The sequence below is a fragment of the Atractosteus spatula genome, chromosome 2 (genome assembly GCF_055471065.1).
Source record: "Atractosteus spatula isolate fAtrSpa1 chromosome 2, fAtrSpa1.hap1, whole genome shotgun sequence".
Taxonomy (NCBI): domain Eukaryota; kingdom Metazoa; phylum Chordata; class Actinopteri; order Semionotiformes; family Lepisosteidae; genus Atractosteus; species Atractosteus spatula.
The window spans coordinates 30,942,664-31,086,842 of NC_142707.1; the positions used below are offsets into that span (position 1 = coordinate 30,942,664).

General features: G+C 36.7%; 2 protein-coding genes across 3 annotated transcripts; both read left to right on the forward strand.

Moving 5' to 3' along the window:
- The first annotated feature begins 21,445 nt into the window (after positions 1 to 21,445).
- On the forward strand, positions 21,446 to 66,623 carry hbs1l (HBS1-like translational GTPase). Of its 2 annotated transcripts, XM_088933121.1 has the most exons (18): positions 21,446 to 21,623; positions 22,149 to 22,214; positions 23,571 to 23,705; positions 23,837 to 24,031; positions 49,887 to 49,995; positions 54,114 to 54,367; positions 54,921 to 55,086; positions 55,461 to 55,578; positions 57,023 to 57,169; positions 57,307 to 57,381; positions 57,610 to 57,727; positions 58,032 to 58,100; positions 58,320 to 58,424; positions 60,370 to 60,460; positions 61,316 to 61,424; positions 61,618 to 61,718; positions 62,217 to 62,361; positions 65,288 to 66,623. In XM_088933121.1, the coding sequence occupies exons 1-18, from the start codon at positions 21,581 to 21,583 to the stop codon at positions 65,297 to 65,299; spliced, it is 2,058 nt and encodes a 685-aa protein (XP_088789247.1). In that variant the 5' UTR covers positions 21,446 to 21,580; the 3' UTR covers positions 65,300 to 66,623. The 2 variants fall into 2 exon arrangements, with proteins under 2 accessions (XP_088789247.1, XP_088789255.1); XM_088933129.1 differs by lacking the exons at positions 49,887 to 49,995; positions 54,114 to 54,367; positions 54,921 to 55,086; ... (9 more) ...; positions 62,217 to 62,361; positions 65,288 to 66,623 and adding an exon at positions 25,073 to 28,339.
- A 9,187-nt stretch (positions 66,624 to 75,810) lies between these two features.
- Positions 75,811 to 86,522, forward strand: aldh8a1 (aldehyde dehydrogenase 8 family, member A1). The gene is made up of 7 exons (XM_088909639.1): positions 75,811 to 76,116; positions 79,151 to 79,298; positions 80,216 to 80,371; positions 81,182 to 81,331; positions 82,005 to 82,261; positions 83,261 to 83,422; positions 85,079 to 86,522. The coding sequence occupies exons 1-7, from the start codon at positions 75,970 to 75,972 to the stop codon at positions 85,529 to 85,531; spliced, it is 1,473 nt and encodes a 490-aa protein (XP_088765765.1). The 5' UTR covers positions 75,811 to 75,969; the 3' UTR covers positions 85,532 to 86,522.
- The last annotated feature ends 57,657 nt before the right edge of the window (positions 86,523 to 144,179 follow it).

Below are 144,179 nucleotides of genomic sequence, written 5' to 3' on the forward strand. Positions count from 1 at the left end.
CTTATGTTTTAAAAAACATGTATGCGTTTTGTGTCCTCTGTGCTCATAATCAACAGTTTTGGTTTAATGTTTTTAAACAATAAACTTGCATTGACTGTGTAATGTAGGCTTGGCGTGGTGTGCATCTGGCAATCTAAAAGTAAGTTAGAGCTGATATTGCCATCCTGATGTGGTATAACTGCACACTAGACTAAGAACTACCAGCATGGTCCTGTTCATGTTCATAGTTGGCAAAAGTTGTGTCCCAGTGGACTATCTATAGTCTAGGTAAAAAGTAAAGCACAAGGGTTACAATAATTAATATACAGTAGAAGCTGATGTTTAAATCTAAGTGTGCAAATTCATAGTTAAGACTAACTCTGATTGTAGAATCTTGAGAATGTAAAAAATATACTGTATATGAACTATAAGTGTATGATTGGCTTGTACTTGCCCTGCGATGGACTGGCGCCCAGTCCAGGGTGTAACCAGGGTGTACCCTGCCTTGCGCTCGTTGCTTGCCGGGTAAGCTCCGGCTTCCCGCGACACCGTATGGCATAAAGCGGTTTGGTAAATGACATGACATGAAGTATGACTAACAGTATATAAAACATATACATCTGTCTTTTAAAAGCATTCAGACCCTTGCAAAATTTTCACATTTTGTGAATTAATATTTATGATACAGTATGCACAGCCTACTCCCCATATGCAAAACCAAGAAATGAAAGAAGAAAATTAATAATTAATATGAAAGAAAATTAAACAAAAATTACCTTAACGATCCACACAATTAGTTGAGTGGCCTCTGTCTGTGTGCGATAATAGTGGCTGGCATGATTTCAAAATAAATACACCTGTCTCTGTGAGGTCCCTCAGGCAGGTAGGGAATTTCAAGCAAAGATTCACCACGAAGACCAAGGAGCTTTTAAAACAATCCAGCAATAAAGGTTCATAAAGGAACAGATAAGGAGAAGGTAATAAAAACATTTAATAAGACCTTTAATATCTCTTTAAGCAGAGTGAAGTCCATCATTAAGAAGTGGAAGTCAGCCAGACACAGCCGAGATCAGGCTGTCCCTCCAAAGTGAGCAGCCAGGCAAGGTGGAAAATGGTTAAGCCATTTTTAAAGTGAGGCCAAGGATGAGTTTAAAAATGTGACAAAGTTCAGTGGCTGAAAATGAAAATTGTTCTGAATTGTTTTGGTCTAAATGCAAAGACATGTCGCTGATGCAAACCCAACACCGCTCATCTTTCAGTCATTCCTGGTATCAAGTATTTGAACATGGTGTTGGCAGCAAAAAGTTTCTGTACAATACAGTATATTTCTGTTTCTCATCAGCAGGGCCTGGAAAGTTTAAGACTGATAGCAAAGTACTGGCAATCTTAGAAGAAAATGTGCTTAAGATGTAAAGCTTGGACAAAAACTGACCTTTCAGCAGAAAATGACCCAAAGCTCAAACTCAAATGTACAGTACACAGTGAATGTCCTTGAGTGGCCCAGTCCTGACTTGAATACTATTGAGAAGTAGAAACACTTGAAAACTGCTGTCCATAAGTGATTCCCCAAGTACCTTTGGAAAACCTGAGCAAATTTGTCAAGAAGCATAGGCAACAATCACATCATGCAAACTTGATGGAAACTTACCTGAGAAGACTTGCAGCTGTAATTGCTACCTGAGGTGCTTCCACCAAATATTGTGTTCATGGGTCTAAATATTTTAAAAATCAACATATTTTAGTTTTTTATCTTTGTTGAGATTTACTGTAACTTATCTTACATTTAAAAGTTATCAGCTTGATCATTCTTTTGTTGGATAAAATATTCCTTAAAAATGTACTGTATATGCATAATTTTAGAATTCTACTTACAGAAGTGTTCTTGCAAAGGACAGTATGAAAACAAGTGGGGACATGATCATATGGTTAATTATGTCTATACTTATTAGCTTTTAATCGAATCATAAAGACGGAACAGACTTAAGACATCTCATTGCCTCTTATGAAAAGATAAAGTCAAAGTTAGCATGTGTGCATATATATTTATATATACATGTATTGTATACATCTTCACATATACAGTATGTATGAATAAGTATATTTAAATCCTAATAATAATTCTCAAACCTGAGAAAACGAAATATAAACATATAAAAATATTGCTACAGCCTGGAAAATCTCATAAATCCTTTACTTTAAAGATATTATTCAATCCCTCCTGCCAAGAGCTGGATTTATGAGATTCTATACCTACATAACATTAAGGAACAACTACATAAAATTATAGCATTAAAGGTTAATATATATTCAAAAAAATGTAAGTTATATTTAATTTATAAGATACAGTTCAAATCAAGTAGGTAGCTGTGTCAGCTTGCGTAGGCTGCAAAGGAACAAGTAAAGGTTTATTCCATGCTGAAAAGAGAAGAAAGGAAACACAACATTTCGGCTGTGGAGCCTTCTTGTGTTTCCTTTCTTCTCTTTTCAGCATGGAATAAAAGTTCAAATTATACATATGATTAATAACCTTGAGCTTTTAAACTTTGGAGATGCACGTCACAGACCATTATCATGCTTTACCTCAGAAGTTTATCGTCTTAGCATGAGATACAAGTGCAGTATTGACATACTGTAGAATCTGGAGGAGAATTACAGTAGGTGCATCCAATTGCAAATATATGATTTCTGTTTTATCGTATGAGCTTTGTAGGACAATGAGCTGTGTAAGATGCTGTGCTATAGTGATTGCAAATACGAGAGTTCTACAAATGTCTTTTGCACATTATTACAAAATGAATACTAAACTTGCAACAGAGTTGTAACAATAGTTGAGCATGTTGGGTTTTGCAAGTGGAGTTCACATTCATGCATATTTTTAAATTCAATTTTCATTTCCTTTTGAGAAATAAAATGACTTCTTCTATTCAAATGAGTAATGATCAGTGTATTTTTGTGCCAAAGCACTAATTATTTCTTGACAAATGATAAGAATGTGTCAACCAATAAGTTATGTTTTGTATCACTGCTCTAAAGGATGTTGTTGTGTGATTCAGTGTAATACGTAGCTTTCCAATAAATTAGAAAAAAAATCTATTTCAAATTACTATATTAGTGTGCAGTACTGTTGGTAAATGCTTTGCAATTATGTTCAGTCCCAATCAAACTTAGTTAATTACTGAAACAGATAAATTTAATCAGATAAGGAAATCCAGCATCCACAAAAACAAAAAATAAAACCAAACACCTTTTACCTCTATGGGATTACACTAGCTCAGGTTAGTGAGTATGAACTAACTCAAAAGAGTTGCTTCTTGCCAGTATGAGAATTCATGTTTGAAGGGGGAATGGAAATAAATAGCAATGCAGAGGACTGATTGTGCAATGGACCAAGCCAGTCATAAACAACTATCTTGGTAACAACTCAGCTGATACATTCTCATTTTTTGGTTTTGCATATGGGGAGTAGGCTGTGCATACTGTATTATGACCTGTACTTTATACTTTGTGACAAAGCACCATGAATGACAAAATAAAAAGTCCTTGTACTTACAGTACATACTGGTAGTACTTTTCATCCCAAAGGATCTCAGTGCACTTTATATATAGGAGGAGACCCACATTAGGAAGCACTGAGCACAGCACCTCAGGTGAAGAAGTGAGCAACTAGTTCACCAACTGAATTAAGGGGATCACTTTAGGAAGGCCAGATTATACAAGCCTGGAGGGAAATTTAGCTGGGACACTGAGGTTAATACTCTTACTTGTGACACGGTGAATCATGGCCTGAATTTTAAAGTTTAATTCGGAGGACGGCAGCTCCACACCCACAGGGGTCTCTGGCCATGGTACCAGGGCATTGGCCTGGAACGTCTGGTCCAGAGGAAACAGTACCACCTCCTGGTATTAAGGCCACCAAGGATGGAGTTGGAATAATTATCCAAGGGTGGTCAGACCCCAAAAGTCAGGATCGTGAAGGATTGCACAAGCACTCACAAGCAACCCTAATAAAAACATCAGATCCACGTTGTGTTCTGACTACACAGTGGTGCTTACTGTATGTGCTAAACTCCTGTACTTTGAGTGCATAAAATACAATGCTGCATAAACATTTCATCAATGTCCAAGGGGCATGTTCTCTTGGTGGAGAGCAGCAATGTCATGTACACAGTTTAGTTGTGTGTCTCATAATCTTAAATCTTCATAATCTGTTATTTAAAATGTTATTTTGCTAACACATGCTCAGAGGACTTGGCAACAGAAAGTTAACATTGAGATTCCACAGAATGTGGAATCATACACTATGCACACGACGTTGGTGATTCTAAGTTGCAGGAAGATACTGTACACAAGAACAGGATCTGTGTGTTTATGCAGATTGTTCCATGCCAATATGAACATGTGGGGAACCAATAAAAAGCAAACAGAATGCTTGGGTACATAGCACAACCTGTGGAATTTAAAGCAAGGGAAGGTATGATGAAGTTTTAAAACACAGTCATAAGACTTCATTTACAATTGTGTGTTCAGTTTTGGTCACCAAAGAACAAAACAGATATTAAAGCCTCAGAAAGGTTCCTGGGCTTGGAAGACTGGTATATACAGATTGAAGGAGCTAAAGTCTAATTCAAAGTATATACATATGGTGTATAAACAAGGTGGACCCTAGGGACTACTTCATTGGCATCAAAGAAAACAAGAGACAATTGGAAACATGTAGGAAATTCTTCAAAACAGAGAAACATGTTTTAAAGCAAAGAGTTGTATTGTAGGTATCTGGAACAGATTTCCCATTCAGGTGTTTGAGGGCTGTTTTAAGAAACAGATAATTGACATTTTCGGTTTGCTCAGCTACTAAACTACCACATGAGGTACCATATGACCATATGAGCAAAATGAGGTTTAGGCCGTGCTCTCATCTGTAACCATCTTATGTTCTTAAGTATTTATATGCATATGTCTTTATTCTTTTTTTTTCTTCCTTTCTTGAAATTAATACGTGCAGTCCTGCATTGAAAACACTGCATCCACGAAGTGTTGATTATGTTAGACAAAATGTTCCAGTAATGTTTTCACAAAGTTCCTGGAAGTAAGTTGTCTGGTTGTGTTGAATGTAAAATAAGAGCAATGTTAAAAGTGTGCCAGTCATTGTTTGTAATTCTCAGGAGGAAAAAAGATGATGAACAAAAAAATCAAATACAGGAATAATGGATACAAAAAATCTAATTAGCCAGTATTTGAAAAATGCAGTAAAATGAAGATGACCAGGGTTGTCAGAATAACAAAAATAAATAAATTAAATGTAAGGCATGTAGTACTCAGAATTTGGCATGCATCTTTAACTATTGGACATTGCAGCAACATTACGTTAAGATTATACTGTGGCTGTGACAATGTCATAAAAAACTTTGTGAAAATGCAAAATCTGAGGTTTACTTAATAGTTATGTTTAAACATTGTGGTGAAACACACCTTCAGCATTATACAACACTGTCAGAGTACTGTAAATTAAATAAATTGTTGTAAAAGGATATACTAATACAGAGACATTACTCATCAGTTCTGTACAAACATTGTAACAGCTTTGCACTTCAGTTCTCACAGCAGAAAGCTTAGGGGATAACTGAACAACTAGAATTACAGCCGCTGACATAGACCTAGCAGGAGAGTTACTCGTGAACCAGATGGATACAACAATACATTGTCTAAGACAGGCAGGACTTTAGAGTCCTCATTGCTCCTTTGTCTTATCTGATTTCTTTCCAACTGAGTACTTGGTTAATTAATTAATTGACGTGATTTTATGGTCAATTTAAAAGAGGTGCAGAAGACAGTGGAGTAATGAGACAGAGAGTTAGAAAGCCCTTATCTCAATAGTTTTTTTAAATCCCTGAAATCTGACATTTTAAAATTGTGCATATTCATAATCATATGGTTTTAGTTTTAAATTAAATCTTAACTGTACAAACTTTGATATTCCTTTTTTACATATACAATATTTAGGGTATTCAGTAGAGACATTATAGACTGACAAAGACTTTACACAAAACTGCTATGCTATTTCACAACCACTCACGTGCAAAATGTGAAACAGGGCTGATTAAGGAAAATATGGTGGTAAATATTTAAATTGTCATTATTTTGCATGTTTTGCCGATTTATAACTTATGTCACCCATAAAAGTGTCACCCATAAGTGGAAGCTTTCAAGTTTTGATTTAAAACATTAACTTTAAAAAACGTGTTTACATCTTTTTCAATTCAACAAAATGGAACCTCATAGGAAGCCACTGTTACAAGGCATGTACAACTTGAATTAATGTTAAGTGACTCTTCTGTTCCTGATAACCGTAACATAAGGAGAACACTGAAGAATTTGGTGAACTTGCTGTTTATATAATTAAGCCTCTTAGAAGAGATGCACAGCCTAGCTCACACCTTGACCAGCTCAAGTCAGTTTTGGGAATGGTAGAAGATAAGGGAGGGATTGTTTGTGAGATTTTAAAATGGAAATCAAAGTCTCGGGTGAAAAGCCATCTTGATCATTTGCAGAGGTTGCAGGTTTTTCTCACTAATAGTGTTGCAGGAGAGGGAATCCTCCTAGCATTCTAACAGCAGAGGCATCTGGAGCCATACAAAAGTACCTGCACTTCAGTTGAGCAGAGGAAAGGCAATCCACCCTTATTTTCTGAACTGATGAAATACTCAGAGCAAAGGAGGATAATGGTGTAGCTAAACAGGACAGAATTAAGAAGCTCCTGGGAAATTCTTAGAGTGTGTTATATGCTCACACTGTGTATGGCATTGCTTCACGGATTTGTCTTCCACAAACAATAACTTAAATGAAACTGAAAAGCTAGCCAAAGATGTAGCTCACTGACAGAAAACGGATTGCTTCCCTTTCAAAGAATGAAAAAAAGCCCGAATTGCAAGTTCCACAATCAGTCCACAGGGAGTGCTGAACAAGGACTTGTCAGTGGTCTGAGAGCTGTTGTAAATACTTTGTATGTGCCTAGGTCCAGGGTCTGCTTCAAGTGTGGCGAGTTCGGACACATTTCTCTTCAGTGAAATGATAACGCAAAACCTACAGCTGTCAGTCAGTAAAATCAGGATCTAAGGGAAAACATGATCTACCACAGATCGAAGATTTTAGCATGAAATCCCTTCAAACATGCCTTCGAACAGTATTTCTTTATCTGAGACACTTCACAAATGCACTTCAGTCTCTTCTGTAGCAGCTTCTGTTGCAGGACATGCAGCCTCTGGGGTAGTAGGTGTCTAACTGTCCCATGAATTCTGGAGACTTTCCAGGCTACATTTCTGAACATTGAAACCAAACCGATAAAAACAACATTGATGAATTACTACCTACTTTCATGGCCTCACTGCACTGCCTCAGTTTCTATTGAAGGAGTAGCATGTGCTTCCTTAATATACTGTATGGACCAAAGTAATAGCGGTGTCTGAGAATTTTTACCTGGATCATTTGATGTATGTTCCTGTTCAACTGATAAACGACCTGTTAGAAGATTAACATGATGCTCTTAGTCACCTGACCAGTGTCTGGAAGACACTGGGTAAGGGGATAGTTTAAAAAGCAGGGGCTTTATGGGTTGGTGTTTATCTGCTGTCTTGGGGAGAGAAGGTTAATTCTCTGCATTTGCCATTTTCCAGAGGGAGAAGGATTGACCAAGAGATTGTGGAACTTTGGACCATGTTTGAAATCTTGAAAATTTTCTTTTGAAAACTCTCAAGAAGAGACTGAAGCACATTTTTGAAGTGTCTCAGGGAAAGAAATACTGTTCGAAGGCTTTGAAGCCAGTGAGCAGCTGAGCTGCCCAGTGTGTTAGTTACAGTAGGAACTTGAAGAAGTCAGTCAGGACCTCAGACAGGAGCTAGGCTTTTGTTTTGATGTTTTGATGTATTTTTGGTTTCCCTTACTGTAAATAAAAATGTTGTTTGAACCTTACGGAGGGGTCTGTGTCCCTTTTGTCTTGGACCTACCTATTTTAAAAATCCTGTTACAAACTGCTTAATGGGCAGTCACAAACAGGCAAAAGCTGGGAGAGCTGCCTGATGGTAAAGTGATCAAATGCCCTAATGTCTTCAACCACAAAGGCTTGAGAAGAGAGCTACTGTATGTTTTTTTGATTGGAACAAAAAAAAGGTGAGAAGTAAATCTTATCACCTCTGTGGAAAACTTGAGAGATATTTTGAGGCTTAAAAATACAATATGATTTAATTAGCAATACATGATTTGTATTGTGTTAAAATATAAAAAGTTGGGTAGCTGATAAAATACATCTTAAATATGTCTTGCTGTTTACTTAAATTGTATCATAACTACTTTATTTGAACTATATAAGCTTAGTGAGGTGAACTGCCTAACAAGTCTTCTTCAGTTCTTAGCATTGTTTTTATTTTACTCCCTAAAGGTTAAGAAAAAAGTGAACAAAATATCTGAATGTGTCACAAAAAAGCATTTTTTATTATATTTTTAAAACAATAACCATAAGGCTGTGGTATATTCCTGTTTTGAATGAATTATGTTCAGTATGTATAAGAGCTCTGTGCACATTCCTAAGTATAATACGTTTACTGTTCATCTTTTAAATTTTTTAAATGAATGTATTTCATTTTAATTTTGTTACTCTGTCTCAGATGGTCTTTAAAGAGATCCTGCTCGTAAATTTAGGCATTAACCCTGGGTTCCCAAAGGATCCAAAAGTGCTTTATTACATACTGTATAGGAAGGGACCCAAATCATCCACCATTGTATTGCTGCACCCACCTGGTTTTTGCTCGGCAGCTGTTATCGCTAGCTTTCGGTTTACTTGCTTCTGCACTCAGTCCTAAGTTTCAGATAAATATCCTACTTTTAGAGTACTGTTTCCAGCAACTTCAACATACAGATTTTTATACAGCCTCTCCTCAACTGACTAAACTGTTCTTAATAGGTGATCAATATATGATGAACTGACACAGGTGCGAATGTATCTAATACTCCTACAATGAGTTCCGGTTAGTTAGATGTCAGACAACACACCTGAATTAGGGTGGTTCTGAAACTCAGAAATTGCTTTCAGATACCAATTGCAGATCCTGTTCAACCTCTGAAAGCAAATCTTTAAATGTGCTTCAAATAGAAAACTGAAATCAATTAGCCTGTGGTTAAGACCTCATCTGGAGCACAGACAGGAAGACACAGTGGTCCCCTAGGACCTACGTTGGCAGCCACTGACCTCTGCTATACCTCAAGCCGTGTGACACTGTAAATCATAAAACAAGTCTCTGTATTCTGACGTACTCTGAACAGAAACTAATCCTGAATGTGGTCTGTTCCCTGTTGTGTGTCTTACATATAGATTTATATGTTTGTCAAAAACAAAACTGGCTTCATATTTCAGAAAAGTACATGGCATTTTTCATAATCAATGTATAGATATATTTCAGATTGTTCTAAGTTTAGTATTGTTACTATTTTAATGCAGTTTATTTCCAGCTGTTTCCAAGTTTTGCTCAAACAGGTTGTATAAATTACTAAATGAGAAGAGTGCACTGTAACTTCTCTTCTAACTTGAATATGTAAGTTACATTGAAAGCATTGAATTTAAAGCAGCACAATAGCTACATAGCAAGAGACACCATACAACCTAAATTCTGCAACATCTACAGTATAACCACATTATATTTGGGAATTTCCTTTGGACATTTTTGTATTTGGTTGCATATAAATCATTGGTAAGAATAGAGAAAATATTTCCCGTAGAATATATCAGTTAGTTGTTGAATTAGTCATTTGGGAAAATATTAATACAGACTACGCAAAGGTAAGGAAGAAAAAGCAGTTCTGTATTTTTTTATTTCATTATAAAATGCAAGGTCAGAGATTTTTTTCTTAAAATCCTGAAACTGCATGACCCTGGTACAATGTGAGGTTATCTGCAGTTGGATAGAAGACAGATGGCCTTTATGTTGAAAAACAACATATGATGTTTTAAGGCTGCGGCCTCTGAATGCATGAACTTCTGATCTTCTGAACCGTACAGACTGTACAAAATCTTACATGTTTAATGTGTTTGACCTTGAGTGGTTAACACGTCTTATCATGGTACAAACCAATACAGGAAATTGAAAACACTGTGGGTGCACAGGGCTTAGTGGTCGAGGTCATGACACTTAACCTTTGTAACCTGTGGAGGTAAATCTTAGGGCACAATTATTTGTTTACCTTAATGATACAGTATGAACTTCTTCAGCTGTGTTCACTTCAACAGTAGGTACTGGGTGTACTGTATAGTTTACTTGTTTTTAATTCTGAAGTAGAAGACACCCATTCCACAATAAACCCGACTGAGTTAATTGTGGGATTGTCACATTATCATAGGGGTTATTCTTGTTTCTGAATTCAATTTGACATGCTTGCCAGTCATTTCTAAGACTCTAATTATCCTAGATTCCTATAAAATGACATATTTTTGAAAATACAAATGTAGAATCACTATGTTTTCTGATTTCTGTTATATCTGAAGAAAAGTATTAATATCTCTAGATGTGTAACTACATTTCTTTGCTACAACAGGTTTACTTTTAAGGTGCTATGTTTCCAATGCAATTATTAAGAATTAATACACATTATTCAATAACAGTACCTTGAAAGACTGAGATGGAACAATGGGTTATGGTATAAGAAAGACACTGTCTAATTTAGTATACTGCTGTAAACTAATAAAAAAAACAAGCTGTTTCAGGTTGTTTTAGATTTTTAGAGGGTTCAAAGATGTTTAGGCCCAAAGGTTAAGAGTAATCCCTTAGCATCTACCTTAGCACCAGTGTGAAATGAGAGAGAATATTAACTAATTTGTGTCACAGAGTACTTTGTCAAGACTCTTACAACCACTCATGCAGGGGCAGTCCCTTTTCATAGGCCTTGTTGGGGAGGTGCAAAAAGATGATGTGAGGAGCACTTTGTGCCTGGAGCAGGATCACAGTCATTGTGATTCTATAAAGATCATGAACGATACAACATCCTGAGTTCCAAAGTTTCATTGTCTCATTGGTCCTGACCAGCATGTGCAGTGATTACATTGCCCTTACCTAAGGCCTGGTCAACAACATTAGTCAATCCACTATAGTCACATGCAACCAGTGGCTGAACCCCAGAGCCACAGGCCAGCTGTTGGTTTCTCAGAAAACCCAGGACCCCAGAGGCCACATCCCCCATGCTCCTCAAGCCTAAGTCCCTCTGCAAATTGTAGAGCAACACATACTTTCAGGACAGAACTGTGCTTGGGTAAAGGTTGCAATTCCAGATCTGCTGGTTGGAGGTTCTTCCAAGTTAAGGGATAAACACTTTCCTGGTGGCATTGTAGATCTTGGGATCTGCTACCTGCAAATAATCTGAACAAGGTGGCCAACTGAATGCCAGGTTCACTTGTGCTTTTTTAGGGACACCAACTTGGGCAAACATACTGATTCACTTGGTTGTGAACCAGTTTCCAGTCTCAGTTTTGGGAAAATGGCCCAGTACATTAATCCCCACATACAGCATGTGAGGCCTGTGACTGGCAAATGGTCAGTAGTGGGTTGCTCAGTGCTCACAGGACCACCAGCTGCCAGAAGCTCTCCTATGTTCCTTGTGCCCCCCAGAGTTGATACAGCACCATGTCACTCAGCCACTGTGAATCTCAGTGTACAGCTGTGACCATCCTGACTGTTCTCCTTCTTCCAACACAGGGGCACTGGGCCCCAGAATTGGGCCTGCAATCAGAAAGCCCCAACCCAACACAGAACCCCATGCAACGGTGTCCACGTTCCTCATCTCATTGGGTGGAGCGGTGGCACTGTGGCTAAGGATCTGTACCTGTGGCCGGAAGGTTGTCGGTTCAAATCCCGCGGCTGGCAGAGGAATCCTATGCTGTTGGGCCCCTGAGCAAGGCCCTTAACCCCAACTGCTCCAGGGGTGCTGTGTAATGGTTGACCCTGTGCTCTCACCCCAAGCTTCTCTCCCTGTCTGTTTGTCTGTGTCTCATGGAGAGCAAGCTGGGGTATGCAAAAAGATGAATTCCTAATACGATAAATTGTATATGGCTAATAAAGTAATCTAATGTACATGGAACTAGCCACAAAGATAGCAGTCCACTTGATGTGTACCAGAGCCTTATAAAACCTAAGGAGTGGATATGAGTATTTCTACTATGCCTTGTTCAAATCCCTGTAATCCATGCAGAACCCAAATGTTTTGCCCTTCATCAATGGCTGTCAAAAGCTAGGTTGTCGATGCTAGTTGCTCTTACTTACTGTAGTTCTACCCCAGCATATTGCAGTTTTACTAATTGGGGTACAAATATGGGTTATGGAGCCCATATCTATGCAATTCACATTTTTACTGTAGGTGCAAACACAACCTAGAATTCTGGAAGTAACTCTTTCATAGTAATTGTTTGCAATTATGTTTCTTTCCAAAGGCCTTTACACAAATGAGAGGACCTGCATCACTCATGACAGAAATGCAGCGTCAATATGGGTGATGTGGCAGCCATTATAGCCAGCAGCCCAAAAACCGACAGATGCGGCCTGGAAGTGAGAAACTGCTTCACAAATTGAGTTCAGGGGGAAATTTACATAGGCCAGATTGTACAACCCAAGAGTGGAGTTTAGCCAGGACACCGGGTTTAACACCCCTACTCTATTGAAAAGTAGTATGGGCTCTTTTAAGACTGTACTTGAGTTTAATGTTAACCCAAAGATGACAACTCCTATAGCTCAAATTCCCTGGTCATCATACGGTGGCATTGATCTAAAAATGCTGGTGCAGAGAGAAGTCTTCTGGTGCCTACTTGCAGTTGCAGCTTTTATTTCCTTGGAGGCCTGCCATCCCAGTACTGAAAAGACCCAGCCTTGCTTAGCTTCTGACATCTGATGAGTTCAGACTACACGACTACAAGGTGGTAGCACTGCTACCACTAGGCAGCACCTATTCAGTCTTAGTCAACACTTTCTACTGCGCTGACGACCACAGCCCTCCCTGCACTGATATTTACAGTGAATTTCTGAATGCTGCTCACCACACGTCCAGCAGTTGTGGCCTGTCTGCTCATCTGTAAGTACTCAAATTATTCTCTGTTATTCCTGTAACAGTTGGTACTGCTGATGGTGGATCTGTAACTGCTGTGTGAAATCTGCCTGCTGGCATAGATGATGTCCTGTTTTTTCTCTACAGGAAACATGTGACCTGAAAATCACTCAGAAGATGGCTTGTGCACTGGCTGCAGCTTGTTGTCTCCTACCTCTTCTTTGCAGACTACATGCAGCATTAGGTGCAAGCTTGGCTAGGATTTGAATCCAGGGAATGTGACACCACTCTGCTATTTGGTCAATTGGGGGCTTATGTCCTTTGGCCTCTCTTCCAGTGGAAGCCTGGATGTGGCCATCTAGGGTGGTCAGTTGTATGTCCCTCACGATACATGGAATGAGCAAACCGACTAGAGCTGCTCTGTACTTGTCTCCAAAATGGGGGCAACTATAGATGTCAAGTGCCACATCATCCTGCTCCAGACATCAATGTGACAAAACAGTTTCCTACAAACCTTTCTCTAATTGTTGAAGCACAAAGGCTAACAGTGTATAGACTCATACACATGTACAGTATAGACTCATACTCTCCAAACCAGCCTGCAAGGGGTGCAAAACTATTTATAGACCTGCCTGGGGGTGGGGTAAAAGATGAGATGAAGAAAGCTCCAGAGCCAAAACATTGTGTCTCTTTTCTTTTCCTTTCAGCATGGAATGAAACTACCTGTTCCTTTGTAACCTACACATGCTGATGCAGCTACCTACTTGAACTTCTACTGCCACTAGACAAAGTTACTTCATTTTTTTCCAGAAGCACCCTTCATCTTGTACAGATCATGAACAGTTCCCCCAGACCCAAACTCTGCAGCCTACTTCTGCAAGCATTAGGGTTATTGAAATGTACATAGAATTTGTATAGATAACTTAAAAATAAAAACAAAGACTTATGTGGGAGATATCCATTAAAAAATGAAGAAATCCTTTAATGTGCTGGTCTAATTTCTGGAGATTACTTCTTACAAGAGCATTATATCCCTGTGTAAAATGTATTTCATGTTTGTTTTCTGTGTTAATATTTGGTGGAGCACAGACAACAAACCACGATATTTCAGTTCTAATTTTGGTCTCACTGATATGGTACTGAAGGCAAATTGAAAAGGGCTACATAGAGATCTACAGTAATACAATACAGTTTGGCATTTTATGCTCGTAAAAGGTTTGTTAATGAAAAATAATTTTTTCATATTGAATTGCTGATCTATTCATTTTGATTTTTGTAATTGCTGCTTTGAGGAGAATATGTACTGTTCTTTACTTGGCTCAATTCACCAGCTGTCTTTTCCTCAGCAAATCTAGGTGGATGACTGATTAAAGTGATAAAACAGAAGTGTATCTTTAAGAAAGGCTTTCTTGTGAAGCTTGTATTCAGAATTACTCAAGTAGTATTTCCTTCTGAAGTGCCTCTGAGATTATTTTATTTTCTTCAGGTACTGTATATCTGGCATGCATGCAAATCAAACTGACAAATGATTGCAAAGTGGAAAGATGGCTTGTATTTCTTTGACTCCCAGGTGTGTGCCTCACAGTGTTTTAAATAACCTTCACTCTTGTTGTGTAACTCGTTTATTTATTGTTTTTTTTTAAACTGTGCTTCTGTAACTAATGGCAACGGAAAAACTGATGTCACTCTATACTTAAGCCTTCATGTTTTAAATAAATGCGCCATGGCTTCTGACCTTTACTGCCAGGGGTTAAACTGTATGTAAGCAGCAAGTAAGGTTACTAAGACTTTGTCTGAGGTTTTTTTAATTTTATTTTTCAAAAGAGTTGTTTTAAACTCTAAAGATTTTCCATATACCATTGCCCTTTAACTAGGCTCAACAAGTGAGTTGTGTTGAGCACGTAGAGTATTCAGAAACACCAGGCTGAATAACACCCACCAGAAGGGTAGTAGGAAAACAGGTGATAAGCAAAACAGCTTTATAATAGAAGGATGCATTTGTTGATTTACCCAGGAAATGGGGTATGCAAAAATGATATACACAGTGTATATATAAAGATAAATGCACCAAAACAGGCAAACCTTTTTTAGAAAGTTTTTAAATACATGCACTAGTCCAGGAAGCACAGCACAATCAGGTACATCAAGGCAACCATCAAACTCAAAACGCTTGTTTTTTCTTATCTAAAGATTCACTTTAAATACAACGCAGACTCCATTTAAAATAAGATCTACTGTACTGTAGTTACCTGAACTCCCCGTCACTCAAGAGAAAATGTTTTAGAACCTTCCAATAGATTTAAACCAGTTCTTGCTGTACATGACTTTTTGTGGTTCCTAAGTTCAATGAAGTTTTGAAACAATTTTTGGTTTAAATAATTCGTCTTTTAATCTGAAAAATATTTTGCAACCAGTTGGGTTAAAGTCATTCATACGTGGTCTTTAGAAGGCACTGGCTTTAACAGGTGCATTCCATCCAAGCTTTCAGTTTAATTTACAGCTTATTTGTTTTCCTAAACTTAACAAATTAAGCAGTGTTCCCCCATGCTGAACAATTAGTTCTATGAAAATGGCCCATAGCCCATAGGACTGTACCCCCCCCCACACACACACATACACACTCCTGGTACTATCTCTGGGATAAATTGTACAAAGGATAAAATACATAAACAAGATTTTTGGCTTGATTTATTTTTTGTTCCAGTTGTTACTGTTAACATAGCCCTGTGATACAAATTTTTTAAAAGTAACATGGTCCCTAAATTAGGATACTCAAAGGGATGCATTTATTTTCAAAGCACAATGAGTGCTCCTATTCTGAAAACTTATTTTGAGGCAGATATTTAGAAATGATCTTTACATGATTCATATTTACTACTACCTATTTATTTGGCTGATGTTTTTATTGCAATGTTACTTACATACTTAAGGTACTTGTCTAACCTTGCTCAAGAGTACCACAGCAATTCACCACCTGCAATTTAAACCCACAACCTTACAGCTGCAAGTCCAGAGTCTTAACTGCTACTCAACACTGTTATCTTAATGCTGTTAATATAAAATATTTGTAATTTAATAGTTTATAATTTTCCACATTTTTTGAAAAGCTGATGTACTGTTGAGTCTATGTGCAGTATGCACAGGACTCGTTTGGACCTTGGGGGAAGTATTAAATGCATTCAGGTAATGAGGCAGTTACATCAACTACAGGAAGCTGACTATAGCTTGACTGGAAGGAAGACCAGGATAGATACTACACTACTCAAGGAACAGGGGTTCCACACCCTAATCTAAACAGACCTAGAAAGAGACAAAAGCCCTAGAGGGACATATCTTTTTTGTGTTTTCATGGCACATAAACTCTTAATTAAGCTATAAAGTGAAACTGAGATCGGAAGGCAGTGATCCTCACTCCTGGTCCCGAAGAGCCATAGACCTGCAGGAACCACAACTCAACAATGTTTAAAGACCTGAAAACAGTTATGATCAAGACCAATTATTCAGTCAATGATTCAATGATGTTTAAATTAAAGTAGAATGGAAACTAGAAATCCCCTTGTTTGTCTGAGACATAGGAGTGATGACAATTGTGTCAGGTATTGATTGCACTTCTTATGATCTGTAGCCAACAACCTATTAATATAGTTAGTGTACACCTAGCAGGCTCAAAAGGTCCCTTATACGCATGTTAGTGTAATGGAGTTCTTCTCAGCCTGTTGTAAAGACATAATCCCCCAGAAACATAGACAGTATAGAATTCTCCCTCAATTGAGGACAAGGCCTCTTAGTGTAGAAGAGTTTGTTGCCGTTTAGGGACTGGCACTATGTAGCCCTGAGCCTACAAGCAGCCATGATCAAATCCCTGAAGGGCCAGAGCCGAGATCACATCGGTGCCATGACTGCCTTTTTGTGGAAGGTTTTACTTCTAGCCTTTGAAGGTGTTGAGTGTAAATGAAATCATCAATTAGTCAAAAAACAAAATGTTGTATCAATCAGTGTTCTAAAGCAGGTGGTAATTATTTCCACAGCATAAAATGGAAACACCTTGCAGGGCAGTCAAAATGAGTTTTTATTTTTAATTCACCTGTAACTGGATATATTCAGTTATATTCAAAACACTAATGCATTCAAAATCTCTGTAGAGATTTGTAAGTACTGAAGGGGTTTGACTAGAAGAACCAGAATCCTGCAAACGCCTTTGAGAAGATCAACATTTTCTTTATTTTGCCTATTGAATATGGAGGTATTCTTGACTGTCCGTTAGACTGCACACATCTTTCTTACGCAACTGCATATTAAGTGCTGAGAAAGCGTGGGTGGCTGAAACCTCGCAGGGACCTGTGACATGGCTGACAAAATGTATAACATTTCCAGGAACCTTGCCTTTTGCATCAATCAAAACCACTGCTAACAACAGTGGAGATTAGCCATGGGATACTCATCCCACTTCCAAGTAGATGCTGGTGATTTTGTTTTGTTTTTATTGAGCCAACCGTTTGACCATAGTTAGTGACTCAGTCTTAAGTCTAAATGCCACTGGTATGGCATACTGTACCTTACACACCTTAAATATTGAGGACTTACATGAACATAGAACCCAGAAGAGACTCGATAAAAGTTGGCAAGATATTTTTTTCTGTAGCTAGTGCACCGACATTTTTTGAATAGACAAGATGTAGGTAAATTCATTAAACTAGTTCAGGTGGGCAGCTGCATCAGCATGCATAGTCTACAAAGGAACAAGTAATAAGTTTATTCCATGCTGAAAAGAGAAGAGAGAAAACACATGGTTTCAGCTGTGAAGCCATCGTCAGGTGCTCACACCTCTTCTCTTTTCAGCATGGAATAAACCTATTACTAATTCATTAAACTATTTAACATTTCTCATCAACGGGGTTGATTAACATGTGATCTACAGTGAACGTTACAGGTTTGTCGTGTGCGTCACCACTGTTGCAAGCAATAAAATAATCTGCGATGCCTGCTTTGCACCAGACTGCAGTTGCTATATTGTGAGATTCTGGCTCATTCCTCTTGCAGAACCTAGCAAGCATTTGCCTAATCACTAGTCTCTGGGCCCAAGATCCAGACCATCACATGAATATTTAGTGGAGGTCAAGTCTGGCAGGTAGGGCATCCATAAAATTACTGTCACATTTTTTCTTGTCTGAAAGCCATTGGTACACAAGAAGCATGAGGACATGTGTTGTTCTGCTGGAATGTTGTCATGTTACAATGTCACATGGAAGGCCAGCGAGACAGGGGTCTCAGGACTGGCTCAGTGTAGTGCCATGCACTCCGGTTGCCATCAGTCACTGCAGGTAGAATTCTTTAGGGATATTGTTTAGCTGTACCATCCTGCCAAGTTAAAAATTGGTGGCCCTGAATGCCCCAAAACCAATTTTAAAGCATTAACAAATTTGACGAAGCATAACACAGTCACTTTATCAAAAGTACACCAAAAACATTCAGTCATAATCCAAAATCTGCATACTTCAAATTTTTATACATAACTATCATACATAGAACTATCAATTTCATGTTTTCCCTTGCAACAAGAAGTAAAAGAAAAGGAAGAATAAGAATATAACAAAACTTTGTTTAGGTGGTGCCGAGATTCAACCTTCATAAGAAATGGAAGTAAATGCTCTGTCAACAGTTCACAAAGACTTAACAGTTATGAAGTCAATGACAGGCCTACATTATAGAAAAGCTTTATGATATGGAACTATTGTGATGTACTGTATATATTTGAGATACTCTTGTTTGAGGATTGTACTAATTAATTTTAGCACAGTGTGGGTATTTCAGATTTCTCATTTTTTCTGCAATTTGCAAAGTAAACTATTCACCTTTTCAAGAAAATGAGTGGAGTTAGGAAATACCACATACAACCTTCAAAGAATAAATGCTTTAAAATATTAGTATACCACATACTGCTGTATGGCTGCTGTACAGAAGTATAAGAAAATAGTATGTATATATATGTTATGAGCATCAACAATTTACTAAAAGCCTCCATTAGTGTGTTCTACTATTATAGTAGCTTTGTTAATAATACAGCTTAGTTTGAGAAGAAACTAGAGTTTCTCATTTTGAAATCTGAAATTCGTATTGATTAGAATCTTCAGAAATGTGCTTGCAGTCCATTTGAATTGTTGTAGTAGCACTTACCACTAATATTTCAAATATAAAAGTAATTGTCAAGTTTATCATATTGTGAAAGCCATTAAGTGCAGTGAAAGAACTGAAAATCTTTTATAACATCCTTAAGAAGAATCTTCCTATAATCTTCTTTTAGACAGAAAAATAAATACTTCTGAATATACATACAGTATGTGGGATTTTATTTGAAATGTATATTTTATGTGACAGAAATTCTAAAATTCTGGATTGAGATTAGGGTACAAACATTATGATTTCAAGCCTATTTCTACACAGATTTAATAAAAAATTTTTTTGCCAAGTTCAAATTTCCCTTCTAATTTCGATGAAAAAATAATAATGTTTTATCTGTTTAACAAGGCAACAAAGCAGAGCTTCAGAGGTTTCTGATTTTTTCTTTCAATGACATTGAACAAAGGAAGAAAGTGAAAAAGTTACATCTGTAAATTTGCTTGCAGCATTCAGCACACCTGTCCACAAAAAGGTGTCTCATCTGCTGTGGATGCTGCTTATAAAAATGTTTATTTGAAAACAGTCAGGTCATTGCTCCACTGACATCGACATGCCCAGCTGCTATGTGAATGGACACTTAGCCCTTGGCCTTTCTCAGTGCAAGTAAAAATAACTATTTTCTCAAAACAATGTCTATATAAGCTGTGTCACATACTGTAAATGTTGCTGGCTCTTCAGCTTCACCAGTTCAGAGAGGGACTGTTCAAAATGTTTAGAAGAAACTAAAGAAGTAAGCACAGGCAAACTATTTAACACCTTTAAGTAATACTAATTTTCTGCCTTACTGTATAGATTGAAACTGTAGGTTATTTTAGGAGGAAACGTAATTTTTCACTTATGACAATTTCTTTCCTCCTGCGACTTTTGTGTCTGTAAAACCTACTGTACTTTATGGTATATCAATCTAAGCTGACTGTCCAGCTGGTTTACTTACTGTAAGTAATTCAATTAAAACCAGAACATGAGAGAATAGGCTATCACAGAGAAAGAACTGCATTATCAAACTCCTTACAGGGTCTGTGACCCTGGTCCCTGATAGCCACAGTCTCTTCTGGTGTTCACTCACAGCAGAGTTCTTACTGACTTATTTGGACTGAACCTTCTCTTAACCACTAGAAGTTGTTATTGTTCCAGATCTCCCCTTGTCAGCTACTTCAATTCACTTCTAAAACTTTTGAGACTACGGATGACTAGGACCTGCATCCTGAATGGTTCTCACTTCCATGTTTCCCAAGTTATACTTGGCCTGTTAGTATGTAAAACAGCTTCGTCTCCGGTGTTTTGAAGTGCTTTTTAATATTTTTCATTACACCTTTGAAACAATCAATAAAAATTACAGTCTGACTTTCCAAAGATTGTAGAAGAGAACCAAACTGGATTTAGCTGTTTGAAAGAAATTTAGCTGTGCTGAATATAGTCACAAACTCTGGATTGTGAGTTTATGCTCCCTTTCAAACAAAGGGTTAAGAAGAGCTGAGTCAGACAATACAAAACACACTCAACCTGTGCCCGAGTAACCTACAGGAAACCCCAAATATGCGCCTCTTCTACATTTTCAAAAGGATGTTTTTCCCTACCACAAGTGATTGATCAGCTTGTGCAGCTTGCTGTTGTCATAACCTTGTAAAAATGTTAACAGCAGGTGAAACAGTTATTAACCTTCATGAACTGTTCAGGACATAACAACACGTTTAGCACATTTTAAAAGGGCAAATTGTACCTGCATATTTGTCCTCTTTTGTTATGACTTAAAAGTCTCAGCCACAGATTGTTTGGTTTCATAAATTACACAACATGACACCCCCTTGCCTCCTCCCCCACTAACATATGTCATGAGAAAGTAAAAGTAAGAACAAAATAGAAAGAGCCCTTTTGCATCTTAAGAAAATTAACAAGTTTCTCAAAATGCTAACATGCTTGTCTTTTCCAGTTTAAGTATTTTCTTTTTCTTTTTGGAGTACAGTGGATCAATAGTTTGGAATGTTTCAGTTTATGATCGCAGCAGTATTGAATTCAGAATTCCACTTTCATTGTGTTACAGACCCAAATATTTACTAAAGATGGACTGTAACATGTCAATTTAGGTGAGCAGGTGTAGGACTATTTCTTGAAATAACTAACTTAATTTCACTTCGGTGCGTCTCAATGGTTAACTCGGCACAGGCAGAAAAACGGAGCTGGAGCGGAGCGCTGCAGTGCGCTTGCTTGGAGAATGCGCAGTGAGACGTCGGTGGAGACAAACATGGCGGCTGGAAAATGAAACGAAGTAGCTACGGTTACATTGCTGATTTATCACCAACAGTGCGGTTTTATCCTTAACCACCTATAAAGAGGCGAAGGGAAAGAATCCAAAATGTCTCGACACAGAAATGTCCGAGGCTATAACTACGACGAAGGTAGACGCTCTTCCAGGTTGACTGTAAGATTGTGATATTCCCTTGTCAGGAAAATGGAAGTGCTGTCGTGTCCCTTCCACAGGCTGGGCACAGGCCAACGCTTTAGTCAGAAAGTTTTACAACATACGAGCTAGCGGATACATAAAAATAGCTGTAGTTATTCTATAAAAGCGCTTTTGTGTACGAATTTGCGAATGGAATGAAACTGAATCTTTCCTTCGAAAAGCAAAACAAGATGTACTTCATGTGGTTTTACATTTCCCCCATTCGTCCTGGCCTCCTCCTCGTTTCAAATTAACACTACTGATAGTTTAGGACACCCCTGTGCGTTAGTCATTATTGAACATTATAGAACCTCTGTAGCTTTATGTAAATTGTTTTGGTGTTGAGGTGCTTTTAGTAGTTAACACAATTTGTGTCATTAGACTTAACTGTTAATTCCAAATACCTACCTGTGTGCAACGACAGATAATACATAGTGTACCATGTTTAGATATTTTCACAGCTACAGGTTTGTATACACAGATTTTGAAGATGATGATCTATATGGGCAGTCCGTGGACGATGACTACTGCATTTCCCCTGCTACAGGTTTGTGGGATGCGTTTCTTATGTGCCTGAACCTGAATTCTAAAGTTTTCTGACTAAAGATTTTGCTGATTTAATTAGATGGTTTTCTAGTGGTCTAAGCACTGTATTTGTTGAACATGTACCTCATTGAAGATGTGGACGTTTCTGCAACTTCTGTTATTTTCAGTTTGAAAGCTAATCAAATGGTTAGATATAAAACTTAAATTAAGCGGATGAAAAATCTGCATATTTTGTTCTGTAATGTTTTGAACGTTGGCTTTTATCTTGTGTAGTATGAACTACACATGATGGATGCCCATGGATAACTGAAACTATTTCTTATTAGTTTAGCTTTAACATAATTGCATTGTTTGTGGTAAGACTTGGTGATGTTTCAGATGTTTAGGGTTTTTATTACTTTTCATTTTTAAATTATTTCTTGGCAGTAAATATGGATTGTTAAAAGCTGGATATTCTGCATTTTTATGATTCTACACATGATCTTGTAATAAAACATGCAAGTGTCTTCTTTGCATACTTATTGAACTTTAACAAGAAACTACAGTTTTGAATAAAGTCATATTTTGGTGTGGCAGGTTTATCAGTATTAAACTAAAGTCAAATGAACAGAAGCATTCTGGGATGATCTGAGCTAGTAGATGAGTGTGCAATGTCTATATATTTCATTGGTCAAAGCCATTTGTAATATCTTGCATCTCTCTAGTTACTTAGCCAATTTATTAAAATGTGTGTTTGCCTGGTAGGATTATCCATTCACAATGGAATAATGTGGCAGTGGGTTTGTAAGTGGTTTGGTATTTGACTCCTGTTGGCATCAGTTGTAGCTGAACACCATTAAAAAACACAGTTGACTCAAACGTGTGACGTCTGTGTTAAAGCTACCTGTCCACAGTAAGTTTTTACCTTCAGATGCTTAGTGTTATTTGTAAATAATCTTTTTGGCTCTTTCAGCCAGGTTTTAAATCATTTTTGGACAACTAGTGTGATTTGTCCAGAGTATCCTTGAGAGTAAATACATTCAACAAAGTAAATCAATTTAGTGCATTTTGGGAGAAATGAAGAGGCAATTTTTGGAAAAGGGACAGATGATTTGCATGTTTAAGGATGCTAAGTGACCTATTGAATTGTGGCGACTCATGTATGTTGATGTTTACTGTCTTAATGTTTTGAATTTTTTTGTTGCCAGTATAGTTACAAAACAATCCTCCACCATGGAATGAGGCAGCTTGACTTCTTGTGTTACAGTTTTCTGTAGATGAAATGATGGCGCATGCGTAAGGCGGCAAATTCTGGATGATATAATAGTGAGATTTTGTGCATCTCCCCCCTTAATATCCCAGTGTGCTTGTTTTGCAGCTGCCCAGTTCATCTACTCCCGACATGAGAAGCAGGCAGCCTATGCAGAGCCCCTGGAGGAGGAGTATGGGGCCGAAGAGGAAATGCCTGTCTCTCCCAGTCCGAACCATCACAAACTCGACACTCTTTCTCAAGGTACAACACAAATCTGATTTTAACAGATGTGACATTAATTTGATCACGCTATCAGTTTGCAAGTCATATAACATTTTCTTGATGTTGATGAAAGGCGATCAGCAGTTCCCTCAGACACTTCTTGTTTTCAGGGCAGCTGTACTCCTGCCTTGATCAGATGCGAACAGTGCTTGGCGATTCCATCCCTGATCCTGTGTTGGTAGAAGCTGCACTCAGCTGCCAGTTTGACCCACAGAAGGCTCTGGACTTAGTGCTTTCTGGGGAAAGCAAGAAGGCACCAGCAAGAAATCAGCAAGACAGTGTGTCTGCTGTGAAAACTGACAGAGGTATGTTTCTATTGTCTTAATTCGTTCTGTTGTTTATTCAGCAAGCAAAATACATTTCTTTGCGCGTGTGTCACACCTTAGATTTTCTCATGACTTCGAAACCCCCAGTCAATTGGTGTGTGCAATTCTGAATAAGCGGTCAGAGCAGCAAAAAGTTTTTTCTACTATCTGAGACTTTCATTAAATTGCATTTCAGAGCACTGTTGCTTCAGTGTTTCCAACAAAGTAAGGAATAACTAAATATTTACACAGGTATTGTAGTTAAAACCCTGTTTAAATATTGATAGTAATTAGGAACTGTTTATTCACTGAATAATATTCCCTCATTATTGAAGAACGCTTACCTGTAATGACTTGAGAATTAATTTGAGAACATGAGAAGTTCATTTTCTCAAATGGTTTAAAATAGATATGTTGTACACGTCAGTGGTAGTCAAAGACTATAGAAGAATTACTTGTTGCTTTTAGAGTTTTAATTTAACAGGACTTCCTAAATACAGTACCATCTTAGAAGAAGCATTTTAGTGTAGTAAATTGTATTTTAGTTGCACAAAAGTTAAATATTCAAAATACCACTCAGGCTAATTCATTTGTAATATACTTTTTCAAGAATAAACATAATGGACCTCCTCCCTCCATTTTACTATAATTTGATACTACACAACACAATAATATAATAAGACTGTTCCCTGCTTCTGCTGACAAACATACACTTACAACTTAACTTTTACTATATGATTAAATCCATTGTTATAGTTCTTATTTTATGCTGAATGTTTTTGTAGTCACCCTTCACAAACTAGATCATTTTGAATAGGTAAACATACTGTGCAGAATTACCATGCATCAGATCCGCACTTTTTATTTGAAAAATGATTTTTAAGTGTGAATCAGATGTTGTCAGACATGTTTTTAATAAAATGCCCTTTTTTGTTTTTTTCCTTCTTGCATGTTTTGCTCAATCCTAAACGTGTTGCCTCATTGTCATCTTTGTGGACACTTTGTGGACATTTTGGATGTTTTTGGCTATCGTAAGGTAAGGAGCCTTATTTTGTTCTTCAGATACTGGAATTTCTAAGAATAATAGACAGACAACAGCCAGTTTAAATCTAAGTAACCTATTAGTCCAGCCTCAGGTTGAGTCAAGCAACCTACTTTTTAAAAACCTTACGGTGGAGTCTGGCCATGACGAAGCTTTGAGTTCTTGCCAGGGTAATTTACTAAACCTGCCTTTGCAAAGGAAGAGTTCTTCCACAGTAGATAACTTAGAGAAAATCAGTCTGTCGCAACTAATTGCAGAACATGAGAAGAAAAGTCAAGGATGTTCAGGTTTAAGTAATCTGACCTTAACAAACACTAGTGCAGCACCTGAAAGAAGCGAGTCTGGCTTGTTCAAGCTGTCGTCCTTGCAGAACATCCCATGTGGTTTTTCAGTCTCTACTGTAACTGAAGGTTCCCAGAGTACTGCTTCTTTAAGTGGTGTAAGTAGTCTGGCTGATTTAAACCCTACACTTCCTAGGGAGTGTCCCCTCTCTACATCTTTGGGCAGTTTATCACTCTCGGCAATACAAGAGTCCAAGCCTGAGGCTTTCAGCAGTCTCCACTCTGTTCTGCAGAGCAGCCCTTTAGACATTTATAGTGGAAGTGGCAGCAGTACAGTGAAGCATGTGGGAAGCCCTTCCTTGGCAGACCTCATACAAGAGCATAAAAACAGCAGTCCGACTCTTTATAACTCCCTTCCTGATATCCAGAGCAAGCCAGAAGAAAGCAGTGTACCTTTGTCATTGGGAAATGTGTCACTGTCACATTTAGCTTCTGAACATGGTATCTCAATGGATTCTGCGTCAAAGGTGGCAACTTTGTCTTCACTTACGTCAGCTGAAATTACAAAATGCAAGGGAGAAAACGTCTCTCAACATAACTTGAGCCACAGCAGTGTTCTGAGTAAACAGAAATCGCCATTACCATGTAACAGATCAAAAGTGCTTATATTACAGCCTATTTCTGCACAAGACATGAATATAGATTTGAGTGTGCTCATCCAGCAACCACCTGAATCCAGCTTGGCAGCTATTTCATCAACAAAATTAAAAGATGGGAAGCTAACATGCTTTGAGGACAAATATTTGTCGATTTCTTACAAGACTCAGCTTTGGGGAGGCTCCAAGTCTACTGTGTTTGCCGAACCTTCAGTATTTGCTTTGACTTTGTCTGCTCAGTTCCCTTGTAAGAACTTAAGGAAAAAAACAGTCTGCACCCATAGAGCCTTCTTATACAGCAAACAGATGCAGTCAGTGAAAAGGAAAGTCCAGGGACCTTTGTTTGATATAATTCCTTTTGATTTTCAAACACCTTCTCCAGATGACATTGTAAAAGCTAATCAGAAGAAGGCTTTTATGCGAGATTAACTCAAATGTGGATACTTAGTTACATTTTGTATATGAAGTTAAGGGATTGCCCTTTTAGTTGAAACATTCCCTTTTAGGGAATGTTAATTTTTTTTTAAACGAATTATTGTTTTATTCCAATGATTTAGCAACATTCTTATGTTTTTAAATCTAAAAATTATACAATATTTTTGTAATACTTGAAGTAATTCAGCTATGTTTTATGAGTTTGTACTAGTTGCTTTCAGATTGTGCCTCAACGAACATTGAGAATTTAGACGAATCTCAGGACATTTCCTAGTTTCTTAAATTTGCATTTTTGATACTACAAATCAGTAAACATGAATTTGACAGGAGTGCAGTTTGACTCTTCTTAATTATAATTTGGAAGTGGCAGTCCCTTTCTTTTAATATGTAAAACCATGTATTTCGTTCTGTAAGTTTAGTCTTCAAAAACAATTTATCTGAACTTTTAACTAGACCAACAAGGTTTAAAGTAGGATGTTGTTGTTGCCTTTTTTGAAAGTTATGGTAAATTATAGCTGCAAATATATAGCTAAGATATTGAGAAGATACACTGTTTTTTTTGCACTCTTCAGTATTATGTTTCATCACTCTGAATGTGGGATACAAAGTAGTTTGATAATGTAATGTGACATATGATTCCCTTATAGTAGTAAACTAATTGGAGCAGAACCCTGCAAGCTTTCTGAGGTAAATTCATGTTCCATTACTATTGTGCCATAGCCACAAGGACATATTGGTTATCATTTCTAAGTTAATGAGTGGAGCCATATCTAGTAGCTGAGATTTTCCATTATATGTTTGGGATTGTATATCCATCAACACAACCCTTAATTGGATTCCAGAAACAAAAAAGTGTGTTAAATTGAAGGGATCTTAGGACAACATTAAGATCCCTTACTTTCCCAGCAGCTTCTAGTTTTAGTGGCATGATTTGGGGAAAGCAGAGGCTTTTGCATGAACACATATTCAACGTAAAATATTGCTCATTATAGTATTAAGATTTTTTTTAATGTTCATTCATTATCAATGTGAAAAATCATTTGGAAAAGAATGACACAAGTTAAACATCAGTCACTGTTGGTTCTAAAACTTCACCTGGTTCTAAAACTGAAATCTAGTTCTACTCTTTCAACTGCTTTCCTGGGAGGGTATAGCCTGCATTTGCCAGTCTTGGCTGTATGTGAACTGTCAAACTTACCTTGACCTGTTTAAGTTGAAGTGACAACAATCTTTTGGATGCATAGGATGGTAGAAATTGCTCCTGTAGGATGAGGAAAGTTTTAACTAATACATTTTTTAAATGATACATGGTTCATACATTACCAGAAGCATTAAAAATGACAATGTTCTAAAGAATTGTTGGCAAGTTAAAAAAATGCATACCACATTTCGCAGAGCTTAAAAGAAAGAGGACACACGAGACAGGTGCATATTGGAAATAATGAACAGTTGAGGCACAATTTTGGTTTACCACTATGAGCCGAGGCATTTAAGTTGTGAAGAGTTCAGGGACACCTGGAGTGTTTCCCATACATAAAAGCCCAAAGCAATGTATTACAGGATTCTAAATTTATTTTAATGAGGTTTGTAATGTAAATATTGTACCATTCTTTCATCACAACATAAAGAGGAAAAAAAGTATTTTTGTATATAGCTCTTTTACATGTGTTAAAGTTATGTTCTTTTAAGAAAAAATTCTGATTAAACTATTTAGTCTTTTTTTTCCATTAAAAGTGTCTTTTCAAACGTTTCTAGAAATGTACATACATTTTAAGCACATTTTTTTAAAGGAATGTAAAGGTTTTGAATTTTGGGGATTTTGAGGTGTGTGCTGTACATTTTTGTTTGATGTAACAAAGCCTGAGAGAAAACATTGAAATAAATTTTGGAGCCAGACTTGTTTACTTCCAATGTGTGAAGTTGTATTTTGCAGTTCTCATACCCATGTAATGGTGATAGAAATCTCACGTTGACCAATTTTTTTTTTATTCTTCACAGTTTGTGTTGTACCGTGCCATTATTTGACCTGTGTTATTTTACTGCAGGTTTCTAAATAGGCCACACTGATTTCAGGTTAAGTGAGGCAGTAATGAAGTGTGATTCAGAAGCAGGAGCTATATCTTTCTTTTGCAGAGAGGGTTTTGTTTTTATCATTGTCCAGACATGTTGCCAATTATCCAGTGATTTGTGTGCTTCTTTTTCTAATGCATACATTGAAGGGCACGATGTGTTATTATCTTGTGCTTCAGTTGTTTAGGATAATTGCTTAATTAATTCATTTTAAATCTGTAGTCCTTTCTGCTCTCCTAAGGTAGGCTGAACATGCACTTTGGACACATGAGTAATACTATAAATGCAAATAGGCTGTCCAGCATGCGATAAGGAGAACTTTGAAATAACTTTTTGAGAAAAATCTTAGAACAAAAAGGTCTGACTTTAAATACAGACATGGTTGTGGATCAAAAAGAAGTATCTGAATTTAACCCATTGTTACCTTACATTATGGTATTTACACTTTGTAGCTTATGTTTAATTCTGTACTTACCTGGACAATTTTTAAAGATGCAAAAACTAAATTAAATGCATCTGAAATATCAAGCTGTGCAATTTTCATCATCTTCATCTTTGACCACCGTTTGGGTGTGCTCCAAATTCCTAGGCCGTATTTTACAGTATGCATAAGGTCCAAAAGTCAACATAGCTAATTGAATCTCTGCATGATACCGAAATGTGTGGGCTTTTACAGGAAGTGGTGAAGTTCACAGAAAATATGTCAGCATTGCAGTGTTCTCTGCACCACCCGATTATTTTTTTAACACCACCTACATAGGAAAAAGTGAAGCACTCCAGGGTTTGATATGTTCAATGAGTAAATTAATTACGTTTTATCTTGCAGATGATTTTCAAGTGTGTTATCTTACATGGGCACACACTTTACATGTATTTATCATTTTTATCAGTTAATACATCATGATGTGCTGTAGTTCAGAATGGTTATACTACATGTACAAAGGACTACTATACTGTTGTTAAGCGTCACAGACAAATTAGTCTATTGTGGTATTTCAAGGCTTCAGTGTTTAAGTAAAGCAAATTTATTGCAGTTTTAGGAAAAAGAGTGGAAGGCATTTAATTGTGAGACCTTTGTTGGACACCACAACTGTTTTGGAAGTAATCAACTATATAGGATACCTATAGCTGCAGACATGGTCATTCAGTGGATGTAAAGGTTGTAAAGAATTTCTTATAGATTTAAATGACTGTTGATTGCTATTATTCCTGATGTCCTGCAACTTTGCTGAATGTGGGTTGTGTAGTTTTAGCTGTCATTGTCACATGATCCTACACAATCTTGTACTCCCACTGTTGTATTAGCCTTAAAAGTAATATAACACTGTAGGAACAGCAGTGTGCATTAACTGCCAGTTTCTCAGGAGCAGCTGAAGAATAATCCTAATTCATGGAGTTTGAGGCATTTCAGTTTTTTTAACACAATAAAGGTTTTCTCTTCTTCTCTATTGTAAGAGTATTAACATTCAATATGTTGAGCACTGTTATCTTAAGAGTTAGCCCTGGCTTTTATTTGGGAGCTCAGAAGTACTCCCGTTGAGTAACTTTGTTTTTAATGTCTAAAGGCAGAACAGTATATTTTTATACAGTTCTTTGCAAATGTATTCCATATAACTCTTGTGCAGTTTTCACATTTTGGTGTTTCAAAGCTTGCAGCCATGACACTTTTGAAGTAGCAATTAACATTTGTTATATACACAATCTACTCCACATATTTGAATCATAAAACAAAAATAAAGTCAATAATATGAAAGAAAAGGAATAATCATGATTGCATACATGTTCAAACACTTTGCTGTGGCAAATTGAAATTATTTTATGTGAAAAAAATAAAGTTAATGAGTCACACAGTTAGTTGAGTAGCCGTTGTGTGCAATAATAATAGTTCTTGAACACCTGTCTTTATGAAGTTTCTTTGTTAGGTAGTGAATTTCAAGCAAAAACTCCACCATGAAGACTAAGGAGATTTCAAAGCAAGTCAGGGTTAATGTCATTGAAAGGCACAGATCAGGAGAAGGGTAAAAAATACTCAAGTCTCTGAATATCCCTGTGGGCACAGTCTGCTCAATCATCAAGAAATGGAAGGTGCATCGTACCACCCAGTCACTGCCTAGATCAGGTTGTCCCTCCAAGCAGCCAGGCCAGGGGGAAATGGTGAGGAATTCCATTGTAAGTCAAATGAGAACTTTGATAAAGTTAAGAGTTCAGTGATTGAAAAGAGAAAATGCGCATGGGCCAATAATATCCAGGTCCCTCCACAAAGCTTTCCTGTATAGAGAGAGAAAAACCCATCTCGTATTCTGTGTCGAGTTTGCAACAAAGCACTTGATTGATCCTGCAAAAAATATAGCAAAAGTCATTGTGGTCAGGTGAGAGCAAACTGGAAAGTTTTGGTCAAAATGTCAAGTGTTAAGTTCTTTGCAGACCCAACAGCACATCTCTATAGTCCAGCGTGGAGATGGTAGCATCATGCTATGGGAATTCTGCTCCTCTGCAGGGACTGAATGCTTGTTAGTGCTAAAGGTAAAATGGGCAGAGCAGAGTATAGGCAAATAATAGAGGAAAACCTGTTTTGTCTGTAATTCCCTTGCAAGCGGGGAAAACTTGAGCGAATCTGTCAAAATTAAAGGACAGAAATTGCACCAAACTGTTATAAAAAGGTGATAAAGACCTATAAAGAATTGTAGCCTTAATTGCTAACGATGCTTTTACCAGATAGTGAGTTCAAGCGTCGGAATACTTATGCAATCAGCATTTATTTTTTCTCTTTAGTTTTTGCTGACATTTATTTGAACTTACAGTTAGTTTGAACAATCCCTGAATGTATGTTATATTAACTTTTACAAAATGTATGTGCACCATTTTGTAATTTTAGCAAATGGGATAGCACATGTGGGATCTGAACACTTTTGCAAGGCATTGTTTATACAGAGATTCCAAGCTACTGGTTCCTAATACAAAGAAGGGTTATTTCTTCTTTGCATTCCCTGTACAAGTGAGCAAGTGCCTGGGGGAAGACAGCAGTAGGATTTATTGCTCATTGATTTAATTTTTTTTAAAGAAAGTCAATTGAAGGCGAATTTCTGTTTTGTGAAAAGGTGTCAATATTTTTATGTCAATATATTTTTTGCATGTTCATGCAGTGTACATTTGTAGATTGCACACCTGTACAGTGGCATTATACTTCTTGTATTACTGAAGCACTAACCTACAAAAGTAATCTGTGATCAGTAAAATTCTGAAGAAGTTAAGTTACCTTGAATATAGTTAAACGAATTGTATGTTCTTAGTACATAAACGTTTCAGATATGGGCATTTTGTCTGTCCCATTCTCTGTCTAATTCTTAATAGTATTTCTGTAATAGTATAATTCTTAATAGAATTTCATCCACTGTATCTAATATATATTAATGTCTTTTTAAAACTAATTCTTTATCTTTTATTGCATGGCTGCCATATGTTCAAAAAATGTTTTAAATAGTGGAGAAGCTGAAAGAACTTTTCTCTTTTTATACACATAAGCTGAAGCTTTTTCTTGGTCTTCTGATACATGAGTGCTTCTTGAAACACGTTTGTGGCTCTGACACACCCTATTATCATTTGCACTATAGAAATTAGTAATGAAACCACCTGAGAGACTTTGTTTTTACTGGAGTGGTCTGCGTACAAGTGTTCTCTGATTGTGGTTACCTGAATTGCAAATAGCATGTGGAATAAAGAGTAGTTATGGTGAGCACTTAAATGGCACTGGACAAAATGAGGGATTATTATTGATAACTAAGAAAACAAATATTTTTGTTACTAAAACAAAATGTAGTTCTTTATGTCTTAAGAATGTTTACCTGTAGAAATCTTTAGTCCTGTCTTTCTCAGTTGATAGCTTATAGATCTGATGTTCTCATTCATGCATGTCTTGAAGTATCCTAGGAAATCAGCTTCACCTTTTATTTTTGGGTAGAAGCAGCTGTTGGCACATAGAATACAGATTTGAATGTTATACAGTAGTTGGGACTGTAAATTCAACATCAAAAGTCCTTATTGTCTCTAGTCCCTTGTGAATGCTTTAGCCGGGCTGCACCTTGGACAGTAGCTCCACATTCCCTCCCCTGGCATCTACTGTATGTCCTTTTGTGACATTATTTACATGGAGCTCTGCACTGCTTGGACCCATGGAGCTGGAGTCGGACTGAGGGGGATAGTGGAGGTATGGAGGGGTCCCACTGACATGGCCAAGTCCTCATGGCACGGTACTTCAATCGTAGTTGCCTCTGAGGAATTTCTGGAGTGCGTGGGCAAGTTTTGTTTTTTGAAAAAAAATTGATTATAACATCACTAGAAAGTTTGTTTCAGATGCCCTTTATTTGTAAAAGGAAGTGCCCATCTTCAGTCAGTTTCAGTTCATGTCCTCTGGACTGTTTCTGTGTTCGTCCTAAAGTGGTCTTCTTGGTTGAGTTTGTACATGTCAGCATTTTGTGTGTGCTTCAGTCAACTTGAGTTTCTCCTGTCGAAGGCTAAAGAGTTGAAGTGGCTTTAAATCGCATTTGTGACATTCTATTAAAGCCAGGAAATTAACCTGGTCACTGTTTTTTAAACCAAGGTACAAACATTCCTTCTGTAACATGGTGAAGTTGTATACAAAACTCCACATGAAGTCTTTCTATTCCATCATGTATTCTTAGCATAAATCCTCTTGTAGCCCATAGTGTAATAGAACAAGCTACAGGATGAATGACTGTTCTGCACAAAATATTGTATTTTTATTTAACTTTATTTAAGTCTCAAGATTGCCATTTTTAGAAAAGCTTGTTCGTTATGGATTTATGAAGTGTTATTTGCATCCCCTAAGTGTTGAGTTATGCACTTTTATTATTATTTTGTCTGATGCTTTTATTTTAAGGCAGTTTACATTTGTACCCATTTATACAGAGAAAAGCACGTTGTTCAAGGGTGCAGCAGCAGTACGTATCATGCTTATGGGATCTGAACCCACAACTCTCCAGTTATAGGTCCAGGGTTTAGGAAGTTCACATTTTTCAAAAAGGGCAAAATTATGTCTGAGGTCCTGTGCAGTTGAACAACAAAGTGACACACTTTGAGTCACTTTAGCTAAAGAACGTTAGGCACTGGGCAGTGTTCAAATGCACTGGATAGAAAAAAAGCATTACTCATTCCCATTATCTCACAAATGATAAGTACAGCTTACCACAATATAACACCAGACTGCTTTGTTTCCCACCGTTTGATGTAGTGACTGTGAGAAATACATTTATATAGAATGTATTTAATATATCCTATAATAAATAAAACTAAATTTAAGAAAACCTGAAGTCAATAAATATTCCCCAAGAAATCTATGAATATTTTAATATTCCATGCCTTTCAGGGGTTAAACACAAGATCTGAATTGATCACAGCTGAAATAATGCCAGCCAATTTAATAGCTATTAAACTGAGGTCATTCTCAAAACTGGTATGTGTTCTGATTTCCTTTTCCATGACCATTGCATTATGAACATGAAACATAAGCAAAGTAGTTTTTGTGCGGCTTCACTTTTTAATATAGTCTTAATCTTCTGCAATGGATCTCAATAAGAATCCAGTCTGATGAAAGCATGTTTGCCCACTGTTTTACACTGATTGATTCTGAGGCCCTTAAGGGATTTGCATTTCTTAGCTACTGTTCTCAAGTCTGCATCCATGTATGCTTTTCTCAGTATGTGCTAATCTTTAGCTCCAGCGCAGTTTTCCTAAGTGACTGTCTGTGAAAATTATGTTTTAAGTTATTTGGTGAGGGAAGATACAAATTTTACTGCTCTACTATTCTTCTGGTTTATAGTAAAAATAAGTGGAGAAACTGCTTATATGGTAAAACTAATGGAGTATTACCTTCAGTTATTTTCATTACATTGGTATGATCTGACTTTTGGTGACTCATAATAAAAAAGGAAATTTAATAAGCATTCAGAAGGTGAAAATTTTAAACATCCTAACCACGCAGAAGGCACTTTAAGAATAGGGCTTTCAGATTCTTAAATTACACTGTCAATTTAATGATGCATTAATTTAAAACAGAAAATAGTGGTCTAAGTACTTTAAATTTGTATTATAAAAAAGAATAGCAGGTAGAGAAGACAACAGTTTTTATTTTAATGGTAGCAATAATCAGTTAAAATGAAAGCCAATTAATTCCTAGGAATAGCAGGCCTTAGATATTTTTTTTTGCTGTTGCCACATTGTGGATTACTAGGGGAAGTCACAGACTTCACTGAAAAAATACTCAAAGTCACTTAAAAATTATCCGAACTTTCATTTGTGTAGGACTGAATTGTGAGGAGCTCTCTGAGTTTGTACAAACTGCTCTAACAGCAATAGCTGCTGAGAATTCGTAATCATTGCCCCATTACAGTGTGCCTAACCAAGTCCTGGAGAGAAGGCTTGTCTGCAGGTTCTCTTGTTGTCACCAATGACCAAATAGCTGGGATTGGCTTAACTGGAGCAATCTAGCAGCCTAAAATAAACTGATTTGTGTTGTAAAAGACCTGATTTAGAAAGAAAACCTGCCAGCTCACCTGCCTTCCAGGAGCACAAGTGGAACCAACGCATACAACTCAATCCTTTTAGAATAAAATTCTCACTCGCAAAAAGAAAAATACATGCAAGTAGGATTCATTTGTGTGAAGGTTTGCCTTGGTGGAAAAACAAACACTGAAACACTTTAGAAATTCCACATAAACGTTAGAATGACTAAACTTAGGTATACCCCTAAGTACCCCAGTATATGTTTTAGTTTTCATCCTTTGTGTATTTGACAAGAACTTTATTTGTGGTGTTGTTTCAGTAGCCTGACGTGTGTTATGATTGGTGGACACTTCACTTAACATAAAGGTACATTTTGGTACCCCTGCGTTAAGTGAAGTGTCTACCAGTCATTAGAACACAATGGAATGTGCAGAGGCACTACAGTTGACAACAAACTGACTCCTTAAGCTGACATTCTTTACCCCCACACCATTACACAACTGTGACACATTTTGGAAATGTCAGTGTACAGGATATTGTCATGCAAATCAATATCTTTAGTTGTGTGTTGCACGACCTAGTAAGGGTGAGTTATGAAGTTGCAGCTGTAGTGGCATCTGCTGCATAGTGACAGTATGACAATATTCTTTATGGGTCTTCCATGGTGCCCCATTGTGTTAGGTGGCGCTGTCATGAAGTAGTTCTCTTGGGTGATCATTTCCATGTCCTTAGGCATGGATGACAAGGCCACGGTTTATCTTCAGTTCTGCCTGTCAGTGGGCAGTAAATCTAGTGTCTGTGGATAAATTTTCACTTCAGATTGTGATGTTCCGGGCAGCAGTATCTTCAGTGCTTTTTTTCTCTCTCTTTCACTGAGCATTGGCAGGGAAATGTGATTAAAATGGCCAAACCCCTACCCCTTGCACTTGCAGGCTTGCAAACATGTTTCTTGGCACACATCTATGATTGTCACACGGATGGTATGGAGGAGTACTAAATGCGCCTCTAAGATTGCTTTCAGCAGGCATATTATAACTAATCATACTAAACTTGGTTAAAAGTAATACTGCAGATTTATTAATTGGGATTAAAAACATATTTTAGGGTTAGCTTGAAATAGCATAGAGCCAGGGAACCTCTTAAGAACCCTTTGCCCTAAGTGTGTCTCTCCTTTCATGGTGGTTACATAAAATGAACATGTTAACTGGGATTACAAATGCATCTCCTATGCTCAGCTTCTGAGGCACCCATGTAAGAAGTTAAGTTAATTTTTTTTCTTCCATTTTTCTCTAAAAATGTAACTTTTTGGGGTGAGAATGAATGTCTATGGCTGTCCTTTTCTTAACTGTGTTGATGCAATTTGGTTTTCAGATTTTATTTGTGAAGAAGCTTGCCTTAAAGGAATTACATGTAGTGCACACTACAAGTGTAGTATGATTGTTTTCTTATAGTAAATCATCATCCTGTAGAGAGCATTTATTCATATAAAGAATATTAATGAAGCTTTGGCACAACTGCTCTTATCACTTCAATCATATTGTTTTGAATTGTCTAGAGGTGAGCTGTACTTTGGTTAAGTTACCTCAGAGATTCTAAGGAAAGCCCCTTTTCTGCTGGGATGCCCTATACTCACAAATGTGTGCTGGGTAAACGTACTCATTTTGGCACATGAAGAAAATGTGCAATACCTTGGCTTCTAAGATGACTATTTTTGTGTTCTCACCAGCTGTGAAGCAGTAGCTTCAATGTCAAATTACTTGATTTACTTTCGTAGCACTGAAGACAGGTGTTCAAAGTAGCTATAGTCACAGTGTCCTAAGATTTATGTTTTAAATGTTTTTATGTTTTCTGCGAGTAATAAAATTTTTTTTGATTTTCATGATAAAAAAAGCTTGATTTGAATGTCTTATTTCCTCTCAACGTTTTTGACGTGAACAAGTCATTTCTGTAAAACCGTATTATAAAAAGTATCTCAGTGCTTTCCGATTCTTGTTTCAGAATACTCTGTAATGAGTTTCTGATTCCTTTTATAAGAACAAATTTTGAGTGCAGGCATTTGCAGTGCATTTTTCGTGTGATAAGCTCGTATCTTTTGCTGCATGCAATTTCTGCATGCAATTTCAGCCTTTGCACCTATAGATTGTTAAAATCTTGCAAAGTTCATTTAAAAAACATGCACAATTGTAGATTGTTCTTCATTGCCGCAGTGCATTTAGCTTCAATTTTCCTGAAGTAAACTCAGCTTGTACTTCTTAAACAGGGAGGACATCTAATGTGGCCTGTTATGTTTTTAAGAAAACCATGGAAGTTTGTCTAGGTTAAATGGCAGGTTAAACAGGCTGCTCTTTATTTGCGTTCCTGGATGTTTGTTACTGCTCTGCTTTTGCACAACAAGCATCTAATGTTGGGATGCCCCCAGCCAACATAATGAAAATGATTTCACTTACGGTGAGAACGGGATCATTACCCTTCTGTCTACTGCATTATATCCTATACAATGTACGCAGGTATTTCCCTTTGGCTTATACTAATGTTGACCCCTTCTAAAGTATTGTGGTTCTGCCAAATCTACTGTGTGTGCAGTGAGTATCTGAGCTCATCTAATCTGAATCCAATCTGTATTTACAGCTTACAGTGATGAGCACATGTTGTACTTGTCAGTGACTAGGGATGGAGTTGTATGACATATACTGTATTGATATAAAACATAAGACTGAAGTGTAACTTTTTTTGTGAATGCACAAAATCGTTGAGAAAAAATATACTTTGATTATCTAATATTGGATTATACCACAGTGCCTGGGTTTCTGTGACTCTTACTAAGAATAACCAGCATTCTGACAGTGGATGTCCAGTTAAACTGGACTGCATTTTAAATGAGCATAATGACCTATTCGGAATTAGACTCAACCATTTAGAGCACTATTGAGCGCAATGGTCCATTAACTATCTGTTCTATTTGCATACAGTATGTCCAGTACTTTGCTATTTTGAGTCCCTGAGTCAACTGTAGCACCAGTTCCCCAAGATGTGGTGCAAAACACGGTAAATATCTCAGTCTATCCTTGATTTGCCACAATAACAATGAACCCTGGGAGTTTCTGGAGGAAGGTAAGCATAGATCTTGCCTCTCCCTTTCCCCAAATTGGTACAGTGATCCTGGCATTGCACCAGTGTCATCAATTCTAAATGCGTTCGAGGTATAAAAAATATTTTTTGTACCTCTGGTCTCATTTTTTAGGTCTTTGCTTTCCTGTGTAGAATAAATATGCAGTGTGTTGGTTGTGCCACTTTTTCAAATTATATAGGTCAGTACTATTTGGCGTGACTACCAAAAGCTAACTTTGATTCCTTCTTACCTGTGTCTCTGGTGTTCATTGTTTTGCAGCACTGTTTCACCTGAATAGAGCAGGTGGTAGCAAGACAACTTTGTTTTCAGCCCTTTATAAGTATATAGTATATCTATATAAGTATATCTTTAAATTTAGAACGCTTACATTGAAGAAACAAAAAATAAATAGGAACAGAATTAATGGTTGAAAAATCCTCAGTGCTCCATCTTCAAGTCATTCAGGGACCTTAGCATAAACAGTTTTACCGTAAGTACAAAATATTTAAAAAGCACACAAATTGAAATCACTGTTTGCGAAGTTTTTTTTTAAAGCTAAGAGTATTTATGATATTACATTTCTTAGTTTTGGTCTGTTTTTAATCCCTTTATCCATAGTCTTAAACTTCACACATTGCCAGTTCTTCTTATTTAAATACAGTAACAAAACCATGATATGATTTTAGAAATATTCTTTTGCTTAACCAGTTTCTGGTAAGAAACCAAAAGATTGTTCAGTCATATTCACAGAACTGTAACGCTGCACAAATCATCTATCATACAAAGTATCAAACAGTCCTACTGCATTGGCGCTCTCTTCTGGCAAGGAAAGCACGTGAGAGAAACAGTACAGACAGAAATGTGAGCACCTAAGGATTTATCTTGATACAGAGCAGAAAGTGAAAACAGTTTTCTTACTATTAAGCACAAAGGGTCCACTCTTATATAACTCATTTATGTTCATTTTTTATATGGAAAAATATACCTCAAGAGAAAACATTACGCATATTTAATACATTTTTGTGTTGTAAAAACCTCTCCAAATCTCTCATTTGTTTTTCCTGTGTCCTCAAACATTTGAATTTAATTTGATCAAATGGAAGATATTATTTTCATGAAACCAAAGTACCCTCAAAAACATTCATACATCTCTTATTTCCAGTACCCCTTAACCTTTAAAGAGAACCGAGACGCTGTGTGTAGTAAATCAGTGCATCTATGTGCTCTTTCTTGACTTTGAAACCAGCAGAAAAAAAAAGTCTGCTGCAGATTAGTTTAGAAAGTTACTTAGTAATTTGATGAATGTTATTTTTATGAAAGAGTTTTGTTTGGTACATGTGAAAAGTGAAACTTAACTTCTCATTAAATTAAGAAAAATATGTTTACGTCGGAAATCCCCCCCACCATGTGGCTTTGTCGCTAGGAAATTACCTCTTTTCTTTCTGCACAAGATAGTATGCAAGGTAAGCAATTGAAATTTTATATCCGGCCTCTATTACATATTTCTTAAAATAGCTGTTTCTTTTTTTCTTAAGCTTTTGTTTATCTGAATGTATAGTGATGTTACCAGTTGAAGGTTTTATCCCCCTAAAAACATGCAGTAGTGCAGGAGTGAAGTATTTTTTTTAAACAAAGACAGGCTTTATAATATTTGTTTTAATGACTTTAATATTTATTTTAATATTCCTTCTGTTGACTGTGTCCGTAACATTGTTGAGGTGCTTGATCTATTAGAATTATATTTTTGACAACTGAGCTCTACAAAGCTGCATGAGTATGATATATTAAAAAGACCCCCAAAACATTTTTTAAGTTACCTTTAGAGTACATAAGTATCAGATTTAGGCTTGGTTGCAATGTTTGTTTTAAAGCTGACACAAGTTGTGTTGATAATTTGGTGCAGAAAGAGAATCCCTCCCTTCAGTGCAAGATGATGATAATATACTCTAATGTCTGTCTTCACAGATAGAAAGGTGCCATCTTACCATTAATGTAGGGCTGTTTGAGATAAAGCAACTGAATTTAGTATTTTTATACCAAAACAAAATTCAGTATCTCCGGTTTGTGAATTCAACATCATTGTCAGTGTAATGTCTAATATAATATAAACAAAATGTGGTAAGGTTAATATATTTACAGTATATGGGTGATATGTAACTTTTTTTGTTACTTTTAATAGAATATGAGCCAAAGCTGGTAATAAGAGAGAAAAAATGAAAACTTAATTGTGAACATTTCCAAATATTTGGGCACATTACCAGCCATATACAGATTCACTTTCACCTGTTATACTCTGTATAGTGTAAGTTTCCCTCCAGGCTTTCCTGTTGTTTGATTTGCATATCCTGTTGTGTGTTCCACTGGATTCTGTGGTCATTCCTGCTTAAATTATATTCCATGAATACTCACTATTCCAGAAATAAAATCCTCCTGGCAGCTTCACAGAGCGGACTTACAAAGAATTGCAGTACTTCACTGAAGCCATTTTGCAAAAATTGTTCCTCACCTAGAAATAATCTAGTAACATGTCTGTCTTCTTACAAAAGTAACTGAGCTGAAAAAATGGAATAAATAGTTAAAAGCATATCATGGTTTGCTTGTAATAATGTTAGATTAATAAAGCAGGTCTATCTTGAATAACACTAGCAATGCCAAACTACAAATTCCAGTTGAACACAATGTCTGGTGTTAGTAAGGGCTGAAATTCCTCATACACTGTTGATGTCTTATGTACAGTAGAAATACAGATAAGCAAAGGAAAATAATTTTATATAGGTCATAATGAGTCTCTCAAAAAATGTAGATTTCTCAATCAGGGAGAGATGCTGCAGATATTGATGTAAGTTTTGGATTACTGATCAATGATAAGATAAGAAAATGTAATGGAAAATTATGCAAAGAAAAGTGTATTGTTTTAAAGAGAACATTAGACAATACTGCAGATCTTTTTTTCTCTGCAGAGAGGTTTAGGTTTAATGTTTTCAAATATACAGTTCTATTAATAAATGTATTAGGTAAAGAGTAAAAGACTGTTTCTGTTTGTACAGTTCACTCTTTCCTTCTGTAAAATATCATGAAGTAGCTTAAAATGCAGATGGAAATATAAATATAAATATTATATGTAATAGAAGATTTTGTAGAGCATATTAAACAGATTACATTTTTGTGTTTTTAGCCTTGTATTTACCGTACCACTGTATAAATCTAAGTCTATCTGCTCTGACATGAGTTTTGACATTTCTTATATGTGAAAATTCATATAAGAAATTACATTAAATTACCACTTACTGTATATGTGTTAGGGCTGTTGACTTGATTTGCTGAACAAAGTTTTGCCTACCTCTTTTAGACTCCCTATGCATGTACCATAAAGTGAGCTCATGGCATGCTCAGGTATTCTGTTTGGTGCAGTGGTTTTCAAATCATGTTATTCCCTTTTTTTGTCTTACAAAAATATACATAAAATGCACAATGCAGAAGACAGTAGCTAAACCACTTATCTGAAACAAGTTTATCTAGTAATTATAAAAGATGCCAATCGATAACTACATTGTCAATGTTACAGAATGTCTTATTTTACTGAACACCTGTTCTTCCTAGCTAGTGGTTGTAGAAATTGTTCTAGTGAATTCATCTTCTAAAGATGCAAGGTGTCAATACCTACACCTGCCGCACATGGATGTCTCTTTGTACTGTAGATTAGCATGGTTTTCCAGTGCATGTATTTTTGAAACCTCTAAAACACTAATGCTCAAGGTACTATAGTTATTTATAGTACAGAGAAAAACGCCATCATCAAGCCATGCCATATTAACTGTTAGAGCTTCCTTATCAATACACCACACCTTTTGAAATGGCTTCACCTTTTCACCTAAACAGGATCTGAAAATTAAGATTTAAGAGGAAAGTGGTCTGAACCTCAAAGCCACCTGGGCTAGCGATTGCTTTCTATTTTGTCTTCATTGTGATAACCACAACTGCCATCAGACATGCTTTTGAAATGTGCACATCATAAACAGAGCTGACAGCTTTCAATCAGGAACTACTCTACCAAAGAGGATGTCTGTTCTTAAGATTTATCTCATCAATGCTGTAGTATTACTGTATCGGTAGGGAGCAGATCACTTAAAATAATGATTATAAGCTTTTAGGGAATGCAGTACAAAACCTGTATTTTCTGGTGAACAAGTGGGATAAAAAGCCAATATACTAAACTCATCTCGGGCTTGTAGGAGAAACCTAACATCGAGCTTTAATTGTGTTTCTCCATCACCTTGGCGCATCAGTCTGACGTGAGCACAGAGTGGGTATGCTGCACCCACATTGTGCACAAAGAATGTAGTTAGGGGACGAGATGATTATGGCAGTTGAGAGTGGTCTAAAAGGAAAATTTATTGCTTTCAAATAAAAACTTTGTATAAGCGTCTTTCAATAAAAACACAATACAGTGTAACCATGTGTGATCTTATCTGGCTGCAGTGCCTTTGGGTTAGTCCCTCAGTTTTGACAATCAGTCATTCCAGCAAATCCTGAGGTTCTTGACATTGTCTTGGTAGGAGCTTATTGATTTTATTTGGAGAATGCAATTTCTCTGCCCATTTTACCTGGTGATCAGAGGCAAAGTTTTGACCTCCTAGTAGAGGATTAGTTGAGTCTAGAAAGTTAGTTCAGAGCACATTGGTAGCAGTCAGATCTGGAAAAGAGTTTTGATGATATTTGAATGGGAGCTCAATGGAGATGTAAGAAAAGGGAACATTAAAGGTTAGAAAAATCACATATAGCAACTACTGTAGTAAATCCGAAATGATACGAGTCTTTCTAAATATTTTTGAGACACTTTTGAGTCATTTTAAAGTTGTTAGTAAATATTATTAGGAAAATGACAAAATAATTCTATCTAGCTAACACTGCATATGCTGTAGACTAGTGTTTGAAATTAATTTTAAAGTATGTATGCACGCACATCTGTGCAAAAGCCTGTAGACTTTTGCACAGATGCACAGACAGGATGGCTCTGTGAGAACTAGTATTTACTGTTCATGAATAAAAGCATAAAAAAGCCCCACTTGCTGAAAATTCACAAGACCTTTAAAATGTGAAGTGGAGGCTCATCTTCACTGTCTGTTGGCTGCCAGGTGTATTGCAGTGAGGTGGAACAACTTTCCTCATGGCAATTGTTTAAGTCCTTAACAAGTCCATATTCTTCCCCAGAGTCCAAATCCTCCACTTTTGCCTCCAAGAGCATCTTTAAAGGGTACAAAATTGTCAAAAATAGGATAGGGCACAATCTTGACTTAAAGTAGCCATTCACACTGCAGTCTGTTCAGAGAGAATAATTTCTTAAAGACAAATTCTCATCCAATTCATGGAACAGGGTGTCGTAGATCTCCAGTGCAACATGGCCTGACTTTAGAGAACCACCAAGCTCGCGATCAAGAATATCTAACAGATTTGATTTTTGAACAAAATGGCGTGGAGGACTTCCTTTCGATAGAATGTCACTTAAAAATGACATACTTTATTGTGAGAAATAGAAAGTGAGGAGCACAAATGTTTCCTCCATTTTCTTTTGCATCTTTGAAAAATACCACTTTGAATGCATTATGCGCACATTGGGCTTTGTAGCCTCTCTCTCCTGGTGAACATCCCCATGGAAACTCCCTAAAACAGACAGCACTTGCCGTTCCTTGGAAATTCCCTCAGGTTATTTAGATAGATGATGGGCATACAGCTATGGATTCAGCAGTTTTGTTTTCCACCTAGTACTCTTACAGCTGTTTTTCAGTAAAGCAGACATGAAATTGAAAAACAGAAATTTACAATGCAGAAACCCAATGTCTGTTTTAAGAGCCTTTTGAATCCAGTGTTTCATTTGCTTCATAAACAAGACGCATGCATGTAATGTTTTTTCTTAACCTGGTTTCCTTTAGGGAAATGAGTTAAAAAATAATGCAATAATTCTTATCTATTGTTTTAATTTGTAGGTAATATTTCCTATTGGTAAGAGGTGAAGAGGTGGTCTAGAAATTCATTTGCCACATTGCAGTCTTAAAAAAACCCTCACTGCTGCTACTTTGAGGGAATTCTAACTGAAAGATTGTAAGATAAGTCAGAAGAGTGTTAGTATGTCCGTTATTGTTCTTCAGTGTTTTTCTGTATGAAAACTCCTTTGTTTAGACTTATACTTTTAAATTGCACAAATTGTCTAGTCATACCTGGATGTCCTTGGGAGATTAGTGCTTTTTCTCTTTATATTCTCATTTGACGTAAAAGTCCATTTAAATCAGACAACTAGTAGCTGAACAAAAAAAAAAAACAACCAGTACAGTAGCAAAGTTTAAATTCCTATTCAATTGCTGGAATTTGTGTCAGAAATGCTTCGGATGGGTTTTGATCAGTGTTTGATTGTTGAAGCTGACTTTGCTAGTACACATTTTAGCTTTGTCTGGTGTTAATTTGAAATATTGACATTTATAGTGGTTTACAAATCTTAACAGTTTGCTGTAAAATGTGTATTCCTAATTACAATTTCCTAATGTCCTACAGTAACTAGTATTTTTTTTTTATTAACAGCCCACATGTCAACCCCTCTTTCTGAATAGCTGCTAACAAGCCACCTCTGTAATAGAGAATAGTGTACTGGAGTAGGTAAGTTTAGAGTAGTTTCTAGTGACCATGCTGGCCCAGGTGGTTATAGTTGGTTACTATGAAGTTACAGCTGTCTAGTGAGACAAGGTTCCTCCTGGCAACACAAAGCATTTGGGCCAGTTCAGGGTTGGAGACTCCCGGACTGTAGTCAGTGAGCATAACAAAGCTTATTTATGTGGTGAGCCTAACAGTCACCTTAAGTCATAAAGGGTTAAGATAAAGTGACAGCTAACAATTGACTAGGAACAAGTTCCAGCTGGTTGTAGAAGAAAACTCACCCAAAATGTTGTTTAATCACTGAGGCTGGTAAAGCTGTCCATTTATGTCTTGTAACTTAAACAAAGATAATTTATTATCTTGGCTTGTTTGAAACAAAGTTCATTTAACTTTAAAGAACAAGCTTTACTATTTATAATAGAAATAAAAACTGGACTAGTCAGGTTCTAAGTATTAATCAGCTCAGGCTGAATAGGCATTACCACATACAGTGCACCTTAGATTTATTCATGCTCCTGAAGAATTACGAACATAACATATCACTTCACAGAATGAGTTGCCGATTAAATTGAATAATTTCCTTACTTTAAAACAGTTCTATAAATGTTATACTTTAATGATAATCGCATTGCTCAGAGGAAAGTAAAATTTGTCATAATTTCATTAATGAAAATACCAGTGTTTCTTTCGGATACTTGGAAGTCCTCCAGAATTATCCAAAGGCCTCTGAGGTTTCCTGTTTCCCTGGGGTATAAAAGGAGGTAACACATGGAAAACGCTTACTGTAGCAGTAGCATCTATCATCTTGGTTTAAAACTGAAATCTCTCCGAAAACAAGTGCTCTGTAGGCAAAATGGCCATTGACCTCCACAAGCTAAAGGATGACTGTAAGAAAATCCACAAAATCTGCCACTTTAGTGTATAACTGCTGTCCATTATTAAGACAATTGAGACTACTGGTAAGCAGAAATTGGAAACAATTGTCGGCACAGGCTGTGACACAAGCAATTTGTGAGGCAACCGTAAATTCAAGGCAAGACTTGGAATCTTTTGACATTGCCTGCTTCAATGTGGTATTCATGACTGGGTACTAAGGATGAAGCTTCTTCTGAGCACCACAAAAAGAGGCGACTTGAATTTGCCACCTACATCTGAGGGACAGTTGGAACCATGTCCAGGTTCCCAATTCTGGTCCAGAAGGCCCACATACCAGCTCGCAGTTAAACAGTTGAACCCTTGATTGATTTAATAACAGGAATCGTTTGAAGTGTTTTCAGCTGTTAAACGTGTTGGATGTCACCTTTTAAATCTTGCATTTCATAAGTAACATAGAATTCCAAACCTTTGAGTGGGTAGAAAAAAACTTGCAAATGTTCCAATCAAGCAACTTGTTAGCTCAGTTAAGGCTTCAATTAAGTAATTAAGCTCAGCTGGAATGAAAGCCAGAAGGTTTGTGGGCCTCTGGGACCAGGATTGGAAACCCTTGTCTTATGAAACAGAAAGTTTCCAAAATCTTTTGGATGTGCTCATCAGTGTTATGTCTGGTGTAAAGAAGGCCAAGTTAGTGCTGAGAATCGCTTATACCCCGCTGTTAAATGTGGTATAGAGTCTATTATGTTTCTTGGTTGATTTGTGTCTACAAGTCCTGGAGCCCCAAGACGGGTGGAATCATGAATTCCAACATGTACCAGGAACTTTTGTCTAAACGCCTAGCTCTCTGTTCCAAGAAGCACAAACATGGCCAAAAATGGACATTTCAGCATGACGATGATCCAAAGAAAGCTTAGATCCAGATTCACAAGGAAATGGTTGACTGCATGCAAAATAATCGTTCCTGACTGGTCATTACCATTTCCAGATCTCAATCCAATCAAGCATTTGTGGGTCAAACTCGCAAAGGCTGGTCATAAACGACCATCAAAGAGTCCAAAAGAATAGTCAAAAATCTCCTTTATAAGTGCCAGAACCCTATAGCATGTCAAATGTTTTTGTTTAATGTTTATACACTAGGGGTATAATTAATTTTGGAGTGCATACATTGTTTTTCATATTTTGTAGGAGGTGAATGATGCCTGAGGATATAAGGTTTTCCTTTTTTGTAACACTTCTGTGTAATTCTTTACTGAGAGCCAAGGAAGCAACGACATTTTCTTTTTAATGCATCTCAGTATATGAATTAGGCATTAGAAATCAAATTAAGAAATTTTATACATGCAAAATATTTAAGGGCAGGCTTGCAGTGAGGAACCCAGTACACAGTGATTCATCAGAATGGGTTAACTGTTGTATTGTTGAATAATCTTTCACCAGGCTTCCCAGTGGTTCTGAGTCATTTCCTTTGCATGAATTAAACTCAAGTGAGTGTTAACTGCTGTGTTCAACAAAAGAAATTGCAGTCTTATTTACAGTTTGAATTAAGGTGTTTAACATTCAGGTACCTTAGTCATGTATTGCTGCATAAAGTCAAAACATAAGTATATTTCTTTCTAATTTCCTTTTTATTTGACTAAGCAGTTTCACTTGTACCTTTCCGACTGTTTTTATTTGAATTTTTTTGTATTAAGGCAGTTAGAATTAAGACAGCCCTACTTTTAATATCGGGTTGTTTTTCTCTCTTTTATAAATCCTTTCCCTTCAGCTATTAAAAAAAGAAAATCTAAATTAAGTTAATTGCTGGTTTAATAACATAAATTACATTTTTTCTATTGTTTAAAATGCTACATGTTAAAAATATACTGTACTTGTTGGTGTGTGCCTTTTCCCACAATGGTTAAGTATTTAACTGTAGTTTAAGTATGTCTAGAATTTTTTTTTATCACACAGCTACATTGCAGTCATTGATTTCTGTTGCATTAACCAAATATTGTTTCTTCTGTCGTAATGCCTCTGTGGAGAATGTGTAGAAATTCCCTGTGCTGTCTTATATGTACTGGCCACTAAATCCAAGTTTGCATCCACTCCAATTAAAAAAAATAACACTAAACTTAACTTAACCATTAATTCCAATCATTTCTGAGGATGAAGCTGCAGCTGCTCACCTTACAGTATGTATCATTATGACCTGAAAAACAGATTCACTTCACCTTGCAAGTTCTCCTGTTCCTTTTTATGCATTGTTTTTTGTCCAGAATTCCCTTCTGGAAGTCAGATTTACTCTGGTGAAAAGGTTTGTTTTGTCTTCAAAATTTAGGTTAAGCACTTAACGTGTGCTGTAGATGTGTTGCTAATGTGTAGCAATATTTCATTAGTATTTCATATTTCACAAACATCGTAATGTCAGGGACTTTGAGAACGCCTTGGGAAAATACAGTAAGTCTTTCACTGTGGGAAAAAGTGCATGAACATTAACAAGTTGTGTTAAACAACAGTACTGTGAAGTTTGGCTTTAATAACAGCACGTGCTTAATTTTCTCCCACAGAAATCAGTGTGTAAAGCAGTACTGTATGTGTCTTGGATAAGAGATAAGATCACTTTATTGGACATATACAATTTCTTGTATTAGGAATTTCTCTTTTCGCGTACCCCAACTTGTTCTCCATGAGACATACAGACAGGGAGAGAAGCTTGGGATTAGAGCGCAGGGTCAGCCATTTATATGGCACCCTTACAGCAGTTGGGGTTAAGGGCCTTGCTCAGGGGCCCAATGGAGTAGGATTCCTCTGCCAGCCGCGGCATACGAACCGGCAGCCTTCCAGCCACAGGCACAGATCCTTAGCCACAGAGCCAACGCACCGTGGATGAAGAAAAGGGCTGCTGTCTAACATTACCTGCTTAGATAAATGAACATCTTTCCACTGGGAAGCAGTACATCCCCCTCTCCTGCCTCCCTTCCATGGACTGACAGCCTGAGAGTATGTGGAGATGCAAACATCTCTTTCTGCTCTCTTTTAACACCAACGGGCATTAAATGATCCAATTTTTGCATGGAGGTTTTAACTTGTAAATAGTTAACCATGTGCTGTATATTTTGATTACATGTACAGTATGAGCACAAAACCATTGCTTTTAAAGAAGTGTTAGTCAAGTCATTTAGTTTAAGTTAAATTAAATTTAGTATGAGCCTAGAATGGTTATGTTTTTTTACCATTTCGCTTATGTCTTCTTGAAAATTATTTTTTTAATCTCATCATTTTTTAGATGTGAATGTAAGAAAAACATAATTTGAAACTCATTTTATGAACCGTGTTGTCACTGTTCTATTTTAAAATGTAAAGTAACTGTCAGTGATGGATAAGAAATTAACCCTTTCCTTACTAGACACCCTTTTTGGTCAAATAGCAACCAGAATGACACCTTGTAAAACACACTGATGAGTCAAAGTGTCATTATGACTTTAGCTGGGTCTGGAAAGGTGACCTCAGGAGCTTAGCTTTGTGCATCTGTGAAAAACATACTGTTAAGTGCAAGATGTTTTTCAGTTGAGGAAAACGTCATTTAAAAAAGCGGTAACATACTTGCTCATCTATAGGATAGCAAATAAGATAAAAATATTTTTAAATTACTGCTTGCAAAGCTTAATTTTATCTATGCATCTTTGAATTTGCTTTTATATGTTCACAATTATTCTGCTGTGAATGTATCAGTAAATTTATATTTTTGATGTAATAAACTTAAAAGCAGCTTTTATAATATTTTGGGGTTTTTCACGTGTCAGTGGTGAGGTTACTTTAAACATTTGAAAGGGTATTTTGACATTCATAATAAGGATCGTGTGTAACAAAACAAGCATTTAAACTTATGATAGCCTATCTTTAAATCCTAATTGATTCCTCTTAGCCTGTCCCTGCTGTTAGGTGGTATTTTTATCTTGGCACATTTAAATAAGATCAGGGTTATTAAAGGTAATTAGATTAGCATTTCTCACTTTATTTTCAATTTTTTTCTTCTCTAAATACACACTAGATATACATATTTCTATTAAATAGATTAGATCAGTAAAGTACCTCTTTTTTGCAACTGTTTTGCATCAGATTGCTCTCTGTTCCCACCAGATGCATTATACAGATATTTCTCTGAGATTGTTTGAAGAGAATACATCTAAATTGTTTCCGGTAGTACTGCTTTGAGAGTTTAGCAACAACTGTTTGTATTTTTTAGGAAGATCTACCGATCCACCTACAAATAAGCTTGATTCAGAAGTTCTTCCTAAAGTTGCCAGAATGACTGTTTCTGGAAAAAAACAGACAATGGGATTCGACGTTCCAAGGTAAATGCTGTTCATGTACTGTATTACAGAACATAATTTGACTTACTCTTTTTAAGAAGCATCATGTAGTGCATTACTTTAAAAGGTTTTAACCCTATATCCATCACTTTGCATTATACTATATCTTACTAATCTGAAAAAGTAGTTACAGCTGAAAAAAAGCATAATATTAAGCCCTAGTAGTATATGCCAGTGTCAAGTTATGCCCAGCTAATTGCTAGTGACTTCATTGTTTTTCTATTTGTTTTTTCATACATGCCTTGGGAGTTTTTCCCCATTATGTGACTTATAACCTTAATGATGGTCTGTAAAAATCCACTGCAAAGGAGTTTGTAGTCCTGACCAGGAGGAAATGCTTTGAGAGCATGTGTCTTTTAGCTAACCAGTCCAGTCCTTTAGTTAAATGACACACATTTTCCTGTTTGGTAGTCATAGCTAATCAAAAGATTTCTTTAAAATTATTTGGTTTACTAGTTTAGATATATGTCTGTTTCAAAAGCCTGAAGATTCATTAGTAATTCTGTTTTTTTACAAATACAGATTTAAAATGAAAAATCTGAAGTCAAAAGATTCAAGAGGTTTTGAGACTCACATGTTATAAAAGTGGTATAAGCCAGATTAAAATCAAGAATTATCTCACTAAAACCAAATTCCAAGCAATATAATTGACGACAATCTTTTCATTTTGTAGTTGTGAGAAGCCACTATTGAACATCAAACTGCTGTCGAGGGCTCGTTTATAATTTAAGAGTGATGACAGGCCAAAGTTATGATATAATCTTGCTTTATACTCTTATGATTTATGTTTGGGTTAGCCACTTTATAAAGTTACTGAAATTATAATGAATATTCTCAGCTATTTGCTTTTTAACTATGGTTTTTATTTTTAATTATGCTCGAAGGAACTGCCAGAATTGTTAGCACATTTTGTTCTTTTTTTTTTTAATTGTTTATGGGTATATGCATATGATTGTAAATTGAAATTTGTTAATATATAAAATTATATGTTGGAAAATTAATAGACAACCCTAAACCCTGCAACAAATATAGTTATCTTTGATGAATTTGATTAATATTATCTTGTCTTGTGCTCTCTCCAGAGTTTAAATTTGTATCATCGTATCGCGAGTCAGTGGAAGGAAAAGGAAGAAATTGTGGTTCAAGCTGTTTTCCATATACAGTACAGACGGGGTTTGCCCTCAATTAACCTTTTAATTGAATACGTGATATTTGCTTCTTGCACATTCTGTATTCTTGGCTGAAAGGGAGAAAGAATGATGGGTCATAATCGCAGACAGTAAAGTACAGTTTATATGCTGGGACCCTTCCTTTTAAGGCAGCGTAAACACCCTCGCCTGTAGCTTCCTCCCATTCAGTCTAGAGCCTGTCCTGGAAGGCTAGTTTTAACACTAGCACTGGACAATGTGAGACTTTAAAGTCTCTGAAACTGTGTGCCTCAGGTGTGCAACTAATGAAATCCTAGCATAACTTTACGCAATACAGGAATGCCCAATTGAAAGAAAACGTTCATATTTTATTATAAAGTTGCAGATTTTGTGTTAATAAGGACAAGCGTTTGTGTCCTACTTTTTTACTTATGTAAATTCTGTACATAAAGGACATAATTTTGTCCTTCACAATGTGAATGTCCATTTAAGTTTGGTCTGTGCAACTCATTGTTAACACTTTCTCCCTCTTGCGAGACACTTAAAATCTTTTTAGATGCCCCAGATTAATAATTTGCTGCAGAATGGCTTTAGATATTCAGTTTCACTTATTCCTGTACTCATTACTTTTATTTCTCAGTGGTGTGGGAAGTAAAGCAGAAGCAAGTGACCTTTTTTCTTAAACATTTTTGTTCTAAATTTAAATGTCAACTGTGAAGACTGTAAATGTGTAACTGTAACGTTTTAAATGCCATAATGACCAGTTATCAACTCCTTTTTTTGTGTTGGCCATTAGTGTTACAAGTATGATTGGCCATTACTCTGCAGAGTGTAAAAATGTCAGGTAATGTTAAAAATCACAAAGAGCTCTTTGAGCAGAAAATCGTAAATGGAACAAAATTCAGAAAAAAAATGAGAAGGAAGAGAGCGCTCTGCAATCTCCGTAAAAGGGGCTCAAAATTGAAAGATGCAAACAAAGTTGGAAAAATGTTTAAAAACTGTAAAAGAATGAGAAAATAGCTACAACACAAAAGGGAATTAGTGATAGAAGGCAAAAAAGGAAAGAGCCAATATGGAAAATTCATATTTACTGTGGGTTTTTGTAGTAGAAGATGTCAACAATAATAACATCCCTCAATCACTATTGGGTAATTTTAGCGTAACTGACTGTTCTGCTGATGCTAGTTCTGCTTAAGCCTAATACATGACTTGGCACTGATAGTAGTTTTCCAGTTGTACTTAAGAAAGTAAGGATTCTCACTTAGGATGGGGGCTGTACTTGCAGTTTGGAGATTTGAAAATTTAATATTAACTAAAAAAAGGAAAAACTGTTTCAGGAAGCTGCAAGACAGCTAAACTAGCAGAATACTTTCAGAGCAATGTCATTTTAAGAGAGAGCCAAAATGAACTTAAGATTAAATCTCATTAATTAGTACTTGTTGAATAAGAATCAGTGACAGTTGATATCTCTGTGTATATCTGGATTTCCTGAAAGATTTTTCATAAAATGCAAAATCATAAAATGTAAATTGTCAGATTAAAAGCATTGGGAATCCCATGTCTTGTTTGCACATAAATTAAACACAGGAAACCGCATCTTTTTTTAGGGACCAAAACCTCTAATTGGGCCAATGTAAGTAATATAAAAGGGGAAGTGACTAATGCAGAAGCAGCAGCAGCAAGGGAATTACAAAGTTATAGGTCGATCAGACAGTTGTCAGAACAGTTAATACTGAAAACTGCAAAGTGATCCACAGAGGAAGCAGAAACATGCTCTGCTCATATCACATAGGGGATCCTCAGCTGCAGGAAACTACACACAATAGAGATCCGGGTGTTTATGTAGACTCTTCTGCATCTGTGTCCTCACCAGCACAGTGTGGTGAAGCAAATGGAGGCAAACTGAATGCTTAATAGCAGAAGGTGTTGAATAAAAAACAAGGGAAAGTATGCTCAAGACTTATGCTATTAAGACCTCATTTAGAATATTGTTCTAACACCAACAGGAATGTAAAGACCTGACCACTGACCTTGTGGTCAGGGGATTGTCATACGGTAAATGGACAAGTAAAAGGTATTTGTGTCGAGAACAGAGGAGAAAGGGTGGAAATCTGATCCAAGTGTTTGCAATCCTAAGTGGTATAGACAGGTCAACCCAAGGTCCTATTTCTGGCTCAGCAGTGAAACAAGGACAAGGTCACAGTTGAGGTAAAAACAGAATATTTATATAGGAAGGAAAATGGGAAACGCTTCTTTACATAATGAGTTGTGGGTGTCTGGAAAATGCTTTCCACCCAGGTGTTTGGAGCACAAGTGCTGGGCTCTCTCAAGAAATGGCTGGCTGAAAATTGTTTCACTTTGCCAATGAAATGAACTAGATAGTCGTAATGGAGTCCTTTCTCATTTTGAAGGGTATTTAACATACTGTAATTCACAAGATGACTGGAATTCGGATGACTTTGGTTTCCACCATTTTTATGTCAATATACAGTACACAAAGGTGTACATATAGAGAAAAACAATTGCCCTTACTATGCAGCATTAAAGTGTGCAACATGAGGAGTACTAAGTGTAACATTCAGTCAACATTACTTAGTTAAAGGAAGTGTTTCAGTCTCACAGCAATAATCATTCATATCAACTATCTAGTATTTTCAATGCTAAAGGATCCAAAGTGTTTTTACAGATAGGAGGATCCTCACCTCACCTCACGTTATGCAAGTTGAGTTAAGGCAACAATATAGAGGCTTGAGTGATTAACTCATTAAGACAATAAAACTGGAAAGGAAAGTATCAGTTGGCCAGACTAGGAAAGTTTCAGTAGTGATTTTACCCAACTGAGGCTTTCCACAGCTTCAGAAATTATTCCTGAAAGAAAATAAAGCCATGCCCTTGATGCATTCTTTTGGCAAGAGCAAGTGTATTCTATCAGTGTTGTGGCTTGTCTTTCAGCACTGAAGACAGTGATGTTCCGGGATCTCTACCACAAAGGCCAGCAGCTTCTGAAGACTCCCATGCTGCAGTAGCTCCAAGCACACCCTCCAAAGCTGCCATTTCCGTCCCTTCTAGCCAAAGTGCTGCTGAGGAGGCCCCCGCCGTGCCGACACCCATCAAGACATCCAGCAAAGCCAAGCAGCAGATCGATGTCAAAGCTGAGCTGGAGAAGAGGCAGGGAGGGAAGCCTCTTCTGAACCTTGTCATAATTGGTATGTTTCCACCGCAGTGTGATTGTTCTGACACACATATACACACGCAGGTGTCATGGTTCCAAGCGGGATATATAGGCTTTTCACTTGTTTTGAATAAGGTGAATTTCCTGTTTTCCGTGTTCCTCTTTTAAAAATTCAGACATCACCTTAAGAAAAAGTTGTGGAATTTATAAGTGCTTGGATTACTTTGGAAGTGAAGGATGAAAGTGTCCTGGATTTATAAAAATACAGAGCTTCTGTTCAAATAATTCTTGTAGCTGGGGTGACCAATCCTAGCCTTTTGAGGACTTCAGAAATGAACTTATTTTCAGATCTTACAGATGAAATGTATTCAGGTAGATTGAAATGTATTGGATAAAATGAAAAACGGAATGCCATATTTATAGCTAGATTTATCTTATCCAAATGGAATCCCCCATATAGACTCCCTCTTTAGATTCAGAAATTAATGTATTTGTTGTAGATGAGATCAGCACCATTTAATAAATACAATGGGGTATACTGCAAGTTAAATTTTGGGACTGATTCAATTGTCATGTCTATCTCACAGGGCATGTGGATGCTGGTAAGAGCACATTAATGGGTCATCTTCTCTACCTGCTGGGCAATGTCAACAAAAGAACAATGCACAAGTATGAACAAGAGTCTAAAAAAGCTGGGAAGGCTTCCTTCGCATATGCTTGGGTACTGGACGAAACTGGAGAAGAGAGAGAGAGGTACATTTGCCTAAAATGACACAGCTGATTTCTTTGTTCCAAATACAAAGTGAGATCTTAGGAGAATCTTAGGGATATGGTGAAATGAAGGGGAAACCTGTGGCAGCCTCTTTAATGACTTAGAAGCAGTTAACGTTTAAATTAATATTTAATGTTGTTTAATGTAAAACATTGTTAAAGATCTGAATACCGAGTTGAGTATTAGGTTCTTTAACGGACTTAATTTTGTTTGGGCAGTTTCTGTATAAACAATCTCATAAGAGAAATACTTCTGCATGTTTAGTGCTTTTGGAACGCTGTCAGTAGATACGGATACTGTCATTTTCATTCTCAGTCTGCTTTGATTGACTTTCTGTCACCTGTGCTTTTTTCAGAGGCGTAACCATGGATGTGGGAATGACAAAGTTTGAGACCAAGACGAAGGTGATAACATTGATGGACGCACCAGGCCATAAAGACTTCATCCCCAATATGATCACAGGGGCTGCTCAGGTATTGCAAAAGAATTGAGACATTCAGAGCAAGAGGAGCCCATTTTGGCTGTTATGGCTGTTATGTTATCAATTTCAAAGAAAACGTAAAAAAATTGTCAAGATTTTGGCACTTAACATAATTGGTGTTTACTACAGTTTTTTTGCCACACCAAGTGCACAATATTGCTCTCTTTTTGTTTCATTTAGATATGTACTCAATGGGTATTAAATGTAAATATTAAATAACATTTTGGGTAGACAAAGGAATTAAAAGCCTTTAGGAACTGTTTGCAAATTAATTACTCAGCACACTTTCTAATATTGTTCTTTTAATGACTTTCAGCCTTAAAGATTAAAAATAAAAATAGGTATCTTCTTGAAAAGAGATTAAAAGAATGAAAAGACAAACATTTTAAGTGGGTAGTAAATTTTCAAATTTTTTAAAAGAAAAACGTGTTGCATTTGGTTAAAAGAAAATACAATAAATTTTTAAAGTGCAATTCGGTAAATACATGATATATTTGTTTTTCTTTGATTAAACGGACTGCATCCTCAGTGTTCATTTGGGAAAGTTTAGTGTACTCTGCCTTGTGTTTCTCCTAAATTTCCCTGGACTTGTCAGAGCAAGGTTTGGAATATTCTTGCACGTATCCACTACCCTCCAAGGAAAGAAACACCTCTTGTTCTTGGTCTCATGTGTTTCTTTCTTGGCATGTCCTCTGGCTCTGGGCTCCAGTCCCCCTGGTTCCTGGTCATTCCAGATTTATAATGCAGAAGAATTGTCCGGAAGTACATTTATCTGTACATTTTTATCTGTACTCCCTCTCTTTTGTAGTCGTGACCAAAATTGAACATAGGGTTCGAAAACGGGGTTTGCCCCCATAGTTTTATGAAATATTGAAACTGTTCATCTTAATCTTTGAATTCAGACATGTTTTTAATATGTAGATCAACAAGGTTTGCTTCAGTCTTGCATTTTCTTTCCCCTCGTAAGTATGTGGTGAAAGATGACAAAAGGGTTTTTTGGCAGAAAGTTTTCTAAGTCATTATGGTGAGCACCAGCCACTAAGAGATTGTCACGTGCTAGTTCTCACACTGTTTTTTCGATTATGTAACCATGTTTGCTAATTTAGATTCTCTTCTAAAGGTCTTTTTTTCTGTGCTGTATATATTTTCCTCATTAGTGTCTTTTGTAATTGATCCATATTCAATTCAGTACTTTTTGAAAGTTAAAAGGGTATGGAATGGGTGAAGACAACAGTGTGATGCACAGGGCCTTTCTCCCCAAAGTGTTATTAACAGTGTTTTGTTTCTCTTGATAATCTAACAAGACTATTAATAATCTTTCACTTGTTACAGGTGATCTCTGGCAGTGTGGGTAAGTTTAGTTGGCCACAGTTCTGCCGGGGTTGAGTGTGAGAGGGGCCTATGTGCTGATGCTGTTGTCTGGCTTTCTCCTGCAGGCGGACGTGGCAGTACTTGTGGTAGATGCCAGCCGGGGGGAGTTTGAGGCAGGCTTTGAAGCGGGCGGACAGACTCGGGAGCATGGGCTCCTGGTGCGCTCTCTCGGAGTCACCCAGCTGGCTGTCGCTGTCAACAAAATGGATCAGGTAAGGCTGATATCAATCTTCGCTGCTTATCACTGAGCTGCAGTGTGTGCCACAGTTTCCTGTGTTTGGTGAGAAAATTCTCACCATTGGCCCTGTCACATTTTTTTCCCAGTGATACTAACACATGTCTTTCACAGGTGAACTGGCAAAAAGACCGGTTCCAAGAAATTCATGCTAAACTCAGTCAGTTCTTGAAGCAAGCAGGCTTTAAGGTAAAAAGCATTTGGCTTTTTAAATCCAATCCTTTTTGTACTATTTAAGAACATTCCCATAGTAAAACAAGATAAATATTTGCTGCATAAGGAGTCCCTTAGTCCTTGGTAAATGGTTTGAACATAATAATTGCATGGCTATTAAGACTGATAATAAAGGTATTTTTGCATGTCCATAAAATGATTTAGAGCACGAAACTTATATGCATCTTACCTGATTTTTTGAAGGACTCTGATGTGTCTTTCATACCAACCAGTGGACTCTCTGGTGAAAATTTGACAACTAGGAGTAAAGTACCTGAGCTCACTGCTTGGTACAAAGGATCTTGCCTTCTTGAACAAATAGGTGGGTAGAAATCTATTCATTTTGATTTAGGAACTTGACAAGTCTAAATTTTATTTTTTAAAAGTAATTAACAACCTCTTGAAATATTAGAACTTTTTAAGTGTTTATTCATTCATGAAAACATTGGGTTTTGCTAAAGATTAGAATAATAGAAAACTAAAATTATTAGGACACCTTTTCAAATTGACATTTAGAGATTTCTGGAATCATGCGTTGCAATTGAGAAAATAAAACTTTTAAGATGTTCTTTAAGCATTAATTTCTGATTTTTGATTGCTGCGTTTTGTTTTTTCTTTCCCTTTAGATTCTTTCAGACCACCACAAAGAGCAGTGGATAAACCTTTCAGGCTCTGTGTATCTGACGTGTTCAAAGGTTTGCATTATAGGGAGACTTGGGTGGTTCCCGGCATAGTGGTTTCACACACCCTAATTAGCCCTAATTTTAGCCTAATGTTATTTCAGGTATACAAGCCAAGGAGTATAGCTGATTTTGGCGTGTGAAACCTTCCAATGATGCCTCTTAAAAATGCAGTTAACGATTACAAAATATGCATTTTGAAGCCTTTGTGACAAGATTTTCACTTCTTTACAGACCAAGGGTCGGGGTTTTGTGTTACTGGCAAAATCGAAGCAGGCTACATTCAGACTGGTGACAGGATCCTGGCTATGCCTCCAAATGAAACATGCACTGTGAAAGGTACTACTGTCAGTGTGAATACTGAGGGGTTGTTTATGTTGTACTAGGAAAAATCTGCATGAGTTGGATTTTCTCTGTTGACGTTATTATTTTCTGTGCATCTGAACCATTGGTTTAGATACACAGAAATCTCATATGTATTATTATTCCCTCCATCTTGATTTTCCCACCATTTATTTAATTGCATTTCTTCGTTATCTGTATAGAAAAGGTATTGAATAAACTTTGACGACTGAATGTTTCAAGTTAAAACTCGAACAGAAGTTAGCACTTTACCTAAACAATGTTTTGTTTTGGAAACTACAGCATGAGTTAAATTAGTTTGTCCAATCAAGATGTTAACATTGTAATATCTGTGTTCATATAAGGAGCAGTTGAAGTATTGAGTATAAAGATAGTATTGCAATGTAACAACAGCGACCTCTTTTGTCCAAGAAAGAAAAGTAAATGATCTTTATATAATAATCTATAAATACATCCATTATTAGGAAGCTACTTGTTCCTGGTAAAGGCTGTGGCAGGCCAATGTACTGTATATAATGGGAATGTACTTAATAGGGCTTAACAGGATGCCAGTCCATCACAGAGCCCACACACGCATAGACTCATACAGGGACAATTCAAAGACACTAGTTAACCTCGCCAGCATGTCTTTGGACTACACAGAATCCAAGGCAAAGAAGAGAAAGCTCTCATGGAAATGCAGAGAATTTCATTCTCAAAAAATGCAGAAAGAGAATCCCAAAACTCAAAAGCTGCTTATTCAAATAAACATGTACATCACATACAATGGAGAGTGCACAGGGATTCAGTAATTTGCTCAGGTTAGCATAAAGTTAGTCGGTATCATAAGGGTTTGAAGATTTGTTTCCTAATCACAAATTCAAAAGTGGCACTCAGCCTTCAAAGATTCTTCAGGTTCATCGCATGGAAATTTATGCAGCAATGGGACTTCCCTACCAAACAGTTTAACTTGATTGCCTTTTTTGATTAGGTGGAAAAATACAAAAAATTGTCAATTTGTACACCCCGTTGTCTCCTATTTATGGTTGTATTTACTTCGCTACAGAATTGTACTTTGCCACACAGAATTCACCTAATGTCAGTTATTATCAAGTCAGCAGAACTTAATAGTATGTTATTGATTTTAATTGAGAAATCAGGTTGTTTTTCAATACATAGTGTTGGCTGGATGAACACTTTGTTTTATTTATGCATGTTTTGTGTAAGGTATGGTGATTTCCAAACTAGAATTGGACTGTAAATAAGGCAAATGACTTAAGGAAGTTTAATTATTTCTTTGGAAAAAGGGTACAGAGCCATTGATCAATATTTCATTTTTGCCGGGACAGTTGTCGAGTCCTAGTTTATGGTGTTGTTACTTCATGCTAGCAGACATTATTTTGTGCACTAGAAGAAAGCGACCTGATGAGCTGTGCTTGTTAACCAGTTAGTTGCCCGGTCGTGATGTAAGATTCCCTGCCGCAGCTTGTTGCAGTCAGTTAAAAGAGATGGCATGGGAAGAAGTTGAGAAACAACCATCTGTACTCAAAAAACAGTTAAAGAAAGAAAAGGGGAAAAACTTTATGATGAAATTGTGATTGTTTTTTTTACCCGTCTTAGCTCACTTGCTGTTTGATAAGGGCCTTTACATTAAATTGAAAGAAATGTGATTCACAATGTACGAGTTCTATCATTACTTAGGAGTATTGCTTTGGTTTAGAGCTGCAGAAGGCTTTACACACGCTGAAGACCCTGTGTAAAGAATTATGGTGCTGCCTTTTGGACAGTGTTGCATAACAAGCATGTTTTTTTTTCTTCCTGTCAGTTCATAGTGAAATCTGATGAGTCAGAGCACACTGAGGCAGGTATGAAAGTTTTAACTATCTTTACCTTAAGACTGACTTCTACTGACCAAGCAGTTCTTGTTATTGCTCATTTCCAGGAATCTCACTGCACGATGAGCCAATCGACTGGGCAGCCGCTGGGGATCACGTTAGTCTCACTGTGACTGGCATGGATATCATCAAAATCAAGTTAGTGCACACTCATTTCATCACTTCCTGGCACTTTGTCCTGTGCCACCTCTCGGGGTACCGATGACAGTGCAGAAGTGTGCATCACTCCTCAAACTCTTCTTTGACGGCTGGCAGTCGCCGCTTATGTGTGTGTGTCTCCACCCAGGCCCCAGTGGACAGTTGAACACTTTGCTATATTTGGTATTATAGTTAAAAACGATGATTTCACTCTTAACAGTGTAACCACAGAGCAGTGAAGAAGCCTGAAGTATTCTGTAAGCCCTTGAATTTGTGGCTTATCACTCATTTCAACAATCTTTTTGACTTGTCTTTAAAAATAAGTTATATGTAAAATAGAATATTATATGCTGCAGGCACATTAGGATGTGAATTTGCGTGCAGTGTTTGTAACAGTATAGGAATGTATTTTAGTTGGAAAATGATTAAAGCAGTAGTGTACAGTATTTTAGATTAAATGGGTCTGACGTATAAAATGTCTGCTTAAGAACCACCTCCTTCTCTGCCTGCACTCCTTATTTGCTCTCAGAGGAGGTGTGTATGTTTTAAATAGAAACACTGTGCTATAAAACTACTGAATATATTTTTTTTGCATGCACTGGTTGTCAGATAACATTGTTTATTTAATAAGGAGGCAGAGGCAGCAGTGTGGAGTAGTTGTCCTGGGCACAGAATGTGAAATTCTGTGAGTTCAAATCCAAGATGGAGCACTGCTATTGTATCTTTGAGCAAAGTAGTTCATGCAGATTGCTCCAGTAAAATAATGCTTAGGATAAAAGCCTCAGCCAAATAAATAACTAATAATAAAGAGAACAGAAAGGGAAACAAATGTTAAAATTCAGTTTGTGATTTCAGGGTTGGCTGCGTGTTCTGTGATCCAAAGGAACCCATCAAAGCCTGCACTCGGTTCCGGGCCAGAATCCTGCTTTTCAACATCGATGTCCCAGTTACACAAGGATTTCCTGTAAGACCTGCTGTTTGGTGACAATGATATGTTTGTGAAGTAAAATATGAATACATGATGTACAAAGCTGTTAGATTTAGTTTTAAAAATATTATAATAAGATTAATAACCTGTACAGGTTGAAGGGATGAAGGGATTATTAAATCTGCGTTGTTTTGTAAGATCTATTTTGCATCTGGCATTTCTCCCTCAGGTGTTGCTGCACTATCAGACTGTAAGTGAGCCAGCCACTATAAGAAAGCTTGTGAGTGTCCTGCACAAAAGTACTGGCGAAGTACTAAAGAAAAAGCCAAAGTAAGGTTCCCAGATTTTCTATCTGGGGAAAACATTTTGCTGTCAGTTGTTTTGAATTAATTAAGCATTGTGTGGTTACAGTTCTATATTGAGTTTCCATGTAAGAAGTTTATTTTCTGTTTGTGACTGAGTTAAAGGGGAAATCTTTCCATGCAAAACTCATTCTGAAAGAAATATGTGCAACTTTTTAACATATGCTAATTTCTAGCTTTAATTGCTAGAAATATGCTTAAGAAAGTTTCATGGTATATTAAAAACTGAAAGTTTCTTGGAGCAATTTTTAAAATTCTAAAATGAATCATGGTATCATCGAAGATAACATTTCATAAACAAATTTGATTTTTTACTCATTTAGATACACCTCTTTACATGTATATGCCATTTCTTTCACTTTTGTCTAAAGTTTAAATTTAGGAATTTCCTTCAGCTGGTCTTTTTCTGTCGTAGTATTTTTTAAATCGTGCTTTTTGTGAACTAATGCTGGATTGTAACTTACAGATGCCTGACTAAAGGACAGAATGCACTAATAGAGCTGCAGACTCAGAGACCAGTGTCCCTTGAGCTTTACAAAGACTTCAAAGAATTGGGGCGCTTTATGCTGCGTTATGTTGGATGCACTATTGCCGCAGGTGTTGTCACAGAGGTATGTCATTGCCTTTTGCATCTTTTATTGTTTTAAATCATTGTTGTGTCAAGTAAAAACTTTACATAAAGAAAATGGAAATGAGCTAGAAAATTGCCTTTAAAAACTGTTGCAGGTTTCAGTAACAAAGTACTGCTCAGAGTGATGTGCATAATTATTCATGGCCTTTTAATGTTATTCTGTTATATGTACAGTGTATTGCAATAATATTTAATCCATTAAAATGATGTCATCTTTAATTGTATTTAAAATGAGATATATACAGTACATTTTTAAATGGAATATTTTTAAAATGTATTTATTCAGAATTTGAAATGCTCAAATTATACAATTTCTAGGGTAAAAGAAGTTAAATGTCAGAAAGAGCTGCAAAGACAATCTCATACTAAAATGTGTTGATTGCATTAGTAGTCACCCCCTTGAGTCAATTCTTGCTGGAAGCATCTTTGGCAGCAGTTACAGCTGCTAGTCTTTTTGGAGAGGTCTCCACTAGCTTTGACACACCAGGGAGTTGTAAATTTAACCCATTTTGCATTGCATTTCAAGCTCTGTTATGTTGGTTGGCAGCAATTTCAAAGTTCTGCGGCAGAGTTTCTATTTGATCTAAGTCAGGACTTTGACTGGATCACTCAGAATACATTCATTTAATTCCAGTGTAAAGTCAGCCCTGTGTTTTGTCCAGCTAAAGGTGAATTTTAATGTATTCTGAAATCACGTGAATCACTGTTACTGCACATAAAGGTCATTCAGGTAATTGGTGTGACTAGTCAAAGTACAGTAATTTTGTGCATCAAAACTATTGCGGTCGGTTGCAGAAAAGGGGATGAATACGCAATCAATGTATTTTAGTTTCTGTGTGCAGTTTTTGCTGACATATCCTGTTTATTCAATAAAACTGTTCAGTTTGAGTATTACATTTTTGATTGAAATATCCATTTGATAATAATTGTATATTGGAAAGGGGTGAATATTTTTGCAAGGCACTATACAATGAATTTCAGATAAAGCCATTAATAGGTAGTTAGCTGCTAAATACTTTTTTCATATACAGTAATTTTTGTTTTAAATAAAAAATTGCTTTTGCCTGAGTACAAAAAGCTCTGTTTTAGATTTCAAATGTTAAATTTAAAAGTAGTCATATATAAGGTAAGAGAATTCAAGTTTAGGTTTCTAGAAAGGCCTTCATTACTAGGGTTGACAAGAAATAGTCTTTCAAAAGTTTACCTCAACAGTTTTTTTTCCAAATGAGTCCAAAAGTTGGACTCATACACTGCTGTGGATTTGCATTGCTACTAAATCATTAAAGGGGAAATCCGGTGTAAAATAAAAATCAAATGTGAACTATATTAAGCTGAAGTTTTTACGATTGGGCAAAACATTTCTAAAAGACTGCTACGTCAATCTTAAAAATCCTTAGAGTCCTTTTAAACCCTTCCCCTAGCACAAGAGGCATAGGTACTTTTACTAACTCATTAGGCCATTGGCATTAATAATGGCATTAGGCCATTTGCTAAACCTGTGGACACACTGAAGCTTCGGTCTAGAGGCACCAGCTTTGGGCTTTGGGGAAAACTGTTGTCTCATAAGTCCATAGAAAATACTCCAAGTTCTTTCATTTAAATCTCAGGTCATCCATCCTTGAGTAATAAGATACAGTACCTTACAATGTTATTTAAATGTGCCAGATGAATAAATAACACCTTCAGTGGTTAATTTAGTGTTACATATACAGCGCAGTAAATGAAAGTGGACAGCCTATTCACTCTACTTAACATTTAAAAAAAAATGATTAATATGTATAAGTAAGAGTATTGACTCGTACATGTATGAGTACATGAAACTGTAATTATTTCCACACGCTGTCCATAATTGGTTAGCAGCTCCTTACAGGTAGAAAGGACTGGTGAAGTAATTTCTCATTCGTCCACTTAATCCATACCTGATGTACAGTGAGTATAGATTTTAAGATTTGAATTGACTGATTTCTGGCTTTTATATTGGTTGGCAATATTGCTCATTGACGAGATTTAATTATGTCGATGAGAACTGAGACTCAAATGCACAATAAATATTATATTGTTCATAGTGGTCGTCAGTGTAATAATACTCGTAAGTCGTGTATTTGGATATGGCTGTTCATCTCAAGGACGTCCATGGTGATGAAAGTGTAATGTGTGACAGTCTCCACCAGCATTTTGATGTGGAAAAATTAGTTGTCTAGATCAGTCACCACTATTTTATTTCTTCATTTATATTATTTAATTTTTTTAATTCACATTTACAATGTATGTTCACCTGCATCCCAGTCAAAGGTATACAGTATTTAACAAGGATGGAAGACCCAAGTTTAAATTCACGAATGAAAAATATTACCTTCCTTTGATTTATGAGACCACTTATACAGTGTAAGACACTTGCCCTTTTGCTCTTAGTCCCAAGTCTTCCAACTTGGGCGTGTTAGCGTATCCACTTGGACTGCAACAGGTGTGTTACAGTATGTCTGAATGCATCAGTACAGTACCTCTCCTTGGACAAATGGAAGGCATCGTTAATAGCACAAGAGGTCTGCCATTTGAGATTGTCCCTGTGCCATTATAGTGACATTGTGGAGAATACAATGGCATATACGGTATTACATTCTTAACTGCAGTTTGTTATGCAGTACTTTGCTGGAATTTTGTTTCCTACTGGTTTTTCTCTTTCAGCTACAGTACTATACAGATGACATCTGATGTAATAATTTTTCTCTCAATAAAAGGTCTTTCTTTGTACTCTGGTGAAATCTGCTTCCAGTTTTGTGTTTGCATTGCATTTAAATTGTATTGGAATCTATACTCTATATTGGGCTGTCATATAAATTTGTATTATGTGATATTGAAGTTACTAATAACCATATTATCCTATTCTTTTGTTCACATACCTGTAGATCAAAGAGTGATATGATACACACCTTCCCATCTCCATAGAGCCTTGAGGAGTCCCAGATGTCATAGGGAAAAGTGCAATTTCTTCTGGAATGGACTGCCAGCAAATTTTGTCCTGAATAATATTTATCATCTTAAGTCGATGGATTTTCCAATGACCATTGTAACCTCATCACAGACGTGTGTGAACACTACCTAATGAAACTTGAACTGTGTTGAAGTTGTGCTGAATTGCAACACAGTGGCTTAGCAAGGACATTGACAACATTTAAACCCAGCTGCTCTGAGAAGTCTAGCAAAAGCAACTGAGCTCCACAGTTTTCTTTTTCTTTTCAGCTGCACACACGATGCATTTTAATAAAACTGCCTGCTGCTTAGCCTTTTTGCGTGAATTAATTTCTGAATTGAAGAATGATTCTGAGAATTTTTTAGCGGAAAACAAAAATACATTTTGGCTGAACATTTTAAACTGGGATATCTCTCCCAGGTTTCAGTATGAAATGCCTTACCTGAATCCAGGTATATTTTTTGTTTTGAAGTGATAAATATGTATCATACCAACTATCATTTTATGTTTCCAGGCCTATGTATAAAATCTTTTGTTGAAGATAATGGTAACAATGCATGACATTTGAAGAAAAAACAACAAAGTTGTAGGGAAAAAAGAAAATGACAAAATATTAAAGACTAATAAAGTTTCATGATGTAAGCATAATTTAAGTGCCTTTTATTTTAATGTTTAATGTCTAAGGTAGGAGCAAAAGCTCAAAAATGGTATTTCCCTGTAAATATACAAACAGTACTATTGATTTTGTGGACATTTTCAAATAAGAAAATAGGATGAGCATTTGTATTATGAATTGTTCTGTGCTGTGTTCACGCTGACGGTGACCAACCTTGAGACTTGAACAGTGGCGTTTTATAAATATGGTTATTCATTAACAAAGGGGCAGCCTGCTTCTGATAATATATTATCAAATCAATATTCCATTATTTTACCATAATCCATGGGTAACACGTGCTTTTAGATGTGACAGCTGGATTTTGTTCTCCAAATGAAATTTTTTTTTGTCTTTAGTAGTAATAACGTATAGCATAACTTATAGAATTAAAGATTGTGGTGGTTTTGAAAATGTGATAGGATAGTAATGTCTTCTGCTTGAAATTGTTCCATATTTTAGCATAGTTTGAACAGAATTATAAAAAAATGCATGGTACAGTATTCACAGTATAAAAAACACAAAGCTGTACTTCAGACAGTCAAGAGAAAATGATCTCAGTACTGAAGTTTTCTGAGACTTTCACATTTATTGGATCAAATAAATTGGATTAAATGGTCCCATGGTCTTCAATGGCTACTTAAGAAGATAAAAGATAACAGAAGAGGAGGTAATTCATTAATCCTGGTTGGTTAACCTAATCGATTAAAAAATCAATTAACTCACCCAGTTATTTCCTGAAGGAGTTTAGGGTATTCTCTTCATCAACCTGGTTGGATAGCTTGTTCAGTCCGTCCTTAGTTTTTTTTGTGAAAAAACGTGCCAACTGTTCTCTTCCACATCTAAAACTTGGTCACAGTTCTTTGGGATCAATGATGAGTGGCAATATAGTTTCATAATTTGGTGACAATGAATGTATGCACTGTAATGAGGTCTTGCAAATATATTTGAACAAATCTAACATAAGAACTCTGTTTCTAATCTGTACTTTTCTACATTTTCCAAAATGTTCTCCTTTTTATTAGTTGAAGGCCTTTCTGTTTTCTACAGGAGTCAACATCAATATCTAATAAGTTTATTCCATGCTGAAAAGAAAAGAAAGAAAACACAACGTTTCAGCCGTGGAGCCTTCTTCAGGTGTCCAGCCTACGCATGCTGACTCAGCTACCCACCTGAATTACTACAACATAAATATCTGTCTTTTTCCTAGTTGGCCTAGATGAACTAAATCTTCCAGATGTTTCCTCATTCTTTCATTTTTTCTAACTCTTTATGAATTTAATTTTAATTGCACTAATCACACCAATTTAATCATATACCCTTTATCTGTACTATTTTTTCATTAATCTGTTTATTAATTTTCAGTCCAATCACATGCATTACCATGGCTGCTTTCTTCAGTTTTAATTTTCTTATGTTGAAATGCACCTAATTCATTTTAAAACAATCTAAAAATGCCATTGTATGCACTGTATGTATCCATTACTGGTTGTTCAAAGCACTCTTAAATGAGTTAAAACCTACCTTTTCTAAATCTGCATCATTTAGTGTAGAAAAAAATATATATTTTTCATTAACTTGGAAAACTATTTTTTATTTGATTCGGAGGAGCCACCTTTATATAAGCATCAAGATTATGGAAATCATTTGGTACTATGTGAAAGATATAGCTCAACACACCATTCCTAAAATAGTAGTTGGAACCCTCAAATAAAACAGAAATGTCCATAAATGAGTTTCAGTACTTCATGCAGTACTTTCTGCACCTGCAAAAATATTCTCAGGAAGCCATTTCAAGTATATTTTCTACAGTTGCTGTGTGAAGTTGTAAAACTGAAAATACACATTAAGAACTGGGTAAATTTCATGGCAACCATGGGTTTTGAATGTGACAAACACAGAAATATGTCATTGGAATTGAGCTACTACATATACCAGCCTCTTAACTAAGTTAAATACGTGTATAAGTTGACCAAGTTAAATTTAAGCAAAATGATTTCTTCATTACGGACTTGTGTAATGTGAATTATATCGTCAGACCATCTTGATTATACCCGAACAATTGGATGGTGGGTTTAATGTCTTGTACACAGTGAGTGCTCTGCTTTTTTCTTTATCTTTGTCTTTAAATTTTAGCCAGATCAGAGTGCAGAAGTCATGTGAAATATACTGTTTTGCAATGAAAAAGTTTTAACCTTAGACATGTAGAAACTAAGTTGTTTGCGGGGGGGGGGGGGTTGAATGCTTTAACACACTAATAGTGTGCTTCTCTTTGAATTCTTTTTTATTTTTTAACACTGGACTGTAAAGTCCAAACCTTATCCTTCTGAAAAAGAAGAAGCCATACCCTGTCATATCAGTAAGTCTTTTTCTGTGGCCTTACTTTTCCATGGACCGCAGCCTTGTTATGGATCAGATTTCCATTCATCATCTGAGTATTATTATGTATGACTAGTATTAACAATGTGGACGAGAAAGCTCCATTCAGACTTTTGTCAGAAAACAACGTTCGAGCGTTGGTTAAAGTGCACTACGAAAGATGGTAAGATATCCTTGGGAGCTGTATCTTTCTTTTTGCAAAGCAGTGAAAGTCTTGTGTGGGAAGCATTTGTAAAAGTGACATCTTCCAGAAATGACTTGTTTTAGGAGCAATTTGGTACAGACAGGCTTTTGCATAATGATATTAAGCTCTCAAGTCGCTGCCAACAGAACTGGTGTGCTGTACAACCAAATGAAGGAATAAATTGTTGTTTCAAATGTTTGGTCTTTGAACACAGTATGTGTCCATGCAGTAAGATATTGTGTTCCAAATCCACTTGTATTTGGAAAGGTATGGAAACATGGTTTTAAGTTTGGTTAAAGGGCTGCCTTTGTTTCACACATCCTTGTTTCCTCAATATGCACATGGCAGTTCGCAGAAGCATTTTTACTTGTATGCAGTCTTGAGGAATAGCTATGCATGCTGCCAGACCCTGCATACTGTACTTATGTACACTTTAATGTCTTACTCTGATTCCCCTTGCTTTTATATTTGTCACTCTACATTGGGAGGTAAAAGTAACTGTTCTCGTGGTAGTAGGGCAAGCATCTCTTATCCCTTTTTCAGTGGTATGGGGCCATATGTATAGCCATTCTGAGAGATGCAGACACAGCTTCTGGTTTCATGAGCACTTTCAAATGGGTCATGCAAAGCACTTGATTGCCTCAGATATGTGCTGACTCATTAGGTGTTTTTATCATAAGCTGTTCTTTTTTTTTCATTCTCAGTTTCAAATATTAGCTCTGTGGTCCATTCTATGCATATAGCAAAAAAATTTTTTGCTTTTACTTAATTTAATTGTTCATGAGAATGCAAGTTTATGCACAGGACTCATACTGGTTGTGTTGTCTGAAAATGTCCCAGCTCACATGGGAATTTCCCTGTCCCAGTCTAATGAATGGAATGTGATAGATAAGCAGAGGCCTTTATGTAGCCCAGAGGAGCAGAGTTAATGAAGAAACTGCAGTGTTGTGGTACTCCAGAACAGGAAACAGCCTTGCACTCTGAGTGTACCACTGAAACAGTGGCAGTGAACTTTTCCATCACACAGCAGATAGCTCATTCCTCAAGATAGCTGTGAATTTAGTTGTAAATAACATGGTGGAAACAAGTTCTAGAGGCCAAATGGAAACTGCAGCATTGCTTGAAATGGAATTTGATTTCTCTGTCACAGACACAAGTGCGGGTTTCCCCAGATCCTGACCTTGGTTGATTCAGAAAACTTCTGCATTTTAAATGCAAATGGAATAAAGATAAGGGGAAACAGTGCGATTGATTAGTACTGACACGTAATTGGCTGAATTGGGCTATCTATATGAATAACAGGGACATGCAACTGTTTCACATAAGGTTTCTCTGAGTAAATATTTTCTAAAACACGTCATGTTAAAGCATGCAATCTGGACCTGGATTCTAGGAAAGTGATTCACGGAGAAGCCATATTGAAACTCGGGAGATGTTCAAAACTGATTTTCAGAAGTAAGTTCAGTGCACAACATGTCCTCTCCCTTCTTAAGGGAAAATAATAATCATCGCTTCTACTTATATAGTACCTTTTCTGGACACTCCACTCAATGCTCTTTACATGGAATGAGGACTCCCCTCCACCACCACCAGTATACAGCACACATCCAGAATGATGAGACAGCAGCTATAGTGCACCAGTACGATCACCACACCAACTATTAGTGGGGCAGAGAACAGAGTAATGAAGCCAATTTGTAGATGGGGGGGATTATATGGAGGCCATGATTCCTAAAGGCCAGGGGGAACTCAGGCCAGAGCCCCCCACTAGACTTTTCAAGAAACACCCTGGGATTTTTAATGACCACAGAGAGTCAGGACCGTGGTTTTAAGTCTCAGCCAAAGGACGGTGCTTTTTTACAGTATAGTGTCCCCATCACTATACTGGGGCACTAGGACCCACATGGACCTCTGGGTGAGTGCCCCCTGCTGGCCCCAATAACACCTCTTCCAGCAGCAACCTTAGTTTTTCCCAGGAGGTCTCCCATCCAGGTACTGACCAGGCTCACACCTGCTGAGCTTCAGTGTGTTACCAGCTGTGAGTTGTAGGGGGATATACACTAGCTGCTGGTAGAAGTGCTGAGTTCACACCTGCCAAGTGCTCAACCTTGTTCTCATTGGTCATTGTCTGCTGTGCTTTTGGCATTATTTCTGTTCACAGACTGTACGTCTGCTACAAAATATTTACAGCAAAGTTCTGAACAGTTTGTGATGAATACTTCTAATCGAGATAGAGTACATAGGAATATGAGATGAATACAGAAGGGTTTAGAATAAATGCTTTTAAAAAATTGTTTAATTTTAGCAAAGATTTTAACAGATCTTTTTTGATGGCCTTAACACTAAAACCTTCAAAGCTAATAAACATCACTAAATGCAAGTTAATTCAGAAAATCACCCCCTTTTTTAGAAAGAGTCTGAAATCTTTAATGTTTTTCAAATCCTGAATGGGGATTTAAGAGTTAACTCTAATCAACACTTTCGATAGTACTAAATATGAAACCACAACAGAAGGACATCTAAGGAAAGTGGGTAATTTGTTTGTTTTTTGGTTTTGCTTTGTAAAGATTGTGATTGCCTCAGTAAAGGATTTGTTACCATTAATTTTTTAATTATTTCTAAAAAATCTTGACTGTCTCACCCAGGACACTCTATGAATGCAGATTACCACAGATTACCGCAGATACTACAAGAAAAATTTAAAATACTATCTTAGATTTATCTTAGATTATTTTAAATATACTGTATTGGAAAATTTGAAATGAACGTAAGCACCAAATTGTTTTCAGTAAATACTGTGTTTTAAAACATCAAAGGAATCATCCAACAACAGTAAACCAATGAGGCCTAAAGGGGAATAATTTTAAAACATAATATTTAAATGCATTCCTAACCCTATTAGCCTTGCAGGTAAAAACAAAACAAACTCTTGTTTTTGACAACAAACTGGAATTGTCTTAAGCAGCTGCAAGCACAACTCCCCCACCAAAACACGACATGAGCTTCTAACCATATCTGTCGAATCGCTATGAATCACACATTATATGTATTGCATCCTGACAGAATTTAAGGGGCACTCACTATACTGAAAGCAAGGGCTTTCTCACAGTGATTTGTGTGTTAATTAAACAAATAACATTGCTAATAATAACAGTATGCTAAGAGGCCTATTCAGTATTTTTATACTTGTCCGATTGCCTATAATTATGCTTAGCAAGGCAATAGGATGCACACTCCAGGATCATGATATCCCATGTTAATTCAAAGTCCAAGGCAAAACAATCAAGCACTGTTGGTCAGTTTACTGCAAACCTCTGGCTCACAAGCAACCAGTTTAATGAAAAATAATCTGCCAAGGCCTCCCCAGAGCAGGACACCACACTTGGGTTGCAGTGTACAAACCGCTCATCTCACCTGACCGTGTACGTTTGTGAGTCCAGTGGGGCACGGAGCATAGGCAATGGACTACTGAGCAGTGGAGAAAGGTGATCAGGACAGGGGAATCATCCTTCAGCATGTTCATGGCAGGATATGTGTGCAGCCAGCTTAAAGACCTCTACAGTCCTGAGTGCTTCATTCCATCGCTGAGGGGGTTCAAGCAGTTCTGTAATGGTGTGAGATGCTTTTTGGGTGCTCTCATTCCCTTAGAAGGCAGGGTCAATTGCTGCTTAATGGTATTGAGTGGTCATCGTCACCCCATGTCACTGCATTTCTCTCCTGCTGGGAGGGGTGTCTGACAGGATGACACTGCCCCCATCCAAAGAGCATACAGTATGTGGTCTCTCACTGGTTTGATGAGCTTGACACTGATTTTACTGTATCTATATATCATAGCATTTTCAACCAGCAGATTTAAACCCAGTTACACATTTAATGGATATTCTATAATAAAATATTTGTGTTTTTTTCACCTCTATCAGCCAGACATGAGATTTCTCCCAGAAGAATGGCGCTGCATTCCTCCTGCAGAACTACAGGTGCTGGTAGACTGTCCCACAGTGTATACAAGCTGCACTGGCCACTTGTAATGGCCCAGTAACCTAAGAAATGGCTTTACATTGTTGCTTCCATTTTTTGTCCCTGCCTGTACATGCAAGGTTAAATTAAATGTATTCACTGGAGCATGTGCAATGATTGGGCAGTAGATAAGAAATGTTTAGCAGCCATGAATTCATAACAGAAAATTCTCTGTTCCACAAACAGTGATGCCAGATATACTGAATGATTAGCAGAACCCAGCACTGGTATGACTCAAACAGGAATTACCCAACAGACTGTTGCCATCTGCATCAGATTTTACAGACACATCACTAGTGCACCTCTGAGACATAACCATAAAGTACAACACATGTTCATGTCCACCTGTTACAACGCCAGCACAAGACAGATGGATGAGGGCCGCGTACCAGATATCCACTTTCACCTGTGCATGGGGCTGCAGAACCCAGAAAATTGCCAAGCAGCCTAAGAATCAATAAGTTATATGAACAACATCCAGTAGTATTAATCCCTGTCAATAATCAAGATGTCCAGCCCTTCAGCATGATCGCTCTGAAGCATGCTTTCAGCAGTGTGGACAGAACAGACATCAAGTGCGTTAACATTAACTTCAAGAACAAATGCAGTCTCAACTTGCAGCATGGTGAAAAAAAAAATATGTTTCAAGTTGAAAACAATGACCAGGGTCCAAGTCCCTTTCATAAACCCCCATTTTGAATATGTGTGAAAAAACCATGCGACTAATTAGGCAGCTTATTTACATATGTTGCACACATTGCGAATATTAATAGAAAAGAGTTTTATATCAATCTGTACACATACATACAGTATAGTCACTGTATCTAATAATAATAATAATAATAATAATAATAATAATAATAATAATAATTATTGCTTACACTTATATAACACTTTTCTGGGTACTACTACCAAAAGCGCTTTACAGGTAATAGGGACTCCCCTTCACCACCATATGCAGCACCCAACTGGAGGATGTGATTGCAGCCGTAGTACACCAGAAAGCTCACCACCCATCAACTATCAGTGGGGAGGAGGAGAGTGAGGAAGTCAGTTCATAGATTTGGATTATTAGGAGGCCATAACTTGTGCTAATGGAAAATTCGGCCAGGTCGCCAATAAGCTCTAGACAGACAATTAGAGCTAAATTTTATAAAAGCTAGGCTAATTGCACAAGAACTTTAGTCCACCAAATTTTTGTCACACCAGTCTTCTGTAGTTCCTGTTTGTGAGCTGTTTACTGGAAAGTACATATTTATATTGCAATGCTACCATCTAGTGGTAATACTTAGATCTTTTTTGTACCTAAATTGCTTAGGTTAGGACACCCAAAAGCTAAAAACTAAATTCAAGTGCTTACTATTAAACACATTTGTACACGCTGTGATCTGCCAAACTCCTACTAGAGACTCACATTTCATCTTATGGTGACAAAGCACAAATTTGGTATATTTTAAATTGATCTCAGTTTCCTCTTGATAATGAATGCTGTAACCTATATTACAGGTTCACTTCTGCAATAGTACCACCCAGAAAATGAGTCCTACAAAAAATAAAAATTATATGCTAAAAATACAATTGATGAAAAATACCTTTTATTACTTTTGTATTAAATATAATACATATAACACAGCATATAGCTGTACAGCAAGAAATTATTACACAAAACGCCTTTCAGGGTTATGGTGTTTTTTTAACAGCAAACATTTCACTATCAGTTACAGTAATTTAATATTCCCATAGTCAAAAGAGACTTTTAATTATCAATAGATGCTGTAGATAAAGCAGAATTAAAAGGCTTTTTTAAATGACCATAGCTAAATTATATTCACCATAGTGTAACTAAGATTTAAATTCCTATTTATTAGAAGTGAGTGTATAAATCAGTTTGATTACATACAGTACTAATCTTTGCTTCTTATGTTCATTTTTTAAATGGTTTGTTATCCGGCTTTTGATCAGCTTAGAGGAGGGCTAGCATTGTTATCCAATAATAATTATTATTCACACAAATTGCTTGGTGAAACACTACAATAATTGAGCAGAAAGCTGTTTAGATCAATCAAACTAATTAGAAATCCTCTCTGTGGACCCAGGCCTTGTTGTGTTGGAGACACCTGAAGCTCTGGATGGACTCCATGGTTACATCACCTGAACATGAACGTCTCATGCTATTGGCAGGCTAGCCCACAGGGAACCAATTTTGAGGTACAGTATGTTTCCAGAGTAGGTGTGGAACAATTCTGCTCCGGTGCAGACTGTGTCTTAACGAACAAGTCAAGAGCATTCGTTTCGGCAGAACTGGGATTTGTAGAATGGCACCAAGGAAAGAGTAGGGAAATCAAGCTCCTAGTCCTTGAGCATTTGTGTGGAGCATGGACTAGTCTTCTTAAACACCATCTTTAGACGAGGATGTGGAAATAAAGGATGTGGCTTCTGTGGTCATCAAGAGATCCTGGGTTGAGCTCTAGTTCTCCATTTTATTTTTTTAATCTGTAATAATCTAAAACTGAAATTTTATAATGTGATTTAGCAACATTCTTGCAGAAAACTCGACTCTTTGTGTTAAAATGCGAAAGGATTAACCTAATGTTTTTTTTTCTCACAAGCTCCAGGAAAATTCTGGGGGCTTTTTTACTGTCTGTCCTCACGGCATTATAATATTGGTGTGTTAACATGAATTTCTAGGTCATTTAGCTGGATTCCTTGCTGTGGTACTCTCTATTTGATTTAGTGCTATCTGTCTTATTTGCAGGTAGGTGACTGCGAAGACTTTCCTTGATACAGTGCTACAGCCTAGTCACATAGTATAACTCAGACACTCACTAGGGACAACACTTTAATTTCTACTTGGGTCTATTTTATTGCTTAATAAAGTGTTTGAATTATAAGTACCGTGCAGCATAACAGTGTATGGAAAAATTCCACTACAGGCCCATGATCAGTCTCTACATCATGGAGACTGACAATGACATACATTAATATTAAAGATATATATATACACAAGTGACATCAATATATGCAAATATGTAAGGGATTAAATTCAAAAGAGTTTGGGTTGTTATTAAGTATACAGTGTATAATCTTTACCGAATAGTAGAAGGTCAAGAGGGATAGCTGTCAGCGGCAGGAGAATATCCCTCCCCCTTTCCGTCGCGATTGGTCTCTTGATTTTGACAGGTTTTCCTTTCGCGGAATGTGATTGGTTACCGGAATCGCTCTTCGCTCGAGTGAGAGGTGCGGATTACAGAACAGGGGCGGCATTAAAACCAGTTGAATAAATGATTGCTAGCAGACAGTGTGTGTGACAGTGAAGCCGTAGCCTGTACTGGACATTGCTGTGATTTTTAGGTGTAGTATAAACTAATAAAGACCAATAGCAATCATGCCTAAGATGGCAGATCAAAGGACACACTTAGTGCTGGAGAATTACATAGGAGGTAAATTCGTGCCGTGCTCCAGACATGTAGATTCCTATGATCCATCTACTGGAGAGGTGTACTGCAAAGTGCCCGACAGCGACAAGGAGGAGGTGAGATGTTTTATCCATGTAGAAATGTATTATATTTTGCTTAAACGCAGTTATCTTAAGGGGTTTGCGAAGGAATCTTTCTTCAACAACTGGGGTTATGTGGGTAGTAAATAAAATTATAGGGCCCTCTGCTACAGTAGCTCATTTTCTCTAACAAGAATAACACATGCACACTGCTGTAACTACATTCTTGTCGAGTGGCCCTGTGCCATCGCAGGGGTTTAATGAGTCATGTATATATATATTTAAAAAATAGAATATACACTCCAGTCCACACATTTTTACTATGTGTAAGGTAAAAATATGAATAGGGTTTATTAGTGTTTTTGAAATGAAAACATCTCATGGATTTAATTAAATGCTGTCGTAGTTGTTCACAAATGTATATTCAGGACTGTTTTAACTAATTTTAAACTGTTCCATTGTGTGCCATAAAGTCTCAGCCCTTACAAAGAAAAACTCAGATATGTCCCATTAACTAGCAGATTTTGAAGTAATTAAAAGTAAAAATAAAACACTTGTCTTTGCTGATGTGCAGTTGTAATATGATGCCCTAGAAAAACCCATATAAAAAGGGCTTTGGATCACACACACTTGGTGGCACACTTTTATTTTTATTTTATACTTTACTTAGGTTAATTTTAACTAAAGCTTTACAGTTTCTGTAGCCTTTACTATATATCATATAACACAAGCAAACCAGTATTTCTAATTGTCTTTCTGGAAAATGTGGATTATTGCTGAGTCAGAATGAACCTTTGCACTTCAAAGTCTATGTAAATGTCTACTTAACTGCTAATGATTAATTTATACCATATTTTAGGCTACTAGAGGGCTGTGTCTGATAGCGATTGCCAGGTTTAAGCTGCAGTTTTAGCTTTTACAATCTGTGTACTGTGTAAAAATGGGGTCAAAATGTATAATTTGGAAGTCTTTGTAATTTATTTACACAATAGCATTATGCCATGAGAAATAGCTGAAAATAAATTAATAGTTATACTGTGCAAAAAATAGGTGGTGAAATTATCAGAAATATGAACCCAACACTGGGCTCAAAACCTCTGTGACAGTGGTTTCATTAAAAAAAATGCTTGAAGTTGTATGACATATTCATTATCACTATTTTTCTGAAAATGATCATGAATATATGTACAGTATATAAATGTTTTTAGGTACACCAGGACATTTGCAGAATACTGCTGTTTTTGGACCAAATATCCTGCAGGTTTCTTACAGAAATTGTTCATCATTTTATGTGAAATAGGTCACACAGCATCATTCCAATGAGATTCCTGACAGAATCCTCCAGGACATTTGCAGAGATTTACAGAATCCCACAGGGTCATCAGCAAACATAAAACAGAAAAGACTTACATTTCTTTTCTCAGAAAGTTCTCAGTAATTGTTTTTTTAGAGTTTAATTAAGTAGTTTTTGTTTCCACATTTATATGGGGCCACTTCAACTAAATCTGTCACTGCCTGTGTGATGTGCAAGCTTTTTCTTCGTTCACCACATTGACAAAGTAATGTAGAATGTTTTGTACTTGACTAGGCAACTCAGGGTTTTTCAGATTCATAGTAAAATTTTGTCACTATTAGTCGCTCTTTTTCCTGGATGTATCGCAAAAATAAGCAATGCAAAAGTTATGGAAATGCCTCAAGTACACATGTAATAATGGAAAAAGCTTCCACACGCAGTTTTAGATTCATTGTGAGACCATTTTTAACAGTTTCAAACTGGGGCATATCTTGACGTATCACTGTAACATGCATTGTGTTGCTCAAGACAGCAGCAGAGCAGAGCAGCTTAGCCAGTAAATGAGATTCCTTAGAGAGCATGTTGAGCCCTGTGGTCCACCTGTAGCCTGCTCGAACCCGGGCCATGTCATTAGCAGCCTGCACCTGGGCCTCCCTGGGTGGTGAGTCACTTGGCTGACTGACTGCTGGCAGGTGGTCGTCATTCTCTTGACTTTCAATGCAGCGGCAGCCCCTGGCACCAGCTGGGCGCCTGCGAGCTTGCTGTGATGTGGTGGTCCTGCGGTTGGCCCTCACCCTCTTGCAGCCTGTCGGAGGAGGAGGAATGGCTCTGACAGGTGGGCGTGGCCGAGGAGCATGTTTGCACATCCTCATCCTCATCATGCAGAACAAGGGTTGATGCCATAAAGCTGAGTCTCAGGCCACACAGAGCCTTGATTCCACACAGGGTGGGTATCAGAAAATAATGTCAGCTCCAGTTCTTGAAATCACAGCGCTTTTCCTTTTGATAGTATACCTGTAAACAGGAAATAATTGGGCTTAGACAGTGACAGTTTTTAAATCATCAGCGCATCACAATCTTATAGTTAACTATGAATCAATGTATGATTCTATTTAAAATGAGAAAAAAAATACAGCTCTTAATCATATTATAACCAACTATGTGATACAATTATTTTTCTCACTATTATATATCAGCTTTTCTTGCCTCACTAGTGTATTGGTAGTGTATTGCTTGAAATTAAATATAATGATCATATTAAATAATATTCATAAACAAATCAGTTTGGTTTTGGATATTTGGTAATAATGAAGTTTGGTTCCTTGGTGAAAAAATTCCAAACATCCTGTGGCATGTTTTATTTTTAGGTTGCAGTTTGATTTGATGTTTTTGATCTTTGTGGCAGCTTCTGGTAGAAAAAGATCATGGTGATAAAACATACTTGTTCATAGTGCATGAGGGTGTGTCTTTTAACCTTGTAATATTTCAAGTACTGTCAAGCAGGTAAGCGTAGGTGGTTAAACATATTCCCAGAATCTCAGTTGCAATGGTTTTCATTCTCCATTCTTAAATAATTACTTAATGTTGCCCATCAATGGTTTAAAATGGATTGATTGATGGATTACTATATTGTCCCAGCTCTATGAAATGAGGTCTTCAACCAAGAACCGTCTTCCGACTGTTTAGGGTTGCAGAATTTCATGTAAATCATTGAGGTCTTCTGTTTCGTGTAGACGACTCTGAAAATGGGTCAGTTATTCTGGTTTTGTCCATCAGGTTGAGGAAGCAGTGAAAGCAGCCAAAGAAGCTTTTCCTGCATGGTCCTCAAAAAGCCCCTTGGAGAGGTCCCAGATACTGAACAAGCTGGCTGACCTCATTGATGCTCACCTGGAAGAGTTTGCACAGGCTGAGTCTAAAGACCAAGGTGAGAGAGACTCTGGGAGGAGCCAGTGTGACTTACTGTTTCTGTTGAGGTATTGTGTCTTATGGAGGTTGTCCTTTCATGAGTGCCTTGTCTCAATATGTTTCATGCTTCTCATCTTCTCCTTCCTTTTATTTTTACCAGGTGTGACCTCTCTGTCCACCTTTTCACAGTCAGCATCTCTTCTGTTTTCAGGAAAGAAACACCGTGTTTTGCACCTTAAATGTCATCTGGTCATTGAGGAAACTAACTTTGAATATTATACTGTAGCTCACACACTACCTTTTCCATTTGGCTCTGTTTTTTTACGGCAAGACAATGGTTAAAAGAAACAACAGAGGAAAAAGCTGTTGTTGTGTTGTAATGAAGAACATTTTTTATTCATAGTTTGACTCCACAACTGAAACAGAACAGTATGTTTTCTCTGTGTTCATGTAGGTTTCTGCCTACAGTCCAAAGACATACTGGTACATTAATTGGCTTCTAGAAGAAGTGGCCCTGGTGTGTGTGTTTGTGTCCATGTACCCTGTGATGTATGGGTGTCCTGTCCAGGGTGTATTCTGCCTTGCTCCTGTTGCTTGCCAGCATAGACTCTGGCTCCCCCGTGACCCCATATTGGATAAAGCAGTTAGAAAATGGATGGATAGAACAATAAATACAAAAACAATCTGTGAAGAACTCATCCAGCATGTTATGCACTAATTATGCAATAAAATGATTTTTGAAAAGTTGAACAAGTACACAAAAACTGGAGTATTAAATCACATCAATGATTCATCAATTCAGATCATTGAAGTTTATTGCATTTGATCATTGCAAGGGCATTCAGCCACCTTTGCTTGAAAATATCTGATTTCCTTTGTGAACACATTCATTTACCAAATGTTAGAAAGTGATGTATTCTTTTCTCTTAATTGCAGGGAAAACGATCACTTTTGCCCGAACTGTGGACATTCCCAGATCTGCTTACAACTTCCGTTTTTTTGCATCCTCCGTCCTCCACCACACTACAGAATGCAGTCAGATGGACCACATGGGCTGTATGCTGTATACTGTTCGCAGCCCAGTGGGAGTAGGTGAGACAGCACTGCAGTTCCTTTCCCAATTATTATTCTCTGTTCAACCTGCAGATGGTCTGCTAAATGCAGATATAACTTATGAAATTCATAAGGTTGTATGTGCTTGGCTTTTTATTTACATTTTAAAGCCTAATTATTATATACTGTAGTACAGTTAACATTGTAAGTTTTCTCTGAGTGGCAAATTATGATTTCTTGAGATTCTTGAGATAGGAGCTTTCATACCCTGGTCAAAAGAGAAAAACGCTGTTTGATAAGGAGAATGTGATCACAATAGCTTTTTGTATTTCACAAGTGATAATGTTAAACAAAATGTCAATATTGTAGACAGTTAAACACTGAATCTGGTGGACATATATCATATCCAGAAGACAATCTTCAATTCCTGTTATATAATGCCAGATATTTCTGTAGTGCTATCTTTAAATACATAAGTTGTAATGAAAGAATAATAAAGACCAGACAAAGATCTTGAATGCTGTTTTTTTTTAAAATAAACAATGATGAAGTAGAATTTTGTGCGTTGTCAGATGAGGTTAGTTTTATCTATTAGGACCAGGTGAGGACTAGGTAAATATATCTAAATATGTTCAACCATAAATTCTTAAGGGGCTGTACTTTTCACCACACTTTAAATCATCATGCTCTTGTTTTTTCACTACAGACTAATTTAATGCCAGCTGTACAGAGTTATTTTCTTTCCAGTGACCTTCAGCAGTGAACTACCTATGTGGTGAAAGATAAACAGATTTCTGCCATTGCGTAACTTAGCAATGTTAACCCTGCAGTGTTAACCCTTGTCTGCAGCTGGTCTGATCAGCCCGTGGAACTTGCCCCTGTATTTACTGACCTGGAAGATCGCTCCAGCTATTGCAATAGGGAACACTGTGGTGGCTAAGCCCAGTGAGATGACCTCTGTCACTGCCTGGATGATGTGCAAGCTTCTGGATGAAGCAGGTGACTTTTGCCTTCGTGCACTTCCTATTATTTTATTTATTTCTTTTATACAGCATGGTATTTCCAAGAGTAATTTGAGTATAGACAACAACAATTCCCCAGGGATTTGAACTTTAACCTGTTAGTAGTGAGTCCCAGGCAGTAACCACTGCTCTGCCTTCCTGTTTTCATTAGCACACAACAACACCCAGGCCTCCTCACACCAGTCGGCCCAATATTTTATACAGAACGACTGAAGATGGACACTGTTGTGGTCATTTTCTACATTCTGACCCAATGTTATTACTATCCACAGACCCATCGCTTATTTCTCAGTGCATTTTTCTAATGAATTCGCTGTCAACAAATGAATCATAACATGAATTTCATAGAAAACATCTCAAAGGGTACAAAAAATAAACAAACAACATTGTAGGGTCAATATAGTTACGCCAATTTTTAAATATTACTCTAGCCTCACCTCAAAAAAGGAATATGAATAACTAATATGCTAAGTATGGTATTTGTCTATAAGAGCATTTTGAAAAGGGAGGGTTTTATCTTTCATAATAACTGAAGAACTGTTGAATTGATCCATTTTGATATCATTCTGAATGGTGTTGTTTCGTAATTGGACTCAGAGGTGGCGGGTGGATTAATGACCGCTCTCGGGCCTGCCTGTTTCCCCCCCAAGGCGTGCCCCCCGGAGTGGTGAACATCGTGTTTGGGACGGGGCCGCGGGCGGGCGACGCTCTCGTGTCCCACCCCGAGGTGCCTCTCATCTCCTTCACCGGGAGCACCGCCACTGCCCAGCGCATCACCGAGCGCAGTGCCCCCCACTGCAAGAAGCTCTCCATGGAGCTGGGGGGAAAGAATCCCGCCATCGTCTTCCGGGACGCCGACCTGGACGAGTGCGTCCCCGCCACAGTGCGCTCCAGCTTCTGGAACCAGGTCAGCTGCTGCTGGGGCCGAGCTGTGGCCGACACCTTCCGGCGCTCCGCTCCAGAGACCCGAGTCGTCCAGTAACAGTGGCAGCAGCATTCAATTACTGTCTTGTCACTGCAAAGGCTCTCAAATTCCTGTAAGAAACCTACAGGAACAATATTGTAATAAAGTACAGATCCACTGTTCCCTTACAACCAAGGCTGTTCTACCACTGTTGCTACTCACATGTTATAAGTCAATTTAGAGAAAAGATCAGAGCCACACTTAAATCTGACACATCTTAGAAAACAAGCAGATGACAGACGAGAGCTTTATTAACTCGTGTACTAGTTTATTTTTTTCATGAGTCTGCTTAACTGTACTTTGCAGTTGCTTTTTTGGTTTTGGAGATTTTTTATTTCACTTTTTAAGCTTTAGGTACCAGCTAAATAAGTATCATTTAAAATCTTAAGTAAATGCAGTTGAATTTGACCTTGAAGGTAGTTAAAAATCCGCAGATTCTGAAATTCTGAAAAATACGTACAGTAGAATATCTGAGGAAAATGTATTAATCAAACTGCTAAACAATAAGGTTCATTTTATAACTTTTTGCAATAAATCTGAAGGCTGTAAAGATGTATATATTTATATAATCTAGGACAAATAAAAATAAGGGAACTGCATGTTTAAAGATAAATTAACAATACTAGCATTAATTTAAAAAGAAAATTCCTGACTTCATGTCTATACAACAGCACATACTGTAGAAGAAGCATAACCAATTTAAAACTCACTATTTGCTACAGTATCTTGTTTATAAAGAATCATTCAGACTTGTTCATTTGGTGAATAAGAACTGTTTCCTGTACTCTTTGGAAATTTGCTATTTATTCCGCCTGACGGAAGGGTTACGACAACAAATGCAAGATAGCTATAGACAGTGAAAACAATTATATTGCAGACAGTCCGTTTGGATGTTATCTACTATTGTAATTTAATTAAAAGACTGCCTTTTCATTTTTGTAGGGGGAGATCTGCTTGTGCACCAGCAGGATTTTTGTGGAAAGGAGTATCTATTCTGAGTTTTTACAGAGGTTTGTAGAAGCTGCCCAGAAGTACAAAACTGGAGTTCCCACAGATACTACTGTCCACAATGGAGCACTTATCAGCAAAGAGCATTTAGAAAAGGTAGTGTTTTATGAAGTTCTTTCATGATAACTGGAGACCTGTTGACTTAAGTTTACATGGAGCACAAACATTTTATGGTACATACATTTTATAGTAGTGTATGGAAATGTTTTTATAGAAATGATCGAATGAGGTGCACACCAAATATTTAATTACATACCTAATACATTTTTTGCTTCACCATTGTAGAAACCTGGCAGTCAGACTCCTGAACATGTATCTATAGTTTCTGATTATGTACTTATGGACATGTAGCTGTGGATTACATTTGCTATATAGGAAGTATACATATAAGTATATATATACTTTTTAGGAAATGTTCAGAATGTTTTTCGTATAGGGCTATTCTTTTCTTATAGGATTTTGGACATTATAAATTAAATATTTTCAATGTGTTTTTTTAAATACACAATACTTTAAGAATGTAATTAAAAGCTAATTTTAAGTGACAAACCTATGCCATAAATCTTCTACTGTAAATATAATCATTAACACAACAAGGCTCTTTGAAGTAACACAATCTGGTTGGGTAAAATTGTGCAACCTTAGAATTTTTTGTTTACTTCAACTTAACAAGTAATAATATATAATGAACAAATCTTTTAGATTTGTAACGATGAGACTCTTGAGTGACTTAACTGTTAAGAGCACTCACTCTGATTCCAGTCATTGCTGATTCAGAGATGACATTGCTCTATCATCAGCGCCTTCCTATTGGAGCTCCTCTTATAGGCACCATCAGGGTTGTATGGGCTTGTGTTGATCAGTTCACAAGCCTGGCACCTGATAGACACTTGGGAGCTTTCAGTGACATGTGTGAGAGAGATGCTGCCTCCAATCAGTGCTGACTCTCCTGTAAGGCACTATGGAGCTCAGAATGAGTCCAATAGCAAGTAGAATGACAGTGATTATGCTGGTGGACAATAGTCACAGCACGTGTTACCCCCACGTTGTTACAGGTTTTGCAGCACATACTGTAAACAATTTGGCCAGCAATTTCTGATCTGAAATTGAGAGTTTCTAAAAAGAAAAACAAAAGGTGAAATTTTAAAAGGAATTTGACAATAAAGTTAACATTAATCGTTCGCCAATTGTAATTGAATTGGGTTATTTTTATTCCAAATTTAGAAGAAAAGAACATTTTTGTTATACCTAACTGATTTGAAACAGATTTGAGCAGCTATGAACACAGCTATGCAGTCCGCAACCGCACACGGGGGAGAATGTGGAATCCTGGCGGAATCCTCTGACCTGCCCACAGTCGAGCCACTCGTCTTTTAATGCCTCACGGGCGACACAGCATCAGGCAGGAGGTGCAACGCCAATTGGATGAGAGGCTCATGCCTCACTGACATCACTGCATATCTGCAAGAGCCCTTGAGGCTACTGAGGTCACTGTCCTGGCCAACTAATCCCACCCTACCCTCTGTGGCTCTCAGCCAGTTGTGTGCCACTGCTTGGGGAAACCCAGTCATAGTTGGCTAGTAACATGACCTAGTTCAAGCCCATGAACATGGAGCTCGACCTGCACTCCAATGAGCAACTTTACCAGGCTGAGCCACTAAAGAGGTCTGTTCTTTAATTTTTAAGGGATGTTTGACTTATAAGCAGTACTATCACTTTCTTGTTAAACCACACCACTGTATGTGTTACCAGGTAAAGGGTTACGTGAAGCTGGCGCTGGCAGAGGGAGGCAAAGTGCTGTGTGGGGAAGGAATCAGCTCTCTGGACCTCCCTGAACGGAACAAGAGTGGATACTTCATGCTGCCTACCGTTATCACTGACATCTCAGATGAATCGCCCTGCATGCAGGAGGAGATCTTCGGTCCTGTAACGTGCATCGTGCCATTTGACAGTGAGGAAGAAGTCATCAGAAGGGCCAATAATGTGAAGTATGGTTTGTCCGCTGTTGTATGGTCTAGAGATGTGGGTCGAGTCCACCGCGTGGCCAAACAGCTGCAGGCTGGATTGGTGTGGACCAACTGCTGGCTCATCCGCGACCTCAACCTTCCCTTTGGTGGTATGAAGTACTCTGGGATTGGCCGGGAAGGAGCCAAAGATTCTTATGATTTCTTCACTGAGGTTAAAACCATTGCAGTTAAACACTGAGATACATGGAAGTGGCCTCTAAACTCTTCTCACAGATCACGGCCTTAAAATGTCTTCTGGTAGGCATCTCAATAACTGCTTTCACCACATGTTGCTACTGTAGGTTATGCCTAGAGGACCTCAAAGTACAAGTTAATAGAACATAAATAAACAAGCCTTTGGGTACGTGATAGTTGTTGTTCCCCTGTGGGTCAAGTGAATCGATATAGAAAAATTTGTAATGTGAAGGGCAGAATAAAATTATGTTATCCGTTTAATTGGTCTGCCCAAGAATAAATACTGACTCAGACAGATTTACATTGTCACAACAAACCACTGGCTGTGGGGTATTTTTATTGCTGTACTTCTGTTTCAACCCAGCACCAGACAGGGATGACCCTGGTGTTTAAATGTAATTGAATCAGTAAGAAATCAGAGGTAATAATAAGTGAGTGAGACCCAATTTATTTAATTGCTACATCTTAGAGAGAAAATAATGCTGTCCCAGAATGCTTTGGGTCTATATCGTCTTACTTATTCTGTAAACATTGCTTGGTAAAATGCTGGAATAATGAAAGTCTAACTTTTCAACAAAAAGAGATTTCTTTGAATATATTTTTGTTATTGTTTAGTTATAAGCTGTACCAATTAAAGAATGGAAGTGTGTGTTATGATCTATTCAGTAGTTTGGTCAAATTCTAATAATGATGAAACTAACCAACAGATATGAAGGGAAGGCATGCTCAATACTTGGGCACCTAGCCGAGGAAATGAGAGGGCTGGTTGGAAATCAGTGCTGTCACATCTCCCGTCACTTAGGAGGACTGAACCAGGGAGAAAATGCCACAACGTTGCAGCTGGAATGGAAGGAGAGGAGCTAGAAAAGATACAGCAGTGCTGTCTGTGGCCAGTGAGCGTTTACATGTATGTACAGCATAGGGGAGTGATGTCATGTGACAATACAATTTAACCTCGGCCTAAGCTTCTGTTAAATAAACATCATTTATGATCAGTTTTATGTCTTATTTAAGTACAATTTCAAACACCAAGCCTGCTCTAGCCTGGAGATGGATTTAAAATGGCACACAGATTTCTGACAGGCATACACTCTGTAGATCAATGCATAAAGCCAGTCACAGAATTTTGTTGTATAGGGCATAGAAACTAATGTAATTTTTTGAAACTATTGCTGTTTTTCTCAATAGCAAAACTGTCCAACGCCAGCAGCAGTACAAGCAGTGCTGTTCTGCTACCTTGTGAAGCCTTTAAATCACTTACACTTTAAATCACTGGACGTCTTTGTCCATGAAAAGTGAGGTCATACTGTATGTGTAGTACTGGCATCTTTGCTGAGTAAACAAGGAAGCGAACTGGAACAATGAGGATCTAAGATGCAAAATGTTTTCACAGGGAAGGAGAGGAATTTCAAGATTGCCAATACATCTTAAAGTCATTAAAACCTAAAGCAGAAAAGTCATGCTTAAAATAAAAGTGGAATCAGGATTATACTCTTGTTTGATATAAAACAGCATTTTCTCTCTAAGCCTAGAATAAAGAAAGTAATTATCAAATAAATGTTACATTTTTTCTCAAGAAATACAAAAAAAGTTGATTCATCTTTTGAATTAGTGGACTAGATATTTTTTAATGACCTTTAATCACTAAATGTGTTCACAAAAATGAAAACTTTAAAAAACAGTACATTAGAGTCAACAAGTTTTACAAAAAGAGAGAATACATTTTACATTCACTCATACATTACCTTCGAAATTTACAAATTAATTTTCACATTCCCATCCTTAATCGCACACAAAACAACTACAACCCCAAATGCTTTAAAAAATGCACAATTTGTAAGTCAATTTATAAAAAGAAAATTCAGCTCAGAACCATCTATTTTCTAACTGCTTCTTCCAGTTCAGGGTTGCAGGGAAGCCAGAGCCTATCCCAGCATGCAACAGCCGCATGGCAGGGTACACCCTGGACAGGGTACCAGTCCATCACAGAAAAGACCTACAGACACAAACACCTAGGGCCTGTCTACCCAGAAACCAATTAACCTGCAGTAACAGTATGTTTTTGGACTGCGGGGGAAAAACTATGCACCTCTAGGACACCCACAAGAACACATGAGAGCATACAAGCTCCACACCAGCTCTGGAACTGAACCCAGAGCTGCAGCACTGCAAGGCAGCAATGCCACTGTCTGTCCACTTAAACACTATAAAAATTACTACACAATCACTAGTAAGACTTCGTTTTTTCCTATTCATACCACTCTTAAAGATTGCCAGCTTGGTCAGACCCAACAGGACATTTACAATTCTTCTCTCTTTCCTTTTTATTCTTACAGTACTTTTACCTAAACGATAAATAAAGTTACATTAAGCAAAATGCTCAACCAAGAGAAAAGATCACTCACAACAGAGAAGAGAGGCTGCAGTTTTGAACAGTTGAAGAAGCAAAGAAAGACAGTCTCTATACCCTGACAAAACAATCCATCTGTCAAACCAGGCAGAATGATATAGTGAAAAGAATTAGTTGCCAGGATAGTTTACAACCCTCTCCACTGAAGATCACCCACTCTCTTCTACAGAAGTGGCTCTGTGTTCAACACAAGCAGTCCGAGTTCTTGGTAGCATTTTTGGGGAATATGATTTACAGTCTGTTGAATTAGACTACATGATATTTAGGTCCCAACAGTCAGGAAAACAAAATTAAAAGATCTCTGTGCCTATCTTTGCAAAAGAATTTCCGACAACAGGAGTGGCCCTACCAGTCTGCTTTCAAAGATGTTGGGGATAATCATGTTCATAGTTTTTTGTCTTGTGGGATCGTGAATGGCTGTTGAAAAAGAAAATGCTCATTACTGAAGGGGCTCTTTTCCACTCTTCCTCAATATTGGCTTGTAGTCAAAATGAAATGGGTGCCAACATGTTAAAAGGTACTTGACATGTCCACAAATTGGGTTTTCATATTTCTGTCCCTTTATTCAATCTGCTGCAGCTATTATTCCATTCTAAATTTCAGTGATTTACATCTTTGCTGGATACCAATAAATTGAATTTTAAATATATTTTTTAGTTTTTTTGTTTGCTGCGAGTCCCCATGATGTGTTTTATTGTTGGCTTTGCTTAGACGCGGACATGTCTAATGAGATGCCTCATGTGTAAGTTTTATATATTGCAGTTTGCAGCAATTCAAGCCTTTAACATTAAAAACTTGAAGTGTTGGTGTGACCGCACATTTCCTCCCACAGTACGATCTGTTGAGACCACTTCCAAGCAGTTTTCAAAAATGAAGCCATCCACCATCAGAAAATCCAAAAGGGCCTCAGTTTATTTAAATAGTAGTAACAGCCACAAAAATAACACCAGAGAGCAGGCAACTAAATCTCCACAGAGCCACAGACAAAAAGACCAGCTCCCCTCCTGTCCACAAGAAGGCACAATTGGAAATTGTGCGACAGGCTTCCCAGGCTTTAAATCCGGCCTTGGGTCTGGCTGTGGTTTTGATTGTTTAAGCCAAAATGAGATGAAGTGGCTGCAGCCAAAAAACAAACCAACAAACCAACAAACCAACAAACCAGCCAACTAAACTATTTACAAAAAGGTAAGAATTATATTTACTTCAAACTTACTGTGTCTGGGACAAGACCCATCACAGTTGGAAAGGAAGTTTTTAAGGAATGTGCCTCAGTATCCAATGACCACCTTTTTTAGCTAAGAACAAGCTAGCTGGTGAAATAAACTCAATTAGTGTGGTTACAAAATGCCATTACCTTCTTCTTTATATGTAAATTGTAGTTATTTTAAAATAATAATAGTAATATTTTTATTTAATTACTAATGTGATATACTGTATACTTCTTCCTGCCATGTATTGTAGTGGCCTCTAGTGGAAGATCACTTGCAAATACAACTTTACTGCAGTTGGCCACAGTAATATATTTATCATTGTAAAAGTAAGGAATATCACTGGCTTTGCTTGAGGGATACTCTGTTACAGATTCCAATGACTAACCTGTTCTTTAGTTAAGCAAAGGTAATAGCTCATTTTCTTTTTTTTATATGTAATGTTTGAATTTGCAATATGTTCATTGTTTACATATTTTGCTTCAGTCAGAAATATGTCCACATCTTCCTAATTCTTCCTATTTGTATTAATTAATTCCTAATTAGTGTTTCATTCTACTTACTTTCCTTCCACATGATGGGGGATCCGTTTATTTTTCTCTTGGATTTTTATCAATAAAAACGTGAGGCAAATGAACAGGTTGTTCTTATTTCTTATTACTAAAATGAAAACAATTTAATATTGCTTTTTGAACTAAAATGAATTTTTTATATAAATTAAAATGTGAAGATTTCCAACTCCTCAGTTAAGAATTTGAAACGAATCACAAACTTTTTTTTTAGTTTATTTCAACTTACAACATCAGAGACAAGGACATTCTCACTTCAATGATTTCTGCTGTACAACAAAGATGCATTGTTTGTTGCTGCCAATGGTGAGTGAGATTAAAATTATAATTCAGCACCTGTGGGTGGGAGCGTACAAGTTGATATACAGCTAGGCTAGTGTAACAGTGCTCTGTGCTATGAGCTTGTTACAACAGTGATATCATTCCCTTGAAACCTAGACAGTTGGAATTCTGCTGCTGCAGGGGGGCTGGCCCTTTGGCTTAGTGGAGTTCACCACTGTGTTTGGGGTGTATGGGGCAATGATTACTCAAATTTGCAAGCGACCACAATTGAATCCTGGCAGGGGTCAAGCAGAGTTACAGTCATTGCACTCACAGCAGTTTGGTAACAGCTCTACACTTCCAGAAACTGGAAGCTTGTTGATTTAACTCTTCACTCAGATTTCTATTGGTAACATGCCCCGAAATTGATACAGATATACAGTCAGTCATTTTGGATAAAATATTCGATCCAAGTACTTCTTTGTTCCTGCCTATAAGTCTTCATCATACTTTGCAGAAGCTGTTGTAGAATAATTGTGCACTGAATGAAGCTGCTGACCTTTTGTGGTTTCAGCAAACAGCACACCTTGTTGTGTGAAAAGGGATCCCACAGTCCAAAGACCTACTGGTAGGTTAATTGGCTTCTAGGAAATTTGGCCCTGGTGTGAGTGCTGTTAAGTTAGTGCTGATTTTTAGTTATTGAATGTCTGCTTCCTACTGTACGTATGCTCTGAAATTATAAACCTGGAGCTGTGTTAAAATATAAGCATCTTTCTTTGCTAAAATTTCTCTGTTCCATCTTGAAATTTAAAACTGTTGTTATGAAGGGTACCAACCTTGTCGCCTGATGTTACTTTATACTTACTCCATCTCTAGGGTTTAAAACAGCCTTGACATTTGTTATGAATGGAGGGGATGTTGAGTTTGTGAATATGTAAACATGGAGGGCCTTTTGCGCAATATGTAAATATGCTTTGTTTGACTGTCTCCCTTCTAGGGCTCTCTGATCAATTTACCATCACTCATGTTTGTGGAGGTTACTATAAACAGAGGGTCAGATACCACAAGTCATCAACCGCAACATGTTTTTTTGTGTTGTGGACAGTGTAATAAAAGGAATTTGTAACAATAATTTATCGCAGAAATTGCCAGCAGTTATATCACTGGTCAGTACCTGGATGGGAGACCTCCTGGGAAAGCTAAAGTTGCTGCTGGAGGAGGAGCTATTGTGGTCAGTAGGGGGTGCTCACCCTGCAGTCTGTGTTGGTCCTAATGCCCCAGTATTGTGATACTAGACTGTAAAAAGGCACGGCCCTTTGGATGAGATGTAAAATCTAGGTCCTGACTCTGTGGTCATTAAAAATCTCAGGGTGTTTCTTGAAAAGAGTAGGGGTGTTACCCTGGTGTCCTGGCCAAAATTTACTATTGGCTTTAACCAATCATGGCCTCCTAATAATCCTCATCTCTGAATTGGTTTCTTCACTCTGTTCTCCTCCCCTGGTGAGTGTACTGGCGCACTATGGTTGCTGTCGCATCATCCAGATGTCAGGGAAGGGAGGGGAGTCACCCATTATATGTAAAAGTCTTTGAGTGGAGTGTCCACTAAAGCACTATATAATTGTAAGGAATTATTACATAAGTTTGGGAGGACTTCTGCTTTTCATATTTCTCTTGCATCACTCCCACCCCATCTATATCCTAGCAACTCCCTAGCTGACTCCTCACAATAGTGAAGAGGGGTTTGTGCAGCCTGTTCTCACGGCTAGACTCTCATTCCCCCAGCTATGTGAGTCTTGCAAAATATTCTCCACATATTTCCCCCCTCTATTACATTAATCAGGATCTAAACAAATTCCTGAATAAGTAATAATCAAACTGCCCCAAAAATGGCAGGTTTTACAATATGTTGTGTACTGTATATCACACAATGAAATTAGACATTGTATTGCACACACTCAAATGCAGAGCATATTGTTCAGAAACACATTTTAAAGATTTATTCTTGTAGAATATATCTAGCAGAAGTTATTCGTGCAGTTTTTCCTCCACTATCCAGATATACAAATGCTATGTCAGTATAACACCTCTGCCATGCGCATAATTGAATTATTTTTTAACTTGGGTATTGCCAAATATGATGTGCAGAGCACTAACATTGGTGTTAGCAAGGAAGCCCCTTTGCTCGTGTGTGTGCCAACACTTCTCAGCCGGGAGAAAATAAGTAGGAGGGTGGTTAAAAAACTGGCTGTCTAAATGTGCAAATCTAAGTGGAAACATTTTAAATGTTTATGTTATTCGTTTGTTCATGAACACCCTCTTTACTTTCAGTGCACTCAGTGCAGTTCAGAGCAAACGGACTGTATTTGTCCCTCTTCAGAAATGAGGAAAATGATCTTGTGAACACAGATTTCTCTTCTAAATTGTATGTGGTGTTACAATTTTCAAAGTGGCATTACACTGACTTTAAAACTTTAAAACTGGTGTGAAATTCACCAGTTTCATCAGGATTAAGCAAACTCAAAAGATTCCGAGGGCAAAAACAATCAGGCTGGACTACGGGGAGAAATACACAGTAGCAGGACATTTTTTTTTCTGCCATCGTCCATGATAGCATCACACACTGTACTTCTCTGGAAGTTCCTTTTGGGGATGACTGATTCCAAATGCCTGGCCCAGGAAGATAAGCTCAGGGGTCACGTAGCCTCAGTTCGGCCCTGTCTCCACCCAAGCTGTAATGTGATTTGACTCGTAGTGCCAGGACAAGCAGACTAAACTTGGGAGTTCCCATTAATGTCAAGATCCTGTTTTTATATGTTGATGTGTGTGCGTGTTATACTTCAGTAAAACTGTGCTTTCTAAAGCTATCGGCTCACGACTGGTGATTCTGAATTAGATTATTATAAAAATAAAAAAAAAGTTAAAGAAGGAACCATTGACAAAATCACAAAAATACAATAACCATATCATGTTGGTTCATGACACCTATCAAAGGAAATAATTTAAATGATATTTATTTCCTAGACTCTTTTCATGCCACTTGACAATAAAAGACCCAAAATAAATCCATAATAAGTTCTGTACATTTTAATTTTGTCTAAAGAAATGTTGAGTACACCAAATGTTAAATGTGAGAATGTGGCAACAGCACATTGCACCTGACAAAACATCTCCCAAAACTATCCATCTTAGCTAAAATGAACTGTAAAATGAGTGACAAATGAGAAAGCAGGCAAGGCCCATGAAAATGTGGGATAATGTGACATTGCTATAGAAGGGAATATTCACTTTGACTTTCTCACCTTTATGAGATTGTGTTTCCTTACCCTTAAGATTTATGGTCTATGTAATTGTTAAATTATGCCACAATCAGTGGTGTATTCTCTTTTTAAATGAAAGTCTACAGTAGTTTCTTCATTTCAAGAAAAATATTTTTTGATTGGAGATAGAATTGCCTATACTGTATATAGAAACTTAATATGTTTATTTAATGTTGATGTTAAATTCATGCTTCAAATAGTAGCTGAAAGTGTTTCAACAAAAATCTCTCTACAATCACAGAAAGGTACTGAACACAGAAAGGGACATTCTGTTACACTATTATGGGCGCTAGGTGGCTCTATTGTAATACAAACCAAATTCTGAGACATAAGGTTATATTTTAAGTATTTTCATTTGCCTGCTACTGTATGATTTAATCTGCAGTTACCTTTTAGTCCAATGCACTGCACACAAAAAATGGTTCCTCTGTTTTTTCTTGCTGTCAGTTCTTGGTAGCTTTTCTCTCAGATCTGTTGTAAATTAATTTGGTAATTCAGCTTTTTTACATAATAATGATTCAGAATGCCAACATAATCTCCATTAAGTATAATTAATTTCAATGATAGAACTCTGATGAAGAAGTTCTAAGTTTATGTAGAATAAAAAAATATGTAGAATGCCAAGCACACTTACTTAATATATAAACAGATATTTTTTATATAATTAATTTCAATTTAACACAACAATATTAATAACTATAAAATGTTATTTCAACAAATTGATGTTTGTGTTGGCTTAAATAATGTTGTCCTTCATTAAAACTACAGACCTACAGCTGATGTACAGTACAGTACTTGAAAAGGAAGAAGACTTAGGTTTGGGTGAACTACTATAGGTAACCTGTACTAAGTGTACTGTTCCATTCTGTCAAATGGAATATTACATTCAGGTTAAGCAAAAACATTTGAAATTTAGCTGTGCTCTGAACCATTTCTGGTAATGGATATTTCAATTTGCATAATACGTTTTTCATCAGAAGTACCCTAAGGTTTTTGTTGTTTCCAGAATTAGTGAGCAGTGCAACATAACAGCCCTCACAGATTAACATTTTCTTCAGTTCAGCAGGCATGTAAAATGCAATGTTTTCTGGGTGTAGCATTGTACTTTCATGTTCACTAAACTGCTTAGGTATTCCCAGTAAAGAATAATTCTCCAAGTAACACTTTAAAAGTGCTGATGAAAAGATAACACTCCCTAGTTATTTTTAAATATTAACTTCTATTAACATTACAGTTTATTATGAAGTACCCCTAAGAGACAGAAAATTCAATTTACAGGGAACAAGGGTAATGAGCAAATTTAAAGTCTCATTATGCAGTCTTGAACCTAATCTTTCTAGCTTCTCCTTTGAAATGGTTTTATTATTAACTGATGTTTTAGATCTAGCCATTTACCAAATGAGTGGATAATTAATCTATATTTTTTCAGTTCCCTTCCAAAAAATGTTATTTTCTCACTCATAACTATTGGAAAGTTAAACATCAATCACTTATTAAGAATGACTCTATGTGACTCTCTAAATTATCTACAAAATTGCAAGAAATGCTTTTCATTTTACAGGATTGCCATTCAAGATCTTATTTTTTCCTTTTCAGTTTGCAACCTTTTCCACAGTATGTTTAAGCCAGTATGGTAAAGAAGGTATAATTGAGCCACCTGGTCATAACGCAATTATCACATTGTAATTGCATAACCACGTTGTAGCTGCTTAGGAACAGATCAAGTTGCATCCTTCACTGCATTTTATAAAATAATCTTGTCATGCTCGCTGTTTTGCTACTGTATTGCTTGGAAAGCTGTATTGATTAAATCTTTACTGTTGAGACTAATTTAACATTTTGCTGTTTCTAACCAAATCACAGTTCAAAAAGCAATTAAATGAACACATGTCCTTCCTAGGAGGAGTCTGGTGCAGAAATGAATGTGAGAAGCAAAGAATCCACATGTTCTTTTAAATAAATAAAAAAAAACATCTACTGTAAGTATAAGCACCTATATCACCCTGCAACTCACAACTGGCAGCCCACTGAGGCTAAGCAGGTGTGAGCCTGGTCAGTACCTGGATGGGAGACCTTCTGGGAAAAACTTAGGTTGCTGCTGGAAGAGGTTAGTCGACCCTGTTAGACCCGGTAGTCTGGGTGGGTCCTAATGCCCCAGTATAGTGATGGGGACACTACTGTAAAAAGGATGAGACATAAAAATGAGGTCCTGACTCTCTGTCGTCATTAAAAATCCCAAGGAGTTTCTGGAAAACAGTAGGGGTGTAACTCTGCCATCCTGACCAAATTTCCCATTGGCATCTACCAATGATGGCCTCCTAATAATCCCCATCTATGAATTGGCTTAATTTACTCTGCTCTCCTCCCCACTGATAGCTGATGTGTGGTGAGCATTCTGGCGCACTCGCATCATCCAGGTGGATGCTGCACATTAGTGGTGGTGGAGGAGTCCCTATTACCTGTAAAGCGCTTTGAGTGGAGTGTCCAGAAAAGTGCTATATTATTATTTTTATAAGGTTTGATTGAAAAATTAAGACTACAAAGTGTGTGATAGATGATCTGTTCTGGGATTCACTGGTTGAGGAAAGAAGACCACACCACTCTGAGGTTCATGGGCCACTGCAACCATTCCCTTGGACCCCTATTTTGACAGCTAATCATCTCATTTCAACTTGCTAAATTTATGATAACTCCTCATGTGCCAGTAAGTCAGTCACATGACAGTTATCCGACACAAACTGTATCTATACGGACGATGCACAGCTCGGGCAGCCACACCAGTGCTGTGGTAGATTCTAGCCTGTTTGTCCTTTTCTAGTCACATCTTCAGTCTTTGATATTCTGCTGCATTGTCTAGATCAAGCTTGGACTGATACCATGTTCCTGTGATGCATTTTTCTTTAATCCCTCTGCAATGCTATCCACAGTGCAAAACAAAGGAAGCTCCCTCACCTTTATTACTAATTTTCTAAAACTCAAGGAAGTCTGAATTTACATTTTCTACAAATTTTAAACATGTAAGCCATTATTAACTAAGAAATAATAATAGGTGGCTCATGTCATTCAATCACTTCACTGGCCATATTCAATTTCTTGTATTAGGGTTTTGTGTTTTCACATACCCCAACTTGCTCTCCATGAGACACAAACAGGGAGAGAAGCTTGGGGTCAGAGCAGAGGGTCAGCCATTTATACAGCACCCCTGGAGCAGTTGGGATTAAGGGCCTTGCTCAGGGGCCCAAATGGAGTAGGATTCCTCTGCTAACTGCAGGATACGAACCGGCAACCTTCCAGCCACAGGCACAGATCCTTAGCCACAGAGCCACCACACCACCCAATTTCACTCCTTTATTGAAATTTCTGTTGACTGAAATAAAGATGTTCAGTTGCAGAGACTGATATACAGTATTTTCCAACTCTACAACAAGGTGACAATCTCAGAACACTGTACTGAGTCAGAGGACTTGCTCAGAGAAATCTAAACCTTTTCTTCTTGCAAACATTCTCAGGCTCAGCACATTCAGCTACCATCTATTTTCTATTGAGTTTTCTGGTCCTGTTTGTTGTGCTTAAGATATGTTCCAAATAAATGTAGATTAATTATGTCCTCAGGTAATTCACGGTCTTAGTTTATGTAAGGTTCTGTTTATGCCTGTGATTTTAACAGGAGAATGATCTTATGTAACTGCATACTGAAACATTCCCACAGTCAAGTACCAATCAATCAAGTGGGTATTTTTTATTATTCAGTCACTACACAAATGTAGGTGAGGTTAATTGCTGTATTGGGGGTAATAAATTATGTAATTGCAACACCAGAAAGATTATTTACCCTTTTAATATGAGAAGGTTACTTCTTCTTTATTTGTGCTTGATCATGACACTAATGAAAGCTAACAAATCAAGTATTTCAAACATGACCATGTTAATTGCTATGTACTGAAATATTCGTTTGCATAACTTTCCAAGCAGTGTTACACAGTTTATCTAACAAAGAGACATACTGTATATGTTGAGTGAGAGTACTATGATAGGTAGTAAGAACTTAATCTTTACATACAGCTTCTAAGCTTTGCTTAAACTAATACATTTTATAGTACCGGCTGTTCAAAATGTTACTGTAGGTTCAACAGTGAAAAATGCAGTAGAGCAGACAAGAGGATAAGCAGAGAAAGTGCATTTAGTACATTTAGCACTTCTTTAGATAGTTGTGGGTCAACCTTGTACACATCCATACTGTTGAAGGTGAGTGGTGCAAGTGGCATCCCATGTGTTTAGCTATTTGTATTTTTCTGCATTCTCCCTGCAGCCTTTCCACTGCTGTGTGTCTTTGGGCCTCTGCTGTACGTTAGGAGCTGGCCCCATCCATTCAAACCTCTTGATTGAGTTGTTACAAAAATACAGTTGCTTGGCAAAGGACTGTCTCCTCCTGGTACAGCATGAATACCTTTACAGCATTAGTCTTATGGCTATAATAATGCAGTTTTGAGATTTGTTTGTAAGAGTAATATGTCCAGTGGCTTTTCCAGGACTGGCTGAGTGTTTTATATTAAATTAATGCCCTGTATGTGGACAGCAACAATGTTAGTAGTTGTGACATGTCTACCACACAGCAGGTGGCTCTTGAGGCATGAGCACATGGAAAAATCACAATGGAAAGCATAGTACAGTGCAAGAAAACTTTAATTCAACAATAAAAGACATCTCTAAACAACCCAACACCAGCTATCACTATGAATCCAGATGTAGGAATAAACGTAGTCAACTGAAACCCATATGTGAATGTGGTTCTCTGCACTTCACCTGTAAAGGAATTAGTCAATAAATTCACCACATGTGAAACTATTTACACATAATAGAGGCCTAAAGTTGTCTTTTAGCGGGTTAGCTGAAACACCTACCCTAATTACTGTTGGTCTGCCACAGTTACTGTATACTCTATCAGTTCCTCGGAATTTAAAGATGACACATCCTGCTAGCCACGCACCACCGAAAGACAACAGGTTTTAATTTGCTCCAAAGAGCGATCACACTCAAAAAACATGATCAATTATCAAGTTCTGTCATACAGTATGTTTATAAAGCCATTTTATATGACGGAAGCAGTCAGTCTTAGCTTGTCATGGTGTTGTGTCTCAGTGGATGAATACGTAACAAAGGTTGTGTTAAGGTTGCCGTTCCCTGTAATCTTCACCTCTCACAGCACCACTCTTTCTACCATTTTTGCGTTTTTGGGCAATTAGCTATGGCTAGTAGGTGTAAAAGTGATAGTGGTGATGGCATAAAAGAGAAGACGTCTATGTGAGAAAATGGAGTTGTTGGTTACATTAGCGAGAGGTGAAAACATGTCTTCTGTTGGTAGGCAATGTGGTGTGAATGAGTCTACTGGAAAGTGGTGTAAGAAAACAGAAGAGAAAACAAGGGCAAGCTGGTTCTCCCATGACTGCTTAAATGTCATAACTGAGTTGCAATGATCCCATCCCATTTAATTTAGTCTAATTAACAGTTTACGTTTTACTAAGCTATTTACATTGTTATTCCCTTATTTTATATTGGTTAATTATGGATAAATGTTTAGACTCTATTCAAGTACAGTAATCCTTGTTTCACCTTAATCCTTCTGTTTTTTTTTGTAAATTACAGTTACTTGTAAGAATGTAGCCCTCACAAAGTGTGAGGTTTTGTTGTAGGACACAATTTATATGAATGGGCCATTGGTGTGGTGACACAGTGTTAGCATTGCTGCCTGATAGCACACTGGTTTCAATTTCTGGAATGCTACCTGTGTGGAGTTTTTATGTTCTTATAGTATTTGCATAGGTTTCCGGTGGGTGCTCCGGTTACCGCCTACAGTACAAAGACAGTCCAAAGACTGCTGGCAGGTTAATTCTGTGAAATTGTCCCTTGTCTGAGTGAGGGTGTCTGTACACTATTTGCCCTGCTATGAACTGGCATCCTGTCCAGATTGTATCCCACCTTACACCCCTTGGTTAAAGGATTAGGCTCCTGCTCCCCCTTATCCCTGTGCTGGATAAAGCGATTTGGAAAATGGATAGATAGTCATTATTCTTCTGCCAAAACAGAGCTGGTGTACCTCAGGGGACAAAAGCAGGACTCTCTCTTATTACATCTCCAGCCCTACCTACTGTACAATCTACCATGTTTTATAGATAATCATGAAAATGTCTTGAGCACATTGCTTGCTGAGATACTGTAGGCTCTGGTTCTATTTGCTCTATAAGGAAGTTTAGTCTAGTCAGAAATCTTGACGTGTGTTTCATTTTTCACTTTTCAGATAATTAAATGAACCCCATGTTCAAATGGTTTCAAGTGTCATTTATTTATTTTAAGTTATGTTGTCTGTAACAAATCCTGCTTAGCTTTGTCTGTAGCCAAGGAACTTGTCCATGCCTTTGTGTTTTCAAGGACTACTGTACTACTCTAAGAAATGTTATCCGTCCTTTTCTTAAAAGAAGCCAGAGTATCAGCTTCAACACCGTAGCTGGAGATCTTGCTCTAGACCCCCACAGCACTCTGGTTAAAAAAAGCACTTATTATTCACAGTTCCAAATGCAATTTAAATCAGGTCCCCTCATAGTCTTCTTTGTTCAGGACTAAAGACATTCAGTTCCTTCATACTGTTATATTGTATAATTTTAATATAACATCAATTATTCAATTTAATTTATTAAAATCTATGCTTTTAGCTACCTATCCTTATTAGCCTGTTCACATTCTTTATTTCTCCCCCAGAATGTCAACATAAACAACTAAGCTTCTTCAAGCTGAGTGTTTCCCATTTTCCTGTTTATAAATAGTTTAAATATTTGCTATTTGTGTGTGATACTTTGCTCTTGTTCACATTAAATGCCATCTGCCAGGTGTTTGCCCAGTCTTTTGTCTAAACCTTTATGAATCTGGCAGAATTCAAGAATGGGCAAACATCTAACAGGTAATGCTTCTGTGGAGCTTTTCTGTGTGTGAATATAAACTCTAATATTTCCCTTTGTCCTTTTGAAGTTCATAGTCTGTAAATATTTTTTTTAATTGACTTAAACCTTCTATTATTTGGCATTTAAGTATACTTTTTTTGCCGATCCATTTACTTTTAGTTTTGAAATTCTTATTTTTTGTTTTGATATAACCTTTTTCATTAAATACCTTGTTTTAAAACCCACAGTATTTTAAAATTGAAAACAGGATTCTAAGCAGGCCCATAATATGGACACATTGAACTAATCGAAAGTTCAGCAAGAACTTTCATGACAACCGTCTTGACCAACCAAAGTCACAGACATTTCACATAACTTAATTATTCAGTCTTCTTCTACCTGTTCTTTTTCTTCAAAAGCCTGTTCTAGACAATAAAAAGTAAAAATATAACTGTTTTTAGATTACCAGCAAAAAACAGCATTGCTATACAATGACAAATGACAAAAACAAGAAATGGCCAAATCCAAATCTTATGCATGGAAGAATTGCTACTGTAGGATTAGTGTAGGAAAGATAGGCAGTTTATTTGTTGCTGTAATGAGAGGTCATTTAGGTCAAGAGTAACACCACAGTCAGCAAAGCAGTGAACCACAGGAATGCTAGGTTTTAACAGACTGAGAGTTTAAATTGGCTTTGAAATCTCTTAGTCTTTGAAATGAAGACAACTATAAAGGTGACTCTGCTAACTTAAATATAAATACTTTTAAAACAGCTTGGTAATCTTATAATTGATCCACTCTTACTTCATTTGAGGGTGAGAAAAATATATCTTGAAACTAGAGTTCTATCATCAGGTGTATGACATGGATTCACAGACTGACCAGGCATGTGACAGCAATTAAGTTTCCATTTGCGTCATTACTGCCCAGTGGTTGGCTAAAGCACTGAGCTGCAGAGAGACACTGTTTTGACAAGGTACTGGAAAAAGTTAGTCAGCCTGGTCTGAAGAACATTCTTTATGCTTGTAAGGGGACTGAAAGGTTACTAGATGCTCTGGTATCTGTAAATACTTTCCAAAGACAGACTATCTGAATAAAGTGGAATAATGTACCTGTCACTTTGACTCAACTAAAACAAACTGCATTATTTCAATCACGTTTAGGATTGAGAGGACATTGCCCTGTATTAGTTTTGTTGGTTTAAGATATCATGAACCAATAAATAATGGTTTAATTTTTAATTGCGTTAATGGCAGCTGTTAATTCAAAGGAATTAGTCTTTTATGGGATGATTTTTGTGAACCAATTGTGTCTCCATTAATGCATATTTGTTCAGACATGAATATTAAACATGCTTACTGTCAGCTACTGAAAGAAACACTCTACCGACATGTCATAGTTCTGAAAGACAGCCTTCCATTCAAATAAAATAATATAATAAGAAGGTCCACCTGTCTGGCAGTAATTCAGTCAATAGTGTTAAGCTTTTATAACTTCCACAAAATCCTTTATATGATTTTCAAAATGTATTTTGTTTCCTTTCCTCCAAACTTGGTCTGGAAATTGAATCCTCCAAAACATTTTTTTTTCTATTTCAGAACTGCTGGGATTTTATTTCTGAATGCTCCATGATTAGCATACAGTAGCTCTTTGTAAATATAATTCAAAATAAAGGCTTCAATGAAAACTGTGTCTGTGTGACACAATACTCAGATCCCAGCAATGATGAGGGCATTGTAGTTCAGTCTGGGGCCTGGAATTATGTTTTATTCATCCTTTACTCTACATACTGTAGAATTTAGAGCATTATCAAACCCGTTTCCATTTTCTTTAAGTGATATATTTTACTATGTTTTATATAGTATCTTTCTGTAGTTATGTTTTTCATCTCTTTCAATTCTCTGCATTGATCATTGGACAACACATTCCTGCTTGTTGGCTTTTTAAGGAATGAGACAACACTTGTAAGCTCTTGAGCAACACAGCCAGTCTTGTTTACTTTGGAGGAGGATAGCCTATACTGTTTTTGAATTGGTTAAAACCTAACACCTCCTAAAACTCCCACAAATCAGCTTCAAATTGCAACAGAGGACTGAGGCTACCTGAGTGCAATGTCACCATTGACAAAGTTTATATTTATAGTTTCCTGCTTCTCCTCTCTTAAACCCTTTGTGTTCAGTAAGAGCATTCCTTTGACATTTGCTTGTCAACTCCAGCTAGTGATGGCTCATACAGTATTTAACAACTTGCCTGTGTTTTAAACCCTATCAGTTCTGTACTGTTACACAGGGACACAGTGGTTTTGTTTGATATAAGTTTAATGTGTGTAACAGATCAAATGTGGAATATTTTAAAATAGCAATTTTTAACATAACAATTGTAAAAGTATTGAACATTACAATGTTTTTCTATTGGATTACCAAATATATTACTGTACATTATGTGCCCTATTCTATGTTCCCATCATTGGTTTGACAAGCTTCCCAATCCCTGTTGATGAGATTGAAAACTATAACACAATGCTGCTACCACCATGCTTGACTGACAGTAGGGATGATGTTGACAAGATGGTACAGTGTGTGGGGTGCTTAAATGCCTTTTTGCAAACGTCATGCCTTTTCTTTCAGTAATGCTCTTGGTCAATGTCCTGCTGAAAGATGAATTTTGTCCCAGTTATGGGTCCGATGTATGTCTTTCTCTAAGCTTTACTAGTATTTTGCTCCATTTATGTTCCCATCAGTCCTGACATGCTTCCTAGGTTTGTGGGTTTGCACCAGAAGGAACATGTAGCAGCTAGACTGAAATATACCAATTCTGGCTTGTTTGACCCCCTACTCTTTTGCCACATTTCTTGTATCACTTACTGTAGGTGCTTTGTTGCAAACCCCATTCATGGTCTGAGATGTTAGGGATCCTTAAAGATTGTTAAATTATTAATGATCTTAATGACATTTCTACTGATCCTTGACTTTGTACAGCTTTATTCCTGAGCTGTTTTGAAAGCTAGTGCCTGGCATGATTTCAGAATACACACCTGTCTCTGTAAGATCCCTCAGTCATCAGGTAGTTAATTTCAAACAAAGATTCAACAATGAAGACCAAGAAGCTTTCAAAACAACTCAGGAATAAAGTTGTACAAAGTCAAGGATCAGTAGAAGTTTCATTAAGATCATTAATAATTTAACAATCTTTAAGGATCCCTAACATCTCAGACCATGAATGGGATTTGCAGCAAAGTACCTAAGTGATACTACATATGTTGAATCTTTGTTTGAAATTAACTACCTGACTGAGGGATCTTACAGAGACAGGTGTGTTTATTCTGAAATCATGCCAGCCACTATTATTGCACACAGACAGAGGCCACTTACTGAATTTAGATTTGCCACAGTAAAGGATTTGAGTACTTTTGAAATGATGATAATTTTTTCTTTCTTTTTAATTGTCTATTTACTTCTTTTTTGTTTTTAATAAGTGGAGTAGGCTGTGTATAAAATCAGTATTAATTACCACTTCAAAGTGTTATGACTGTAACCTTTAATACAACAAATCTGAATTATTTTTAAAGGCACTGTACATTTACACATTTAGGTACGTTACAGTATATCCCACTTAGGTGCAATAATTTTGAATATAATATTTATTCTTTGAAAAATGAATCTTTAAGATGTTCTACTAACATGATCTTGGTTGTTAAAAATCCCATAACACTTCTTGCAAGAGTAGCAATGTTAAGAATCGGAGCATGTCTGGTGTTCTGGACTCTGGCTTTCCTTGATTCCCTCTTTAACACCTTGAGTAAAGCATTTCCTAAATGATCTACCTCACAGTATCTGCTGTGTAGCTACTGGCACATAATGGTTGCCAATCGATATATCCCAAATGGGTGCTGCACTGCAATAAATGAAGCACTGTGGGTCTCCTCATAATGCAAAGTGCTTTGGAATACTTTGGAAAGTGCTGTATAAAGCAAAAAAATGTTCTCACTAATAATTTTCTATGGGTGATAATAATTAATCCATAATTACTATGTCATCCACCTTAAATAATCCCAAAGAGGTTTAAATATAGAAGAAAACTATTATCTTACAAAAGTACAATGAAAAGAAATAGAATAATGACTTAAAAACGGCAAAATGGCTGTTAAAGAATGTATAAGAAAATTTAAACAAAGCGTATATAAAGCATTCATTAAAATGTATGTCTGGGATCTAATTAGATCCCTGTGGCTCACAGGGAGAAAACATCATTAGGAAGTTGTTTCAAGATGAGATGCAGAAAGCGGGGGAGAAGAATTTTAGCCACAAAGCTGAATTAGCTGGAATTTCTGTAAGTAGAAACTGTGTGTATATTAAATAGAGGTAATTTTAGCTTCCCACTTTCAAAAATAAATTCTATATCTTCTTATTTCTTTTTCTAGTATCTCCTTTTATAAATGTTTATTTTTTCACTGTTTACGCAGTTCTATTTATACAGCCAACCTATCTGAGACACTAAATAAAGATTCATATAAAAAAAAACCCACCAAAACCAAACTGTTGAAGCACCACATCCTCATTCTGCCATCCAGCTCTGAAATCTTTTAATTTGATGAAGGTTGATTAGAGTGTCTGGGAGCTGTGCCACACTCATTCCTCCTCACAATGTTGCAAATAATTAATTTAAATATGAAACAAAGAAAATACAGAGATATAAACATGTTCCAAGATTTTTGTCTGGTTGGCTCTGTGAGTAGATCTTTGATTTTAAATTAGAAATAGCAGTGACACTTTCCATAAAGGATTTTACTCCAGTTCCATTTCAATCACATTAGCCCACTGTGGCCAAGACCAGGTGGCTAAAAATGTTGCAAAGGCAATGTCTGCAGATAAGAGTCCCTGCAGTCACATTGTGTGAAATAACACCTGCCTTACCCTGGGAAATATGTTTTTAGATGTCCTTCCTGTTCGAAGGTTAGCTGAATGAAACAGGTGGTGTTTAATCTTTCAAATTCTTTAGCTACTCCATATCTTAAGCCAGAATGTTTCCAATACTGAGATACACTAAGTTCTCCCCTGGAACTGAAAATGTGTTAAATATCCCATCATATTTAGAAAAAACCTAAAACACATGAGGTTTGCCATAATACCCCTGTAAGACTGACTTTGGATTTTAAAGGACAAACCTTTAGTCAGGGGAACCTCTGGCCTTATCCTTCAAGGGCCTCATGTTTCTTAATCGACTTAGTGATAAGTGGCCATTTTCAGTGATAAGCTGTACACAGGGTCACAGAACAGACAAAACTAAAAAGCAGATGGAGGATGTGAGTTCATATCTGCAACAGAAGTTTATATTGTTTTGTGATAAAATGTATTTTGTTGGAAAGAAATTAGATGTCAATCTAGATAGTTAATATACTGTACAGAATGTTTATCCAAATGTATGTACAGTATTAAAGGTGGCTTGCATGCATGTTAAATGCATATACTTTTAAGAAAATGTTTCCAGAAAAAAAAGTAGAAAAAAGGTGAAAGTGACTTCCTTTCTTTTCTGTGTTAAAGTGAGTGAACTTGTGTAATGCTGTTTGTAAATTTGGCAAATTTGACTTTTTATACTTTTATAATTTGAAACTGTATTTACGACACATTATACTCTTCTTACTCCCTCAGGATATTCTGGACAAAGGCTTCAGCCATTTAAATGAATAATACAACTATAATAAAATAATAATGGAACAATGGCTTGCATGTTCAAAGTTTAGAAAACGTAGCTGCATTAATTCCCCAAGGAAACAGCAAGGGTGGAGACCTATACTTTCATGAATCAGCAGGAACGCCCTTAAATCTTAGGGTGGGAGTTCAGAGTAGTAGTTAAAATGAATGGTAGGTATGAATATCAATTAGCTTTTCATTATTTTTATCCAATCACAATGCTAAAGGAGGTGGAACTGTCCTACAGTGTGATTTCTCATTTCACCCTTTCTTTCAGTTAGAAAGCATAGACATTATGATTAACATGTAGAGCTAATTAAGATATGTACCCGTAATTAATTTCACTCTTATGAATTTGGCATCAAACTCAATACTCCCAATTGTGGGATTTTCCCACAGTGAAACTTTTATCACAGCAAGTTGTTGCTGTTATCCATTTTACTATTTTACTAGAATTTTACTATTCTAAATTCTAACAATTTACAAATATTTCTGCATTCTTCAGGTGTCATTTAAAAAAATATATATTCCTAAGTTAAATCAGCAATGCGCCTTTTTTGAGGAGCTGTGCACCGGTTTTGTAAATGTACTGTACAGGTAAGTAGAGTTTTTCAGCTCAATGAGCTCTGCAAGATATGTGCAGGAAGTCATCTAATTTATTTAGTTGGTACAAGAAAGCTTGCTCAAAGAAACTTAAAAGATTATGTTGCCTGTTCTAAAGTAACAGGACAAGGCTTTTTTCACAATCATGCAGAACATTTGAGGAGCAGAAGTGAAGAAAATGAGTTGGAAGGAAAATATGTGGCTACAGAAAACGTTGCTCAAAAATTTCTTAAATTACTTTCAGACAATATAAGACAACATAACTATGGAAATGTGAAATAAAAAAAGAGGAGATGGTGTTTTGTTAAAGCATTAAGTCTTGAAGCCATCATGGAAAAGTATTGAGTGTCTGGTGTTCAGCATTGCATGTTTAACAGGCAGTCTAAGGCTCTGAAATACAAGAAAAGAAGCAAAAAGTATGCACATGGACAGATGCTGGTATTCATTTAAGCCGTACGCAGACGTACGTTTCTGTCAGGGCATCTGGTGAATCACCACTTCACTTTTGATGTCTCACAAGGTACTGGACAAAGAACAGTTGGGAATAGTCAGCTGGTTGTTGCACAGTCACCCATCCACTTTCACCAGATGGACAACTCCCAGAAGAGCCATGTGATCTCCATTAGAATAGCTTGACCACATTCGTGAGTGGGATCATTCACTATCATCATGCTCGCATGTGGGTATAGACAGCAACATAAAAGGAGAAAAGGTTAACAGAAGACTTGAGAGCATACGTTCTTGTAAAACCTTCTGGTCTCTTTCACCTTAGAAATGTGGAAACCAAGTGCACTAGAACTGTATTCTGCTTAATACAATTACAGTTAAAGTTGTTTGTCTGGTGTCGCAAAATCAAATATTCCTGTTATCTGCAAGGAAAGATTTTCACATCTGAGATAATTATATCATAAAGTGCCTTTAAACTGTGTTCAATCATTATATGACTTTCAGAGCAACAAAAAAACAGGAATCTGGTTGTTCTGAAGATGAGTAGCTCTTTTTCAAAAAGGATTGAAAAAGAGTATACCCTTCAATTATTCAGTGCTGAGTGCCACACCTCATAGATTTTAAGATTTTACTCAGGTACTCTACAACTGCAAGTAGAAAAGTGCTGTTTCCCATACTCCAAAATTAAAATAAATGTATTTATTAGATGAGAGTATAATTGAATCAGTACAGTATGTAGTGAAAACTAAGAAAGAAGAATAAGCTTTGATATACAGTATTCATAGCTGCATCATGACTACTCCAGTGAGTGAAAGGATAAATGCATGAAGTTGTTTTTTAGCTCCTGTTCTCTCAACATTTTATTCCTGTATTTCTGATACAAAGCCAACAATGTATCAGAGTAATTTACAGTACAGCAGTTTTATGCTGGAAAAGGGGCAGCTACGTTTCAGTGTACAGAACCTTAAATTATCTAATTTAACTGACATGCAAACTGTCACTTTTAAATGAAGTGTACCTGTTTCTTTGTTGAATGTGATGTGATGCGATGATTTACAGTGCTATGCAAGGAGGTTAAGCCCAGCACATGATGAATTGTTCAGCTCACCCCTGCGCAGATTAAGTTTAAGACCTTTAAAGAAAGTTACAGAAGCAGCACATTCCAACAACTGAGAGAAGCATTACATTACAGCTGATGCGAGATGAATTCTCAGCTTGTGCCCCAGTTAGTGAAAAGTTGAAGTAGACTGAAGAGAAAGCCTTTGATGCCCGGCTGATTTTGAGATGTTAGCTGTAATCATTCAGGGGACAATTTGTTCACAGTACAGAGAAAATGGGGCAGTTATATGATGCTCATGCCAAGTTCAAATGTCAGGAAGCTTCATTATTAAGGTTGAATTTATTGCTATTTCAGCAGTGTGTATTGTATACTTTTTTCCCATTCTGGATTTCAAATACCTAGGTTTTGCCTCACTCCTAATCAGCGAACAATGTTTTACTAATTGAAGTCTGAGAATTGAAATGTGAGTTAGCTGGTGGTCTTGGCCAAGAGTCTTTCGTGTGTCAAGCAGCATGTCCTAAAAATAACTAAGAGTCGACAAATTGGTGGGAATACAGTAACAATTTGATTGTGAAAAAAAAGGCAGTAAAAGCAATAGTGGATCTAAGATATTAAGGGGTAAACAACCCCCTCTATCACCATTGCAATGATCTGCCCACTGAGAACCGAGTCGCTTAGATTATAGGCCAAAAGCGAATGCCATAAGGCTCAGTGGCCTTACCTCAGGTCCATGTGATTAACTCTTTTTCTATTTAATGTTTATTTATATACGGAGTGATTAATGTTAATTTAAGTTTAAATGGCACCAGCCTCTTTGTGTATGTGAGACCTATAATATACCTTCAATATCTTTAATTTAGATGTAATTATTTGTTGTTTCATTTGTAGAATTTGTTCATCTGTTTTGTGTTGTACTTTCAAATGCCATTTTATTGTGGGGAGGAAGATTTTTTTGTGAGTTTCTATTAAATATGAAAAATAAATGCTACTCTGGATCCTATGTGTTATCAGCAATTGAGAACATGGTTCATTAAATAATGAAATCATGCTATTAAATGAAATCATTCAATGATGTATGTTAAATGGATGCAATGTCCTGTACTTATTTAATATAAACAGTAGTCCACTCCATTCCTGTGGAGCTCGGTGACCTAAAAGTACTGCATCTGATAGTAGAAAACATTAATTTATCAGCAGAACATAAAGTACATAACCATTAGTACTGTGTTAAGTTGTTTTTTTTTCCCAACTAGTAGCATTCTGCTTAGCACAAAACAGACTTGCCATACCTACTCTGCTATTTTATGAAGATTGCTTTAGCAGATTTTGAAAACAGAACAAAATACAAAGAAATGAAAAATAACAACTCAGAGTTGCAAAAGAATATCTTGCTGAAATCATAAGAGTGGTATAAAGGTAAGCGACATAGTACTGAGGAGAAGATTTCATTGACTTTTTTGAGGCATCATAGAAAGTGTGGTATTGGCTATTGCTTGACTTGCTGACCACATATCCTTCCCTCTCCCAGTGTTCACTGAGGAGTAATTCTGTAACACTTATAAACCATGACCCTGCTGTCCTCTCAGTAAAGAATGTAAAAAAATCAGTGACCTGCAGGTTACTTTTTCCACACTCCCTGAAGTGTGAAGGGTAAGGAGGCCTTCGTGATTGCCATGGAATTAAGATGTACAATCTGAGCCCATACAGTAGCTCTTCTGATTCCCATCTGATCTAAGGGAACATGCTGTATGGCAAGACAAGGATGAGGGACAATCTTGTGAATCGAAATAAATTCATTTCAACACTCAAGTGGTTTTGCTGAAATGCAGTAGATGCACAATGTCAAGCACTTGATTAGAATTTTTTAGAGGTCAACTTTCAGAAACTTCAGGAATCCTAAAAGGTTGAAAATTTATGAGAAAAAGTCCTTCACTCATAATGGGACCTATACTCAGAAATAAAATATTTCAGTTTAGTACAGTATATTCTAATGATTATTAAGGTTATAGTAATAAGGAAAAGTTAAGCAAATATTATGTTAAGTTTCCTTTTGACTGTGTTTACTGTACTGTATATAGATTTTTTTTAATTGTGTTTTGTTTACTTTTTAACCTATTGACTTTTATTTAGTAAGCACATAAATCTTTCCATCTAGGTACAATTTCTAAACAGTGTAAATGGGGTCATGAGGGGATTAAAATAAAAGCCATTTTAGATTTTTAAAAACATTGCAAAATAGAAAGTCTGTAAAAAATGTAAAAAAAGTGTAAAATGGGATTAGAGATTAGAAGAAGATATGAATATTGGTGTACTGAAATAAACTACAATTAAAACAATATCACTGCAGAGTTGTAGGCTTCTGAAAATTGCACCAATTAAATCTTGCAGGTGCGATATGGTATAATGCCATTAAACACTTTTTCATAGCACAGAAATCGAATGAGATTTTTCTCTAAAAAAAGTCAAATTGTATGTAAAGGATTTTTTTTTCTATTCTTGGTAACGTGTGTGAAGTGCTCGGTCATTCCCTGTTGTAAAAAGGTGTCTGACTCATGTTGCTTTTTAATATTCTTGACGAGTCTGTGCTGAAGCTTATGATTCATTCCTTGAGGAAATACCTCTCACTGGGTCTGGCATAGTCTTTCTGCAGTGACAGTGTGGCGTCTTGCAGAAGGTGAAAATAAATGCATTGAAAATGAATGTTGGTCACATTTAGGTTTCTGTAACCATTTTAAATGTACATAATATTTAACAATTAAGAAGTCATTGTTTTGTGTAAGATTTCTTTTTTGACATTAGCACATTAAGCATACTAAAACGCAAATAAAAGGTTATGAGATCATTTTAGGAAATCAAGAGTAAATCATAGGTGGCTTTATGTCACAGAGTGAAAAATAAAAGGTGTAGGATAAAAGTGAGGCTGATTGGTCTTAAATTGCATTGAATGCCCAGTGTCGCCCTAAGTGTTAATGGAATTCATGCATTGTTTTCTGAGCTTCATTCCCTGACCAAAGGCCCTCATAACACAGGCACAAGCAACTACCACACAGTTCAGAGCAGGCGAGGGGTCTCATGGCAGATGTGACTGTGTCTGTGGCCTTGAAGAGGGCTCTGGAACAGGGTGCGAATCGCGAATACACAATACATTGTTACACCTGGCCTTCTGGCTTCGGCCAGTTCTTTAATGAGCCCCCAGAAGTTATCTCTGCCCACACAGAGAGAGGAAGAGATGGCAGTGGTTGGAGCCAGGAGAGGACTCAACTTGGACACCAGGGACCGAGAGGAAATCCCAGGCATCGTGTTCCTCCCTCCTCTACCTTAAACTGGACATGGAGACAAACAAAGTAATAGGGTAGACATCAGGGAAGATCCCTGGAACTTGACTTTTTCTTCATTGTGCCAGGTTACAGACCAGAGCTGGCTCTGGAGATTGTCAGTGCTGAGCAGTTTGATTGGAACTTCTGGCATCGGTAACCAGAGAGTAAGTCATGTCATGTCCTGTGTTCTGTGCATTGAGAGAACAGTCATAACAATGGCTGTGTAATGGGATTACATTTGGTGTGGTGGGAAGATTGAAATACTGTAATAAATTGGGATATTACAGTATATACGATAACTCTCTTGTCTGGTCTGTGGTTGCACTGTGGGTCCTGGGAAATAAAAAGAATCTGTAACAGGGAGGAAATGGGTCCCAGCACCCTTTATATTTGCTGGGTGGCATAGTTTGGTACAAAACAAAAAGTAGTTCCTGAATTTAGGGGTCACCCAAACCGTCACATTTATTCGGAAAATGCCACCTTTTAATTCACAGGCACCTTGTAGGCTACTCCTGCTTTCTTTGAAATGGTCAAAGCTAAAACTAATTAGACAACAAAGGTGTTATGTAGGAGGCTGAAATTAAGCTAAAATGAAATATAAGATCTCCCTTTGTATTTATATTTTCTTAGACATTACAAATGTCCTTAGTCACAGGTTAGCTAACACTGAAAGAGTTCCCTTTGAGAAGGTCATAAATATGCTGTCATCATAAATCAGGATAAAAAAGATAAGACCTTCACAATACATTCAAATGAAAGATAAATGTCAAATAAAAGCCTGCTTCATTACAGATGAGGGTTTTCAGATGAAAAGCACATAACTTAAAATTCTGTTTGGAAATATAGAAGATTTTAAGCATGAGATTTAGTTGTTGAAAACTTACTTGATGCATGAAAAACTGACTAATCAATTGATCTTGGAAAACTTTGTTTTCCAAGCTACAAAGTACAGGTTAGGTTTCTACAAAGAAAAACATGCTTAACTTACCTTTAGTTTAGTTAAGCACTTAATACAGGGAGCAATATATCCACAGTGGTCAGACAATGAGTGGTCTGACAGGAAGAGAGAGAATGGTCTTCCAAGTCCAGACTTAAACCCAATAGAAAATGTAAAGCAAGGGTTTATGATTCCAGTCCATCTATTATTCCATCCATGCTTTTCAGAACAAGAACAATTTTATCAGGAAAAATAGACAAACTTCATTTGTCTCCCTTTGTGCAAAGCTGGTAGACACCCATTCACAAGAAGAACCAGAAATGCTTCAAGTGAGCACTGACTTGGTGAGCTGGAATCTTATGAAATTAGTCAGTTCTATTTTTATATCTTTTTTGCTAGTTTTGCTGTTTTTTTTTACATACAGCCTCCTTCCTTTACCAGTGTTCGAGTTTGATCCTTATAGTGTTGTACAGTAGAAATAAAGTTAATCTGAAGAATGTGTATGCATTATTTGAAATTAATCAAAATGTAATATCACAGACAGTGAATACTTTTGCATATTAACATAATTGCTTTTGTCTTTGCCTTATCGATGTCTAAAAACATTCCATGATATTTGTTTGTGTGTGATGGCACTGCTTTCAGGCTCTTTGATGGATTAGGGCATGATTAGGGATTAAAATTTTCTGTTTGCAAATGACTAAAGGTCTTTGATCAGCTCCAACTATTTCCAAACCATTTGCCATTAACAATTGATCTAGAATTATCTTGTAATTCCTGGTCATCAGAGAACCATTGGGTGTACTTATTTATAGCTGAAACAGGTCAGAATAGATCCCAGACAAGCAAGGTAAAGGCTCATTATTCTTCTTGCTAAGGTTGTTCTTTGGTGATGAGCTGAAGAAACTGTTGCAAGCAATTTAAAGAGACTAAATCAATTACATTGAAAACATACATGTACAGTAGGTGGCTTTCATTAAAACAAAAATTCTGTGTAGAGCCTTTCATAGGACAAATAATTGTATTTGATTCTCACTTAGAGAGCCACAAGGGGAAGAGTCAAGTAGAGTCTCCAGAGTCTACAGATGAAAGATTTCTTCCTGGAAATATACCAGTAGTTTATGTATTGATGCATGTCTGAAGACCTGAAAGGTAACAAAGTATGCTTTACATAATCATTATACTCTTCAGTTCCTACACTTTTAAGGTTACCTTATGAAAGAAAGGTTGATTATTCCACTTTGTCAGAAGTGCTGACGTCATTAACTTAGGACCCCCATCTCGTGCTGTTAGTAGAACATAGCAAGTAGTTTAGAGTGCTAAAAATAAACAAAATCAATCAACACTTCATCTTAGTTATTCCTTAGCAGAATATGTACTGCTGAATTTAAATTAATATACAATAGAAACTGTTTTTCTTTTCCATGAATTATTCTGAAATTATCATAATCTTCACCTGATTTAGACAGCACTTGGAAATACAACTAATCTTCCAGAAACAGTCACAAGAACAGAAATAAATTGACTTCACAAGAAGGTTTGGAGTGGAGGAACTTAATATAGTTCTAGACAACAATCAAATGCACCTCCTGAATGTACATTTTATCCAGCGAATTAATTCTTAATATGACTATTCTTGTAGAATATTTTAGGCTAAGAATGAGTACTCAACACTGCCTGAAAATTGAGAAGACTCATTTAATGGAATTGAGCACTTCAGTCACTCCCAATGAAAGTAATATCATGCACTATGCAAAGCTGTCATTTCCTGTCATGTCATGTCAGCTGTCATGTGGTGAGTCATTAAAAAAGAAAAAAAAGCTGTCATTTACTGCTGTCCATTTTGTATGCACTTTGCGACACAGACTCCAGTTCCATCATCTTTGAGCTTCAGGTCTCTGATGCGGATCGAAACAATTCGTTTTTATATTTGAAATTTGGCTAAATTTGGCACATTGTTTTTATAGCAAATTAAATCGGAACTTCAGGACGCATCTCAAGGCAGAAAGCAAAATTGAGCAACTTAAAACTAAACTTTCCTCGGAATGCTGGAATATTTACAGTACTTTGCCCTCGGGTCAATGAAGAAAAATGAATAATAGTTACTTTTTATTGTGTGTGATTAATAAAGGACATAGTTCTCAGACAAATAAAAATATCTAGTTTAAATTTCTCTTAATCTGATTTACAGAGCTGGCAGTTTGTAAATATACTGCTGCCTTCTGCTGTTGCCCCCTGACCTTTTCCCTAGCAGCTTGTCCTCCCCCCACTGCTCCCTATGAAAGAAGGGGGAGCCCTAGCAGTGCTCTCTTTGCATTGCATGGCAAGATATATGATGCTATGCTCCCCTCATCTCTATGTAGTCCCTCTCTCCCTCCTTATAAATTCAATGTAATTCAATTCAAGACAGTAAACTGGCATGACCAATGAATAAATCAGTGTTGCCAAAGCAATGCAAATACAATTAACATAAAATCTACAGAAATTTTACAATACAGAGACATCTAAATACAGTTTCATGCAATCATAGGGAGCATTATTGGGAGATGGGCTCACTGTTCCTCAGGCTACTGTATGACTGGAGATCACATACTGGGCTGAGTTCCCTCCTCCCTCTCCTAGTAAGATTGGGAGTTGTGATTCTGCCAGGTGTGGGGATTCAGGGATTAGATTTGTAAATTTGGGGAAGAATGTTTGTCTTATCCCAGAATATTTGGCACAGTGCAGTAGGAAGTGCATCTCTGTCTCTGTTTCTCCCCACCTGTCCTCTCTGGGCAGCCTTATCTCTCTCTGGTGAATAGCACATTCCTCTGTACTCAAAGGGGCAATAAACACTGCTGGAAACATAGCTGCATACCTGCCTTCTGCCTAGTCTGTGTCGCCGTCCTCAACCGAGCCAGGTTTGGGGTCAATTCACCACAATACAGTACATACAAGCTTCACATTTGAAAATGAAAAAACAAAACAAATGGAAACCTCTCCATGTGCTTTGTTGGATATCTGGTTTCTTCTTGCACATAATGTGATAGGGTATGTGATGGGAACAGGAAAGCTGCTAGGTGCTTGCAGTGAAAAACAAAATACATGAGATGTGCTCATAAATTCATTAGCCAGACAAAAGTAAGAGGAGCTGCTGTGTTTTAATTCTGCAGATTTGTCTCCAGAGGTTTCAATACAGAACACAGGACACATTAACATTTTTTGATCAGTATCTATGATGTATAGTAATACCTTGCTTACAGGGTTTTCAGAGAGGTATCATTTCTGAACCCTGCTGGAAGATCTAACTTATGGCTAAATTACATTATGTAATGTTGCAACATCTACTTTATATGCAAGAATCTATGTTACAGATAAGTCTGTCTACAGAGAACAGTTTGAATAATTTTGGAAGATTTGGTAATGACTTAATGTATCACAGCAGAGGTTAATTAGATTTGTAATGAATCATCATAATTAATTTTGTTGTACAGTATACTAAATAATTTATTTCACAATAAGAAAAGTTTCTGGGAATAATTAACAAAACATTATTATTATGAGTAACAGTCTGTGAGCAGATATTTAATTTGCTTTTACATTTCTTGACAAAATGTTCTCTTGCTTCAGTTCGAAATAATAATTACCCCATACTTTTGAGCTCTTCATAGAATGAAAGATTGTGACATTGATGAATCTCATGGATCAAAAACAAAATATATAACTAGCTTTTTTGATCTGTGTTTTTGCAACCATATGGAATGTGGCCTATATTATAGAGAGAAATCCAAAAAAGAAAAAATACTATACATAAATACATTGAATTCCTCTAATTTACATTTATAGGTTTAGGACCTATAAGCAACAGGATGCATGGAATAAGTTTTCAATTGTTCTATGCTCAAAGCCCAAGCACCTATATATTTTTGAATCTTTGAATACAGTATGTCACTGATACATAGCTTAACTTCAGTAGTAAGGAAACCCCTCACTCTCTCCTCTCAGCACACTCCCACTCTGCAGTCTCAGTTCACCTCTTGCAATATGAGAGCCCAAATGGACTCAGTAACCTCTGCTCTGACCGGACTTGTTGGTACCCAAACATTCCACTGTACTCTGCCCTACAGTTCCTGTTAATGACAATGGTTGTGTGGCTTTCCATGGGTGTCTTTCTTTTGTAAATACTTTTATTTTAACGTAAACACTTCTAGTGTGATTGCCTTTTGAAATGCACTTTGAGTCCCAAAGGTTTCGTGGACTGTTCATATGACTTCTCCTGTTCCCCATGAATTAAACATCAACCAGCACTTACCGTAAAGTGATACCACATAATCAATTGCTGACATATCTGTATTGTTGTTTGAGTTCACAGACGATTCCCTGAAGAGGTGGAACATGTAAATACTGAACTCTATTTGGCCTGTTTTGGACTATATTACTTTTTTCACATAAATGATCTCCTAGATTCACAGTGTCCATTGATTTCTACTAATGATTAGACTGTTTTTAGCACATTTCCTTTGCTTTCCGCCTGTGTTTGTTTGCTGTTAACATTGAATGGAGCCTGATATGTTTGGGTTTATGATGTCATGAGACGTGTGGTTGACCATTGTTTGTTCCAAGGGGAGTTAGCACAAATATTAGGGCCGGCACATGTTAACACACGTTTACTGTGTCAGGAGTCACATACTAGGAATAATAAACAAGCTGTAGGAATGCAGTGTATTCTATGCATTGCATATACATCACGCTAAAGAAAAAATAGCAGCCTTAAAGAAAAGAAAGTCTATTAAAGGGAAGCAAATATTTACAGCACTGTACTCCCACAACTTAGCTCCTATATTACTGAAGTAGCAGGAGTCTGGAAATGCGAAAAAGACTTTTAATGACCTGTAAAGGAAGCTGTTGAAGCCTACGGGCGTTCTTTGCCCAGCATGAGAGGGACAGCAGTCTGGCTCTATTATAAACAGGAAAAATAAGTTATGCCAAGAGCAGACAGACACTGGCGCTGCTCTGACTCCTTCAAAGACAAACAAAAGTGGAGATGAAGCCCTTTGTGCAGAAGAAAAGGGAAGCCTCCAACCCCCACCCATCTTTCTGCTCCAGCACTTCTGAACAAACAATATGAAGGTAGTACTGACTCCACTCTGTCTGTTAATGAGCACGTTATAAAACACATAGAATGTCACTTGTTAAATTTTTATACATGACGTTTTATAACAAAGCTATCAAATCATATACAAAATAGCACCTGAGTAGTATTCTGTTTCCAATTTATTGATTACACAATATGAAAAAGGGGGCATTTTAGATAGTGATATCTGTGTTTTAAAAGTTATGATTAAGGAAAATATACCCTCATCCCGTCCTGAATACCATTGTAGAGAGAAAACTAAGAAGCAAATAAAAATACCAAGCGGTCACCTATGACAGAAAGAGAGACTTCCTGAGGTAATTGTCTCATTAGGATGGCAAGACATGGAGGGCTGTTTCTTATTTTGTTTCCATAGTTATTAGAAACATTTCTTAAAGGAAATATGTCAACTCCTTCAAGGCATTCATTCACAGATTTAAAAGAGGTTGCTGGGAAGAAAATCTCAAACAGCAATTTTCTCAAACTGAAATGCCTGTTCTGTCTGTTTTGTAGGTCATGTGAAAATCTATCGTATTCTAAAGAAACATATGCATGTGAAACTTTTTTTCTAGCATAAACTAAAACCACACTGGGTTTGGTGAACATTGGCCAGTTAACTCCACATTTGGTAGTTCTGGTAACAATAAAATTAAGTGATTTGCATTTAAACCAAAACATCTGTCTGACTACCATTTTGTTTTTGAAAATTCAAACAACTGCAATTTTGTGTGTGACTAGAGTAATTGGGGTAAAGTACTCATTTAGGGTACAACAATAGTATCTGCAGTAGGGACTTGAACCAACTACCCACCAGTTGTGAGTGCAGAGACACTCAATTCACTATGGTGCCCCCTAATTTTACCGTACATCATCACAAATTAATTAAAGCAGTACCAAAAAAAAGACTGCTGGGATGAATGATTTACAACAGCTCCATTATCTCCTCTTGGGATCAAGTTACTTGGAATTATATTCAAGTAGGCTAACAGTTTCAGTGATCCTGGCCCTAAAATAGTTCTGAGTTGTTGATGGATAATTAGGAGGGGGAAGATGCAGTGTACTTCCTTTGAGGAAAATTAACAGAACAGTGATAAAAGAAGAAATGGAAAATTGTCATCATTCCTCATTATTGTAGGGGAGCTGCAAATTTGCCCTCTGAGTATTTAAAGAGCAGAACAAACTAAAACGGGGGATACAGCTAACCTTTTAAAGGAAAAGGTGACATTCTTCTAAAATCCTAGTTAGCGAATTGTTCCAGAAATTTCCGGGTATCTGCCAGTACAGTGCAGGGAGGGTTTATTTGGCAGTGCTCCATCTCAGACTCGTGTCTCCATGGCCCATCTGTAGCATCCTGTAGTAGGAAACCCTGCTTCCTGGAGTGAAACCACTGATTAGAATGTCAGTTATTTTAAACACAGCAAAAAAGGGAGACTGCTGTCTTGTAATTATAAAAGAGTTATTAAAATATAAATTGCTGACTGGGCTGGTGACTGTTCAAGGTGTGGAGCCAGTGTCTTTGAGACAGACACAAACTGTTCGTGATTAAAAAGAATGAGAACTGTGAGTATTTTTGACAGCAGTAACTAACTCTGACTGCACTACCTTAAATACACCGGTATCAGCCAAATTAAAAAAAAAAATAAGAATCAAAATATTGCCCAGTTATATGGAATGTTTTCATTGTATGTGCGTAAAAAGAAAGATATCTGATTCAAAAATGTTGACCAGGGAAAAAATGTCTTACAGCTTTTGACAGACTGCGATGTTTGAATACAATAAGAACAGCAGCAAGGAACAAAGACTCATGGAAATAATTGTGCATATGGCAATAAATACCACAATAAGTTATCAGTACAAGTGTCATAATAAAAAAAAATCTGAAAAATTCTAGAAATGTTTCTTAAATTGAGTAGCTATTATGATTGTATCCACTGTGCTTGGAGGTAACTGTCTAAACAGGTTTTCAGTAGCAACATTTTGAAATTAGGACAACATTTTAATTCAAATTACATGCCACAATCTGTTACATGGGAACACAAGGTTTGAAAATTTTGAATCCAATTTTTATTTAATGATACAGAAAAAAATTGAGTTCACCACCTAGCATTTTACAACAAAAGCAATACATTTCAGAAAAATATGACAGTAAAGTGGCTATCGTGGTTTAAGCAGGAATACCACATTACAGTGTTTTAACTGAATTAACCCCAGGATAATAAGTAACAATATTGGTTTTTAACTGTTTTTCTTTAACAGAAGCAGAGTATTATCTGGGGATGCATTCCAACACTCAAATGTCACCATTTTTATATTAAAATGTACAGTATCCCAGTGATTTGTGCTGACCCATGGAAGAGAGAATGTGGATGATTGTCCTGTTGCAATTCAGTGTTTGAATGACTTTTTAAAACTGCAGTTCAGGCTTTCAGGTTTTGGTTGATGCAGCAGCAGTATTATTGCCTCATGTTAGTTAACTAGTTTCCAGGATGAAAACTGAAATCGATCTTTAACATAATTTCTATTATATACATTATAGATATTATATAAATGATTATTCAGTTCAAAAGAAACATGACCTCAGGCCTCCTCATCAAAGGGGAATTTGTTCTCTGTAATTTTTGCTCACTGTATAATCACAATAACATTGGTGCTCAAAGTATCCATAGTGGCATCAGTCATCAATGAAAAAGGCAGACGAAATCAAAAAGTGTATTTTTATGATGCTGGAAACCCAGGGGCAAAAAGAGAGAAAACATAAAAGAGGAAAATGTCCTTCTCCTCAGTTTGCACACAGAGGATGAAGGCAGAATTAACCATAAAAGTGCAGATTTCCAAGGCTAAAAAGAAACAAAGCCAGACTAATCTCACTTGGATTATACAATACAAATCAAAGATTAAAGCGAAGTGCTACATTCAGATGCAAATGAAAAAAACAGAGGTTAATTCCAAGAGGAAAAGTAAAGAGAAAGAAAGAGAATGTTTCAGCTGTGGAGGAATGCATGCATATGAAGCAAAGAGATAATTTTATCATCTGCAAATACACATCAAACCGCAGACATGTGGCTATCACTCAAATGGTATTATGTGTGTGCAGAAATCTCACTTATTGCACATATTGTTGAAGGGTCCTGCCATTTACATTGGGCGAAACAGGAAGAGAACTGGCCGATCGTTTTAGGAAATACGTCAGAGCAGTGAAGATCAAAGATCTCTCCAAGCCAGTAACCCCCTGATTACACTGACCTTTCTGTTTGTACTGCACCCTTTCATAGTGATTCTAACACCATAAAGTCTTCAGAAGTCCAAATTATCCCTAAACGAGGTTGATTAACAAAGTTCTTTCTAAATCTCTCTTACCATTACATTCTCTCTTTTTAAATAATCTCTTTCTCAGAGATTGCTGCCTCCCACAATTTCCCTGGAGTCTGATGTTCAGGTTTATATCACTTGTACACATTCTGACCTTTTCTTCTTTGTCCTCACTACCCTGCCACTTTGCCTTATATTCCTGGTCCCCTCACTTCCCCACACATCTGGAGAAGGCTCCAAAACCTTAATGTGTTTTTGCATCTTTCGTTTTTCTTTTCAGTGTGGAATTAACAGACAGAAGATCAGATCTGAACAGTGAAAACCCTTTCCTGAAGGTGATTGTTGACCTGTCAGAGATGTTGTCCCAGTTATAGGATAAAATTTCACCATTGCAAACAAAATGTAAAACTAAGAAATATCGGAGACATAGGCTCTAAACTTTCTTAAGGGGTACTGTAGTCAGTCCTAAAACATAGCAAAATGGACTACAAAGAGCATGACGGTAAAGAAATAGGGAAAAGAAATAGCAGCAAAATATATTTTGCCCACAAACAGCTTCAAAAACTAGAGAGGACCTTGTTTCCAGAGATTTGACCAAACAAACCTGGAGTATATCCACAAGCTACCTTCCCAGGAAATAATGAACTAGCTGCCAAGTTCAGAATTGCTACCTTTATACTCAGGAAACAGGAAGTCATGTGATGAGGAAAAGACAGATGCAAGTACTAGCTTGAGGAACAGATTAAATTAACTACTAAATAATGTAAGGCAAATGTCACAGGTGGAGTACTATTGTACCACATTTTAATTGTATTCCCTCCAATATTACACCTTAATCTACTTATTTAATTTTTTTTCTTTCAGACAAAAACCAGTTGGAGCATTGTGAAGGCGTAACAGACATGTTTTCATGATAATAAATATCTGTTCCTATATGTAATTGCAATTAGACTTTTTATAGAGGTCAGAAACACAGAAAAAGACCAAGAGGGAATAAAAAGAAAACAAGAAAGGAGGGCTTAGAAAATGCCAAGAAGGTGAATCAGACAGAAAATAGTTTAAAGGAAGCTTTTGGGAGTTTCAGGATGTTAAAAAATCATAGGAAGGACTGCCATGGAACATGCAATTTATCTCTGGTGTCATTAAAAGTTAGTGTCTCCAGTTTGAGAACATGCAGTATATCTGTGATGTAGTTATTATCTGAAGCCAGGGAGGCTCTGTAACAAGATCAGATGCTAGGCTAGAAATGATGCAAAGACCTCAGGTACACAATAAAAACTGCAGCAAAAGGTGTGGGCATATTAAACATTTGAGAAATAAATTTAGAAACTAGTGTCCAGAATGGGACTTACTTGAGAGAGCACAAGAAAAATCAGTGAGGCTGACACTCAATGACATCTGACTACGCACCGCTTAGTTCTGCTCATGTAAATTCCAAGTTTGAGTTTAAATGGCTAAACCTTGATTGATTCTATGTGTTTAAGATCACATATCAGTTCCCCTATCAGTGGGGCCACGCCAGTTAGGTTCCCAAGTCCACCCCATTGTCCTCATTGTCAGACCTGGGCAAGGTGTGATGAAGGACTTCATTATTTCTGGAGCATCTTAGGTTACCATGATGGCCTGGTGGGATTCTCACATCCCTCACACAAAGGACATAGGAATCTCGCAACCATGTCCTCAGAGGCAAAAGAGGAGGAAGATGATGTTTCACCTGGAATACGGTATCTCAATGGCTGTTCTGTCTCCAGTTCGAGAACATGGTGGTCGGTGGTGGCTTAGACAGAAGAAGAAGGCCTCCATGCCCCAGGAAGAAGGTGACGTTTTGTCAAGATAGGAGGGGAAGCTAATGACCCATTTATAATAAGCCCTGTCACACACACACAGGCATCTTCAATTGCCAGCATATTCTCCAAACAAATTCACAGGCTATTTTGAATTTTGAATAAAAAATAGTGAGAAAGCATAAAAATGAGTTTAGGCAGAGGCAGTGGCCTCTGTATTTTTTTCTGAATTATAATGATATATTGAGCAAGCCAAGGGTCACACAAGAGCAAATTATTTCTCCGCCTGTTCCAGGGTTTTTAAATGTCTGGGCATTATCCAGAAATGCAATAGAGTATGCACACTGTTTAAATCATTTTCATAAATATATCATCATTTACTGTATGGCACATTTTACTTTTCTATTGAAGAGAAATAGTGAAAATGGGGAAATAGTATGTTAATGTTATTAATTTCTAAGTTGTTGAAGATTTTTGCAAGAAAACATTAAATTAAGACTTGTTTAAGATAAAAAAAATCAACTGTCATTATTGTTAGGAGGAACAAAGGTAGAAAGAAAAGAAATATGATTACATTGTCACATTAATAAACTGCCATCAAGAATATTGTATTTGGAATCTCAACAAGTCATGGTTTTATTTTTAACTTATATACAAAATACATTTTCTGTTTCTTGAAAGTTAAGTACTCTTTTCATTTAAAATGCAGTTAGAGCCTGTTAAGTTCACAACTTACCTGCTGCTCGTCCCTTCTGTGTATGTGAGCCCTGTCCTGGTGACTATGGCTAGCCCACAGTCTGAGTCCTGGTGGCAACGTCTAGACCACAGTCTGACTGCAGCTAGACCACAGTGCTCTGCCAGGGTGTCCTTACAATAAATGTCTCCTCTTGGCACAGACTTGACCAGTGGTATCCTCAGCAAACTGCTGCGGAGCTTCAGCTGCAGCAACACAGTTCATTTACACAGGATGTTCTGGGTCCATTATGCCGCAAAGGAGTCAGTTCAGCCCATTGTCCCCTCTTGCTTTCAGGCATAGCTCCATGGGTTTTGATGTACTTCCTGATTTGGGGCTCCCTGAATGCCTTCCCACCCAAGTGTTACTTTCACAGTGTTTTCAAGGTTAAGAAGGTATTGCATGAGCTCTTTTGGTGTGTTATTCCCTCTCTGGTCTGCCTTCTGAATAGTGTTTTACTGCAGCTCCTTTCAAGATACAACATTCTCTCAGGCCGTGCCATGGCTGGGATGCCAGTTTGCAGATGTCGGCTGTCTAAGATGGCGGTGTTCACCTTCCACCCTTGTACACGTTCTAATCAGTTGCAATACTCCTACACATTAGGGTTATTTCCTGCCTGTAAATACACAGTCAAGGATTTGGATCTGCCGACCTCAGCTTTTTTAGGGATCTCTTGTTTGACACACAGGCTTTGACATTTGTCATAGGAACGTGGATCCGGAGACTGTAGGTTCCCATTATCAAGCTTCCCATTTCCTGACGTTCTCCATCGCAAGCAGATGTGACCTTCCTGCTTTCATGCAGACATGCCATATCTTTCTTTGAAGATGGCATTTCACTTGGCTGTCACATGGGTCTGGATAGTATGAGATATCCAGGTGCACACAACCAGCTCCCTTTTAGTATTCATGACCCCTGAAGTCTCCTGATTGAGTTCACAGGCCTGAGTACTTATTATATTAATACGTGTTACTATTTCAGTCAACACATTTCAATATTTTTCTCTTTAGTTTTTTGCTGACATTTTCTGTAACTCATTTTACTAGTAGACATCTTCAGTTTCAGCATTTTTGGTTTTGATTGAATTATTTCACAAAATGGGGCTCCGCAAGAAGGCTCTAAATACCTTTGCAAGGCACAATACACCCTAGACTGGGTACAGAAATGAAAGCTTGGCATTAACCAATCATTCACTCACACTGATCAAAATCCACAAAAATCTGATCACAACAGCTGAAGGTAAACTACAAATTAAGTGTTGTAGTAACTAATTAATTCCAATACCTATCAAGTGTTTTTAATACATTGTCAGGAGGTCCTTGTCATCAACATAATTTCTTCCTCTCTACAAATTCATAAAACTTAAAGGCTCTTTTTGCACTACATAATACAGATCATGTAAGCATGAAACAAGCAGTGCTCAACACTGTGCATTCTGAATGTATACTTAGAATCATATATGTTAAACCCTCAAATAATAAAAGAACCCCAGAATGTAATATATAAGAATATGCATACTGTATATTTCTCTATAGAAATATATTTTCGTAATCTTTTTCATGTACCACAAACAGAGATAGCTTTTCTTATTGCTTACAATTCAAAAGCTATTTTGATGGGACAGGAAATATACCATTGTTAACAATAAGAGTTGTTTAAAAATTGCCCCAAATTTGTAACGATGTCAGAAACTAAAAAACTAAAATGAAAGTGTTGGAATTTTCCACATGCCTTAAACATTAAAAACATACAATTAATTTCCCACAATTTTTGTTTACAATACAGAGCCAAACAGTAGGCTGTCCCTCGATAGGACGTCCTGCAGACATTGCTCGTGTGGAGATGAAGGCTAAGACAGCTGGCTTTTTTCCATGAGTGGGAACAGCTGTAAGTAGGCTTAGGAGAATTGGGATGTATGAGATCTATTATCCTTTAAATAGATTATTCACCCAGGTTTCCTTAATTTGTTAAGTTTCCTTAATTTCCTTAATCACATAGTTACAACATACAGTATAAACAGTGTTAGAGGAATAAATTGTTTTAAAAAAGAATGCATGCAGTTAAGTATGACAATATGTTGGGAGTTGGGACAATATGTTTTATGCTCTCACCTTCCAAAGACATGCTGGCTTCAGTAGGTTGATGTGTGTTTAAAATTGTCCCTGTATGCTAGTAAGTGTGTGCTTGTGGAGTGAAGCGCCCTGTCCTGTGCTCTGTGCTTCCAGAATAGGTTTGGGGTTGCTTTCATCCTTACCGAGTGGCTTTCTGATAATGTGTGAGATATTGTATTTTGTCTGGACACTTGTTTTCCATTTTTCGAAATAACTTCAAAAATCTAAAATAATATCGATATTTCTAGTTTAAACAAAGCAGAATAAAATATCAGCTTATATGTTTGTCACTTTTATTGTCAGCCTTATGAAATACAGTATGTAGTCCAAAAATACTTGTATCAGCAATGAGGCATGCAGCTAACAATCAGTGACAAGTTTATTCAGAAACACCTCGCAAGGGTACTGAATAATGTTAATATTCTTTTAGAAAAGAAATGTTTTACTCATTTTAAGATATGCATTTTGTTTTGGAAATTGAAAGATTCTTAAAATTCTGACCTCATTATGAAATTGCTTTGTCTGCGTCTTGGTGTCGGTAAATGTGAGTAAATGAGGAATGTAAAGAGCACAGAAGTGTGACAGAAAGAGCTCCACTTCGCGAGCTGACAAGACATTTTCCTCATCATGACAGCACTAAGGATCTTGTTGTGATGGCAAGAAACGTTTTCACTGTGTCAAAGACTGTTGGTCAGAAATTCAGGCATTTTTCATTCTAGAACATTTTTTACATAAACTAAGAGCTATATCAGTATATACATTTTTTAAAGTAGTAACTCATAGTAGACTGTATATTCTTGCAACTACTACTATACTGTATGTGGTATAATATGCTTTATGCTTCTATGCTTTCTTGGGATTTTTCGAGATCAAAACATGAAGTGGCAAATCATGTGAGAGTTTTCCCAAGAATAGATTTTGTCTTTGCAGAACAGCCAAAGGTTTATGCCTTCTGGAGATTTAATCAAACCTGTACAAAAAGCTTTTCTTTTTTAACAACATGCAGTAAAAAAAGGAAAGGGAAAAGGTACAGTTTCTTTGCAGCTGAGATTAAACAAAATTTTTGAAGAAGGCAGAGTGATGCAATAACAAAGCCATAAAAGTGTAAAACCGATTACATACAAATACAAAAATACAAATCTATCACCACTAAGGTTATTAAATATGTACAGTACATATACCTGGAAAAATTCAACCAACTGTAGTATCACATGAAACATTTCCCAAGAACAACACCTGCCTTCGTGGAACTGAAGTGAATTTATAGCCTGTGGACATTCAGAGGAATCTGAAATGACATTTTATTACCATGACACAGAGTACAAGAGCAGCAGCTTATATTACAAAGAGAAAAATAAAAGGTATTGTCAGTTGTTCATTTGAGAACAGTTACTAATCTGAAGTGTACTTCTTAGAAAATGTCCATTATTATTATTTGTTTTTTTTTCTTTCAGTTTTTACCTTTGCTTTCCAACTCATAACTTAACACTGGGTATGTGACACTGTGCTAAAATTAACTGTGTAGGTTATTTTAGAAACAATATATTTTATTAATTATTTCCCCCAACTAACAGAACAGTTAACATTCAGTACCCCTAATTTTGGAAAATAAAGTCAAGTTATCCTTCAGAAAATATAAAATTGTGACTGTTTATTTTGTGCAGTATATAGGACAGCTAAACACAGTTGTGGACTGTTGACCACTTTCCCTGAGATAATTTATAATATGTAAACATAGTTCATTCCCAGAATGTCAGCATAGTAAACTATATATAATATCTAAGATTTTGTGATAAACAGACTTGAGTTCTCAAAGGCCTCTGATATTAGTCTGACGTTAAAGTGCGTCATCAAGATACTTAATGCTCTGGCTATATTTTATATAGCAAGAATGCAAGTCAAGAATGATGAACTAATGTTCTTCTGTCAGACTTCAAACCTCATAAACATCACCACTATTCTGGGTTACCCATCACAGAGAATACCTTGTCATAAAAAAAGACAAGGTCATTATCTTGACAAGAATTACACAATTGAGAAATTGCATAGGGCCATTTCCTTACTTTAAAGATTTTAGCTTTAACGAATTTAAATACGTTTCTTCTTTGTCCAATAGTATTACAAATGTTCAATAGTTCATCATTCAGCAACGTGGCCTGATTACTGATAAAAGTAAGTCTGACTTTCAGATAACTGATTTTATCCTTAAAGAGATGTTAGCGATGATTGCACTGAAGGGAAGCTGTATTTTTGTGAAGAATAAATTGTGATTATTAAGTGCAGATTTATGCTCTCTCTGAACAAATAGAAGCTGGTTAGATGAAATTGTAAATGTCAAGTTTTTATTTACTTATTCTAATCCTGTTTGACATTATTTCTGTAATGCCCTCTGACTCACTGCTAGACGAAGCCATGAGATTATGTGCTAAACATGCAGCAGTAATGTTGACATTAGACATTGGTTCATGAGAGAATAAGAAGACACGAGTGAAGTCCTGGTTATCCAGTACAAAGCCAGAAAATATAATTATTTCACTATCTAACCTCCATTAAGATACTACTTGAGCTTATGGTAGTATGAGCCATCTTTACTTGTAATGACTACATCTTGCTTTCTCTGAATTATTGCTTTTGATAATTCATTCACAGCTCTTTCTCCCTGAAAGCTGAGCCAGTGGGATAATAAATGTAATTGGTATCTCAGACCTTTCAATGCCCTGCCTGTTACGTTTGTAAAGCTTCCGAAGACCGGGAGCAGCAGCCAGCTCCACCTGCTATGGAAATACAATTTTAATGTGACCAGGGTTCAGTCTCTTGAGAAGACATATGCAGTCTTGTTTATGTTTATTGAGTCGCTTGTTTCATTGCAATACAATAGCCTCATGTGTTCACATTTATAATATTTAAGAGCCAAAAGGATAATGGATACACTTTAAAAGTACTCATCTCTTGTTACAATCTACAAAAGAAAGCTCATAAAAACATATTTTACAGCAGAAAATCACATTAATGATTACTTTTGTTAAAATGTAAGGAGTTTCCAATAATTCCATATTCCATAAAATGACAAAAAATTGCTGTCAGCATTGTGTATTAATTTCAAGCTTGTCAATGTACAGAAAAGAGGAATATCATATATGATGCCATATGATCTTGAATCGTACAGTATGGTGTGAAGTGAGAAAGTCAGTTTTGTCCAGGCACATTTTATATTAAAAAGGAAGAAAATGTATAATATACTGTATCACTGCATTTTGACACTGAACAACGCTTACTTTAATAATTTATGGGACATGTTCTGGGCTACTCTGTATTTATAATGTGTTAATAATCTTATAAGTCTGTAAAAAAGCACAACTATATAATTTTATTGTCATGGTCAGATGTAGTAAAACATAGTGACACCATAGGAAACCACAGCAAATCCATTACTGATTTTCTCAAAATGGTAAATATATTTCCATGAACTGTCATGTTTAAAGGGTGACATCTTTAAAAAATAATAGAAATGTCATTTTTATCACTACCATATGTCACTGAAAGTTACCCTCTAAATGTTAACATCCCCATGCATGAATTTGATAATGGCCTGTGCTCTCAAAAATAAACCGTACATGGAAAAGAAGAATGGTGCATTACTGAATTATACTTCATATAGTAAAATAGAAAGATCTGAGTCTTGGTCACCACAGCAAATCACAAAGTAAATTTTAACTTATAAATGTCAGTCCCAAAGTCAGTCAGTCACAAAAGTCAAAGTTCCTGTGACTTGTTGATGGAATTTAGCAGTTTCAAGGCAGTGTTCTGGTTCTTGCCCAAACCCTATCTTTGATAATATGGTTAGCATTGCAATGTTTTAAAGTTGTCCGTGTGTTTTTGTGTGTATCTGAAGGGATTTTCAACAGCTTGTTAGAATACCCCAGCACTTTATTTCATTCAAGACAGGATACATTTGTCATCACTTTGTATGCAACAAATTATTTATTTGTGATTGCTTGATTTGCCTTCTTAAATATCTTACCATTACTACACTTATTAGAATTAATTGAGACTACACTTTTCATGTGTGATTCAAGGAATTTGTAACATTTGTAATGCTTAAATGATTTTAGACACCATTTTAATATGAAATATTTATTTGGTAACCATGCAACACATAAATCATAAGAAGTAAATGGATGATATGTTTCTAAATTCACCATATTATTCATGAACAAATGACCTTTTTTGTCAGCCTTTTCCTATTCCTTCCCCATGTTCAGAGTTAATGATATACAGTAGTTCAGATGGGTTTGGATAGCTACATACTACATATATTTTAATCTGTGAAAATGATTACATTTTACAGTATGTGTCTGCAATACTGTATGCAGTTTTAAAGCCTGAAAGTACATAGCAAGAGCAAATAAATCCTCTGGTTATTCACCACACATTACAGTTATTATGGTAGTTGGAAGTGAAGGTGATTAACTGAGGCTAATCAAGAATCCGAAAGATGCTGCCGTAGGTGAAAAGCAGACCTACAGACTGCTGAAAAGATATAAATACACTGCATACTGTATGCAGTGCTGCTGTTGTTCGTTCTGTAAGAGCTTTAAAGTTCTTAATGCATTGCAAAGCAAGCCAATGACTATATTAACCAGAGACAAGACAAATTACAGTAAATGATAAGAGGAATTGAAAATGGACATTTTTATCTAACAGTTACCACTTTATTAGTAACCAACCACAAGTATCTTATATTTTTTTTAAGTAATTGGGAAAAATCCCAATTATATTAATTTATTTCTCCCAGATTAAATGTCTAAAAAAATACAATTACGGTATAATTTATCCGAGGGTAGACTGGGTTGGGTACCCCATGTGTAAAATGTCTAACTTACGTAGGAAGCATGCATACAACTCTGCTCTCCAAGAGGTGTCATAGGCACATTTTGCTGGACAGAGATGTAAATAAAAAGAAAAAAGAGCAAGGTGGCTTATAATAATATTTCAGATCCTGGAAAGAGTGAAGATCATCTCCTCTAAAACCATCTGCTAGTAAATACATTTAATATCAAAGAGATGTAAAGTAAATGTACTATAATCTGTATGAAGACATCAAACTTTATTCATGATGGTTTAATATAGTTAATCAAATATATGTTTAAAGTCTTAAAATAACTACCCTGTTTAAACAAGAACTGATATTTACAGACATATTGAATACAATTATTTAAACTCAAATGGATCTATCAACATCACTGTTCATTTACGTATCACACTTCAGAGTGGAGAGTCACACAGCCCAAAACTATCAAACTGGCCCCCTTAATTTTTTACTTTTGTACCACTAGAGTTGAAAGGATTGATATTACTGTAACTCACTCATTATAAACATAACTTCCACTGTCTCCAGAAGTATGGTACCATCTGTAGCTTACTTCTTTGTTTAGCTACATGAGCCTAATTCATGTGGTATTTTCACTATATCACTTCACACACCATGTAGTCTGCTCTCTTGTTATGTCATCTGACACTCTTGGGTAATCACACTCAAGCGTTAAACTAGAAACTAGATATCACTAAATGTAGCACTGTTAATAGTCCTCTCAAAAAAGGAAGAAAACAGATGGAGTTTACCTATATTCCATTAACTATGTTAAAAAGAACTCAAAAACTCACAAGCATAGCAATAAAACTGTGGATGAAAAAAAATCTGTGCTTTTAAAGTGTGTAAAATCTACTGTATGTAACTAATTATGGACATGAATATTAATAAGCTCTTCATCCAATCATAACTGCCTTGCATATTGTTTAAATTATTTTTTAATAGAGGAAATGTTTTACATAATCAGAGCTATTTATCATATTTGTTTAGCATATGAAAATGTTCACTAACCACTAAGTGGTTGTGATCCATATTAAGTAAGATTACAAGCTTTTCGGATAACTAAATTGTTATTCAAATACATTTCCCAAATAAAAATAAGAAAATCTTCTATATAAAATTGTTGGATTCTAATTATTTTTAGGAAACACTCTTATTTAGGAAACACATATTTTATTATTTTAGTTGACCAAAGATTTCCTTTCCTTTGCAAACTCACCCTAATGAAATACACATTATACATTTCAGATGCTTTTCCCAGAAAATTATATTGCAGGGTGTAGGTACAGCTTTTTCTCTATTAAAAGACAATTATCACTCCTTAAAAAAAATATTTCTTAACTCAAACACATTTAAGGAATTGAGATGTCTCTGTGGGACTCTTCTCTCAAGGAACAGTGTCCTTGCACAGTGGAAGTGTTAATTAAACTTTCTCAACATTAATCTAAAATCAGAAAAGTTACTTAGTTACATCCTTTATAACGATAATTGTACCGTGGCTTTCAAGGAATGTAAAAATGTTGTGTTTTGAGAATATTACACCATTTCCACTTTCCAAGCAAGTACCAGCTTTTCATAGTCTTAATAATTAAAAAGTTTAAAGGAATGTTGATATTTAATGGGAATTTTCAGTTTAAAGGGAAATTAAGAGGAGTAGCATAGTTTTGGACTGTAATCACTGTGTGAAAGTTTCTAATTTTTATTTCATTAATAGTAATAATCTTTCTATACATACAGTCATTTCAACTGATTAGCGAATGAAACATTACTTCTACAAAGTAGCAACTTTAATCATAGTAAATTATCATCATTAAGAGCTGCTTTTAATTGGTGTCAATGTTCACTCTTTTTAGAAATCCACTGTACACTAAAAGAATGATCTTTGCCATTATTATCAGCACATCAATAATTATTTTATCAGATTTATTTTTTTGTACCAAATCTTGACCTTTTGGAAATTAACCTCAAGCTTTCCCACATCCACAGTCCATGCCATTCATGAACTCTGAGTACTGTATATACTGTACTAGAAAGTCAAGCAGTTGGAGTCAGTTTTTCCTGTTTGATAAGCACATTTCAATTTGATGTGATAGATTTTTTATAAAAAAAGGAACATATATGGTCAATTGTGAACAAATAAATAAAAAAAAATATTTGCACAATCTCCTTGTGTCTGTAAGAGTGTTACTTTGGGTGCTTCAGTTTCCTTGCTTATCTCAAAGACATGCAGACTAGGTCTGATTGGGTACTATATACCCATGGTCCCTGATTAGTCCAGTGAAATTGCATGATATGCTGGCTCACGCATACTCGCATGCTGTAGTTTATGCAATCGTCAGATGAGAGACGATTCTCTTAGTGTTCAATTCGAGAGAAAAACAAGCCCTGCACATGCAGCAGGCTGCTCTACTGAACAATATGAGAACATTAAGGATGTCCCTATCTTTAAACATTACAATCTAAAATCTGAATTAAAGAATTAAATATGACTGCTGAGCACCGTGTCCTCAGGGTGTATCCGTCCAAACTTCAATTAAATTTACTTTTGTTATTTCGGTATTAGGAAATAAAAACATAGATTTTGTTGTAAGGATGTGATATACCAATTTATTGCAAATGCATTTCATTTGCTTTTAGATGAATATTTGTTACCTGTAATCACTGTGAGATTTTTATAGTTTTGTATGTTACAAATGCATTTGTGTCCTTACAACTTTTGTGTGAGAGCTCTTTAATAGGCTAAATGAAAAGTTATTTTAATTATAACGGGTCTTGAATATATGCTGATTATATTTTTCAAACAATGTTCATGGGGAAAAAAATGAAAGTATTGTGGCAATGCATTGTGCAGTTCCCAGGACTCTGAGCCCTATATGGCTCAAGTCATCCCAACTGATTGTGAAAATACACAAAGGGGCTCAAGTCTAGAGAGAGGGTGGTATCCATGGCATAATTGTCATATTCTCATCTTGTATGAAAGCCAGCAATATGTGAGGAGCATGGAGACATGATCACCTCTGGAGCCTGCAGGGCCAGCACCTGAGATCCCAGGACTTGATCCCATGGGATCCAGGCAAACACAGGGAGAACACACAAGCACCATGCAGATAGCACCCTAGAAACTGAGCTCAGGGACCCAGCACTAAGAGACAGCAATGCTAACCACTGTACCACCTTGCTGCCTATGTTCAATAAATCGTGTGGTATACAGTATGTGGTCACATAAATAATGCCCAAACTGTAATTGAACAAAGAATGACTCAGTATTGAGCATTGTGTTTTAAGACAAAGAAATAACTTTAACTGTGAAACTGTAATTTCACAGAACCTTTTGATGATTTTTGACAACTTGGATATACAAGTTGCGACTGTAATGTTTGCATTTATGCTGATCTAAATATAATTCAGTTTTGTACATGTTTATAGTGCCAAATGTCAATGAATCACCCAACATAACTGTCAAGACAAAATTTCCATATTCTTTAAACATTGATGAATCAATTTTAAGGAAGTCAGGGACAGAATCTACTGGAAAGGAAGTTAAATGGAATCTTACATTTGTTTGACAAGTATTTAACTAATCCTACTTTGCTTTGTAAGAATATATAAATACCTCCTAGCACATTAATTGATGTAAAACATAAGATCACTTTATTGGTCATATACAATTTCTTGCATTAGGAATTCATCTTTTTGCATACCCCAGCTTGCTCTCCATGAGACAGAGGCAGAGAGAGAAGCTTGGGGTCAGAGCACAGGATCAGCCATTGTATGGCACCCCTGGAGCAACTGAGGTTAAGGGCCTTGCTGAGGAGCTCAACAGAGTAGGATTCCTCTACTGGCTGTGGGATTTGAACCACCAACCTTCTAGCCACAGGTATAGATCCTTAGCCACAGAGCCACCACTCTGCCCTGAAGCAAGGGGCTTTGACAAAGCAAGCAAAAAAGAAACAATTCAAATTCAGCCTCTTTTTAGTACTTCAGCACTGTTGTTATTGTAATTCGCATCAAAGACCTAGTGTGCTTTTAAGAGCATTACAAAGCTCCTGTTTCACTCCTTCATTGTCTTTCATGCCCTACTTTCCTGAAATTATAAGACTGTTCAGGACAGTTTCAAAATACAGTATATTTCAAGGCATATCATATTATCATCACAGTCCCTAATGGTGCATTCACTTCTGTTCTCTTTATCCTTATTGATTGTTTGAAAAGACTGTATCAGTGCAGGGATTCCCTCTAGTAAAGAATTTGAGTAAACAAAGTAGTTCTGATAACTAAGTCATTACCCCTGTCTGCAATATCAAGTTCAGGCACTGTGATTAAGGATCTGCATCTTTGGCTGGAAGGTTGCTGGTTCAAATCCAGCAACTGACAGAGGAATCCTACTCTGTTGGGCCCCTGTGCAAGTCCCTTAATACAAGCTGCTCTAGGGGAACTGTATAAATGGCTAATCCTTTGCTCTGACCCCCACTTTTCTCTCCCCACCTGTGTGTCTCATGGAGAGTGAGCTGAGGTATGTGAAGAGACAATACTAATGCAAGAAATTGTATATGGCTAATAAAGTGATCTTATTATATGATGTTCCTGCAGTTGTTTTCTATTCTATGTGAACACAATCAAGATCTCCCATGCTAATTACTTCTTCATTTAATTCAAGATATTCAAGTGATAGGTGTGCATTACTATGTGATTCAGATGACTAGACATTCATTAAGTGTATGGCATATGTTACTCAGTTACTCTGAGACTGTGCCCCAAGACATAATGTTAATGATTCAGGAGTTGCTTGATCCCTCTGCAATTTCACTTATAAGTAATGTAAAATAATTATGCATATTTCCTGAAATATTGTTTGTCTTTACCTTTGTGATGGTGATGCTTATGGTATTGTTGTGTTGGACTTTTCTGCCAACCATATTTCCCCAAGGAGATAAAGATACAGATTAAATTTGAATTTGACAGGGAGAGATGGTGATGAACACAACATTAGTGTACTCACTGTGTTCCATAGAGACAGAAAAGATGGAAAAGGTGAAGGTCTGGCACTGTACTGTATATAAAAATATTGCTCTGATAAATGAACTGCATTGAGATGCATCATTGGTCTCAGAATTTAATTTGGCCAGACATTCACAAAACATTTTGAAAGGTGATACAGTATGCTATAGACCACCAAACCCAAATATGAATCAATCTAGTTATTGTATAATAAACTCACATTGAAGTAGAAGTGCTGACCTGGTACTTTGATGCTTTTCTTTTGGGTTGTCTTCTTGCCTCTACTCCTCATATCTCTCCCTTGCAGATTTTTATGAATCGTCCTCATTTCGTTTTGCTTTTGTAGATCTTTCACCACTGAGGTTTGCTCTCAGCCAACTGGTGTCTGTCTCATTCATACAGTATATACTCCATCATGTCAATAAAGATATCTTTTTCCATAGGAAGGTCTCCAGTGGTTAAGAAGGCTGAAGCCTACATCAGCGCACCATTTCTGAAGCTGTGCACTCTATGGATTTACATTTGCAGATTTTCACCTATGTATGGTAGAAACGGGATCACTGAAAAGACCACTGATTTGATCATGGCCTTCATTTTGTTTCCAAAGTCTTCAAATTTGTGTGTCATAATGTAGATAGCATGCAGTTTAAGCCAATGTATTTTGTTTCATTATGGACACAAAACACTGTGTCTTCACCTAGCAAATTCCTCCTTCTTTGGTTGGAGCCTATCACCGCTATGGACAATGGCAGCCATCTCAGCTCCAGAAAGATACTGTAGCACACTGCTGGTTATTGAGGGTCTCAGCAGCTGATCTCACTAGCAATGTTCTCAGAAATATTCTCCAACTATCACTTCTCATTTCCCTATAGTGCAGAATCACTGAAACTGTTTTAAATTATTGTGACTAGTGTCTGGCTTTTGCTACCTGTGATTGTGGAGTCCTAGGAACTGCTGTCTTTATCAGATGTTTAGTGGAGCAATTTATCTGGTGATGTGATGTTAAGTGGGGGTGCCAGGATAGGCCTGGGGCCAGCTCCTCTCTGTCAAGTAATTTCTCTGTGTAGGTGCCCTGATCATTGGAAGATTTTCCAGCTCCTCTATTTTGCAGTACTCTCTCATTTCTTGAAGCTCCAACTCCACCCAGCACATTGACTTTTTTAAAGACGAAATGGATGTCACAAATGTAGTTTAGATTATATTTATGTTAAATATGAAACAGCGAATCCATCCCTAGACAATCAACACCTCGCTGTACTATTAGACAGCCAATCATTTCATTTGTGCTCTGAATTTCTAAAGTCACTTATTTTAATATGAATATTTTACCAAAGCCCAGCTGATAAATGCAACCCAAAAACATACTAGATTCCTCCATTAATCATTATAGATCATTAGAAAAAATATCTTATTTATGAAATGCAAGCATTCAGAACTAAAATGATAGTCTTGCCATAACTTGCCAAACTCTGGGTTTTGAAGATAAAATGGTTCAATTGTCTTATAAGGCAGATACTGTATGGTTAGCTCACCTATTAACACAGGTGCAATTTGGTCCTCTTTTAGGAGGTACAGTATGTAGGCTGGCAGTCTGCCATTTGTACTTTACTGATGCTCCGTGTTCTCTATACATACTATAGAAAGCACTACTGATACTTTAACTGAAATAAATTTTACAAAAAAAATAAAACAAGATTGACATAATTGTTTAAACATTCTACTTTGAATGAGGAGATATTGTATTTCTCTGTCTTCAGGAGAAATAGAATAACAAGAAAATTAGTCTTTTATTTGTCTTTACCTTTTACTGTGAGCAGAATTTCTTTCTCACTAGCTCTCTAGAGTATATTACAACACAAAGATAAAGCAATATAAATAAAAAATAGGACTTGAATGTTAATTTTAATTTTTTGTGGCATCTTTTCCTCTATAAATATAAATACAGTACATTCAGCTCCACATCCTGTCTCTTGCAGTTGCAATCGGTTAATTGCTTAAAAAGCAGTAGTCAGTACTATTATCCTGACCAACCATGGCCATCTTCATTTATTTATTTTTCCTTTTTACTCTCAATATATCATATAGCTAGATAAAATTCCACCACCCATTAAATGAAAAAGCTCTCACGTTATGCTTCAGTGTGCATTCGACTTCAAGTGTGTCCTCAGGTCCATGACATTTTGCTACGTTTTTAGAACAAGCTACAGGTTACTCTTGTCAGCTCCTAGTAGGATTCTTAAAGTCTATAAACACCTCTTCCTTAGGGCTCTCAGGAACTCAGGATAATTTCATTTTGTCATACATGACATATCTTCCAGTCTAACTTTTTCATATTCATTTCATTACAGTGTAACCCTTCTCTTAATGTTCTTCTGCACAATAGTAGAAAATACTACAGCACTTTGCTATCTCATCATTAAGTATTTTTTTTCTTCTTAATAAGAAAATCCTTTCTGGATTTTTAATTAGCCTTTTTCACTTTCTGTCTGCTTCTGACGGCATAATATATTTTTAGGAACAAGTAATAGGTTTATTCCATGCTAAAAAAAGAGAAGAAAGAAAACACAATGTGTTGACCTGAAGAAGGCTCCAAGGCCGAAACGTGTTTTCTTTCTTTCTTCTCTTTTCAGCATGGAATAAACCTATCACTTGTTCCTTTGCAGCATACGCATGCTGACGCTGACCCACCTAAACTAATATATTTTTACATACTGTACATTGCATGCATTCTGGCAAATATTGGCATTTGGCTCATAGTGCTTATCACACAGTGCAGGAGTCTTAACCGCTGAAGAGAAGCACTGATCTGGGTGATGTGGGAGAGCTTTTATGTCCCCACTACACAGCAACAGGTCAAAAATTAGAAGCTACTTTACAATTTGAATTAAGCTTTAAACTTTAGGGAGAGATGATTGTGTAAGCCCTGAGCATAATTTGGCTTGAACACCCTAAATCCTTCAAAGGGTTGTGTGAGTGTGGAACAAGTTACCAAGTAATGCTGCTGAAGACGAATCCCTGGCTTCTTTCAAGAAACAATTGGATGAGATCCTTTTGATCAATCAGCTACTATTAGCTAATGTGCTAGACGGACCAAAATGGCCTCCTCTCATTTGTAACCAGTCTGTTTTCTTATCTTTATAAGAATCTTCTTATCTCTATATAAGAGGATTCCAGAGTACAGAGTAAAAAAAACAAAGTGTTTTCAAAGTATTTTTATCTAATCATCCATTTTCTAATTTCCTCTTCTAATTCAGGGTTATGGGGGAGCTGTAGTCTGTCCCAGCAAGCAACAGGCTTAAGGCAGGGTATGTTCTGTATGGAATACCAGTCTGTCCTTCGCAGACAGATTAGTATTTTTTATATGAACAGGGATTTCTTTGCTTTAAAATTTGTGCTGTTGTCTTTGTCTTCAGTGTACATTACCACAGTATCTTGTTTTTCTACCATTATCAAATAAAAACCAAGTGTCAAATATTGATTATGTCCACATAATAAAACTAATTGAATTAAAAGTTAAATCATTGTTGTACCTTAAACACGTCTTTTAATTTCATGTCTGTGTTACCTAGGTGTTCCCTATCTTTATACAGGATTGCAATTCTGACTGTCACAATGTCCTTTTGGTGCAGTATGTATAGTATTTCCTAAGCTTCAGTGCCTTGGCTGAGTAGCTATTATTATCCTTATTCTTATCGTCATAGTGGTTTCATGTGGGATAAACGCCTTATTCTTCACAATATATTTGCACACTATTAACCATCACTTATGAAATGAAAATCTTAAAGTGTACATTTTTTAAATAGTCTTCTGTGACCCAGAATTTTTCCTCATTTTTCATTTCTGATTTTGAACTTTGAACATAAGGATATGAACTCAAAAACCTACAAAATGCCTTACTGTACTGTGTGACGTGTTTCTTACTCTTTAGCTGTAGTTGAGGTCTTGCATTTCTTTGCTGACATAAAGATTCCTGCAATATATATCAAAGTATTACAAAATTATAGATTTGCTCAAGTTTTCCACATCAAGGACATGTTTTTTGCACGTCAGGGACACGCTCATTGGAATTTCTGTTGTAGGAGGTTAATTTCATATTGAGAAGATATGAATATATGGCTGCTGGCGAAAGGAGGCTACTTGGCCCTTCCTCCTTGTTTGCTGGGCCTTCACTTGTACTGTAAGCATCAGGCAGCAGAAGACACAGTTCTTAATTAAACAGTATTAGAATTGAAGAGGGGCGGCATGGTGGCACAGTGGATAGCAGAGCTCCCTTGTAGTACTGGGGCCTGGTTTCAGTTCTGAACCTAGAGTGCTATATGTATGGAGTTGGTATGATCTTATCTTTCTGGTTTCCGGTTCAGGTGAGGGCCCTGTCAATACAGTGTGTAGGGTACCCCCTGTCAATGAAGAAAGACAGAAGTATAAAGACTTGGATATGAAAGTCCATATCGTCACTGCAGAGCAGATGAAGTCTGACGAACTGTTGGAAAGGGGAGACTTTGTAGTGTGTTTAGGGTGAAAGAAGCTGTAAAAAACATAACTGTGTGAATTAGTGTGTTAATAGTACACCAAAGCTGACAGTCCCAGGTAGTGAACGGACAGGCTTATGTCTAGAAATTGAAGAGTAATTGAAGATACATTCACACACAGTATGGTGAGTTTTAAAGATTGGTGAAATTGGGTGAAATGATGGAGGAATTTTTGTAGCTCATTGTTGGAGCAAGTGGTGGCACCAATGACAAATGAGAAAGCCAGTAAAGAAGCCGGTAAAGAAGCTTTTTTTCTGCCCAGCCAACAAAGATGTTAACATAGCTTGGTCCCATACTCGTGCTCATAGCAACTCCACCGACCTGCTAGTAGAAAAGGTCATAGGTCATAGAAAAGGTCATACATTTATTATTGTTGCTGTAACTATTAAAATTTTTATTTGTTCCATCTTGACTATAAAGATTTTAAATTATTAAACTCATATGTTACAATTCTATTATATTATTTATAATTGCCCATTAGTTTGATGCTTGATGCTTGTTAAGTGCTCCTTAAGAAATGTCATTTCCTGGATCACACGATTAACTTGCTCATACACAGTAGTTAAGACACATACAGTAGCTGAAATAAACAGTTAAGGATCATAAGTGCATATAATATACCCTTGTACTTAAAATTAAGTAATCTTATCTAGGATAACCTTTTGATTTTTTCATTCATTTCTTTGTGGGAAACCAATTCGTCATGCTTTTGGATGTTGGGTGTGAATGAAGAAATAACACAGTTCTTCTGTTTCAGCAGTTTGGTGTGTACTCTACAGTATGTTCTTATTTCCTGTGTGTTTGTTTGTGGTGGCTTAATTACCACAGGAAATGTCACCCTAGGAGAAAGACTGTACAAAATATTCCAGATTTTATTTTATCCTGTACACAATATGTTCTAAGTCATAGACTGTCCACTAAGCATACAGTTTGTTTCAAGAGTATCAGATATTTCAAACACGCAAGCACTTTGGTAGGGATTGCACTAAATATTTCAAAAGACTGTCTTGTAATTAAATTCAGACATCTTTCTGTGATTCATAAAATTGAAAGGAACCCTTTCAGAGACAGCATACAAGTTTTAATCTTATAGTATGTACTCTCTTATGGCTGCCACTGCCTTTTCTGATTAGGCCAATGTTTCCAGTGCATCTGTTTTCCTTTGACAGGAATAACTGAAGCCTTGTGCCGTTATGGGAAACAAGAACACGGTAAAGACTACGCAGTCCAGTAAATAAGTAATAAACTCAATTAAGTAATTTTAAACTCAAAGGTGCTGGCTAATACTCAAAAAACAGCAGCAGTGACAAATAAAACATTCTTACAAGCACTCCGGTGTTTATATTTTTAGGTAGATCAAACTAAGACTCCATTTAAACAAATCATATTCAGAACCTCTGAGGAACCTAATTTGGGGGCATTCCATACTGAAGTTTATCAAGCTCAGTACAGTAATGGGAGCTGACATGTCAGGTCTTTTGATGGTCTTATTTAATCTTTTTTAATAAAGATCAATTAATTATTCACTGGAAAAAGCAAATCAAGGAGGTGTTTCTCAGAGTCCCTGAGAGGCCACCCCCGAGGGCTGCAGGATGTTCCGGATTTCATTCGACCCGGCCTCTTAATCATCTTACTGGAATTGAATGTTTTTCCCTGGTCTAAAGCCATTCACGAGACCTTTGAAACATGATTAACTGGTGCTAAAAGAGTATGACTGAGGACTCTGTCTCTCTTGACAGTTTTATATTTTGAGCTCCCCTTTCTGTACATTTAGTTCCACAATCTAGAATACCTAATTGGAAAAGCATCTTATAGATTATAGATAATAGATATAGATAGATAATAGATTATAGATAAAATCAGAGGACAAGCTAGGGTGAAAATAATATTTTAAGAAGAATGCAAAAATATTTTCATTGAATGCAACCAACAACCACTATATTCCTCTTTAAAGCTCAGTTGGATTTTGCAATCCAGTTAATTCTCACACATTCCAGTAATTACCTCATTATACTAAGTAATCTACAAAGCAGCATTGCCAGTGCACATCAAGTATGCATGGATGCAACATTTGATGCTTATTTGATGGATAAAAGAGTTTCTGGTGGCTTTTTTATATGACAGTTCGGGAACTTCTTATAGTAAAGGTTGGGATGTCACAGCCGGATACTATGTCTAGTCACTGGTGGTGAAAGAAGCCAGAAACGTGCAAGTCTACTGTCCAAGAAACTGAATGTCCTTGGCGATTTGCCAGGGTAATTAAGCATAAATCAATGTAATGTTAAGAACTTGTAAGCAGGGAGATTTAGAATGTCACTTCTACCCTGCAACCATTGGAGCACATTTAACTGTTTTCTGTAGGTGTGGCACATAGGCGGTTTGTGATCTATGTTTGGTGGGAGAGTTATCAGTGTAGTAGTGCTCAGGACACTAGACGCCTCACCACAGGAGAGTTAGGGATCCAAAAGCAGGTGGGGATGCTGTTGCTTAAATCCTTCATCAGGGAGCTTTTCCAACATCACTCCAGCATACCCAGCTATCTAAATAAAAGTTGTAAGTACTGTAATTAGTAATTCTAAGACAATAAAAGTGTCAAATTATTAATAAAGCTTGGTTATAGGGACTAAGACATACTGTAGGAATGCCCCCAAAAGTAAGGACCCCTTATCACAACACTTAAAATAAGTTTTAATGTTGGTGAATATTTTTCATGCTGTTGTTTGGGGCACCAATGTGGAGTTGTGGTTACAGCTCTGGTTTTGTAATTAGAGGCTTGTGAGTTCAGATTTTTGCTGGAGCTCTGATGTTGTACCCTTGAGCGAGGTACTTGACACAGATGGCTGCAGCAAAATATCCTGCTGCATTAGAGGGTACAAATTTCTTTGTATGAAATTCTCAACAAAATGAAAATGAACAGTTTTTAGGAGCAAGATTGATTCTGTGGTTTGTATAAAGAGAAGTAATGCAATAACCTCAGAGCAGAGTTAATCGTGTTTTGTATAAACTCCTAGGAATAATGTAAATAAGCACATAGATAAGCCAGAAATTAATCTTATAATATCCACAGCAAGGGAAGGGGTTCACCTCTTATTGATCATGGAAACAACAACTGACATACAGTACTGTCTGAAAGAATGACAATGAAGAAGCAGTAAGAGGAGAAAAGAAGAGAGCAGTATACGATATAATGCCTATATAATAATCTATATAAAGAACAAAGGTAGAGTAGTGTGAAAATGGGAATTTAGAGGACCAAAACACTTCAACAAGGAGCTGGGAAATCAGACACAGAGGACTGCAGTTGGTGCAGGAGCTGAGTTTGATTGTCAGACATGACAGCCAAGACAGGAACTGAGGAGCAAAAGATGGAAATCAGGGTCTGATTCTCTCTGCCTGGTAAGATTCTAGGGGCTAAAGAAGGGAATACAAAGACAGAAGCTGGGGATGATGACAGGATATTAAATAATTGACACAACTGCAGACAGGCAACTTCGGTAAAACTGTGCTAAACTGCAGGAAGTGAAAGCATAATTGAGATCAATGACACCTGAGCCGGGTAGGGAATGTAATGGATATCTAATGACCAATGTACAGTATACAGGACCTGAGATTAACATTTCACCTAAAGGATGGCATCTCCTATAGCACAGCATGCCCAGTCCCAATATTAGGACAATGATTTTGAAATTATGGTCAAGAGGGAAGAGTGCCACCTACAGGTCCACCAACACCTCTTATAGCAGCAACATGGATTTTCTTAGAGGTCTCCAAGCCAGAACAAAAAAGGCCCAGCTTTGCTTAGCTTTGGAAGTCTAACAAGATCAGGGTAGATGCATATCAGTAATATTGCTTATACTGTAGGCGTCTTCACTTTGTTAAAGAAAGCATTACGTTTATATCACAATGCACATGCAACTAGTTTTTGAGCAACAAATTAAAATTCACCTTTTTGAATTGATGTACTGTGCAGGATTAAAACAAATCATCTGATCATCAAACTACACTCATCTCCAGCAGTTACACAATATGTTTGTAAATTAAATTTATAACTGTCTATTTTAGTATGCTAAAGTAAAATGCAAGAAGGAAACTAAAGTTAAACTGCAGAATAATAAATGTTATTGATCTATGCCAGGATTTACTGATAAATATACAGTGACCATACAGTACGTATTTTCAATTACGTTAAATAAATATTAAATATCCTAACTAAAAAGCTTTCATCCAATAACTGACTAGTTCATATCAGCAGTGAAAAATGTCAAACTTTAAATTAGGGCATCAGAAATTGTCAAAATGGAGGTTTTTGAATTCTATGTCAAATACCTTTCTGAAACTGTAAAGGGCATAATTTATTAAAAATGGTACATTATTAATCAACACAAAGCAGGTCCCTGCAGTCTGTCATATAATTGTAACATCGTTCATTTTTTAATCTTCTATTATCTCATATA

Coding starts and splice junctions, on each gene's coding strand:
- hbs1l (XM_088933121.1), top strand. CDS start 21,581: ATGTCTCGACACAGAAATGTCCGAGGCTATAACTACGACGAAG. Junction 21,624..22,148: donor AGGCTATAACTACGACGAAG/GTAGACGCTCTT, acceptor TTGTATACACAG/ATTTTGAAGATGATGATCTA. Junction 23,706..23,836: donor ACTCGACACTCTTTCTCAAG/GTACAACACAAA, acceptor TCTTGTTTTCAG/GGCAGCTGTACTCCTGCCTT.
- aldh8a1 (XM_088909639.1), top strand. CDS start 75,970: ATGCCTAAGATGGCAGATCAAAGGACACACTTAGTGCTGGAGAATTAC. Junction 76,117..79,150: donor CCGACAGCGACAAGGAGGAG/GTGAGATGTTTT, acceptor TTTGTCCATCAG/GTTGAGGAAGCAGTGAAAGC. Junction 83,423..85,078: donor GCAAAGAGCATTTAGAAAAG/GTAGTGTTTTAT, acceptor ATGTGTTACCAG/GTAAAGGGTTACGTGAAGCT.